Raw genomic sequence first — 132,925 nt, 5'->3', positions numbered from 1 at the left:
AACATTTAGGTTCTTATTTAATGAATTATTTTATTAAACATATCAAAGTTCTTCGAATTAATGTTGTTTTTTTCCAAATACATGAGAATTGAAAAGGCATCTTCTGTTGGTTTTATAAATCTTACAGTGAAAATGCTAAAAGGTGCCAGCATCCTTTCCCAAGGTTTATTTAACCGAACACGGGTAGCAGAAAATGTTTATTTCATTTTCGTGTGTGTTGAAATATAATATTTTTAAATAAATTGCTTCACATTGGAGGGGCTATATAATAAACTGGTAGGAAAGGCTAATGAAATGAGAGTGCAAAACAATACAAAACTTATTTAATCCATATAAATATATATCTGTTTAATGAACACAATTTAATTGATTTGAATGATATTTGTTTATTACTACTTTAATTCACATGTTTAACAATTGTTTATTTAATTATGATACTTGCTTATTGTAAATATAAACTACTTATTGATATAAGTTACTGAACCAGTTTTTCATTTAAATACCATTGTTTCATCGCCAACGGTACCTGAAGTGGCCAGCCATCCAACCAGAGAGATGCCCCTTGCAGTGGAGTTGGCGAAGAGGTGCAATGCGGCTACAGTTGCAGTCCAGTTTACGTAAGGTAAAATGGACAATCAACATCAACTAAGGTATGTATTATTTTGCTCACATTTTTGTATACGTTTTTATTTGCAATAATTGTAAGTGCATTGGTTTCTTTAAATAAACCATCTTAAACAAAGGTTGTCAATAAGTAGGTCACACTTTATTTCAAAGCCGTATTAAAATATATGGACAACATTTTTAAAAGTTCTTATTTAATAAATTATTTTATCAAACTTATCAATGAATCTTCAAACTAATGATGCTGCGGCTACAGTTGCAGTCCAGTTAAGTAAGCTTAAATTGACAACTTCGTCAACCAAGATATGTATTCTTTTGCTCATGTGTTGTATAAGATTTTGTTTGCACTATTTGGATATGTATTGTTAATTTTAATATTCCACCTTAGAATAATGTTTTCACTAAGTAGGTCACTTTATATTTCATAGCCTTATTAAACTATATGGATAACATTTTTAAATGTTTTTATTTAATGAATTATTTTATTAAACATATCAAAGTTCTTCGAATTAATGTTTCTTTTTTCCAAATACATGAGAATTGAAAAGGCATCTTCTGTTGGTTTTATAAATCTTTCAGTGAAAATGCTAAAAGGTGCCAGCATCCTTTCCCAAGATTTATTTAACAGAACACGGGTAGCAGAAAATGTTTATTTCATTTTCGTGTATGTTAAAATATAATATTTTTAAATAAATTGGTTCACATTGGAGGGGCTTCATTTGTATGAGACTAAATGTGGTATATAATAAACTGGTAGCAAAGGCTAATGAAATGAGAGTGCAAAACAATATAAAACTTATTGAATCCATATAAATATGTTTTTTTAATGAACATAATTTTATTTTTTGTAATGATATTTGTTTATTACTACTTTAATTCACATGTTTAACAATTGTTTATTTAATTATGATACTTGCTTATTGTAAATATAAACTACTTATTGAAATCAGTTACTGGACCAGTTTTTCATTTAAATACCATTGTTTCATCGTCAACGGTACCTGAAGTGGCCATCCATCCAACCAGAGAGATGCCCCTTGCAGTGGAGTTGGCGAAGAGGTGTAATGCGGCTACAGTTGCAGTCCAGTTTACGTAAGGTAAAATGGACAATCAACATCAACTAAGGTATGTATTATTTTGCTCACATTTTTGTATACGTTTTTGTTTGCACTAATTGTAAGTGCATTGGTTTCTTTAAATAAACCATCTTAAACAAAGGTTGTCAATAAGTAGGTCACTTTTTATTTCATAGCCGTATTAAAATATATGGACAACATTTTTAAAGGTTCTTATTTAATAAATTATTTTATCAAACTTATCAATGAATCTTCAAACTAATGATGCTGCGGCTACAGTTGCAGTCCAGTTAAGTAAGCTTAAATTGACAACTTCGTCAACCAAGATATGTATTCTTTTGCTCATGTGTTGTATAAGATTTTGTTTGCACTATTTGGATATGTATTGTTAATTTTAATATTCCACCTTAGAATAATGTTTTCACTAAGTAGGTCACTTCATATTTCATAGCCTTATTAAACTATATGGATAACATTTTTAAATGTTCTTATTTAATGAATTATTTTATTAAACATATCAAAGTTCTTCGAATTAATGTTTCTTTTTTCCAAACACAAGAAAATTGAAAAGGCATCTTCTGTTGGTTTTATAAATCTTACAGTGAAAATGCTAAAAGGTGCCAGCATCCTTTCCCAAGATTTATTTAACCGAACACGGGTAGCAGAAAATGTTTATTTCATTTTCGTGTATGTTAAAATATAATATTTTTAAATAAATTGCTTCACATTGGAGGGGCTATATTTGTATGAGACTAAATGTGGTATATAATAAACTGGTAGGAAAGGCTAATGAAATGAGAGTGCAAAACAATACAAAACTTATTTAATCCATATAAATATATATCTGTTTAATGAACACAATTTAATTGATTTGAATGATATTTGTTTATTACTACTTTAATTCACATGTTTAACAATTGTTTATTTAATTATGACACTTGCTTATTGTAAATATAAACTACTTATTGATATAAGTTACTGAACCAGTTTTTCATTTAAATACTATTGTGTCATCGCCAACGGTACCTGAAGTGGCCAGCCATCCAACCAGAGAGATGCCCCTTGCAGTGGAGTTGGCGAAGAGGTGCAATGCGGCTACAGTTGCAGTCCAGTTTACGTAAGGTAAAATGGACAATCAACATCAACTAAGGTATGTATTATTTTGCTCACATTTTTGTATACGTTTTTATTTGCAATAATTGTAAGTGCATTGGTTTCTTTAAAAAACCCATCTTAAACAAAGGTTGTCAATAAGTAGGTCACACTTTATTTCAAAGCCGTATTGAAATATATGGACAACATTTTTAAAAGTTCTTAATTAATCAATTATTTTATCAAACTTATCAATGAATCTTCAAACAAATGATGCTGCGGCTACAGTTGCAGTCCAGTTAAGTAAGGTTAAATTGACAACTTCGTCAACCAAGATATGTATTCTTTTGCTCATGTGTTGTATAAGATTTTGTTTGCACTATTTGGATATGTATTGTTAATTTTAATATTCCACCTTAAAATAATGTTTTCACTAAGTAGGTCACTTTATATTTCATAGCCTTATTAAACTATATGGATAACATTTTTAAATGTTTTTATTTAATGAATTATTTTATTAAACATATCAAAGTTCTTCAAATTAATGTTTCTTTTTTCCAAATACATGAGAATTGAAAAGGCATCTTCTGTTGGTTTTATAAATCTTACAGTGAAAATGCTAAAAGGTGCCAGCATCCTTTCCCAAGATTTATTTAACCGAACACGGGTAGCAGAAAATGTTTATTTCATTTTCGTGTATGTTAAAATATAATATTTTTAAATAAATTGCTTCACATTGGAGGGGCTATATTTGTATAAGACTAAAAGTGGTATATAATAAACTGGTAGGAAAGGCTAATGAAATGAGAGTGCAAAACAATATAAAACTTATTGAATCCATATAAATATTTCTTTTTAATGAACATATTTTTTTTTTAAATGATATTTGTTTATTACTACTTTAATTCACATGTTTAACAATTGTTTATTTAGTTATGATACTTGCTTATTGTAAATATAAACTACTTATTGAAATAAGTTACTGGACCAGTTTTTCATTTAAATACCATTGTTTCATCGTCAACGGTACCTGAAGTGGCCAGCCATCCAACCGGAAGAGATGCCCCTTGCAGTGGAGTTGGCGAAGAGGTGCAATGCGGCTACAGTTGCAGTCCTGTTTACGTAAGGTAAAATGGACAATCAAAATCAACTAAGGTATGTATTATTTTGCTCACATTTTTGTATACGTTTTTGTTTGCACTAAATGTATCTGCATTGGTTTCTTTAAATAAACCATCTTAAGCAAAGGTTGTCAATAAGTAGGTCACACTTTATTTCAAAGCCGTATTAAAATATATGGACAACATTTTTAAAGGTTCTTATTTAATAAATTATTTTATCAAACTTATCAATGATTCTTCAAACTAATGATGCTGCGGCTACAGTTGCAGTCCAGTTAAGTAAGGTTAAATTGACAACTTCGTCAACCAAGATATGTATTCTTTTGCTCATGTGTTGTATAAGATTTTGTTTGCACTATTTGGATATGTATTGTTAATTTTAATATTCCACCTTAGAATAATGTTTTCACTAAGTAGGTCACATTATATTTCATAGCCTTATTAAACTATATGGATAACATTTTTAAATGTTTTTATTTAATGAATTATTTTATTAAACATATCAAAGTTCTTCGAATTAATGTTTCTTTTTTCCAAATACATGAGAATTGAAAAGGCATCTTCTGTTGGTTTTATAAATCTTTCAGTGAAAATGCTAAAAGGTGCCAGCATCCTTTCCCAAGATTTATTTAACAGAACACGGGTAGCAGAAAATGTTTATTTCATTTTCGTGTATGTTAAAATATAATATTTTTAAATAAATTGGTTCACATTGGAGGGGCTTCATTTGTATGAGACTAAATGTTGTATATAATAAACTGGTAGCAAAGGCTAATGAAATGAGAGTGCAAAACAATATAAAACTTATTGAATCCATATAAATATTTCTTTTTAATGAACATAATTTTATTTTTTTAATGATATTTGTTTATTACTACTTTAATTCACATGTTTAACAATTGTTTATTTAATTATGATACTTGCTTATTGTAAATATAAACTACTTATTGAAATCAATTACTGGACCAGTTTTTCATTTAAATACCATTGTTTCATCGTCAACGGTACCTGAAGTGGCCAGCCATCCAACCAGAGAGATGCCCCTTGCAGTGGAGTTTGCGAAGAGGTGTAATGCGGCTACAGTTGCAGTCCAGTTTACGTAAGGTAAAATGGACAATCAACATCAACTAAGGTATGTATTATTTTGCTCACATTTTTGTATACGTTTTTGTTTGCACTAATTGTAAGTGCATTGGTTTCTTTAAATAAACCATCTTAAACAAAGGTTGTCAATAAGTAGGTCACTTTTTATTTCATAGCCGTATTAAAATATATGAACAACATTTTTAAAGGTTCTTATTTAATAAATTATTTTATCAAACTTATCAATGAATCTTCAAACTAATGATGCTGCGGCTACAGTTGCAGTCCAGTTAAGTAAGCTTAAATTGACAACTTCGTCAACCAAGATATGTATTCTTTTGCTCATGTGTTGTATAAGATTTTGTTTGCACTATTTGGATATGTATTGTTAATTTTAATATTCCACCTTAAAATAATGTTTTCACTAAGTAGGTCACTTTATATTTCATAGCCTTATTAAACTATATGGATAACATTTTTAAATGTTCTTATTTAATGAATTATTTTATTAAACATATCAAAGTTCTTCGAATTAATGTTTCTTTTTTCCAAACACATGAAAATTGAAAAGGCATCTTCTGTTGGTTTTATAAATCTTACAGTGAAAATGCTAAAATGTGCCAGCATCCTTTCCCAAGATTTATTTAACCGAACACGGGTAGCAGAAAATGTTTATTTCATTTTCGTGTATGTTAAAATATAATATTTTTAAATAAATTGCTTCACATTGGAGGGGCTATATTTGTATAAGACTAAAAGTGGTATATAATAAACTAGTAGGAAAGGCTAATGAAATGAGAGTGCAAAACAATACAAAACTTATTTAATCCATATAAATATATATCTGTTTAATGAACACAATTTAATTGATTTGAATGATATTTGTTTATTACTACTTTAATTCAGATGTTTAACAATTGTTTATTTAATTATGACACTTGCTTATTGTAAATATAAACTACTTATTGAAATCAGTTACTGGACCAGTTTTTCATTTAAATACCATTGTTTCATCGTCAACGGTACCTGAAGTGGCCAGCCATCCAACCGGAAGAGATGCCCCTTGCAGTGGAGTTGGCGAAGAGGTGCAATGCGGCTACAGTTGCAGTCCTGTTTACGTAAGGTAAAATGGACAATCAACATCAACTAAGGTATGTATTATTTTGCTCACATTTTTGTATACGTTTTTGTTTGCACTAAATGTATCTGCATTGGTTTCTTTAAATAAACCATCTTAAACAAAGGTTGTCAATAAGTAGGTCACACTTTATTTCAAAGCCGTATTAAAATATATGGACAACATTTTTAAAGGTTCTTATTTAATCAGTTATTTTATCAAACTTATCAATGATTCTTCAAACTAATGATGCTGCGGCTACAGTTACAGTCCAGTTAAGTAAGCTTAAATTGACAACTTCGTCAACCAAGATGGACAATCAACATCAACTAAGGTATGTATTTTTTTGCTCAAATTATTGTATACGTTTTTGTTTGCACTAATTGTATCTGCACTGGTTTCTTTAGCTGCAGTCCAGTTAAGTAAGCTTAAATTGACACTTTCGTCAACCAAGATATGTATTCCTTTGCTCGTGTGTTGTATAAGATTGTGTTTGCACTATTTGGATATGTATTGCTAATTTAAATATTCCATCTTAAAATAATGTTTTCACTAAGTAGGTCACTTTATATTTCATAGCCTTATTAAACTATATGGATAACATTTTTAAAGGTTCTTATTTAATGAATTATTTTATTAAACATATCAAAGTTCTTCGAATTAATGTTTCTTTTTTCCAAATACATGAGAATTGAAAAGGCATCTTCTGTTGGTTTTATAAATCTTACAGTGAAAATGCTAAAAGGTGCCAGCATCCTTTCCCAAGACTTATTTAACCGTACCCAAGTAGCAGAAAATGTGTATTTCTTTTTCGTGTATGTTAAACTTTAGTATTTTTAAATAAAATGTTTCACAGTAGAGGGGCTTCATTTGTATAAGACTAAACGTGGTATATAATAAACTAGTAGGAAAGGCTAATGAAATGAGAGTGCAAAACAATATAAAACTTATTTAATCCATATAAATATATCTGTTTAATGAACATAATTTAATTGTTTTGAATGATATTTGTTTATTGCTACTCTAATTCACATGTTTAACAATTGTTTATTTAATTATGATACTTGCTTATTGTAAATATAAACTACTTATTGAAATAAGTTACTGAACCAGTTTTTCATTTAAATACTATTGTTTCATCGTCAACGGTACCTGAAGTGGCCATCCATCCAACCGGAGAGATGCCCCTTGCAGTGGAGTTGGCGAAGAGGTGCAATGCGGCTACAGTTGCAGTCCTGTTTACGTAAGGTAAAATGGACAATCAACATCAACTAAGGTAAGTATTATTTTGCTCACATTTTTGTATACGTTTTTGTTTGCGCTAACTGTATCTGCATTGGTTTCTTTAAATAAACCATCTTAAACAAAGGTTGTCAATAAGTAGATCACACTTTATTTCAAAGCCGTATTAAGATATATGGACAACATTTTTAAAGGTTCTTATTTAATCATTTTTTTATCAAACTTATCAATGAATCTTCAAACTAATGATGCTGCGGCTACAGTTGCAGTCCAGTTAAGTAAGCTTAAATTGACAACTTCGTCAACCAAGATATGTATTCTTTTGTTCATGTGTTGTATAAGATTTTGTTTGCACTATTTGGATATGTATTGTTAACTTAAAATTTCCGCCTTAAAATAATGTTTTCACTAAGTAGGTCACTTTATATTTCATAGCCTTATTAAACTATATGGATAACATTTTTAAATGTTCTTATTTAATGAATTATTTTATTAAACATATCAAAGTTCTTCGAATTAATGTTTCTTTTTTCCAAACACATGAGAATTGAAAAGGCATCTTCTGTTGGTTTTATAAATCTTACAGTGAAAATGCTAAAAGGTGCCAGCATCCTTTCCCAAGATTTATTTAACCGAACACGGGTAGCAGAAAATGTTTATTTCATTTTCGTGTATGTTTAAATATAATATTTTTAAATAAGATGTTTCACATTATACGGGCTTCGTTTGTATAAGACTAGACGTGGTATATAATAAACTGGTAGGAAAGGCTAATGAAATGAGAGTGCAAAACAATATAAAACTTATTTAATCCATATAAATATATCTGTTTAATGAACATAATTTAATTGTTTTTGAATGATATTTGTTTATTACTACTTTAATTCACATGTTTAACAATTGTTTATTTAATTATGATACTTGCTTATTGTAAATATAAACTACTTATTGATATAAGTTACTGGACCAGTTTTTCATTTAAATACCATTGTTTCATCCCCAACGGTACCTGAAGTGGCCAGCCATCCAACTGGAGAGATGCCCCTTGCAGTGGAGTTGGCGAAGAGGTGCAATGCGGCTACAGTTGCAGTCCAGTTTACGTAAGGTAAAGTGGACAATCAACATCAACTTAGGTATGTATTATTTTGCTCAAATTTTTGTATACGTTTTTGTTTGCATTAATTGTAGCTGCATTTGTTTCTTTAGCTGCAGTCCAGTTAAGTTTGCTTAAATGGACAACTTCGTCAACCAAGATATGTATTCTTTTGCTCATGTGTTGTATAAGATTTTGTTTGCACTATTTGGATATGTATTGCTAATTTAAATATTCCATCTTATAATAATGTTTTCACTAAGTAGGTCACTTTATATTTCATAGCCTTATTAAACTATATGGATAACATTTTTAAAGGTTCTTATTTAATGAATTATTTTATTAAACATATCAAAGTTCTTCGAATTAATGTTTCTTTTTTCCAAATACATGAGAATTGAAAAGGCATCTTCTGTTGGTTTTATAAATCTTACAGTGAAAATGCTAAAAGGTGCCAGCATCCTTTCCCAAGATTTATTAAACCGTACCCAAGTAGCAGAAAATGTTGATTTCTTTTTCGTGTATGTTAAACTTTAGTATTTTTAAATAAGATAATTCACATTATACGGGCTTCATTTGTATAAGACTAAACGTGGTATATAATAAACTGGTAGGAAAAGCTCATGAATTGAGAGTGCAAAACAATATAAAACTTACTTAATCCATATAAATATTTCTGTTTAATGAACATATTTTAATTGTTTCGAATGATATTTGTTTATTTCTACTTTAATTAACATGTTTAGATTGTTAAATTAATAATGATACTAGCTTATTGTACATATAAACTACTTATTGAAATAAGATACTGGACCAGTTTTTCATTTAAATATCATTGTTTCATCGTCAACGGTACCTGAAGTGGCCAACGAGCCAACCGGAGAGATGCCCCTTGCAGTGGAGTTGGCGAAGAGGCGCAATGCGGCTTCAGTTGCAGTCCAGTTTACGTAAGGTAAAATGGACAATCAACATCAACAAAGGTATGTATTATATTACTCACTTTTTTGTATAAGTTTTCGTTTGCACTTTTGGATCAGCATTGGTTTCTTTAAACAAACCAATTTAAAAGACAGTTGTCAATAAGTAGGTCACTCTTTATTTCATAGCCGTATTAAAATATATGGACAACATATTTTAAGGTTCTTATGAAGTTAATTGTTTTATTAAACATATCAATGATTCTTCGAACTAATGATGCTGCGGCTACAGTTGCAGTCCAGTTTAGTAAGCTTAATTGGACAACTTCGTAAACCAAGATATGTATTGTTTTGCTCATGTTTTGTATAAGATTTTGTTTGCTCTATTTGGATATGTATTGTTAATTTAAATTTTCCTTCTTATAATAATGTTTTCACTAAGTAGGTCACTTTATATTTCATAGCCTTATTAGACTTTATAAATATCATTTTAAAGGTTCTAATTAAATGAATTATTTCATTAAACATATCAAAGCTCTTCGAATTAATGTTTCATTTTTCCAAAAACATGAGAATTGAAAGGGCATCTTCTGTTGGTTTTATAAATCTTACAGTGAAAATGCTAAAAGGCACCAGCATCCTTTCCCAAGATTTATGTAACCGTACCCATGTAGCAGAAAATGTTTTTCTTTTTCGTGTATGTTAAAATATAATATTTTTGAATAAAATGCTTCACATTGGAGGGGCTTCGTTTGTATAAGACTAAACGTGGTATATAATAAACTGGCAGGAAAGGCTTTTGAAATGAGAGTGCAAAACAATATAAAACTAATTTAATTCATATGAATATATCTGTTAAATAAAGATTATTTAATTGATTTTGAATGATATTTGTTTATAACTTTTTTAATTTACATGATTAACAAATGTTTATTTAATTATGGTCCTTGCTTATTTTATACATAAACAACTTACTGAAATAAGTCACTGGATCAGTTTTTAATTTAATTATCATTGTTACATCGTCAACGGTACCTGAAGTGGCCCACCATCCAACCGGAGAGATGTCCCTTGCAGTGGAGTTGGCGAAGAAGCGCAATGCAACTAGAGTGGCAGTCAGGTTTGCGTAAGCATTTTTTAGACTATAATTGTGTGCCTTCTTATCATGTATCAAATGTGCAAATGTAAATATTTGTAAAGATTTTGTTGTCTACATAGGCCTTTTTCTATATACTGACCGTTTTAAATATTAGTGGCTGCGTTCTTTCATTGTTTCAGCGTGTGTCCCACCATCCGGTTTGGAATCGATGCCCCATGCATTAAACTTTGGATGACATATCACGTATGGTACTTGGACAGAAGCAGGTAAGCATTTTGTATAAAACTTGAGTTTGAAATAAATGATATAACAATGATTGTGCTGTACATATGGTCAATTGTAATATTGATGAAAATGGTTACAGTCACTGTACAGGGGATACTAGTGTTATTGATTGTCAATTTGGTCTTGCAAAATGATCGTATTGATTTAAGCTTATCATTTCGAAAAATAAGGAGGGCTATAATTATCGTTTATGCGCTCATACAAAACAGCGTTGTGCAGAACCATCACACAATTAGGTTACATACCTCCATATCACACTTTATACAAATAATGACCGTTAATAGTCTTAGGAACCTTAGGTTTATGTTTTGGGTATAGTGTTTTCTTGTTTTAAGGGAAGTTGGGATGTTCACAAATAACTTTTATACTCTTCATTCAGTTGACTTGATACAATTGTTGACGGTCGACCATCAAACAATAACGTTACATACTTCTATGAAATCGACCAATATGTGGTTCAATATTTCAGTGTCAAGGAAACCGGAAGTGTCCCAACTTGCAACTCGGAAGTGATGCCTCATGCAACCTGTACAATGCTCAGTGGCATTTGCAATGGTACGAATAATAAAAATATTGCTTGATTGAATTTTAGAACTTAAATACCGATAATATTTAATGGAGATATGGTTGAAATATCACTCTACTTCGTCCGAATGGCATTCATACAATAAAGATTTAAACTTTAACTGCTATCAAAGTTAATGATTAAAATTATGATGAAGACGATGGTAAAAAAAAACGATGATGGTGGGCTGTTGGTGATGATGCTGATCTTGTTATGTTAAAGGATACTGGTTTGTCATCAAGATATCTAAACATGATTGATAGTTTGTTGTTTTATACAATTTCAGCCCGAAGGCCGCGTATACCTGTCTTCCATTAAGAACTTTTGGCCCTGTGTGACAACTTAGTGGTGACACAATGGGTAACACCTCACTGATGACACAATGGCTTGATTGCTAAACTGGATCCGGCATGAAAACACAATGGAAAATGAAATATTCAATACATTGACACTCTATTTTGGGCCTTGTGTTGATCAATTAGACTTTTAGATTTATGTGACAATCTTATATTGTTGTGGCATTATAAAGTTATGTTACATTCTTATTCTGAAGTGACTTTCATCATTTGACTTTCTAATGGTATGTGAATTCTTATATCGATGTGACAATTCAGTGTTTATGTGACATTAATATATTGATATGATATGCTTATATTGATGTGGCATTAAGGTGTTGATGCGACATTCTTATATCGATGTGACGTTCTTATATTGCTGTGACATTTTTATATCGATGTGACATTTTATTGTTGATTGTTTAACCTTACATTAAAGTTACACTCTTAATCAAAATCGATACAATGTACATACACAAGTATAACAAACATTAATTTTGACTGAAAAACCTTCAACTACTAAATTATGCATTTATGGAAAATATTTATTACTTATAACAAGATTGTAACTGTGAATTTAATAGCAGAAAGCGCAAAAATATTAAATGATTGGTGAATGCTAAAAGACTTACTGCGGTCTACTATAGTCTCATAAGGTAGAAATACCGTGTTTTATTTCGTATTAAATTTGATATTCTTCATGAGAACCAAGGTTTTTGGCATTTATTCATCCTTTTGGGAATATAAAAAAATAAAATCGTTTGTAATAAATCTTTTCTTGGAGTAAGAGTGCATCTTTAATGTAACCTTCTTATTGTGATGTGACATTCCTCCATTGTTAGTTTAACAGTAAGTTATTGTGCGAGTTCTTTAAGATATAGATGTAAATTATTATGTTCAACTTCATGCTGTAAACACCCTTATTTTTGATATTACACATTATTTCATCGAATATGATTTCATACAAATTCAAAAACAGAATGTTTGCATACATGTTTCATATGTGTTTATACATGCATACATGCCCGGATAAGTTCCGTATATATCCTATATTCTGAGGAATGAATTAGGTGTTATCTGCTTTAGGTACGCCCTACGTGCATCGCTACGGATAAACACGTTTCATCCACCGTCGGCGGGTGTTTTGCGTGGGCGGCTGTCATTCCTATGAAGGATATATGATCAAATCTGTATCACCGTTAGTAAGAATTAATTAGAGGCGCAATTAAGACTCTTTGAAACTTGGTTATTATTTATTTTGGCTCCTGGTAATATACAGGTTTGATCAGGGCATGTGCCGAAGGGGCCGGCAACCTTTAGACAGAATGGAACAATATGTTCGAACTTTTCAGTGTTTTATGTATTTATGTAGATAATTTGTCTTAAAAGAAAATTGTTTGTATGCGTTTACAAGTGTGTGCCACACTTTTCCAACATGTGCCAAAATAAATATCTAAGTCTTGCCCCATGCAACAAAGTGTTTGTCTTTTGTGCGAAGGGACGTTAAGAAAGTATTGTATCAAACTACATTGATATTGTTTGAACTTAATAAATATAAATAGTATTTTTTCGTTATGTTTAATTATTTGATGAACTAATATATCAGTTTTTGGGTGACACCCAGTAAAGGTATTGAGTAAGGCCCAAATGCCAGCAGACAGCAGACAGTTACCTCATTTTAAGAAAGCCGACATGGACCTTGAAGTGGCACTCCTATTAAAACACATGTATAACCATCATAAAACTTTATTGATAAGCCTTGAACTACTTACTAAATAATGCATTTATGGAAACTATTAATAACTGATCACAAGATTGGAACCGTGCATTTAATAGGTGAAAATGCCAAAAGATGCTTAAAATATTTTCGGTGATCTACTGTGGTCTCATAAGGTAGAAAAACCGCGTTTTTCTGCACCTTTCTTTTCGATTAAACTCGGTATCAATCATAAGACCCATTCTGTTCGACATCTGTTTATCGTTGTTGGTATATCACAACAATTGAATTAATTGTGGTAAATCTTATTTTGGAGTAAGATTATATCTTTAAAGTAATTGTCTACCAAAGCGAGACGATAACGACGAATGAAGTCGACAGCATATCGACAAATATATTTGTTAATATTTATTATCATCAAATATCTCATGTTTTAATCAACTGTAATCTTTCGTAATCCTGTTACACCCCGCGGTCATTAACACCTTCTCGATCACGCCCGAGAGCTACTATAAAATTTTGAAAACAGAGACCGGAGGAGACCGGGACCGGGAAATAGTATAGCCCTAAAGGCTGTGCCATAAATCGTCGAGATGGTCATTGTCCCTATGTCATGATTTTCGGGACGAACTTTAACGAAATCGTGAGAGCTATGCTAGACTGATTACTGATAAGTATTAACATTACGAATGATAACATTCTATTGTTTAAGTCAGTTTCATGGTTTTTGTTTGTAAGCTGGCTGAACGGAAGCAATTCGCATCAGTTCACATACGAGTCTAGTAGTAGATTAATAAATACATGTAATACTAATAACAAAACACGTTTACAGTAATTGCAAAGCGTTGAAATGTATTGAATTATTAAATGATCGTCGAGTGAACCGTGAACCAAGTTAAAGTACGTCATATACATTTTTTTCCATGAACGCGTAGACGCGGTTGCGAGGCGTTGGCACTTCCACGTTTACTGCGTCTGCTCGACGCACACCTCCAGCACTGAGAGGGTAGACGGTTATATTGAAGCGTACGTCTTCTGGTTGTGGCGGTGCGCGTGGACATAATTGAGGATTCACTGAGATGTAAGTTTTGGGTCATTTTCATCCATTTGATCATACGTTGTCATTCCACTAAATTACTAAAGCAGTTTCGATGTACAATATTTGTATTCAAAAATGTAACGAAGTAATCGCAATTCTCCTTCCAGCATGAAGCATGCTGACGAATTAGCTTAAAAATAATGATGATTTAGAGAACTTATTCATTCATCATACATGACATCCCCCGGCGGGGGTATTCCCCCGGAATTTCGAACCATCTCGCGGTTCCCCAGTGGGGGATGAATATCCTCCTGAATTAGAGATTACGAAAATGGCGATTATGAAAATTCCCTGGTATGGGACTCAAATCCCCTGGAATTCTGAACAAAATCCCCTTGGAAGCCTTTCAAAAATATGGCATGTATGATTCATGATTTAATAGATTTAATGACAAGTTCTTGATACAAAACCAACCTCCAGTCACCATTAGGAAAACTAACTCTCCTAAAATAATAAATGGTACTTGGGGTGTGCACCTAATACCGGCATTGGCTGCATCCCAAACACTGTAAAAAATATCATGTTCTTCCATCTCCTGTATCTGCTTATCGTTTAAATACCAATGTTTATCTTAAAATAACATAAAATGATGTGTGTTTATATTTTAAATTACCAAATATAACCTGTATAGACTATGTTGTTTTTTTTAAAACAACATGTTTACAAAATAAAAATGTAATTTTTAAAACTTTCAAATGTGTTCATCATTAAGACCCTGAAAAGCATACATTAAACAAAAGCCCCATCCCTGCAAGAGGCCAATGAGGGCTGGCATGGCTTATTTGGTCATTTCCTATCCAGAGAATGTACTCTCTAGTTTGCTAAAATAGAGTTATGGTACATGTACACTGCACTTCATGTCTTATGTTCAGTGTATGAAGTTTAAATACACTCCATCCAGTGGTTTATTAAATAATGCTCCGAACAAGGAAGATTTCAATGGACGGACCGTCCACAGTCACCGACCAAATGACTGACCAACCACAGTTGACACTGACCAATGGACTGACCGACCACAGTTGACAGTGATCAATTGATTGACCAACCACAGTTGTCACTGGCCAATTGACTGACCAACCACAGTTGACACTGACCTCCTCATTTCCTCGTAGTTCATATCAAGTCGTACTACTAATTCAATGTATTGTTGCACCAAACTATAAAATAAAATGAATACAGTCTTGTTGCAATTTATTACAAACATCTTATTAAATATTTTTATTGCCTCCATTCACTGAATATTAACATAAGACACAATATGTAAGTATATAAACCAGTAAAATGATAAAAGATACACATGACAAGATAACGCATGAAAAGGGCATTTAAGATAACATTCATCCAACACATTGTCAGACATCATCAATATTATATGGTAGTTTTCCAATGGGCGGCTGTAAGATACCCAAATGAATGTACATGTGTGTGTTGTCGATAGAGGTGTCCCCATACATTATCTGGCTGGCCTTATCACCCTGGCTGCGTTTTCCTCCCATCTTCATATTCGCACATTTTGCCGTGTAGTTGGCAAACTCCACACTTTGGCTTACTCGTGCTGACCATCAGCTGAAGGCCATAATGACTGGTGAAAAGGATGACAATGTTGTCAGCTGGAGTTGTAGCGAATATGTTCACTTTCAGAGCATTTAGTATATTTAAGCCTGCAATAGAGACATGCATATGCTACCTTGCCTCACGCAATTGTCTGAATCCCGCTGCTAAAATTCAAGCGAAATGTGTATAGTACAACATGTTTAGGAATGGTTTGGGGGTTTTCTGTTTAAAATCAAAATTACTATTGCTAGATTTCCTTGATACAAGTGCATACCAGTGGCGTAGCTTCATATAGGCCTCGTAGGCCTAGGCCTACAACCTTTTTGAAAAATGACAAAATTTAAATAACCCAAAAATGCAATAAAAAACTAATAGCTACTCAAACACTCTGAACAACTCAAAGTTAAGTTTTTTTAACCAAAGCAAAGTTGATGTTTATTTAAACTACGTGCAGTGAGTATTGCTTGATTTCATTGTAATCATCGCAAATATAATAAAGTGCGTATTGTGTATATAAACTTCCTTAAACTCACATATGTCCATCGTGACGCATTATTTTTTGAAAGGTGCGTGAAATCTGTTTTATGGTGACATTTGAAGCGAGAAATAGTTAACTAACGTTCTAAATATTGCCACAAGACAAGGTTTCCATGACGACAGTCTTCAACAAGGGAGGTAATTACAATGTGGTGACCATTAAAAAGGAGTTCCATACGGGCATTTTATCTTCGCCCGTGGGCAAGATAAGAATTTCTGAATTTCTAGCCTGGTTAAATGATTGGATCTACTTATCTGAGGTGGGAGAACAATAATTCTACTCCAAGATTCAATTACAAAAACTAGAGCTATCACTGAAGGTGATTAATACCCCCGAACGCCGCCCTGATATGAAATTGCAGTCAACTATTTGGAAAGCCAACCTATAAATGACAACTTTATTTTATGGACTATCGTCAGTTATTCATTTTTTATTATGTTTTTAGAAGTTAGAAAAAAGGCTTTAAACAATATCGGTGATGCTAATACTGAGATGTCAATACTGGTATATTTGATGTTCTAAAGCACAGAATATACGATTGCCAATGTCCATCTATAAATGAGTTAAGTTACTTTTTTCAAGTTATGCTCCGGACAAGTAACAAAGGGCAATATCTCTATAATTGGCTGAAATAGAATTGCGGTTCCTGTACACTGCACTTCCTCTCACTATAATATATCACTGTGTGAAGTTTCCATCCAATAGTTTTCAAGTTATGCTCCGGACAAGAAAAAGTAACAAAGGGCAGTAACTCTGTAATTAGCTAAAATATAATTGCGGTTCATGTACACTGCACTTCCTCTCATTATGATCTATCACTGTATGAAGCTTTATTAAATTCCATCCAATAGTTTTCAAGTTATGCTCCGGACAAGAAAAAAGTAACAAGGGCAGTTACCCTGTGATTGGCTGAAATAGAATTACGGTTCCTGAACACTGCACTTCCTCTCATTATGATCTATCACTGTATAAAGTTTTAATAAATTTCATCCAATAGTTTTCAAGTTATGCTCCGGACAAGAAAAAGTAACAAAGGGCAGTAACTCTGTAATTAGCTGAAATAGAATTACGGTTCCTGTACACTGCACTTCTTCTCATTATGATCTATCACTGTATGAAGCTTTATTACATTCTATCCAATAATTTTCAAGTTATGCTCGGAACAAGAAAAAAGTATTTAAGGCCATAACTCTGTAATTAGCTAAAATAGAGTTATGGTTCTTGTGCACTGCACTTTCACTCATTGTGCTTTACCATTGTATGAAGTTTTAATAAATTCCATTTAGTAGTTTGCAAGTTAATGTCTGGAAAAAAAATGACAGCAGAAAAAAATATAAAGGGCAATGACTCAGTAATTAGCTAAAGAAGAGTTATGGTTCTTGAACACTGCACTTCCTCTCATTGTGCTTTACTATTGTATGAAGTTCCAATGAATTCCATCCAGTACTTTTCAAGTTATACTCCGGACAAAAAAAGTTACAAAGGGCAATAACTCAGTAATAAGGAAGAATAGAGTTATGGTTATTGTACACTGCACTTCCTCTCATTATGCAAGGTGACTCCAATATACCCCCTTCAAACTTCGTTTGTCGGGGGTATAACAAACAGTAAATATCTACCTTTTATTTAAAACCACAATGGTTACAATCGCTTTAGAGAAACTATTCAACGTTTTCTGAACGTATGTCATACTGATACCTGAATTTCCTAATTTGCGACGTTCTTGAAATGCGCTAAGTTACACGTTTGGCACAGGCGACGTCTCTTGGTAATTTCAGCGTTGGCAGTGAAAGGATTAAAGAACCAGGGAAGCTCTAACCAGGTTTTCATTCTGTCTATGCACTATGCTCCAAAAACCTAAATTGAATAACAATCTTGTCGGAGCAATCGCCGACTAATTTAACTCACAACCACCACCACCCCCATCCTTCAAACACATAATTATATAATAGTTACGTACACAACATTAATTAAAATACATCGAATGCGATCGCGAGGCTTCGATCCCCGACAGACAAACATAACAATTCGTGCAGTCCGTTACATACATTACTGTATATATGACTTATCTACGTTTTGAGGTTTTGAAAATAAATAAGCAGCTGATTAATGAACACGAGATGATATGACGCCAAACAACCCTGATATAAATTCTGATTACTAGGGAGTACTTGATTGTGCGCTCTGTCTGTAGGATATGATTTTGAGAGCGAGAACGGTCGTAATCCGGTTAGTGTTGCATCAGTATAATATCAATAAGTGCTGGTTTCACCTGATATAAAGCATAGCATACACAGCCTTAATTAACTTCTTCTTTTAAATATAGCTATTCAGCCCCTTAATTGATATTGTTTTGTTGTGAAGATACAGCTGTACTACATAACATAGACGTCCTCAGCCGAGTACCCAAAAACTAATTAAAATAAATATTTTTATACATGTAATGATATATTTTTTTAAATTATTCTCTTAGAAATTTATTGAAATGTCATTTTATCAATTTTAATTATTTTTTGTTAATTTATAAACATCAAAGGACTGAAGGGCAATATTTAAAAAAAAGGATATTTTTTAAAACACTATCAAAGGACTGAAGGGCTATATTTTTGTGATTAAGCTATGTGACGGACACCTGTGTCATTAACATGCATATTTATGATTTTTTTTATAACGATTGTACATTATAAGCAGTCATATGTATTTATCCCACAAATACCCCTTTAAAAATAAATACTTAAGTGGATGAGTCACATCTTACTCTGATTTCCGCATTCACTATTTTTATATAATTCGAAATTTTATTTAATGCTTCGAATTAGGAGAAATGTTCAACACAATATGGGAAATCTCCCAAAGTGAGTTCTTTCTATGATTTTTTAGTTGCCTTTTAGTGTGGTTAATGTTTTTTAGTTCAATTATATCCATAAAACAACTTAATAAGAACGTTTACTTATTCCTTCCTTATGTTCTATCGCTATTTGGCTCCCCACCACAAACCACCCTTTACTAAATATGTCAAGCGGTACCAAATTTTAATCGTGGTGTGTAGCCGTGATCCGCATATTAGATTTCACGCACCTGCTACGGAAATTGCCGATTGAAAAACGAATGCGAATGAACCAATCATAACCAAATATTGTTACGATCTTGTTGCCAAGCGCTGTCAACTATCATGGCCGACAGTGTGTTGTTTTTATAAGTTTTAAAGTGTAGTTTATTGTCGTCTCAATTCAACCTGTGATTTATAAAACATAAAGGTGAGTTGTACGAAAGTTCGTCTTTCGTTATTTCGATGTGCCAGACGTGCATAAGAAAAGAATCTTTAATAACTAAATTTGTTAAAATCTTATATTTTTGTGCCAAATAAAATTCACATATTGTATAAAACCTTGATGTTTTGGAATCGTGCCCAGATTACTTCATGCAGGGGTTCCCCTTTTATCTTAATCTTTAAAGCTTTTTCGATAGAGAGGACATATCAGCATATGTAATACGCAGTACAGCAAATCTACAAAGAATTATTAACATGATTGTCATGATAAAAATTAGTACCGTTCTGTGAATCACTTCAGGTTAAAAATCAGTACAGTGAATTTAAACATGAACTTAGTTCCTGCGTTTGTCATTAGATTAAATGAATTAAGAAAGAATACCTTAAATGTCAGGATATGCTTCCATTTGTTTCAAAAAGTTCTATGGATTTATAGTTCTTGAGTTCATGCTGTATACTGTTGAATCAGCTAATTATTGTGGGGTCAATGCCAAAAGGAACGAAAACCATCTAATGTTGCCTGTTACGTAAAGTCCTTACGGCATTAAACCCATGTAATGTTAAATATATTTAATCATTTATTATAGTTCAATTTCTTTATTCCAGAGAAGTCAAAGGCTTCCTTGAGCCAGCATCATGTCCTACGGGCAGCCACTGACCCATCAAAGCCTAAACGGCCAGATGAATGGTTCAAATGGCACTCAAGCAAATGGACGAGTGAACGGGGCCTCACTGGACAGTCAGGTGAATGGCGCTCCAGGAGGGCCCCTGTCCGGTCTCAAGGCTGTAGACCCTGAACAGCTGAAGGTAATATTGAAAAATAACCCCACAATACATTTAAAAATATATTTTTTTGTGGCTTTAAAGGAAGAGATTTATTAACAATTCTGAATATTGAAAGTGATCACAAAACTGATCATGTCCAACGAACAGGAAGTACAAAAACAGAGTTTCAGATAGCTGCATCAGTCATTGAAATTAGACTTTCGGATGTACAAGCCCGAATTCTTATACTTTTGCTTGGCATCAGATTTTTGAACAAGCCCTGCTATATAAATTTCAGTATTTGAGCAAGTCCAAAAAATATTTTACCAGTGCACGGCTTGTGGGCTTGTGTTAATTTCGACCACTGCTGCATATGCATTGAATAACATTCTGTATTACTTTTTATGTGTACAAAAACACACACAATACAATTTTTTAAGCAATTTTTGCAAGATTGAAGCCTTTTGAAATATCATTGCAAATTTTTGTTTCAGGCTCGATTGTACTCATACGCCCCTCAACAAGCCTCAGTGAACCCCAAAGTATTGAGATTTAACCGCGTCACACAGACACAGATGAGGAAGTCAAACATCCCAACAGCTCCAAAACTAGAACCAGTGGTAAGAATGATTGTAAATGACATTAAAATTGACAGATCTTGAAGGAAAAACACTTGGCTATTGTTTTTTAGGTGTTCCCTATAGCTTTATATAATAATCATTCAATTTAAATCAGATACTCTAATCAAGCTATAAACTGACATAATAACATAAATTGTTAGTTTGCCAGTATTTGAAAGAAAGAGTGTTCATCAACATAGAAGTTAGTGTCTTTGAGATGTTTACTGCTAGCAAAACTATTTTAGCATCCATATTTCAGGCAATTATATATTATCTTTATAGCTTATATGGCATGAATTATAACATCACTAACAATTTTCACATTCAGCCAAGCTTTCAAATCTTACAACAGAAATGTATTACAAGAGTAATTTTTATGTTAAGTGGCGGGGAAATGATGTGTAGCTTATTTTTTTCATTTAACGTGTGGAAACCTGTTTCAGCCAAGCTTGCAAAAGTACCAGGAGCGAAACCAACCTGACTTTATCCACAGACGAAACAAGGAGAGAATCGAGGCTGAAAAATTGGCAAAAATGCAAGCAGACGAGCCCCAGAAGGGTATGAAAAGGAAAAGCTTTGTTGCACCCCCTCTCGGTGCACCTCCGTCCCCACTGCCGGACCTCCCAGATGACCTGCAACAGAAACAGGATGCATTAGGTATGAGCAGCTATTATGGGTTAATGGGAGCATTTGTACTAAAACAGATACGTAAAGGTAAGGTAAGGTCAGTCTCAGATAAGGTAAGCTAAAACAAAATAAGATGGGCTATTTCGAGTCCCTATCTCCAAAGTCAGGTGAACATGTGATTTAAGATGTCAAACAAACAAGATGAGGATTACAGATTTGTTTTTGAAGGAAAACAAAAGTTACACTATTATGTGATTATAAAAATATATAATAAGTGTTAAGTATCACTGGATTTTTAGCCCTGAAGCCAAATTTCCTTTTTTTTACAAAGTAACATATTTCAGGTCCACGCACACCTACTCCAGCCAAACAGTCCAAGTCAAGCACACCACGGGGTCGTGTTCATGCCTCTGGGCCAGTCATTCCACCATCAACAAAGCCTAAACGTAAGACAATATTGATGATTGATTTGTTTTTATGCTTGTCTGTTTTAGAAATAAAAGCTGTGATGTCCATGGCATGCAAAAACCTTTAAGTTTGAGATGATAATAAGAAACTGACTTAATTATATGTTCACAATGACACTGCCTGTATGTTTAGCAAGTTGTTCTATCAGGGTGTTTAAATTTTACATGAAATGAATGGCCATTGATTAACTTAGACAAACAACAACCTCAGATGAGTGGTGGCACATGGTAATCTTATGATCTTGTTTGTTTCAAATAGACATTCTTGGAAGCTAAAAGCTTTAGTGAATCAAATATATTAAACTGAAATGCTATTCATTATATCAGTAGTTTGTTCAAAAGCTCTGCAGAGCTTTTTTTATTGCAATAGTTGTTGCAATAGCTCTAGAGCTGTTATTATGTCGTTGTTGGTTCAAAATATCTGTAGAGCATATGTTTTAAATCTTGCCAGTTTTGGAGACGTATGAAGGCCTACAGGACACAGGGAAGATCACTGATCTTATCAAGGAGAATGAAAGGATAGGTTTCCTGTATCTCAGCCCTGCTGTGCCCAAATCCTCCGTCGATTACCACTATTACAACCTCCGGTAAGAAATGTCCTAAATCAACATTTCTACTGAATTTATGTTTGTATAACTGTGTCACAGACCTATAAACCAATGGTCTGTGGCTGTATGCAAAAAAAATGTTTAATTCCTTACCTAAACCAGATTTGTCTGCATAACAGATTTTTAGTGACCATGAAAACAATAACAACATGAAAAGTTGGAAACATCTGCCTGTTATACAAGCGGTGAGAAAATACATTACAATTTAAATCACTTTAGTGGTTGGCTTTGTTTGACTTTAAAAACTTAATTATGTTCTGAAACTCTAAGAAGCATTTCTTCTCAGTATCATCATTTATGTTTTATAGTCAGGTTATTACATGGGAGGGAGAAGGTTCTATGTGACATTGAACAAAACAGTGGTTAGAACACTTTCACTCCTTAAATTAAAGGCACACAATATAGGATGATGCAAAAATAATGATAAAACTTTATAAAATAAAAAGCTATATTGTGCATCTTTAAGCTCTACATAGCTTGTGGTTGTATTTGTTATGTCTTGCTCAATCAAAATAATCTTTATCTTATCTTAGAGTGGTAAACCACGAGAATATCAACAAGACAGACCACTGCACGATCAGTCAGAAAGGTGTGACCCGTATCCGTAGTGATGATGAGACGGAGTTTGTTACCCTGGACCGGTGGGAGTTGGAGTACAATTACTTCCGTAAACTCGTCAAGGTGGGTTGATGGGTAAAGACAAATGTGAAGGAATATATTTCATATTTTAGTATATTATGGTCTGTTGTTGTGTTATGGTGTAATTATTTATTTAATTCACTAGTGTTTTGAATCGTAACAAATATTGTTATTGATTGAAGGAGATTGATGATTGAGTATTGATAAAATATTTTCAGGCGTATACAAGCAAATGACATTTTGCAGTTCACTTTATTATTTTTAGCTCGACTATTCGAAGAATAAGGAGAGCTATCCTACTCACCCGTGCGTCGGCTTCGGCGAAACCACTTATGTTAAAGTTTGCGTACCACCTCAAATATTTTTAAAGTCAATTGACATCTGGCTTTGAAACTTTGCACGTTTGTTTACAATCATGCCCCCAACCTGTACACAGGAGGAGGTAACTCTATCAACCATTTTGACAAAATTATGCCCCCTTTTCAACTACAATTTATGTTAATGTTTGTGTACCACCTCGTATATTTTCAAAGTCCATTGACATCTGGCTTTGAAACTTTGCCTGTACACAGGAGGAGGTAACTCTATCAAGCATTTTGACAAAATATTGCCCCTTTTTCTACTTAGATTTTACATTAAAGTTTGCGTACCACCTCCATTATTTTCCATTCAATTTATGTAAATATCTCAGCACATCATGTATTGCATTGAAATCTATTGTAATATAACAGTGATCCATGCATGTTTTGCCAAAACTTTTCAATCCATACACTGAAAAGCGGCGGAATAGTCGGGGGCGCTGTCTCTGTGACAGCTCTTGTTTTATTGCTTATGCATTTTCTGACTTGTCTGTTCAATTCGCGATGAACATGTAAATATACTTAACACCAGTCAATGTCAAAATTCTTAAAATATGATAAAAATATTATCTTATTTAATTTTTATCAATTATTTTCAGCACCTTGTTAATTTTTTATTTAAATTACTTTCTTGCACTGTTTTCAGATCCCAACATTTGCACTGTTCAGGAAGTGGAAAGCGTTTAATGTATGGCGTGGAAATGTGAAGTCGAAGAAGATTGCACAGTGCAAAAAGGCTCTGAATAACAATCTGTTTATTGTTAACCCGGTAAATAAACACATTTTTGATGTTTATTTGTTGAAAGATTTTGAGGGTTGGTGTTAGCCCTGGTATTGTTTGTAGCCGAGTCGTCAGTGATTGTCATGTGAAAAATGGAAATCTTACCTTATTAAATAAATGTATTGTGAAAGCATCATTTTAAGTGTTGTCATAATTGGCAATGATATGGAATACATTTAAATGCTAGGCATGAGTTTAAACTTGTATGTGTTATGTCTCATGTTATAGTAATGATGTTTGATGATTTACAGTCCCTGCGGCCAGCGCTGATGAACGTGAGGGAGATGTGTCACAGGATCAGTGATATGGGACTCTGCAAGGTGGAGAAAGGTGAGAGAATTTAGGCGCTAGTCAAAAAAAAAATCATTTTCATTTTCATTTTTAAACAGCTGGAAAAGAAATAGAACAAAGTTATAGTCAATGGATATTCATGCCTGTTTGAAACCATAGGAACAATATGTTGTTGTTTTTTCTTGCCAAATAACGATGCAGCAATTTTTAACTTGCAAACAACAATTGATGTTAAATAGTGTGTGATCTTTGGTTAAAATGGCAATTGTTGTAAAAACATAACTTATACCTATCAATTTGAGATGTCAGTGACACTAGATATGTTGATAGAAGGTATTTTGAGCATTTATTATGTTAATTTTCACACTTAAATGATATAATATATGTTCAAAATATCATTTTTCTATTTTCACAGGTCACACCTACAGTCTACGTGAGTTCAATGAGGCTCAGTTTACACAGTTGAGCGAAGTTGCGGGTCGATTGATGGAGTTCCGAGACCTTGTTAAGGAGGTGGTTAGATCCGCGTGTAGAACAGCCCTGCTGGAAGCTGGATTCACACCCGATGATTACTTCTATGATGGAGGGGAAAGCCCTGGTATTACAATTTGAGAAAATATTTCATTACAGTATTACATATTTTGCAATATTTAGTAGCTTTTCCATAGATTGGCCACAACATGTAAGTTCAAATAGAAGCAATTTTTGTTCTATATTATGAGGGTTATGGAGGATAAGTAATTTAGGTTTGCATTTGTTTTTTATACTTACCAGTTCTGAAAGCAGCATTTGATAAGTATTATTTCATTATTTATGTTTTTATTAAAGGTGAGTTTGGTGGAGCCCCCGGAACAGCCTCCAGTTACCTCATGCAGAGCAACTACGACATGGATATCTACGGTGAGGCCCCTGACAAGATGACGTACACCGAACAGGCAAACAAGAGAGAGCACTGTAAAAGGCTTACTTGGTAAGTTATCTCCCTTTGCTTTATTTTGTTATTTTAAGCAAGAATAAAAATAATTTCAGTTAAAGGCAAAAATGTTTTATGTAATTAGAAAAATGAAGTGTTGTTTTTTTACTTTCAATAGTAAATTTTAACATTTTTATTTCAAATTCCAGCTTTATCCGCCTGGCTGATTACCTGATAGTGAATACAATGCACGTGCTGGCCGTCAACTCTGTCTCCACACTGCTTAACTACCTGACGGAACAGCTTCAAAACACGCCTACCCTGGCCCAGATACAGGGGCTGGAGGACGAGAACCAGGAGGAAGGAGGGAAGACGGAGGAAGAAAAGGTAGGGCTCCTCCCACATTCCAACCATCATATCCTCATCAGCATTTGACATATCAAAAAATTGGGTTTTTGCGAAAATCTTTATCAAATCCTGGCTTTTCGTGAAATGCCACAAAAAAATGACATTTTACCATCTGTTCACTGAAAGCTGGGCTTTTTGTGGCATTTTGCACTTTAGTTACTTAAAAACTGATTGAGAATTATTCAACACATTTTTTTTCTTTAAATTAACTTCAAGATAATGAATTGTTTTCTGTGTGTATGTTCGCACAATGCACATACTATTGTCACATCATCATCGTCATCATCGTCATTATCATCATTGTCATCAAATCATTCCTGTGTAATCAATACTTTCTGTTTTTTTAAATCAACAAACTGATTTTTTTTTCTTTTTAATGTATTATTATAATACATTTCTTTGGAAATTCATGTTTGTTTTTATGCATAGTAATTTATTTTTGCAGCCACTCGTTTCTATAATTTTTTCTAATATAATGTACAATTGTAACCAGAAAAAAGGCGGTAAACCATCAGAAAAAGATAACGACGAAAGTTCCGATAAAAATAAAGAAAAAGAGGAAAAGGTTGAAGAGGTACCCAAAGTAGACCATTTAATCCTAAGTAGAAATGAGGCCAAGTAGAAACTGGGAAGAAGCTAGAATATCCATTACTTAGCTAGTATCATAATTAAAATCCTTGTTCAGGGATATTTTTTAAGTTAGAGGCTTAAATTTTATATCTTATACTGCTTATATTTTTTATTAATTCTTTATCTTAATATATTTAAAGGATTTCGTTTTCTGGATTATAATTATAAATTAGTTGACTCTGTTTTATGAGGCAAGGCTGATGATTGGCAAAAATCAACATTATAAAACAACTTCAAGTGAAATGTTGCTTATATGTTTAAAATTTCTGTAAAAAAAAATCATCTCTTTTTTATCTTTAATCTGTAAAAGCATTTTTTGTAGAACAGCTAGTTACCTATCATTCTCTGATATCAGAATTTTTCATTATGTTTTCTACATTTCAGAAAGTAGCTTTATTTTTTCGATTTTCCCATAAAACCCCCCATTTTACTTCATCTAGTATTGCTAGTAATTTAGAAATAATATGTGAAACATACGCTATAATAATGATAACATAATTATATATATATATATATACTTACAATACATTATCATGTATTTTCACAGTAATACCGACATGTTAATAATCAATAGGTCAACAATCAAATATTTTGACAATCTTATATTTTAGTTTAAAAAATCACTTATAAAGCTTATGTGGGCAAGTAAAATAACTGTTGTAGTGAAGTTTACCCTTATTTCCCCCAAATCTGAGTATATAAGTAAGCTACCAAAATTTAAATGTAAAAAAACCCAATTCTTTGTTTATTATGTTTTTTAAATTCGTACATTTTTATTTTCAAAGGAGACCTATCTTGGTGTTGTGTTTTTATCTAATGTTAAGCCAACCTGAAAGCTCACATAATATTATTTTTCCAAGCTTTCCCTCAAAAAAAATAATCAACAAAACATTTAGATTAGCCAAAACTGGGCAGGCGCTGTTAACTTTTATAGTTAAGTTTTTGTAGAAGTTTCCAAAAATAGAGTAACGAGTCTTATTTAAAAAAAAAATGAACTGAATGTTAACACATTCTAAGATAATATTTGAATGTCAAGACTTGTATGCACTTGATTGAATGATTGTCATATAAGTTATACAACTGTAAGTATATAGTCACATGTATACAAAAGTTGAAGATGTGGAAAGGGTTACTTTCACAGTGTTCATAGTTCGGCAACGATGTGAATGGCTGTATTTTGATAAAAAATGGGCTGATTGTTCAGAACCTTGTTAAAGTTAACAATGTGATTTAAAACAATGTGGTTAACTTTTAAACGTGACATATTTGATAATTTGCTCACATGTTCTAATTTAAACAAGTACAGGTGAAAAGCTGTCTCAAATTGTGTTAGAAATACAGCAGATTTTAAACGTATCCATTAATCTTCCAGAGCAGTAACATTTGAAAGTTTACAATGATGACTATAACAGCATTGATACTTTAACACAGTTCTGAATAGTCAGCCTTAATTCTTAGCCAAACCACACTTTCATTGTAATTTCCCTGTTTGAATTCATTTTATCCTACTTTCATTGTTTCTCCATTAAGTCAGCAGATGAAGCATCTATCAGTAAAAGCAATACCAATAGTGATAATACGGTAACTTTTGTCACAAGTCACAATTTCTACAAACTTGTCATGCCAAAACTTGTAGTGGTATTGGTTACATGATTTTGTCCTTTTCATATAGAAAAAGGATTATGAGGGTTCTCATCTGGGACTGTATAAATAAACAAAGCAAGTTTGTGGACAATTCTATTTTGTTTCAATTATTTCTACATCAGTTGAGGTTTATTGATAATAACTAATTGTTTAAGATACAAAAAGCTTTTTTTTGCTGAGAGATTTTTTTGTCTTATATCATCACTTAAGGATGGAACGGGGACAAGATTCCAAAATAATGTTTCATTCCTTAAAATAATTTTGCATCTTCTGTGATGCCAAAAACTCCCATTTATATTAATCAAAGACTAATGGTAAATTGTGAAATGGCCATGTGTCTACAATGAGTCTTGGCAATTTATTTAAAAAGTTGTATGGCTTATTAGTTCTTATTTTCCTGTTTTAAGTTCTTGTTGGACATTTTGAGATAACAGTTTATGGTTTTGTTTTTGTTAGAAACAAATATAATATAATAATTTATTCCTGTCAACAATGTTAACATACTGTCCCCACTTTCTAATGCTGAAAAATAAATCATTACTTTCACAGTATTCTCCATATGTTGCATGGAGAAGTATGTTCTTGATACAACAAAGAATATAACAACCTTTTCTTTACATGAATAACCAATAATTATGTCCCTGTAAACATTACTTAACCCTTTTAATGTCAAAGAAAGAAACATGATTAATGTCCCTTTTTATAAATCTAAAACATTTACCTTCTTTTCAATGTAGTACTAACCAAGAGTAATGTCCCCTTTTTCATAAAACTTTAAGTATAATTACCTCCCTTTTCTATACAGGACGAGGATGAGATCCCAGTGTTACCTCCCTTGTACATCACAGAGTTTGTTCTGGAGCCGAACCAGCTTCTGTTCTCCCCCGATATTGAAGAGTTCCAGGAAGGGATTGCTGAGGTGATAAAGAGATTCCAGGATGCAGTCTTGAGCGTCCAAAACCTTGTCCCAGACACTTATTTTGATGCTTTCACAAGGTTTGTGTTTTTTGCATTTCTTTCAATTTTTGGTATTCTCTTATTTTTTGGTGTTTTTATTCAAACGTTAGAGCTCAAGCTGGACATTGTTGTAGTTAATTGGCTCAAATAAGTAAAGAAATAGGATTTGATTCATTTTCTGTGTGTTTATAAGATACCATTTTGGTTTACTTTCAACCCTGTCATGTACATCTATTTTGACAAAAATGTATTACATAATTATCTATAGATGCCTTTATATATGTTTAATCTCTAGAAAAATGTCCCTGTTTTGTTATTTTCACCCCTCATCGATTTAGACATCAACCATTTATCGTTCATTGTGATGATTTATTTTTAGACCGATCATCAACAATAAGTTTGAAGAGAAGATGTGCGGGGAGGGACCAAGTCTTTCCACCATGTTTGAGGATGATAAACACCTGCAGACAATCATACACTCCATCAGGGTAAGACTTGCTAGAGATCCAAACCTTAGTTTTAGTAGGGGTGTTTTATTTAATGACCAGAAATGGATGCTTGTACTGTAAACTAAAAGAACCTAAAACAATTAGTAGTTTTGGTGATAATTGTATTTGGTTATTTCTTGTCCACCATTATGAATAGGGCATACACATTATGATATAGAATGTGTATCCTTATTAAGGCTCTTAATCATGATCAGGCTGCCTCACTCAAATGTCTAGAAAGATAAATTCACCAATGAAAGAAACATCTTTGAAATGCAAATCTACTGGAATGTTTAGTTCAAAAACTTTTGTACAGTTGTAAATTCTACCTCAATCAGAAGTTATTTTAAAACTTATCCTGTACGTTTTTCCTCAATCAGGAGGCGATTACAGCTGCCTTTAGAGCTGCCAGCCAGTATGCAGACACGTTTGAGACACACCGAGAATTCTACAAGGATAATGAGAGTACTGATCTTGATGTTGTCAGGAATGAAGACCATGGTAAGAGACTACTTGCTACTGAAATAACATGCAACAAGTGCCAAAAAATGGCTACTGGAATAACATGCAGTAAGTGCCAAATACTGGCTACTGAAATAACATTCAGTGAGTGCCAAATACTGGCTACTGAAATAACATTCAGTGAGTGCCAAATACTGGCTACTGAAATAACATTTAGTAAGAGCCAAATACTGGCTACAGAAATAACATTCAGTGAGTGCCAAATACTGGCTACTGAAATAACATTTAGTAAGAGCCAAATACTGGCTACAGAAATAACATTCAGAAAGTGCCAAATACTGGCTACTGGAATAACATGCAGTAAATGCCAAATACTGGCTACAGAAATAACATTCAGAAAGTGCCAAGTACTGGCTACTGAAATAACATTTAGTAAGAGCCAAATACTTGCTACAGAAATAACATTCAGAAAGTGCCAGATACTGGCTACTGAAATAACCTGCAATAGGTGCCTAATACTGGCTACTGAAATAATGTGTTGATTAATATAAATGGCTAAAGGCCAGCTTTACAAAGTTAAAAAAAAATATTGATAAGGCTATTATTTATACTAGGAGTACTTATTTGGATGTTGTCAGGAGCAAAGACAATGTTTATGAGATACTACTGAGCACTGAGAACATAACTAATGTACATAACTTATGTACAATCCGTGGGCAACACAAATTAGCGGAGCTTGTCAAGTGGAACAAGTGAAAACCATTTTGTTAATGAAGAGAGATACTTATTTCAGAGGTTTCCTGGTTCAGTGAGGCTCTGGAGCGTTACTACGGGCAACGCAAGCTTGCTGAGCAAATTAAGGAGAAGCGACCAATCGGAATGCTGCTGGTTGATGGTACAAACATGAAGAAACTGATCATTCCTTCACCTCTCAGATGTCTTGATGTAAGTTCTAGAATTTAATGTACATCAATTATTACTGAATTGGAACTTAAGTACAAGCTGCCAGAGAGGAATGATAGAAATAAGAGAAGACAAATATTTGCATGTTTTAATAACTAATTATTTCACCTCTGGTACCGTATGTCAAGTTTTTGTTTTTTGCAACCCTATTGACTCTCAGTGTGTGAATAACTTTCTAAACCTTATAACATTCTCATTTAGCGCTCAAATAGCAGACAGACTTTAGTTATATCATTTCCCTTGTTAGGTCGTGAATGACATGCTACCAAAACTGGCTCGCAAAGAGGTGGACAGACTCATTGCAGAGTTGCAGGATGCCCAGTTTAGACTGGAGAGTGTACCCAGTACCACCATTGAGTTTGTGAAGTCTCTCACCTTCCTGGATGAAGTACAAGTCAGGGTAAGTAACTCTTTGATTTCAAGAAAGATAACTATTTAAGTTTGAATTGGATAGCTTACTAAGCATGGCTAACAAGATTCTTTGGCCTCCCTGGATGAAATCAGGGTGTTCAAGAAGGGTAACTATCAGGAAAACTAACTCTTGAAGAAGTAGACAAAGATACTTTAAAGAAGAACAAATTATTCAAATGCCTGTTAAGGTCTGATTGCGTTACTTTTAAATTTAAGTGATGTTCATCTTTAATTCGGGTTTACACAATTATTTTAGGGAACCAAATATCAAAGTAATTTCAGGTAGAGAAATTGCACAACTTAATAAAATATGTTCTCAAAATATTATTTCTTTTTTTTTGATGTCTCTTGAATGAAATGTGTAATATGTTATTTGATATAATTAGACATATATTAGCCACATCGCATGATTTTTGGCCTTTGGTCATAATAATTACAAATGAAATCATAAAAAAGGGGGTACTATCAAATTCAATCTATTTTAAAGGGAGATTATTCATATTAAAAGGGAGACAATTTGTCATGTATATATTTCAGATTGAGCCACTTGAAAAGGAATCCATGATTGTGAAGGACATGTATGACCTGATCGATGTATTCCAAGTTCCAACACCACTGGAGGACTTTGCTGTTTACCAGGTTTGAAAATCTTTTATATTATTTTTAAAACCCGTATAGATTTAATCCCATTTAGACCCAGCCCCCAATTATACGAAAATGTTAATAATAGGTCTTATAGACAAAGGATTTGCTATGCATGACATGAATATCTATATGTTCTGCACTTATACAGAAAATTTGTTAAATTATATATTAAATACCTTAAAAGAATTTAAAACCAATTTCAGACTTTGGGCCCAAGCATCACAAATGTCCGCAATGCTATAGACAAATCCCTGGCAGACCGTGACGCTAACATCGACCGATTCTGCACTCATCTGGACAAGGACATCGCGGAACTCGCCAAGGAAGTGAAAGAAGTCAAACAGGAGGCACAGGTATAATGCTTTTTGTGGTTGGATTCTTTTGAGATTTAGACTACTATTAGTACTAAGTATTTGATTTGTAAAGTTTATTTTTCATGGATTATCATCAACATTTCAATTTTACGTCTTTTAAAATTAAAGAGCAAAATGTGTCAGTGATCAAAATGAGTCAGAAATGAAGTCAAATTCTTCATCGATACGTCATTTTATATTAATCTGCTCTTGAATTTGTGCATTTATTTTTCTATGAATTAAATGGATCCTGTGCCTTGTTCACAAAATTCAGCTCTCTGCTTTCATGAAAGGTTTGTACAGGTCATTTCATGCATCTGATTTAAACAAATACATAATGCACATTTGTGAGCCAGAAGAATGTATAACTATTGATTGTCATATAATGATGACCTATGTTTTGTGTAATTCCCAGAATCCAATCATCCTTGACGCAAACGCAGACAAGGAGAAGGTGAAACAGGTCCTGAAGAAGCTGCTGACTCAGATGGACGACTTACAAGAAAGGGCGTTCACCTACAAGTCATACCAGAAGAACTTTAAGGTAGATTAAAGATGAATTCACTACAGGGCGGGCACACATGTGCGCATTATAGATTTAGAATTATGAACACTCAATTTTTTTAACTTCTTTACTTTTTTACGCCATTTCCTGAAATATTAATGACCTTTTCTAATTCAGAATTTTCTTAAATTATTTCAACAAAGCCCTTCACTCAATAAGATTGGAGCAAAAGTGAACTGAGCATTTAACTTTATTGATCTTTACTTTTCAGCTGTTTTTACATAGTTTAAAAACAAACAAGGACGCTGGCCAAATAATTGTACAGTATTATATTGATATGCTGTATATCAGTTCTTGTACTGTGAATCATGGCTGTTACATATAATAGCGTATTGTGGATTGTTTCAATTTCGTGCCAATTTTTGCAAATCATCGAGGTTGTAGATTGTCAGCAATGGTTAAGGGTTGTTAGTGTGTACTTAGAAAAAATAAATGGTTTGATGCGACGCAGTATATTTTGTGTAAGTACATACTAACAACCTTCAGCCTTTTTAGTGGTCTGCATATTACTGTGTAAACCACCCACTTAGTGGGCCAGCCACTGTTCATATCTACCAGTTTACTTGATTTAAATCAATAAAAGGCTGACTGCTGATCTACTAAAATAAATCTATTTTCAATTGTGAATACTGGATGCCTTCTGATTGGACACAAATATGTTGATCACTAAATCTAATACAGTAGAAATTTACCAGTGTCCGTAAATGATCATTCCATTGCACACAAAAATAGTCTCTGCAGAAATAGCCAATTTAATTAAATGTGATAAAAGGAGCTGACAAATTTAAAACAATCTATATTATTCTACTGTAAATTGTATTTGGACAGTGGTATTTCATTGTGATATTTGTAAAAAAGATATTGTATTGTGCATAAAATTATGAATGGTTGTTATGCTATTATATATTTTATTGTATGGTGCCTAAGATATAGAGTAAATGTCAACATGTCAAAAAATGTACATTCCGTATTTGTTGTGTGACATTGCTTTTAGTGTAGTTAGAATGGTTAGCTGTGACAGGTACACACGTACACAGATGTCATCAATTGCTGTAGCAAAAACTGTTTCCAATTCCACCATTCTTTAAATAATGATAGAAGGTCTTATCGTTTGATATTAATTTTATCAGAAACTTTCTTGTGGCTTTTAATTACCACATAGACTAAATACATGTTTTATTACATGTTGATTGCATCATGCTACTATATATAAGTTGATACATTCTGTTACTATATATAGGTTGAGGTGACCAAGTTTGATGCCCTGGAAGAAGCACACGCAGAACTGAAACTGAAGGACCTGCTGTGGAATGCCATCGATGAGTGGGACGGACTCCTGACAGACTGGACACAGGTATGAGCATATGAAAAACATATGCAAACTTCTATGATGACCTTGTTAAACATATTTAAAACATGTATAAGCATATGTAAAAAATATGGTTATTTCTATGAGTCTATATACAAAGCCTGGTATAAACACATGTAAAACACATGGTTATTTCTTAAATGACCTGGTATAAACACATGGTTATTTCTTAAATGACCTGGTATAAACACATGGTTATTTCTTAAATGACCTGGTATAAACACATGGTTATGTCTTAAATGACCTGGTATAAACACATGGTTATGTCTTAAATGACCTGGTATAAACACATGGTTATGTCTTAAATGACCTGGTATAAACACATGGTTATTTCTTAAATGACCTGGTATACCACTGTTATCACAATACCAGCTGAATACTTCAACAATGAAACCACTGTTATCACAATACCAGCTGAATACTTCAACAATGAAACCACTGTTATCACAATACCAGCTGAATACTTCAACAATGAAACCACTGTTATCACAATACCAGCTGAATACTTCAACAATGAAACCACTGTTATCACAATACCAGCTGAATACTTCAACAATGAAACCAATGTTATCACAATACCAGCTGAACTTCAACAATGAAACCACTGTTATCACAATACCAGCTGAATACTTCAACAATGAAACCACTGTTATCACAATACCAGCTGAATACTTCAACAATGAAACCACTGTTATCACAATACCAGCTGAATACTTCAACAATGAAACCACTGTTATCACAATACCAGCTGAATACTTCAACAATGAAACCACTGTTATCACAATACCAGCTGAATACTTCAACAATGAAACCACTGTTATCACAATACCAGCTGAATACTTCAACTATTTCCCCTAAACCACCCAGATGAGCTACAGATGAACATAAAATGACAGCCTTACCTTGTGGGAAGAAGAATCCAGACATCCAGAAAGACTTTGGCTGGCCGTGCTGGATCCAGCTGTCAATGAACGAGCATCTGTACACCAGGTCCTGCACCCAGGAGCCCAGGGGCTTCAGTGATGGGTAGGCAGCATCCGCCCACAATGTGGGAACCTAGGGTAGAGAGAATATGAAAAGGAGTGTGCTTGTTTAATAATATTGATATTATTTTATTTCAAAGCACATCTGAGTGATTTTTAAATACATATATTGAGAATTAACCAAAAATAGTCAAGGTTTAAAAAAACAGGTCATGTTTAAGATTCATTTCAAACACTAAGAGCTGATCATGCGGCATATCTAACCACATATTTCAGTCTGAATAACAGTCACACCCTTTACACATAGAGTAACAACCAACCATTAATCTAAAACTATCGGCTGTGCAATCTGCATTAACTTTCACAGACAATCTAGAATTTATCTTAAAATGTGAAACAAGAGCTTTGCCGAGCAAACACGAGCTTGCCTGTTATTGTCTTTAGACAGACAAAGGAAATATTATGGGACTATTATGGGAGTTATGGGCTTTTCTGTACATTTGTGTTTTATCTTTGGCCACATGAATATCTTAAATGGAATTAGAGTTAGGGTCAAGGTTGAAGTTTTAGCATGACGACAATGCCAATGAGACCAAAGATATGACAATTCCTCACCTTTCATTCTTTGAAAAACAGATGAACTAACTAGAAATCACACTATTTACATACCTGGTTGTTCAAGAATGAATTGTAGACGGCATCAAGTTGCTCACTCATCACCACGTAACCCTTAATAGCCTTCTGTAGATTGGTCAGAGAGTCCTGAAACAAAACAACCAAACTATCAGCACACTTCTCTCCCAGACAAATGTTCGTTAAGACTCATCTATTTTAGCTCAAATGTAAAGACAGAGCTCTGAAAGCTGTCAGTAATCCCTCTTGAGTCTGTTTCCTGGGCAGAAACCAGTACTGTCGCCTTTTCTGGAGGCCAAGAGCGTGCTCCCCTGATGGGTGGAGGTGCAGACTGGAGGCCAAGAGCGTGCTCCCCTGATGGGTGGAGGTGCAGACTGGAGGCCAAGAGCGTGCTCCCCTGATGGGAGGAGGTGCAGACATCTTGGGCTTGAAAATCATCTGGTTATTCCTTACGGCACATCAGACAAATACTGATTTCTTCATATAAAATGGCTTGATTGTGATAACTAAGTTTTAATTAATTGGTTACCAGTTCCTAAAAGAAATTATTGCTTAAACACCATGCCAACGAGCACGATCAGGATAATCTTGTAATAACTTGCTTCAAATTGCCGTAAAATAACAAAATTTAAAATTAAAAATATTTCAACATAAAGCCGTGATAAGTAATAACTTACCTTGATGACTTTGAGCAGTTTGTTAAACCTCTCCACCTCCTGGGTGAGTACAGTAGTCAGCGAATTAAGACGACCTTGCTCATCCGGCTGGAACATCTCCTGATTGGCTAGCTCAATGTCTAGTTTATCCATCAACTTGCCTGAAAAAATATGGTAAGTACAGAAAAAAGGTCTTTGTCCAGTTTTTTTTTATCAACTTGCCTGAAAGAATGTGGCAAGTACAGAAAAAGGTCTTTGTCTAGTTTGTTCATCAACTTGTCTGTAAAAAACATGGCCAGTACATTACGTAATTTAATCAACATGCCTTAAAAATATGGCAAGTATATTAAGTAAGATTTTTGTCTAGTTTGTCAATCCAGTTGGCTTTAAGAAAGATTAGTACAATAAGAAAGCTGAATGTGACATATTCCATCAGCTGAAGCCCTTTTGATCTTGGCAATTATCTAAATACAGGGCAATTATCAATCAGAGTCCCTGCTCACTAGTACATCATACACTTAATGAATAATGAAAACGCCATGATTTAGTAAACAGAAACAAATGGTTTATTGCACATTTTGTTGCATTTTAATATGTAACCTGAGCCATTTGTAAAAGAAATGGCATGCCATTGGCAATTAATATTCACTTCAGTATGTGAAGATCTTACCAAGAATGCTATCGGCAAGCTCGTACACAATCTCATCGTTAGACTTCCCTGAGGAACCACTCGACAGTCTTGGTTGAACGTCTAGGATTGTGTTGATCAGGTTTTGGGTTTCTTGGGTCTGTGAAGACAAGCATTTGATGGTCAAATTGACATTAATAGGATATACAGGTTGACAATAATATTGAATGTGAGTGGGTAATATTGAAGACTTCAACAATATATTGATAAAACCGGAGCACAAATATTTATTGATAAATTGTCAATGCTTTAAGTATCCTACTACTATAGAATGGTTGTCCAAGAACAAACAATTTGGTAATATGATTGCGCTGTTTGAGGCAAAAACAGTATTGTCAATCTGAGTCAATTCAGTCAAAGTTGTCAAATTTACCGAGTGTGGATCCACAGCTTAAGCGAGTAGTTGTGAGTTTCTTGACAATAAGCCAAACTATTTTGAAAAAGATCTTTGATGTGAAAGGCAAGTATCAATCCCTTAGAGTCAAACCCTTGCCTTTCACATCCAAGATTTTCTTAAAAAAATGAGAAGGCATTTGCATGATATTGATTTTAAGAAATCTTTGAGTAGCAAGTCTTAATTTTCATTTATAGCCTTTTCCTGGTAAACCCAATGACATGAATATTGTTAGAATATTATAAAAAAATATTTGCTTGAAATATTCAATATGTATTAATGCTTCAGTACTAGATAGATACTTGCGCAAATTGCAGCCCAATATAAGATAATGCGTAAATGGGCTGTAGGTTACCTGGAATGCAATGTTAGCGTTTTCGTGCATGCCAAAGATTTCTGGCAGATCTATCAATGGAAGTCCATCAATGTATTCACGGAACTCATCCAACTTGGGACAAAGAGGGGCAAAGTAGATGCCTGGAATTGAAGATGAAAACATATATATGGTTGAGTCAACTGAAACATGGTTTATGAAGTTTTGGTAAGGTACAAGCCTGAAGGGCTAACTACCCTCGGTAATTTTTAAATTCTTTTCTCACTGAATCCTGGTTGGGATCAGATCCACAAACTCTTGGGAGTGAGGGGCAGACATCTATATACTTGAACCACTCTCACCTGAACTTGCATATACTTGGCTTATCCACCGCAAAATTAATGATGTAGCCCATATTGATGTAAATTACTTTGACTGTTTCCTTTGTAAAACAAACAAGAGCTGTCACAGAGACAGCGCGCTCGACTATTCCGCCGCTTTTCGGTGTATGGATTGAAAAGTTTTAGCGAAACATGCATGGAGTACTGTTAGATTAGATTTCAATGCAATACATGATGTGTTGAGATATTTACATAAATTGAATGGAAAATATTTGAGATGGTACACAAACTTTAATGGAAATTCTAAGTCGAAAAAGGGGCATAATTTTGTCAAAATGCTTGATAGAGTTACCTCCTCCTGTGTACAGGTTGTGGGTATGATGGTGAACAAGCATGCAAAGTTTCAAAGCTATATGTCAATATTTGAGGTGGTACACAAACTCTTACAAAAACTTTAACATATTAAGTGGTTAGGCCGAAGCCGACGCTCGGGTGACTAGGATAGCTCTCCTTATTCTTCGAATAGTCGAGCTAAAAAGTTAAAAAAAATTCCCGCCTCCAAAAGAAAACAATACTCAAGTTTTTGCATGACGACAACAATGGTGATGTTTTTTTATCACAATGACACAGCATGGACTTATCTCTCCAAAAACAGAAGAGGATAACAAGGTAAACTTTCTTGTTTTTAAATTTATCTCACCTGAAGGGGAGTACTTGTAGTCCTCCTGCAGGGTAGGGGAGAGAAGAACGTCTTCAGGATGGTTCTCAGACATCGCTGATCCTTGCTGTCTGTCACACGACCTCCGTAAGTTATCTGATAAAAATATACAAAACATTGGTTTCATCTGCATCATTGCATCTTTTTTCATTACAAGTGAAAAGTATATGTCTTTGCACATCTTGTGGATAATATATAATACCATAAATGAAGGTTTATTACTTTTGAAAATTAGTCTTAAAATGGTATTGAATACATTGGCACTGAATGTGATATTTATGGCAAATCCAATTACACAACTTACCTCCCCAGTAATGTATTCCAGTGCATCCCATGGGATATGCCCCTCTTGGCAGAAGATTTGTAGATTCAGAAGAGCGCATTCTCTGTCGCTGTCATTAAACTCGTACTGAAAATGCAGCAGAAATATGGATTCAATATTCTCATGACACTCAAATTTCATTTATTCAGGTTAACATGGGGCAGAACTCACCATACTTGTAAGCCAGAGTGATGGGACCTGCTGTACAGCCAATGTTAACATGTGAGAATATTTAGTGTTAAATGACGTGAACAGATAAATTAACAGAGGTACAGCTAAACAAAAGAACTATCCAAATATGAAAGCCAATTTCCCTAGACTGCTTTTGGCTTAAACATGTTTTATTATTGAAAGAAACATACAATGTATGCAAGGTCATACATACAATATCAAAATATAGGATTGGGCCGGAAGCTTGTCAACAAGTTAAGAAAGCCTTTTCCAATTCCCTTAATAGCTTTTGTTGGCATGCCCCAATTAAAAATTTTATTCCTCAGCTCAAAACGCCTGTTTGCAAGATAGTTGTCCAGCATATTCTGGATTCTAGACTAAAAAACATATTTTCTGAAGTAATATACACACACACAGGCCTACAATGCCTACATGGAGATACATCAGAGCAACAAGACACGAACCTTGATATTCCATCCGAGTGGTCCAAACTTCTTGCGCTCCTGAATAATCGCGTGGAAGAAACAGACCCCGAAGATAATTCTCCGCCAGTCTGATCCAAGAACATGGTCCTCGAAGAAGTTGGGTGTGATCTCTGCAAAAGCTCTTCTTGTGTTGGCCTGAATAATAGATAAAAAATTGTTTAATAATAAATATTAGAGTGATTGTGTTGTAAAACAAGAGTGCTGCGTGTCCAACACTCTTCTCTTGTTTTTTTCTCAGTTATAACAGAGGCATAACAACACAACTATTAAATCCAGAGTAATGGGGTTTGTACCCGGTACATGTGCATATTGTCAATGGCAACATGTTTGCCAAGTTTTATTGCAATATCTTGAATGGTTTAAGAGTTATGGCTAAGGTTAAAGACTTTGCACTATGATGACCCCACTGCCGAGGACATAAAGGCTATGATAATACTTCAACTTTTTTACTTTGATAAACAGAGGAGGTAAAATTGACTCATGACCAAAGTTATATAAATGTTCCTGAAAGCAGTCTTAGGTGTTGTAAAAATGTGTGGCTATTGGCTGCTAGAAACAAGGGCAAATATTCTCCTTGTGTTTTTATAATGATAAGATGGTAAACTTTTTTTTAAAGAAGTTTTGTGTGTCAACTACATCCATCACTTGTCTTGTGTTAGATTCAGTAAAATGACAATAATATTTTGATGTGCGAAATAAAACATTCAGTTACCTTAAGTCCTTTTGGCGGCTCATTTGTGACCTTCACGCTGTTCTGCAACACGCTGACAGGGAATCGATTGGTTGGCATGGAGCTGAGGAAGAGTCGATATTCATCGTGAATCATGTCAGGTTTTTCTGATATTTCTTTCACCAGCTCTTCAAGCGCCAACATCCAGGAAGCAGCCAAGTGACAGTTCTAGAACAGAAGTGTTGAAGACCACAAATAATAAATTGAACAGAAAAAACGTGTATAATCTGAAATATTTGTTTATAATCTGTTATGCTTACGTAGAACAAGTCAGTTCTGTATAAAAATACCGATGGTGTTGGAGTTACCAATATCTTCAGCAAGTTGGATCAATAGGGAACAACTTTAAAGGTCAATATATTTTGAGCTACTTACTTGTCGGTTTGTTTACTTTGATCCTGGCAAACAAATGTTTCATGCATACATTAAAAAAAAATCAGAAACTAATTTTCATGCGTTTTGGTGACATAATATTTATGACTGTGTGACCTCAGTCAATGTAATATCTTGCATCTTACCTTGTGCAAAAATCTAGTCACCATTGACAACGGCAGATTTGTGCTTGGTGTCAAACTAATGTTATTACATATAAATATAAAAGGTCAGTTAAACAAGTTTCACACCAAATCCTCGTAATACAAGATGGCCATACCTGCAGGAAAATCCAGTCTCCACTTATGATGGCTGCCTTAATCATCTTCTCAGCAACAGGACCTTGACCTTGACCCAAAGAAATAGACTGAACTCTGAAAAACAATGAAATTAACATGGTTTAACCCAAAACTAAGAAAATAGTAGGAGATTTTTCTATGAAAACAAACAAGCTTAAATGTCTTAAACTTAAGATCAATGTTTATATACACATTACGCATGACATGGCAATGTTGACCTTGGCATTGTGAAGGTCAACATTTTAATTCTAGACTTTATTCATCTTAAACAACCATACATGTCTTAAGTTTAATCATAAAAGAAACAAGTAAGCCCCTTACTTGTCTGTGGATCCCCTCTCTCTGGCAAACCTCAGGAATGCTCCCATTGGGTCTGACCCTGTACTCAACACAAACACTAGTGGCGACACCTTCGTCATATCATCATATAATGTTTGTAGAGCGACGTTTGGAGATTCCACAAATGCCTTGCCCAGATTTTCACGGACAAATTCTGAGACGCCGAATATGGTCTTTTCCTCCTTAAAGACTGAAATTTGGGAGGATAGAAATAACAATCCTTGCTTGAATTAAAAAACCTTCCTATAACATTTAAGAGTGGTGTATATAAATGTGAAAGTGCGCTTGGCAAAAAAATTAGATTGCTTTGTCAAGGGCTTAGACCATGCTGCAATAACCCCCTTAGAAGGGATTCCAACGCAACATTGGCTTCTGCTAAGTTACAAACGATTCCAACTTGCAGCATAGCAATCAAACATTGTAATGGCCTCTGATGAGTTCCAAATTCCATTTAGCAACCAAATGATGCAGATGTAAACATTTTTTGGATCTTTTTCAAAGTTATTTGTCAAATTTATTAATTTTAACTACAAGTATCCTCTGACTTGGCAAGTTTATTAACAATAAAATCATATAAATTGTTTTACCCTTAATAAACATAAGTTTCTGGAAACTGGTCAGCCTCTTGTCCCAGTGGCCTTTCACCTGCCCGTCATCAACATTATCTTCCTCTTCGCCCTCTAGTGGCGGGTCCGGCTCGGTCCATATTCTGGATCACTTTCAGGATTAGCATGGACCTGAAGTATAAGCAGAAGTCCTGCAAACTTTTAACCACATAACTTTTTTTGTGTCTTGTTTATTCTCTTGATGAGCATAGATCCAGAGTAAACATTGGACGTGTATCTTGAAAAAGTATATATATGTCCTGTGTTTCCACTTTCATAAAGATATCATTAGGCAGATTCTCGAGTCATTTTCATACATTTTACCACCCACTATTCCATAAACATTTGATCCCTTACAAGAAAATACTGACTTTTGAAGAAGTTCCTGATTTGTATTTGACCGTAAATGAAAAGAACATACTTCCAACATGGAGCAAATCTGGTGCCTTGTGAGGTCATAAAAGATGCATCGGAATGCGGGTAATGAGTTTCTCAGACCACGCGCCTGGTTCCAAACATGTTGGTATATAATATCTAAAAAATAAAATATCTAACAACAAAAACATACCAAGCTTTCTCCTAAGCTGATCCAACATGGGGTCTTGGTGAGGTCGTTATAGATGCCCCGGAATGCTTTTATGGCATCACTCAAATCACATGCCTGGTTCCAAACATTGCGATTGATCCAGCCCACACTTGGTTTTGGTGGGCGTTCCTTGTCCAAGCCTGTGGAAAACAATCTTAGCGCTCAAACAATTGATTTTATTGTTTTATAATTGTGGATTTCATATTCACAGAAGAGAAATAAGTCTGAAAGTAATATGTCAAGTTTCTAAATTTTAGATTAAAAAGAGATTGAACTTAAATAAAAACAGGACACTTAATTCCAATAACAGTTTTTACATAACAGGACAATTTTAAAGATGATTAAGTTTGCATAATTGACAGGATTAAATAGAAATTCTAAGTAAAAATCTAAATCCAACAATTTCTAGAGACAAAAGTACTTTTCTATTGATTTTTAAGCATTGAAAGAAATGAGCACTAGCCCAATGGTTACATCCCACTTAATCTGATTTCGGTTAAGATGAAAGTTTTAATCTCCCTTTGATTAATATTGAGTCAGGCTTTTAAGTTTTTTGGTACATTCCATAAGATTTAAAAGAAATTTCGGATAGTGGACGAAATTCTGATTTTTAAGACATTTTAAGTACAACAAGAACTGGAACAACTCAACTACAAAACCACATGGTACAATAATAACAACCTCATACAAATACTCAACTCAAATTTTACACAGTGAACATCTCTTAACAGAACAACAAAAACATTCAACAATATATAACTTATTTGACCTTTAGCACCCGTTACTATTATAAAATAATTAAAAATACATTTTAGTATGTTTAAAGATAACAACATTTATATCACAAATTATGTTGCCATCGTGAAATAAACATTTTTTTATCTTTTATATATAACTTGGTTAAATTTATCACTTTACATGTGATACCATAAATTAATAGCATCGTAAATTGTGCATTGCATTATCTAAGTGTTTAATGTTATTCATTATCAAAACAGTATTTATGATATTAATGTCACATTTACAAATAGCACAGATGGTTATTTGGTATGAAATTAATTTAACTAGTTTACTTTTATTGTTAAAAACTAGCCATAGCTATTTTTTATCAATTTTAGATAACTTGTGTGATGAAAACCATATTAAATGATCACTTGCATATATCATCTATTTTTGAAGCAACATACAACTGATTCCAATTTAAAAGAGCAAATAAAAATATCATAAAATATTTTGCTTATATCTAAAGAATAACCACTATTTTTCCCCCAGCAAAATTGGTTTGACGAACACTAAGAGTATGACAATACTTTTGTCGGAAAATAGCTCATTGAGCTGAAGTCCTTTGTTAGCTGATACCCAACTTTAAATAAAGATTCTTGTATCTGGTATCTTGTAAAAACAGATGAACCATGAATAGAATGTTACCTGCTGCCCCACGCAGGAAGAAGTTCCATTCAGGAACTGAGATCTCCTCTGCATTTCTCATAATCTCCACACACAACATGAATGAGAATACAAGCTTGTCTTTTTCAAACAGGCCTCTGAAGAGAAAAACAATGACATTAGATGATTAGTGTGCAATCACAAGTTTCCCTGGGAGCTTTATTTATCTTTTTATCAATTAGTTTTGTAAACACCATCCTCCCATAATTTCCACAAACAGCATGGATAATAATATCAGCTTGCGTTTATCAAACAGGCCACCAAAGTACAACCATCAATTTTTATTGTGGTCATATTTCATTATACAATCGTTAATTTTTCAAAGTGGTTTAATTTTGTGGCTTAATATTGAGATAACATCTTAAATTTCCAGTGTCATAATTTTAAGATAAAAACAGTATTTTTTTTTCAACAAACCTGGCAACATTTTTGTAGATAGACAGTGTTGTCTCTCTCAGACAAATTTCCAATCGTGTTGGTAAATCGCTAGATTTCTCACTGTTTTCTATTGTCATGTTGAAGAGCTGGAAAATGATATAGATCCTACGTAAGAATCTTGAATTTACTTCAAGAAATCGCACAACATTCACTCTCTGTATCTGTAAAACACGACCACAGCAGAGCGAACGCAATGCTCTTCTGTTGTTTTTTTTAGTCAAAAGAATTGGAACAACTCAACAATTATTCTAGTCAGGGGTATGGGCCTTACTATTTTAAGTTTAATTTTGTGTATTATCTTTTTCAGTTGTGGTCATACATTTAGATGATGCTGACAAACACTAAGGCTATCAAATGCCCTGACATTTTGCTTTATGAAAGACAGGACAGCTAAAAATTAATGAATAGTAAAAATTACACACAGCTACGTTGTCCATACAGTAACTTACAACTCTTTTGGTAAAGAGCAGATGGCCAGCTCAGGTTCTTTATATAAATATGTTAAGAAAAATATTATAATACTTTAACAACATTATCTAGGTACAGACTTGTTGTTTATCAGGGGAAGCAATGTTGACTGTGAGGCCTGTCCAGTCCTGTCCAAAAGAAAAACAACTTTAAGTCATAATATAATGCTTTATAATACACACCGCTTTGAAGTACTTGAGTGAGAACTGGTACATAGGATCGACCCCACCCATATCTGCCACCACAAAGTACATCACCGAGCCTCGCGTGGCAACAACACGGTATTTCTCACGGGCAGCACTAATCTTTTCTTCAGTCAACTCAGCCTCGGCTAGACGCTGTTTGATGTGGCCTGATGTCACCTAGAGAACAGGTATTAATTGTTAAGGGTTACAGTGTTTGAGCAAGTTCTAATTTTTTTCTCAAGTTGCTTCCCTCTCATCTGAAAGATGCTTAATATCACATATTAAGTAAAAGTGTGGCTCTTGAAAAAATTTCTAGCATATTTCTGGATACAAACACCAAACACCAATTTTATGTCATTCTCAAGTAAGCATTTTTCAAGAACTTTTCTTTTCAAGTAAAGACAATTCTAACACTCTTGTTAGATGTTGTTCAAACAATTCATCGAAAATTAAATTAATTTTGACTTTTTAATTGTATGATGTCAAAAATAACCTAAATCTTTTAAAAAATAACTTATATATTTAATCACCACAATGTAGTTTATACCTTAGAATCATTCAGTGTGTTAATAAGCTCCTCATTATCCAGAATATTTCCCTCCGACTCGAACAGGAGCTTGAGAATCCTGTCCTCAATGGCCTTCAGCTGATTCTTGTCAGCGTTGATCTTCATGATCAGCTGGTTTCTCTGTTCTTCTAGCTCTGGTCGTTCCAGGCTTACAACTTCACTGGAATGGATAATATACAACTTATAATAAAGCCTAAGTAAATTATAAGTAAATGGTCGAACAAAAGAGTTAAGAGTTCTCATAGAATGTTTTGGTAAAAACCTTTTGTCAATATTTCAAAGAAAAACTTTATAAGTGTTTAAAATTGAGTTGTACTCAATTATATCTTTTGCTGTAGATTTTTTTCTTTTCTTTTAATCTTGATCAAACATTGAATAAACATTTAATAACTTTGATGATAATTATGTGATTAAATAAGTTGATATTGATACATTTCTAAAACATAAAGAATTCTAATCTATATCTAATTACCCCAGAAGCTGATCTTCCAGACCAGATTTTGTGACAGTGAAGTTGATGATGGTGACTTTAATGCAGACCTCGGGTAGATAGTGAGGGTTGGACATCTTGGTTGTCATGTAGAACTTGAAGTTGCGATCATAGTCAATGTCACTGTCGCCCAGTCGGATAAGCAGACGACCACCCTATGGTGAGAGAAAATATACTATTAAATGAATAAGTTATACTCTAGTAGGCATGCCAAAAGTTGAGTTGCAACCATAGTAAATATCACTGTCTATCAGTCAGATTAGCAGAGCACCATACTAAAGGCAAAGGAAAAGTTAAAATTGAGTGAATAATTTAAACTAAATAATTAAGGGCGTTTTGATGTCACATTGATCTATAATATTTTTTGCTGAAATGTATAAGCAGGAGACCACATAATGTTAAAAGGAAATGTACAACAGAAAGAATTGACTAGAGTTAAAAATCAACATGTTTATGGTGAAGCAGAACTGCGAAGTTGTTATCAATGTTACTATTTCTATCACAAAGATCATGTAGATGACCTTACTAGAAGAACAAAGACGTAACTATATTTGCAAATAATCTCGTCCAGTATTTTTCAGATACATACACCAGGGCCAATATTACTTACTGACATAAATGTCTGTTCTAGCTATACAGGCTCCAGGGCTGGATCCAGAGTTTCCCTGATATATATTCACACAGGATGGGCATATGCATAAAGATGCTGTATTCTACATATGCATACATCAGGGCAAATATTACTTACTGACATAAAGGTCTGTTTTAGCAATACAGGCTCCAGGGCTGGATCTAGAGTTTCTGCAATATCTTCACAAAGGACAGGCATGCCGATACGGATACAATTCTCCAGTGTTCTCAGGAAATTCCCATCTGTCAGTTTTATGATTTTCAATCCATTCTTGCCCTCCATGTTCCTGACCCAACGATTAGCCTGAAATAGAAAGTAAATGATAAGTGCTGCTTACTTTTTTCAATACAAGTATACCCAAAGTTTATCGCAAGAAAAAAATTGTGACTTCGAGCTTTAATCTATTTTTAATTAACTTTTGAAATGTGACGTTGATGATTGTCCTTTGCCATACCTGTTCCTGAGGGTCGATCATAAGTGGCCAACGCCTTCCGCGGGTTACGAGGATAGCGTTCTCAGTAGAAACAAGATCCTTAGGCAATCCATCTGTGTTCCACTGGCGGATCTCAAAGTTGTCAGCCAAAACATTTATTACCGTCATGCCTGCAAAGAAGGACATACATGTTTTTTTGTTTTTTTTTCAAAACTAGAACAATAACTATTCACTGATGAATTTCCATGCTTACCACATAAAGTCATACTCACTGTGGGCATTGGAGTATGCAAGTATATGTAAAAATCTTAGGGTATATGTTAGTCGTGGCTTCCATGACTTGTTTCATTCCCTATGACGTTTTTGATATTTTTGAAAATACTGTGTCATGGGGTACTGCTTGTGTAAAGCTACTGGCATAACAGTGCGAAAAAGTTGTGGATTTTGATATGACAATGTAGGTGAAACTTTTGAATAATTGAGGTAAAACCGCTGTCCAACTTACCTGTAGTAACTGGAATGTTCAATTCTTTGCATCGACCTGTCCATTCTGCGACCAGCTCCTGTCTATACACACTTGTGAATGCCCCATAGTATGCAACACACGCAGCTGACACAAAGACATCACCAACAACATTACCGATCTGAATGTTGAAATTCTGAAGAAAAGAGAAATATTATTGTTTCAATATATTTATTTGATACAATTTACCATGCTATACAAAGTAAAGTATAAAAATTGTTCTAGGATATCTCAGACATGTGTGTTGCATTAATGGATATTTCACCCAAAGTTGATTTCCTAGCAAAAATTAGCATATTTTTACAGATTAATTCTACCTAAGTGCAAGCCTGAAATTCTGTTTTGTAATTCCATGCTGCCTACTTTTGTCCAAAATCCTGTGATGAAGCTATGTGTGCATAATTATTGAAGTCTATCTGCAATCCTGTTACTGGTTTAGCTGTTATTTATGATATTTCATTCCTGAATAATTGAGCATTTTATCATGACTTTAATTATTCATTTAAAAAAAGTAAAAATAAATGTTATTGTGTTTATTTGTTTCACAAGTTAGCAAAAATAGGCAACTATTATAATACATTAACTTAGTTTGATTATAACTGTATTTTTTCTCATATCAAAAATACAATTTCAAAATCAATGTGCACTTACTTCAACAGTTTCGCTCCAACGGACTTGTTCATCACCCAAAGCTGTTGTCAGTTTAGCGGCACGCTTCAATCGTGCTGCAGTTTGAGCGATATTTCTCTCTAGTTTCTGTTTCTCAGCTATAGAGTCATCATATGTTTTTTGAAGTTCTGCAATTTTGGCCTCAACTTCTGCAAGCTTAGCTTGTTTCTCACGCAACAGCGTCATGACAACATCAAGTTCAGATTGTGCTTTGGCCAACCTGTTAAAGAGAAGCATTTACTCATTTTGATAGAGTGATATTTTTCAACTTATTATTTGGAACAGTTTTAAAGTCTTCTTGAAAAAAACATCCTATAAATCAAAATTAAAGACTTTGTTTCATCAGAGTTATTGCTACCATATATATTGAAACAGAGTTTTCTTATAATCATTAGGCTAATAAAGAATGTAAGGACAGTTGGTAATTTTCATTAATCAAAGGTCCGCCTGATCTCCATTGAACTTACTTTTGTCGTTTGGGCTCAACAGTCCTAAAGACATGGGCATACGTCTCCATGGCCCTCACCCACATACACATTGATCTACACGCCTGGAGGAGAAACAACACAACATACCCAACCATGAAAGACATAATTATTATTTTTAAAGCCTTAAATTAGTCTTAACAAGTTACAATCAGTTCCTTCAAGCTAAGAAATAACATTTCTTTATTGTTGAAATTATTTTGAATACAACTTATTGCTCACATTTATGCATTGGCAAAGAACTCATAGGGACTCAAAAAAGTGATAAGAAAATTGTAGCTTATCTTGCAGTTTGCCTTTAAAATAACCATTTTTTATTTACAAAGAAAATATAAATTTTGAATGACTTACCCTCGATACTTTAGCGACCTCTTCAGGAATGAATTTTGGATTATCAATGTATTTTTTTAGCTTTTTCAGAATTCCTTCATTGATGTTGTCTTTATCGTATTCCATGAGTTTCTTGAGGAAGTTGCTATCTCCCAACATGGCCTTTGCAGCAGCCCAGTCAGTCCTGAATATGGTAAAAAAAGGAAATGATTAGTTTCTTAAAATTAAGGAGGGACTGTGTGATTGTAGTTTAACTGAGCAAGAAAAATTAACTAGAAGTTTTTAAAATTGAGGAGAGAGTGCGGGAATTATATATCATTTAGGCCAAGAAAACTTCACAGTACGGCACGCGAGCAAATTCCATGAAGTGCACTAGCCCTTCTTGGTAGTATGCTTGCTTGAACTTCTGCGTTCATACAACATAAATCCAAGGAAAAGTGTGATCAATAATTAAATTTACATTTTGGTTAAATGACATCACGCTTATCCAATCGGAGCCCATTATAGAAATATTGAAACAATGACGTCATAACTCATTGCCTGTTATACAATATGAAAGTCAAGGTTTATCTATACAAGGGACTAGGCGAATGTTAATATAATATCATTAACTCAGATTTCTTCAAAACACAGACAAACTAATAACAAGAGTCGTACTTCTGTCCGAGGAGAATGCACACAGCCTCCATGACCGTCTGCACAAGTTCAGGGGGCTTGCTGAATACCTTGATCTCAGCAATGTCGCTCTTATCGAGGGAATCCAGAGCTGGAAATAAACAAAGACCATACATATATACACAATCCAAAATAGGATGTTCAAATGCCTAGATAAATTTCTTTATTTGTGTTACAAATGAAACTGCTGTCATCATCGAATACGAACCCTTAATAGCAGCCTCCAGTACAGGAATTGCCTCGTCAAGGTCACGTTGTGCGTCGTCAGCAATCGCCTGCGTCTCCTCGGCCTTGACCTTGGCAACAGCCTCGTCCTCCATTACAACTTTACGTACCTACAATAGTTCAAGCTTGGCATTTGAAACTAGAAATGTGTCACACATACACATGTGTCACCTGCTAAAGGGACCATATGAACATTGCTACCAAGTTTGGTGGTCTAATGAGCTTACTTTATCTCAAGTTTGAAGTGAAAAATTCAGTCAAATTGAATTACCAATATATTCTATTCCATGTATGCATCTTTTAAATCAGTGAGCTACGCAACCAGTCTTACATCATGCCTTTATTCTGAGTTGAGTTGAGTTGAGTTGAGTTGTGTTATTACCTGATCAGCTTTTTCCTGGTCAATGACCAATTTCTCCATAAGAGTGTTTGTGTCCTCCGACCTCTTCTTCAGTTCTGGCTCAAGGGCCACTAACTCTTTCTTCATTTTATCGACAAGTTCATTTGTTTCAAGCAGTTTAATCAAACCATTGTGGACTCGATCTTTTGCACTCTTGAGTTGCCTGGATAAGAAATACAACTGTAAAGTGGTTGTTTAAGTGGGAACTATTTTCATACAAAAAATCTAGGGAAGACATTTTTCATGCAGTCTCAAATTTTGCAAGAAGTCAGTTCAGTGTAACAAATATAGTTAGTTCTTAACTAATCATTAGAACAGTGAAAATTTATAAAATTTGTCATATTATAAAAAAATTGCATTCAGTGCTTAAAATTAATGATATTTAATACATACTTGGTTTTCTCATTCAGCATGGACAAGTACAGGTTGATCAGTTCCAAATAACTGGTTGGAGTGGTGTAGTACTTCCTCTTCAGCTCATTGAAGAAACGGTCGGCCATCTCTGTCACACTCATGTGGATTTCAACACACATCTCCGACAAGCTCTCCTAGAAATAATACAGGTCAAAGTATAAGAAAAAGTTCTTTGAGCTGAGTGCAAAATAAGTGTTTATTACTATGTTACTGTTGCCTTCACTTTAAATGAAAGCTATGACAACACTTTTATGTTTGGAAAGAAGCAAGACAACTATTTACTTTTAAATCACAGTCATATGGTAAATGAAATTTTCAGTAAGTTTTTTCACCTTGACTTCATCAGTTCCAATCTGCACGCCCTCAAAGAATGTCTTGGATACGCTGAGTAAAGCTTCCCGAGGCCACTCCGTAAACCAGTCAATAGTACAGCAGTTAACCAGGGACGGGAACATTCGACAGCGGGTACGGAACGCACTTCCAACTGGTGACATACACAGGACAATGTGTAAGTTGTTCCTGAAATGGGAAATAATACCACATTGGCAACATATAGTACACAGTTATCCTCCCAAAATATGATTATAACTGTTGCTTGCTTGATATAGTTCATATTAATGGAATTGAAATCATTGGTTTCAGTTTTGTTCATTTCCCTGTTTACTTAACATAGTATCAAGGGATTTAATCTTAATTTTCTTAATTTCTAGCTATTTCACTCTGTTAATAATAACAGTGTTGGAGATGCCCTGAGCATTCATTAAAAATCTGAGAAAAACTATAATTATGTGAACAATTTAAAAATCATCATTACATAACATGAATGATGTATCTACATATCCATAAACTTAATAGTCTGTTATTACTAGTTTGTATAAAGATGCAAGCCTAGTCTAAAAATAATCCCAACACCCTCCTTTATGTACAAGAAGGCAAATATTGAGCATATAAAATTGAAAAAATCCCATTTTCTTACCTGACTCTGTTAATACAGAAGTCAAATATAAGGTCCCTGTTGCCTTCAGGGATTCCAGCTTCCTTTGCGCCTGGACGACAACCGATAATCAGCTGCTCATATTCATCTGGCTCAAACAAGTTAGGCACTTCACCAGAGTTTAGGACGTTATTTATATCTTCTAAAAACTCTTCAACTACAATCTGAAAGGAGATAGAAAAGGATGGCAGTTATTTTTTTAATTTGCAGTGAAAACAGAGTTGATAAGCATCTAAGTTCCCAAAAAATAATGTTTAGTTTCTCAGCAACAGTCGCATTCATTTCCATTACAAAAAAATATATCAAAATAATATTTATTCTCCTTTTTTTAGCCAAAATAGGATGATTTTTGGGAGAAATATTTTAAGAAATATTTTGAGATCAATGACATAAATTCCGATGGAATTATGAAAATAAATGTATCATCAGCTTTGAAAAATGTGTAATTTTCCCACATTTAAGTGCATGTTTGAAATACAAAACTTCATGTGCTCACCTGTGTGTCAGTAAATAGGAAAACTGTATGTTGGTTCTTCACTCCTGCAAGGTTGTACAGTTTCTTCAAGTCATCATGAAAAGCGGCGTAGTCGTAACCTCTGCTCAATTCAATCTGGAAACATTGGTAGCCACAGATGTGGGCACTTAAACTGAAAAAAAAATAGGCAATTAATACAATGAGAAAAAACAAAACATTTACATAGCTGTCTTGGAAGTGAGAGTTTAACTTTGTTTACAGGATAATGATTAATAATAAGACTACTAGGCTTGCCCCTGTACATTTATTTTGCATAATTAACATTCATTTGTATTACTTTCTCAGTAGCCAGGTCGTAAAATGGATAACCTGCAAATATATGGTCAGATATATAATAATATAATATAATAAAGGATGAAGTAAAGAATATAATTATTTACTGTTGAGACAGAGATTTACCTCCATACACAACCAAGGATGGTCATTACCTACTTAGAGATTGTGTGTTAATTCTGTCAATACTACCATGGGTGTCATAGATATTGATATATTTTGAATATACTGTACAATATCAATCTTATATCACTAAATTACCGAGTCAGTGACTGTTTGCCGGTTCCACCAACTCCCACCAACAGGGCATTGCCTCTTTCCTGCCGAATCATCCTGGCAATTCTCGAGACATGCTCCATTGCATCCATGAAGAACACCAGCTTCATTTCCTTCGATGACTGCATGTTGAAGTCATCTAGGTACTGTAAAGTTTATGTGCCCCCATTTTGATTAGAAAATGCTCCTGATAAGTTTCAAGCATTATTAATATACCGTGCATGAGATCTTTGGACTTGAACCTGTTCATGTGACTTTTTTGGATAAGAAAACTTCAAAGATGAACTCTTACACATAACATTTAAGGAATTAAATTGGCTGAGTTTAAATGGTTCCTTTTGAACAACAAAATGTGCCCCTATTATTTTGAATTAATATTTGATTTTAAATCCAGTCAGTGATACAGACTTGCTATGTCTATACTCAGTAAAACACAAAACAACAGAAAATCTAATATAATTATACTGAAGCATGGTGTGACAAAATCAAGTGCAACTTCAGACATGGATTTTTTTTAAATTGTGTATTTCCTTCGAAAGAAAATGAATCCTATAACAGACATGCATGTGACTCTTCTTACGACATCTAGATATACCTCTGATGACTCAAAAAACATGCTTTTCACACACTAAATAAAAGGACAATAAAGCTATATCATCTTGTTTTTCTCTAAATAAAGTTTATTTAAAAAACAACAACATCCTATTGTTCAATTAAGTAGGTACCAGGTATCTTATCTAAAATATTTCCATGTGCAAAGACATACAGTGAAAATATTAACTGACGGACAATATTCATGTTTTTAAACTGACTTTATAATTTATTTATTAATTTTATTTATTTTTCAAATTTTAAATATCTGCTCAAGTTTATTTTGATATCAAGCAATAGGCTTAATCTTGTTTTGTAGGCTTTGGGCAAGAAAGTTTTAACTTTTATATGGATTTAAATCCATCTTAGACAGAACCATTGTTATCTACTTACATCTTGCAACACACTGGCAAGTTTTTTATGATCAGCCAGCTCCTCATAAAGTCTGTCCTGGCGTTCTGTTCCCATCTTTATAAAGTCCCCAAACAGAATCGGATGAGTTGTAAATGACTCTGGTGTTATGTCCTGTAAATAATCAATGGCACATTTTTTATATATTTGTTTTCAGTCTAAAGTTGTTTTAGCATAGACTTTCTTTGGTTCTTATAGTAAATTTTGCATGATTCTTTAAAATATATTTGTAGTGCTTGTCTTATATTAAAATCAAGCTATTACTAATATACATAACTCTTTATCATAGTATGCTAGAATGTGTTTTAATCTTTCTTTTGAAAATAGTGCAGCCAACAAAGCACGAAGAAGTGAGTAAAATCTAAAATTATATTTTCTAATAACATGAAATAACAACTTCAAAGTGGTACATGGCCAATTGCTTTCTTGAAATTGTATGTTCAAAGAACATGCTTATAACTAATGACTAATGCCATTATAATCTCAAATTGTATGATTGAGTTGTACTTCTTCTATAATTGAAATACATTGAAAGTAAAAACATATTCTACAAAGCTAGTCTGCTTGCATCATTTAAAAGCATTATACATTAGCTAATGTCTAGATGAAGATTACTATAAAAGGATAAATGGATTTGAGGAAATTTTCAGAGTTTTATCATAAGGTTTATATAAGTCTGTCAAAAAAGTATATCATTCATAATATTGAATTCAATTTGATGGCAATGCATTTTTTTTCTGAATATGAACAAGTTTAACCAAAATACCAAAACCAGAACAGTTGCTTTAAAGGCAAATCAAACTGAAATTAACTTCTAAAACTACTGAAAACAGTGTCTATATAGTTTTTACTGTTCCATGATCATACATAATTGCGGCACTCCTCTTGGAGACATCCTTATTTCTTAAAACATTAAGAGATTTGCCAATAAAAAAAATATTTGCAGCCTTTTGTTTTATGTTCAATGTCTTTGGCATTTACCCAGTGCCATTAAACCGGGTTTATGTTTAAACTTTTGCTACTGAGCTTGTTTCTGTAGTTTTTCCCATAATTATTAGATGAGCTAAAACTACTTCTTTGGAAATTCTGTAGTAAAGATATTCCTGGAAGCAGAGGAAGTCACTGGAGCCCAAGCAGGTGTCACCTTAACCCAACAGGTCTAACTACACCCCTGAGTGTGTCTATATACTATGCCAATTATTCTACACCATATACCATGGGAAAATAGGCTAGCAAATGTTTTTAATTCATGAATATTTATATTAAACTGCATCTTCTCTGCCATTTCCCTATTGGCTGAGGTGTATGGTGTGCCTCAGGCGTCCAATCAAATGTGAGGATATATCATCTCATAATCATTCATGAGAAGGAGATTTCTTCAGACAATTTGCCCATGGTATTAAATGAAGGTATACATGTCATGAATATAATGGATACCCACTACCAAGGATATAAAATCAAGGAATAATATTTTTCTACATAGAATAGGATTTCTATGGTAAAAACATGTCTGCCTATTTCTAGGGATGAAAAAAGGAATATTTGTTAAAAATATCCTGCATTTCAGAAGTAATTTATCAAAACAAAACTGTTTGTTTTCATTATTGCATTGAATTTGAGTACCATTTGTATTAAACTAAACAGGAACAATTTTATTCCAATAATGACAGTTTTAATGTAACATTTCATCAAATACACAGACATACTTTCTCCATTTTAAGAAATAACATGGGAACCAAACCTCTAAGGCTCTATTTTATTGCTGTTTGAAAACTGTGTAAACACACTATGCTAATTCTTACCCTCTGGGTAAAAAAACGAAAAACATAACAAATATTAAAGCATAAAATAAATATGAAGCACATATTGAATACAATATAAAAGACAATATTTATATCACTAGAGCGCTGAAGAGCAAAAGCCAACGTTCGACTATTATTTTGTTATCAGTCAAAAAAGGAACCATAACTCTTACATGGCCAAGTTTTGTGCCTTTATTCACATTTGCGTATTGTCTCTGGCAACATTTGTATTAAGTATTACAAGCAAACTGAATGAAATCTGCCTTGCAATTCATCAAATCCAGAACATGAATTGGATATTTTTCTTAAATGCCCCTCTTTTACTTTTTGTATTATATTCTGCTAATTTTCATCACTCAAATAACATAAAAAGCCAATGAGTCTGGATTATAAAGTAACCAGTGCATGTTGCTGTTATGAGCAGTCACAGACTCAGAAAAAAAATCATTGTTATTGCATTCTTTTTGCATTTTTTTGCATATTCAATGCACTGAAAAAAATTAAGATATCTATGAGCCTTGAGTTGGATGTTAAATAATAATAGAGTACCCTCAACTAAATAAATACAAAGCAAATTTCATTCAATATTTTAATCATCACTTCACTTGTAAGTTTATTAAAAGTTAACAAAAACTTAAAACTTGTCAGTAATATTAATGCCAATTAATGGAAACATATAACAGTGTCAGGGTCACTTGAATCAAAACTTGATTAGTGTGTTAACTATTCGACAAAACCAATCTCTGCATGAAACATATTATTTAACTGACAAAATAAATAAGGCCATTCTTAAATACATTTGTAATAATGTTTTTGAAGTACCCTGACTGAATATTTATTGACCTCTGGAGTGAGAAAATTTTGCTGTGTGCTGTTCTCTTGTATGTAGTCTAAAAAAATTCCTGACGCACCAAGAAGAAACTGGTTTAGCACTGCCATAAAAAAACCCATTTTTTAAGGATGGCCTGATGTAAGTTTCATAATAAATTAATTATCCAGCATACCTCAGAGAAGTGTTTTCCCGCCATTTCTGACAAGATAGTGTTAAAGAATCCCTTGTCTTCTTTATTGATGAGACGATCGTGGAACACACGCATGGCCTCGTGACAGAACAGTCGGAACATTTGTTTGTTGTCACGGATAACACCTGTGTCAGCTTGTAGCACACCTGCAGTGCCAAATATATCTTATGTAAGCTGACCTTGGAAAACCCAAATACATAGAGGATATTAAAAAAATAGTCTTTTAAAACATAATTTATTAAACATAAGCTTTCCAAATTTGACAATTGTTATAATTTAAAAGTTTTTTGTTAAATTTTGCCTATAAGAGACAAAAAATCCAATAAATCTGCGAATCCGCATATTTTCTCACCCCTGAACATACAATGCCAAACACAACAATGATGCTGGAAAAAGTACCGGTTATCACTGTGTCTGCCATGATTAGCCGGTGAAATAATCATTAAAATCACCTACCCTGAATACACTTTGACAAATCGCGGAGGTTAAACACGTAGTGGGACTTGGCCGGGGTGGGGAGAAGATCTGTGCTCATTCTCCCGTATATCTCCACAGCGGCGGTTACAATCGGCTCCACACACTGACGCACCGAGGTCGGGAAATCCATCAAGAAACCGGCCAGAATTTGCTGAAAAAAAGTACATAGTAATAAAGAAAAATCATCTTGAATCTATCACTTTTTCCACAAAAAAATTGATGGGAAAATATTTATATTTCAAATCACAGCTATTCACTGCAATGTGTTATTTAAGTATTTATTTCCATTAAAGTTATAACCGAAATTATTTAATGAAATAAATATAGACCAAGAGCTACCAGTCAGAACATAAAACCTTGATGGAAGACAGTAAAGGCCATGCTAAATACATGTACATGTTTTTTTTTTCAGTGGCCTAAACCAGATTTTTCTATAGTGAGCAGTAAGGACAGAATTGTTGTTTTGAGACTGTGTGATAACTTAACATTAAAATATATAACAGCATATTGGTAAACCATTTTTTTCGTTTGATCACAGGTCAATAAAGTTCTTCAAGAGGGGCATTTTTGATAAGTCAGTTCACTGCAAACAAACATTTTTTAAGAATGGCTTGACATAAAAATTAACATAACCTTACTATAATAACAAGATAAAAAAAAACTTACACTGAACATATGTTTCAAGCTGTGTTCTGACGGAGATGGGATCGTCAGCATGGCGAAGTGTCGGATAAATCGCGGGGTAACGTTATTTCTACCACCGCCCGGGGGAGCACAAGCTGCAGCAAGGGTTACATCCTGAAATGAAGTAAAACAGATTATTTTCTTTCAACTTTTAATCTTTAAGATGGCATAACATTTAGTTCCAAATCTTCCAGATCTAGGTTTAGCACCCAAAAAATTGTGAACATAAATGTTAATTTATATTTGAATCAGGTTTGTCTTGATTTTGGTTAAGAAAACCCCAACACATGCCAGTTTACAATATTAAAATAACTTTTAAAATCCATTAAACTTGTATGTTTAAAAAAAAGAAGGTACGCACCATAATTTTGAGAGTCACTAAATACAGATAACAAAGGCATGATAACTTTGAGAAGATCCCTGAGACTTACATGAATCTCCCTCCAGAAGAGCACCTCTCTGTCATAGAAGCCACCAAAGTCCTGGTACTGTCGCAGCAGTTCAATCGGGGGCTGGGAGCCGTATCTGTCCAGTTTGGGCATGTTCAAGTCATCAATAAAGAATATCACTCTCTTATCACGAGGGGCGCCTGTATAAAATGAAAATAAAGTAAGTTCCAAAAGGTTAAAGTTGACAATGAATTGCATCACTCTCTTCTCTGAGAAGCACCTAAATTCAAGTCCGCATAAACAGAGGTCACAAAATTAGTACTGAGGTAATAAATCATATTGTACGCTTAGCTCTTTGTATGGTGATACTAGAAAAGGATGACAGAAATTTAAAGCTTTTATAGAAACCCAATAGGAAATGCTTTTGGGCTGAAAAAAATCATTCTTCATTATTATAGGAATATCATAAAAATAATAAAATAAGAAATACTACAAAGAGTTTTAAAAATGGTAATTTACCAAGCACTGTCTTCCTTTTCTTTTCCAGCTTGCTCTCAATCATCTCCTGTGTTCTCTTGCTGGAAGTCTGCGCCGAGAAGTTGATGAAATATGGGACATAGCTAGCCTTTTCAGAAATGTTGTTGAGAAGACCCCTTGCAATCACGGACTGAAAAAATACATGATTTTGAGATAGTCCCAGTAGTTGACAGACTGTTTTAAAAATATTCAATTCATCAAAAAAGCAAAGAGCTAGTAATTGTAGAGCGTTTATGATTGTTTATACTATTTTATTATTATTACTATCACTGACATCAAGTTTTTCCCTACCTTTCCTACACCAGTCTCGCCAGTGTAGAGCACGGGATACCTTACAGCCAGCAGCTTCTCCAGCAGGTAACCAAACCTCACTGTGTCCACAGTGGGGACCAGCATCTCAAAGAATGGAACTTCCTTGTTGTATTTGAATGCTGGGACTATTTTCTCCCACATATCCATACGCTTGGTCTCAAAGTCAACGAAGCAGCTCCACAGATCACCGCCAACTGGCAGCTAGAAAAAAGTAGTCCAGTTAGCATTACAGATTCTGGAAATATATTTCCCATATATCCAAACAATTTACTTTGAAAGTCAGCAAAGCAGCCCTGCAAGGCATATCAAGAAGGCAACTTGACATAGAAGTCCAGTACATTGAAAATAAGTTTAACCAGCTGTGCCTATTTCTTGGTTGGCGGTACCGGGCCTGTCAAAAGCTCTCATGTCAGGAATCACCCAATGTCCCCTATATAACCCCCTCCCCTCACATCAGCAATTGGGCAAAAGATTGATAGGTGCAAAAGTGCTAGAATATTATATGAAGAAATGACAAATATTTTGTAAATATTATATGCAATTCTCATTTAGAAATATGGACTTAAATACCAACAAATGTTAAAATACAAGAAATCATACCTTAGCGTCACCATTGTCTTCAAACATGCCGCGCATGAAAGAGTCGAACTGGTCCCAGTTTGCCTCTACGATGTTGCCACCAATACTCCACAGGTAACAGAAGACAAACGTGGTGCAGATAATGATGTTGAGCTTGTTTGGATCCATCGAGAAGTCGGGACCACCTCGCACGAACAGAAGGGACTCCAACAATTTGCACAGCATCGTGACTTTGGCGATGTCCACCTTGGAGTAGAAAATTAAGAATTGTCTAAGCCGTTGATGCAATAGTGATGTAATTGACATGTAGTCGAATCAACCAGATATAAATATTAAAAACTTGAGTTAAACCAGTGGATTGATAACCCATGACAAACAACTGCACATAGCTTTTGGATTAAATGTAGGCATTATGCTTTGTAAATCTTTATGATTTTTTTTTATTTGCCAAACAAACAAAACGGTAATTTTCCAACTAACCTGGTTCATTATCTGTGTACATTTCTTGCTCACAAATCTTAGACCATTTTCAACGTATTTCTCAAAAAGATCGAGAATGTAGGTGCGAACTTCTTCCTTGAGTTTCGACTCAAACTGGTGGATCCAGGTCTTCACAAACGGCATCCACTTGAGTTCATCTGCATCTACGTACACCATACCACACCTGCAAGTAAAACATAACTTTAAAACAAGTTTAGCCTTAGGGGCCATATTAATATCATACTTATTATTATCCTTAAAAAGGTCAAAGTGAAACTATTTTATGTTAATGTAAAGGCACTCAGATTTTACTCCTTAGATTAGGATCAAACTAAGATTTAATTAATTTTAAGATCATAATCCAAGTGTTTTGATTGGACAGTAAAAAAACTTGCTGAATGTAATCAATGAGGCACGTGTAAGGCTATGGATAAGAATTATCTTAAGCCCAGGTTTGATTTGATAAAAAAAAATGTGAAAAAAATTACTCTTGAAATTGAATCTTCATCATGGTAAACATCAATATGAATACCAGGATTTAAATTGTCTTTTTAAATACAATTCTATACATGTATGATTATGTAATAAGACCTTTTCAAACATTCTCATGAAGAAAAATTGCAAAGAACTAAATCAAATGTAGCACTGACCTGCTAACAGTGGCAGGTGAGGCGACGGCCAAGTCCTGAACCTCGAACAACATGTGAATGTATGGCGTAAACTTGATTCTCTCTGAGTTTGCGAGACACAACATCTTGTTGTCATCCAGTACAGTGTTCATGTTTTCGATCCACAGAGCATCCACTGGACCATCACAGATCACCCATTGGTGGTCCGTGGAAGTGTCCTGAAAAATGATTCCAGTTGTAAAAATAGAAAAAAGATAATCTTCAAATATTAATTTGGAGCTGTTAAGTCTTTGATTAAAGTCAATATCATGGTATTCACAGCAGCCAATTGTACAAAACTGTTGTTTTTTTAGCTTGATCAAAGCTACATTTAGCCTTAAATATTTGTTGATTAGTGAGTACCCGGTAATAACTCAATGTCCAGTTATAACTTTTAACCACTGAAATCATTTAAATGTGAAACTTAGCCTTCAGGTAACCAGTGGAATAGTTATCCATGTTATTTATACAGAAGGCTGCTATAGATAACCATTGTAATTGTGTGAGTATAGAGGAATTAGAATCTGTAACACAATCAATATTTTCAAGAATAATACAATTCTGATGAATATTATTGTTACAAAGCAGTATATTAGTAGTAGAATGTTGTTTCAAACACATTGTTACCCTTCACATGTTCAGAAAGAATTTTAAAAACAAATTGTGAAAAGATTAAATGACTGATTAACACATGTAGATATTGTATATGTGTATAAAGAAAAATCTGGATAAAAGTCACATGCATAAAAATAAATGTATGATTATAAAAGCGAGGGAAGGTAAAAAAAAATGTACAGTAATTTTGCTAAAATAATATACATGCATTATATACAAGAAAGGATATGTGCAAAGATACATGATACCTATGATTGGTGAAAACAAAGACTAAGGTATACAAATTACAGATATGTAAATTAATACCGCAAAAAACAATTGTTTGTTTCCAATTTCACTGCCAAAAAATAAAGGGTAGGCTGTGATATTTTTTTATTTCCTTAACTTTTGTTAAGAAGAGAGTTGTGCCCTAATATCATTTTCGCGCTCAGAATTGTCGGCATTTTGTCTGCGTATCTGTTCATATCATTCCTGAGCAGGTAACTATTGGAAAGTTATCCCAAAAGGGCAAACAAAATTATGGTCAGGTGACAGTCTGGTGTTAAAAAGTAGGGTAGGTCTGGAAACCGGAAACAAACACATTTTTTGTTACCACTAAATTGTCAATATAATCATAAAACAGCTATTTCACATGAATATTCTGATGATTCTCTGTACCTTAGCTTTCAGTCAGCAAACATGCCTTTACTACTGTTTGCATTTTGTTTAGAAGAACTAAGCAAAACATGACTACCAATCATGCTGTTAAACCACATTCACGAATAAATTGCAATTTTGCACTGACTGTTAGATTCCTATTAATCTTTGTTTAGGGTAGTAAATCTTGTATGCTTAATTTGACCAGAAGGTCATGATATACCACCAAGACTGGATGAGTCACACTTAACATCTCAAATCAGAATGGGTTTGAATTTCCATTTTATGTCACCGCCCCATATTGCCATTTTCAGTTCTGCCCGTTGTGGGCTGTCAACTGGAACACCAAAATGTCTATATTTTCATGTCCCCAAAACTTAAATTACTCAGTAAGCAATCATGGATTGGAGTTAAGTGCGGTCAGGGCCCCCACTATTCACTACTTTAAAACATTCAAAACCTGATAATTCCATTTGCAAACAGTAGAAAGGGTATGTTTACAATTTTTAATGAGATACAGTAAAGGGACATGCAAACTTGTGCAAATGGAAACCAGCAGCCAATAGTATAAAACTGGTTAATTATTTAGTTTGGTTAAAGTAAGCCAAAATGTTTTTTGATAGGTCAATATTTATCCAATAATAACTATTAACCAATCAAATCATTTTTATATAGGCAAACTTGTAACAATATAACCTGCCGACAACTTATAAAGGTTTTATACAATTATTGGCTGCTGGAATTTTCCCGTGAGCCTTTCCTAACAATCAAGGCCAATCCCAGTAAGCTTTCAGTGATGCATGCATAATTGACAACAACAATTTTAAGATACATTTTCGTGCAACCTGAGTGTTTCTCCGGTTACTTTAACATTTTAAGGTTATATTTTTCTGCATTGCATTGCTTTAAAATTGCAAGGTTTGTTCCAACTTTTCAAAAAAAAACAAAGTGTGATTATTTTTCCCCCCAAAAGAATACAGCAAAAAATACTGTTAAACCAGAGATAATTGAATAAGGTTTTTTTTTCAAAAATAAATAAAAAAAATACTTATATGGTAGTCCCATGTTTTTCTTGTGTTGTTTTTTTCAAAAATAATTTCAAATATGAAAAGTTGGAGCAAAAGTGGATACACAATTGCTACTAAATTCTGTCACCAGCATTTTGTGGGAGTACAAACCTCTCTGTATTGCTAACAACATTAAAATCAATATAAATTGATACTATCAAAATCAATATAAATTGACAACATTAAAATCAATATCCATTAGTTCAAGTAATCGAAAAATGTGATATATGGCCAAAATAAATTATTTTTAAATTCTTATTTGATGAAGAAAAATAATAAAAATGGGTGGGCAGATTAAAAAAAATGGTTGTTTTAATAGCATGTGCTACATTTTAACTTTGGTTTAATTCCAGTATATTTATCCAACTTCCCAAAGCCATTTTTTTGTGAATTAGAAAAAAATAGGACAGGGTAATAATAGCAGAATGAACATAAAAATAAAAATATATTGTCCAGAGAAAAAAGAACACAATTTCCATCATGATAGTAAATAATAGTATGTACATGGTTTAATATTGTTGACAACATATACACACGTGAACATGCTCAAAAATGTAAAGAGGTGTAAATGATACAAAATAATAATATCAAGAAATAATTAAGGATATTTTTTTATCTTTTACAAAAAGAGTAAGGGGTCGTTATTTTTCCTATCAAGCTTAAAGGCTTGAGCACAGTTAGTTTTGTTGTGATCAGCAAGCAGGAGTGAAGGTATGAGTAATCTGAATTTTCCCAAAAATAGGGAATCAGCATTCCAATGCAACATTATGCAAAAAAGCTATTTAATAACTTCAAGTTAAAAACTTACATGTATGTGATTTCAAATAAATAAGGGCAATATTTATAATATGGAAACACATCATATCTCTATAATATAAAAATACCTGTCGACAATCTCTGACAGTCAATCCCATAGTCCCCTCATGCCATTCCAGTCAGTCTGTTTCACTCCCCCATATAATATGCTCATTAATAATGTCTGGCAATCATCTCATAACCCCCTCATGCCATTTCAGACTGAGTATATTTCACTCCCCTGTATATTTTGCTCAATAATTACATGTATGTCTGACACTCGATCTAATAAGCCCCTCATGCCATTCAAGTCAGAGACTTTCTCACTCCCCTGTATATTTTCCTCATTTATTATGTCTCACACTAAATCTAATATGCCCCGCATGCCATTCCTGTCTGTTTCATCCCCACCCGTATAATTTGCTTATCATTTTACTTTCTTTATAGAAAATTTACAACACTTGAAGACCACAGCGACACCTTCCTGTAGACAATGTCTGACAGTCTATCCCATAAGCCCCTGATGCTATTCCAGTCTCATTTTGTTTTACTCCCCTGTACTATGTTCTATTCATTAATACAAAATTTAAAAAAAAGCTTGTTCACTTGTACACTGCAACAACACCATAAGAAGACCTACCTGTACACAGTGTCTGACTGTCAGTCCCATAAGGCCATCACGCCATTCCAGGGTGAGCTTGTTGATTCCACCATATAACTCTTCCATCGTGATCGCCTTCGGGTTCAGGATGAACGTGTGGACAGGCTGATAGAACGGCTTTATGATACCTTTCTCGTGAAGGTTGCCACAGGTCTCAGCAAGAATCTGAAGATGGAAGATATACATATTGGTCACTGTTTGCACCACTAGTTTTTCTTCAGCTGTGAATTAAATCTTTAGTTCTGATGTACATGTACATTTGCAGTAATTATGCTGAAATTGCCTGTTAATACCTTGTTAATGGTCAGTATTTAAAACAATCATTAAAAAAATTTGTCCTTAAGCCAGTGTACTTGACTTTAGCGCTTCTTATTTGAGTAGGTCTGTTAATAATTAAGCGTAATTTTAAGTTAAACACATTGAGAGGTTGGTGAGATATGGACTAAATGATACTTTTACATAACACTTTTACCAGAATTTCAAAGGCAAACTCCTGAAATACGAAGCCATTACCCTGTAAGTTTGGTATCATCCCTCTGTTTATATCCCAGCACTTACCTTGTAAATTGTTGTTTTTCCTCCTCCTGTCGGTCCCACCAACATGACGCCATGTCTGACCTCCAGAGTTTCATAGAACTGTATGATCTTTTTCACCTGTGTTGGCAACACAACAAAGTTCTTTTCCGCGATGATACTTTCAATCTCCTCTTGTAGAATACCGTAGTCATGTTCAGGGATGTGAACCCCGGGGAACAAGTCAGAAAGGATAGCCTGGAATACAAACATAGCATATAATAATAGCATTTCAAATGTATTGATACCAAGTTTTTAATTATCATAAATATGTCTGGTAGTGTAATGTGTCTGTTTATATGTCAGCAAATGTGTCTTTCAATCTATTCAGAACTCTTATATTCATTGATTGACAAAATGCAAGTTTTGACTTACGAGTTGGTTGTATAGTTCATAAGCTTATGCAAGCATTTAACTTGAAAAACATTCTCTAGCAAGAAACAACCTGAAACAAACCTGAAACAAGATTGCATCCTGAGCCAAGAACTTGGGAAGGTTGGAATCCCTCAGGGCCCTGATGAGCACAATGTCTTCTTTCTTGTCTGGATTCTGTCGTTTCAACGCTCCCGCCATCACCAGCACAGACTTCACGGCACGCATACCAAAGTCATAATGGTCCTGAAACATTTGTATTAAATTTTAAATCTTTACTCATCAGCTAAATACAGAGTATGACATGACTTCTTTAGTTATATGCATCCAAGAAGTGAGGGTTATCAGAACTTCTTTTTGATCTGGTTGTAATCTTGAAACATTACCATTACCATTCAAATAAAAAGAAATGTCTCAAACAGGGAAAACTCAAAATTTCACATGTCAATGTGTGCACATTACAGATAATAATTATGGTAATACCACTTGGTTCAAAAGCTGCCATAGCAAATGTTGTACATTTTCTGTCTTGCCAAAATATTCATACCTGTTGTGACAGCTGCTCACTGCACAGCTTGTACATCTGTGTCATCTTCTGGGCGAGAGTTTTTGAAGACTCAAATCCTTCAGAGTACAGAATCACTTCAGCAATCAGGGCTGGAAAAGATTAATTTCCCCAAAATGAATCAATTAAGTCATGTAGGGTTATAAACAAAGAAGAGGGCATGTAATTATAGGCTCTGATTGTCTGCTTAGAACGCAGTGAATTCAAAACTTACTGCAGTCCTTGGTAATAAACACTGCATAATAATTTAAACTTAATGCTGTCTTGAGCAATCATAGCATTGGGAAGAACAGGGTTTTCATATTATCTTGAAGTCCTGTTCTACCGGGATCACCAAGGTACAAGGTGACAAACACAGCACAATATTATCTAAACTTACTGTAGTCTGGCACCATCATAGAAATAGGGCGGAACAGTGCCTTCAGATTATCCGGCAATTCTGTTCTGCCGGCGTAACCTGGGTTCATGGTGATAAACGCGGCACACGACATCACAAGTTTTATTTCACGTCCCTCAAACATGAATCGTTGCAGCTGAAAAGTATATACACAAAAATGTCAGTGATTTTAACATTTTCGTATTAGTCTTCATGAAACTTAGTCGGAATGTTTGTAAATTTGAAAATAGCTAAAACTGTTTTGTTGTTTTTTGTGTATTTTTAAGTTATATACACATGAGCAAAGCTTATATGTTAGTTTTTATTTTCTTCATTTGAAAGTTCATGGTAACATATCTAAACCACTAAAAATTAAAAAATATGTGAATTCAAAATTAAAATCAGGTTTTATTTAGATCTTTAGATCATTGCAAGGTTATTGATTATCAAAAAGTAAGAGCAGAACAGAACATATCTTACTACACAAAAAATGTATAGCTTTTTGTTTTCATCATATTTAAAAATAATAAGGATTGCTACAATAGACAACAGGAATACAACATGAACATTTTTAAAAATGTGAAGATGGTTTTATTGCCAGTGATTTGAGCTATATAAACTCTTTTCACAGACAGGAGAACATGATCATGGCAACCACGAACCTCATTGATTAACAATAGAAACATGTTGACTTCACAACATTATCATGTTGACTACACAAAATCATGTTACATTCACCTTTTCAACACCATATTTGTCAGCTTTCCTCTAATATTAATTTTGAGAGATCAGTGTTATAACAAACAATATCATGTCAGTATAATTTATCCAAGGACAGCCTAATTTCAATGACATAAAACGTAAAACATATATACACGAAATCATTTTTTTTTTGTCAAATAAAATACAGTTCAGTGTGTGGCTAGAGAATATATATATACATATACATACATATAGCCTTAAGTAAAACATTCACACAGAAAAATTAAGTGCATGTTTACCTTTGTGGCTTTAGGGTTCCTGATGAACAGATCAAAGAGACCATAGTGCCTTAACCAAAAAGGTTTTTCTGTTCTAGGTTAAGTATAAACTATTAACTTAGGAAGTTGTCCTTTGTTTACCTTTGCAGCCTTGGCGTTTCTGATGGTGATCAGCTGCTGAGCAATCACAGAGAGTACTTCAATGTCAATTCTGTTGAACTCGTCAAAGCAACACCAAGCACCCGAGGTTGCCAGACCGGAGAAGAAGCGACCCATCATCTGCAGCAACACAAAACTTCATTCATCACAAAACATATTTTTGAAAGAAGTATTCACATCATTTACCATGTGATAAAATGTTTAGCAATATGTGTTTTGAAAAGTGTCTGTAGAATATTCAAATAAAATTCTAATAACCATCACTTCCATCCCACATACCTTGTAGTCGAGACCATCGGAGCAGTTGAAGACGACGCACTGTTTAGCGAGGGACTTGGCGAGATCCTTGGTTGTTTCTGTTTTACCGGTTCCTGCAGGTCCAGCAGGGGCTCCTCCCAGGTCAAGCTGAAGTGCCCCCATCAGGCACAGGTAACAACGATCCTGGGAAATATATGAGAAAGTGTGATGGGAAACTGATGGCAAATATAGGATTATACATCGGGAAGTTGGTACAATGGAATGTAAAATGTGGGTAATGTTTCTGTATTTAACATTATACTGAGTTATTACTATAACAATATAATAATATACTAAGATACTGACCAGTTACAGCTTTAAGCTTTGATAAGCATCAATATTTTTAAATTTTAGCCCATTCTCATGTATAAATCACTGGCTGGAACATAATACCAGGTCATTTCCAAAATGACGTTACACTTTTGGCATAATATCATTGAAAAAAATAACAATTTAATGTAATTTATATCCAAGTTAGGCATATAATAAAAAGAACAATTGTTTGTTTCAGTGTAAGATTTTAATAAATTTCCCTTCATGAACACCAAAAGTAAATATTTTTTAGAAAATTTAGCTTTCAGTATTCACTCGGTGAAATATATTGGGATCTTACATTGAAACTAACAATTATCATCTATTGATTCTTCTTATGGCTTTAACCTACAGTGAGAGGTGTGATGACCAGCCTGGCAGATGCCCCAAGATATTCATATCCGTAGATGTAATTGGAGTTGGACATCTTGACCACACAGTTATCAAGCTCCGTGTCCCAGTAGTAACGTAGCTGCTTCTGCCACTCAAAGTTATCCACGGAGTCACACTAAAATGTGAAAAAAATATGATATATCCACCGAGTCACACTATAACATGGGAAAATAAGAGTTATCCAAGTAGTCACACTAAAACGTTAGTAAAATATGAGTTATCCACAGAGGCATACTAAAACATAGGGAAAATATCAGTTATCCAGGGAGTCATACTAAAACATGGGGAAAATATGAGTTATCCATGGAGTCATATTAAAACATGGCAAAAATATAAGTTATCCATGGAAACATATTAACCATGGCAAAAATATGTGTTATCCATGGAGTAATTTTAAAACATGGCAAAAATATGTGTTATCCATGGAGTCAAAATAAAAAAATGGTGATGAAGGTTTACGAGTTCTACACAGATAAATATTTCCCACTGAGAAACACTAAAACATTTTAATTTCCCTCTGCGTCACATTGAAACACAGGGAGCATATGAAGTATCCAGCGAAACAATATAAAACATGGGGAAAATGGGAAATTAACAGAGTCTCATTAGAACATGGGAACAATAAGCTGTCAACACAAAGTCAGACCTAAACACATGGGGAAAAATGAATTCCAGTCAAACTGGGATATGATAACTGATTATTTTTTCTTGAAATGTTCTGATTTGGAAAATTAAGTCATTAATATAGGTTTTTTTCATAGAGTTTCTGATACCATATACACAGAAGAATAAATAAAATGCGCTATTTATTACAAAAGTTGAATATAAAACTAACTATTGCACATTGCCTTAAGGATTCTTGATCCTTTTAACACAGTATGTGTGATTTGAAGGCTTTGTTCAGCAAACTTTTTAATTTGCAGTCGTGGGGAAATTTGCAAATATGACCGAAAATAAATCCTTTGCAGATTTCAACCAATCTACAGTATATGGATATATAAAACCACACTATCATTCTACTTACCGTACAATGTAACAGAGAGAACATCTAAATGTAGTTTGTGCAAACATTGGTTGAAAATATCAAGGGCCGTATTCACTAAAAAACCATCTTGAGTCTGAGTCTGAGACTTGACACAGAAATGTGAACTTTTAAATGTTTCTAAATATCTTTTATATACATTAATATTTGCTAGTGTCTACCTAGAAGATACAGCCATTTTTATCATTATTGCACTTGTAACAGCTGTTGAACAATAAAATGTGCAGTTTTGAGTCATGTGACTCATACTCAGACTCAAGATGTTAGTAAATATATGTCCATGACAATAGATGCCAATAGCAGGGTACACATGCAGGCATAAAAACTTTCTGTCTTTATTTTTTTTTTTAATCAGTCTTAAATAAAATGATGGGATTGCCCACAAAAGATGAAATAGCTAGGATAGCAGAAAATAGCATTTTACTATGATATCAAAATGGTCATGAAATGAGATAAAATATTGGGCCAAAAACTATAGAAAAGATTGTTATATCAATGATGACTAGATACGATTGAACATTCTAAAAATAGAAAAATTACTACCGGTAATTTAGGAAAATAAAGAGGAAAACTCTAAATTATCATGTCAGGAGTGCCTATAATTGTGACCTTTGACCACAAAACCAATAGGAGTCATCTTCTGACCGTGGCTAATGTGCAAACCAAGTCTGAAGTCCTTCAAAAGTTATGATTAGAAACAAAAGCTCCCATTTTTGTTCTAGTAAAGGTCACCATGACCTTGACCTTGACCCTAAAATCAATAGGAGCCATCTATCAACCATGGCTAATGTGCACGCCAAGTTTGAAGACTTCACATCCAGTGATTCATCAGAAAATGAAGCGTGACATTGACATTCTTTCCGACACATATGATCCTGCAGGATAAAGTAACCCCTATGTGGTTTGCAATGCTTCGTGGGTGACACCATCTAACAACATTTACACCTCTTATAGCAGAGTGCTGTCTAATAATACAATACAATATTGCATGTTCCAGATTCCATACATAAAACATACATATGAAGCTTGGAGAGTATATAATGAATATATGGCTGTGCAATCTTTTTCCGAATCTAAACATGCATCTATATGTAGTGAAATATACTTACACGCTAGAGAATGGATGAAAAAATATATGGAGTGTTTTCAAAAGTATGACAGATCATGGTAAACAAGTTACCAATCATTATATCAAATAAAGCGAAAAGGTTAACAAAATTGTCATTGAAGGGTTAGTAAACTCTTTTTTAAATTCATGTAAAACCACTTCAAAAGCAAAATGATGTCAATAATTAAAAGCAAAGGCTGTCAATATAAAAATATTGAGAAAAAAATATATCTTTCATACCACCACATGCCCATGAATTTTATGTTACATCAAGAAATGTTTCTAAAAGTATCCCAATACATAACGATATACTTTGTGTTCAACTTCAAGTTAAAATCAGTACTTACTCTTCAACTACTCAACATGAAATAATGCTAAAAATATCCATTTAACTTTAAGAAAATGACTAGAAATAACCTGTTACTAAAAATTGCATGTTACTATAAATAGCTAACCTTGCTTTTGACCATGCCAGTTATCATGTCTCTGCCGTGTACATCAATGGTGATCAGGGCACAGAGGATCGCACGTGACAGGGCAGGTAACTCTCCACGGACAATGGCTGCAAGCTCATTCAAATCCTGATAATTAAATAAAAAATATAAGATTACTGGCCAGTTATGTGACTCAGTTAAGAAAGGCCTCTTGAAAGGTACAAGGCACACATAAAGAAATCACCTGTCTTACCATTCATTGCATGATTGTTTCATCACTTCTTTTTAAGATTTTTAAATATTCTTTTTTTTTTCTATTTCTAAACTGCAGTTTGTTTTATCAGACTAAGTTAATTGAAAACAGCATGAACTATAAGTACAAATTTTGTACTTTCATATGATCAGATAAAACTATTTCTTTCATCTATTCCACATGAAGCTATAGCTGTAAAAGTAAATAACCAAAACAGTTTTTCAAAAGAGATCTCATTGAAAACAAACCCTGAAATTTTTCTGCTCAAATTCCCTCATTCCTTCGAGTCTGTCATAATCTCCTTCTAGAATCTCGGTGACATCCCGGCACCAAACCATTTGGGAAACTGTCAACACAACCTGGAAAAACACAGAAAATGTTGGTGAGCTAAACTTGTGAATCATCAGATATGAACATTGAGAAACTAGCATTGGGAAACATGGGATAATAACTTTGGGAAACATGGGATAATAACATTGTGAAACATGGGAAAACAACTTTAGAAAACATGGGGAATTTAATTGGGAAAGACTGGAAAATAACACCAGGAAACATTAGGAATTTAACAGGGAAAGATGGGAAAATAAGAAAGGGAAAAATAGGAAATTAAATTAAGAAATATGCAAAATCAAATTGTGAAACAAGGAAAAATACATTCCGAAACATGGGAAAGTAAAATTGGAAATTTGGTAACTTGACCTAGTTACACTTAAACATGAATTATAAATGGAAAACTGAATCTATTAGCCAAAATAAATTACAGTGCATAAATATTCTTAACACACAAGTCATATTTTATATTTTATTTATATAGTAGAAATTTCTAATAAAATCAAATACATACTTGTGAACAATGGGAGACGACCCATTCTGATCGTGGCCTTCTTTCAAAGTCGGTGATAGCAGACTTGGTCAGTTTGCGGAGGTTTGAGAACATGCCTTCCTCCACCTTGCCCAACCATTCCTCAACATTTCCTCTCGCCTTCAGGCCCTGTAATGGATACACCAGCATATGTGAAACATGGAAATCTCGCCTAATAGATAAAACAGCGTATGTAAAATATTTGCAAGCAAGTAAATTCTATTGAATACAGCAAATACCCTCTTGTGGGCTACACAAACTTACAACACAGACACAATAAGTACAGCAAGTGGAAACATTCAAGAAAATCCTTTGTATGTTTATTAAGGGAACAGAACTTTTTGATACATTCAATCTCAAACAAACTGTTTCATGTATAATTATTAATTGTCTGTCAAATTTATTTTATCTTTTAATATTTACCTTTCCATAACATTCTCCAGTTGTTATTGACGTAAAAGTTCTACTGAGCTTATATTGTGTGTTATTTGCCATGCTTATTTGAAATAAAACTAGTCCATCTAACGTTATGTTTTGAAATTTACTTTTCAAAGGGAGACGTTTTCATTCTCTGAGGGAGATCAGAACCAGGTTGTTGTTTGTTTACAAGCTCTACAGAGCTTATATTGGGTGTTAAATGCCCCTTGCTTACTTGAACTAACACTTTTGTATCAAACATGATCTTATGTTATGAAGTTTACCTTGCCGAGGGAGACCTTCTCATTCTCCGGGGAGATCATTGCCAGGATGTCATTGCTATACTGAATTTCATGAGGCTCTCCTGAAAAAAGAAAGTTCAAAATATGGCAAGGAAGAAATGCCATGAAACATTCTAGTTGACTCAAAAGCTCTTTACATAGAGCTTCTTTGGAATGTTCATGATTTGTTCACTTTAATTTAAGCTATTCTATCTGAGCCACAGACCTAGATGTATTAATTAAATAGCTGAAACCCCACACAATAAAGAAACATCAATATTTCCATGTTACCAAAAATCGTAATTTCAGATGGGTGTAATACCTAAATTAAATAAATATGCACAAAGAAATTTAGGACAGACCTTCAGGTGTGGATTTTCCATCTGACTGCTGAATTCCAAACTCCAGCTTGGCAATAGCGTCAAAGCACTTTCTGAGATGAGGCTGTACAGCCAATGGGTTTCTGGTCTGAGCGAGAATCTCCAACAGTTCATCGTTGGACAGGAAGTAGAATCTGAAACATCATGGGTAATCTTTTAATTTTTGTGTGTACCTTTAAATAGACATGAAACATAACAGATGATTTTTAGAGCTACTTAAGAAAGTTTGTGGGTTAATGTTTTGTGAACTTAAGCATTAATGTTTTTTATTTGTGGGTTACACTTTCTGTAGTCTTTGGGATAACTTTGTAATTTTGTGATTTAATTTGTGTGGTGATCAAAATTTTCGGTTTGGGGAAAGCAGTGGTAGCCATCGATAATAGGGATACATCTAACTGTGAATCTCAAGGAAAAATGATTCCCGATACCTTTTAATATATTTTTATGAATTCACTTAAATTTACCTCGGGAAAATGACTCTCTTGGACTCCAGGTACGCCTCCAGACATTTCTGAATCTGGTCCAACAGTGCATTGTTGTTCTGGAATGTCTCGAGTAACCCTGAAAATGTAAACATACAATTCAAATGGTTGATTGGTTTCACAATTGAGCACAAGTTACAAGTAGTTATGAGTTATAAAGTGCATATCATTGTTTCAATAAATTTACAAACATACATGCAATCAAGTATGGGTTTATCATCAAAACTTAACTTGCACTAGGTAATGATTTGCTGACCATTTGACAAATCAACAATTTTAAAGCCACATGCTCTCCCTAGGTTGATCAAAGGGGGCAATACAAACCTTAAGTTCAATTACTAACCTGGCTGTGTGCCTGCACGGATAGCAGATGGTACTTTATTGACCTTCCTCATGATGTCCTTGTATGATTTGTCGACCTGCATGAACATCTTGGCCTCTGCCGGCAGCTGGCGCTGAATATCGGGGGCAGAGAATATGCTCTCGAGGTACAACCAAGCTCTCTGGCAATTCAGCCACTCATCCTGTGGAAAAACAACAACAAGTATAGTGTTGATTAATGTTGCAGCTTGGAATATTTTCTGCTTGAGTATTGTCAAAGCGGCTAACTATTAATATATGATGAGCAGAAAATGAACTCTTTGACCTCATATTAAGATTTTTTTTTAAATTCTGAAAATATATCAGTAGTGTATAACCTGACATTGTATGGTCAAAAAACTTACCAGAGTCTTTCCAAACAGGTCCAACTGTCTCTGCCATTCATCGACCCTGGACTTGATAGGACCCACGTGTCTGGAGCTGGCGACGGTTGCAATGTTGATATTCGAGTCATCCAGTAGCTGTTGAATATCGTCCGTCCCGCCAAGGATGAAAACATCCTTCGAATCTTTGTGTTGCAAGACTGTGAACTCAGTGGCTTTCCATGAGTCCTCAACCTAGGGAAATTGATGTTATTTCATAACTATTTAAAGATTCATATCATTATTATTATATTTTTAGATTGACCTATTACTATGATTCTCTTACTGAATGTATTAATAATATAAATTCAGGGAAATTTTCAACAATTTTCTGAGACCTGGATCAAATAATCCCATTTTGCATGCTTTTGACATATTTAGTATTAAAAAGTATACCATTATTTATATGAGCCGTTGTGTGCTCATAACTTATCCATGAATAACTAAATATAATATAAGATAATTAATCTCAGGACCGGAAAGCAAAGTGTCATACAATCACATATAAAAGCTCATACAAGCTAGTATTTATTGTCTGTAGCTGTCTAGTGACTTAACACAAGTCTTATCTTATCTTACCTTCCTCAGAATTCCTTCCAAGCTGGCCTCGGAACTTGCTTGACCAGATATCTCCTGCAGCGTCTCAGCTTGTTTAAAGGCATTAATGTCCACGAGCTTGCCAAGTGTGAGCGGGTCCTCGGGGGTGAACTTGTACTCTAACGTGTTTTCTATGATATCCCAGTGACGCTGTTTGAGACAAGGGTTCCTCAGGTCTGTAATCACTGGCAACTGGAATTATGTGATTACAAAGAATGAATAACTTCCCTCCTCAATGAGTTCTTTAATATTTCTCTCCATGAATTATTTTAAATTATGGATTCATAATTTAATTTTATATGTCATTATTTACTTACACCTAATGATAACATACTCGTTTCCATGTTTTTTTATCTACCATTCTCTACGATTACATTATTAGTCAATTTTTCAACAACTTATCCTTCAATCCAAAAACAATAACCCACACTTTCTTCTCTTGACCATTTCTCTTATAACCTCAATGTTTTCCTTCAGTTTAGGCACCACACCATTTGAATGCAAACTTTTCCCCAGCCTTATATACTTTCCCCATGAGTTACCTACCCTCTCTCTCATAAGCTCGACCTTTTCCTTCAGTTTTGGGACAACAGCATTTGGAGGTAAGCCCTTTTCCAGCTGCATTACAGACTTGGCATATTTCATTGTTGTAGTGTTCATGCCCTCAGGGTCCAATGTTTCAAAGCCAACCTGTAGTATAAACAACATAATTATGTGATGAGAATCATGGACAAAATCATGTTTTTGTGTTTTACATATGCTTATTCCTTGTCTTAAATCTATAATCAGAAATGATCAGAAATGAAAATTGTTTTTAAATAATACGATATAAACTCCAATATCTGATTTGAACTCTTGTTTATCAATAAACATGCTATACATTTTATCTTTTTTCATGTTTATACCAAGTCATCAAAGAAGTTACAATGTGTTTTACATTTAATTATACCAGGTCATTTAGGAAGTTCCATTGAGTTTTAATTATGTTTATATCAGGTCATTTAAGAAATAACCATGTGTTTTACGTGTGTTTATACCAGGCTTTGTGTATAGACTCATAGAAATAACCATATTTTTTACATATGCTTATACCTGGCATTAAATTAGCATGTTTTAAATATGTTTAACAAGGTCATCTTAGAAGTTAGCATATGTTTTTCATATGCTCATACCTGTGTCCAGTCTGTCAGGAGTCCGTCCCACTCATCGATGGCATTCCACAGCAGGTCCTTCAGTTTCAGTTCTGCGTGTGCTTCTTCCAGGGCATCAAACTTGGTCACCTCAACCTATATATAGTAACAGAATGTATCAACTTATATATAGTAGCATGATGCAATCAACATGTGATAAAACATGTATTTAGTCTATGTGGTAATTAAAAGCCACAAGAAAGTTTCTGATAAAATTAATATCAAACGATAAGACCTTCTATCATTATTTAAAGAATGGTGGAATTGGAAACAGTTTTTGCCACAGCAATTGATGACATCTGTGTACGTGTACCTGTCACAGCTAACCATTCTAACTACACTAAAAGCAATGTCACACAACAAATACGGAATGTACATTTTTTGACATGTTGACATTTACTCTATATCTCAGGCACCATACAATAAAATATATAATGGCATAACAACCATTCATAATTTTATGCACAATACAATATCTTTTTTACAAATATCACAATGAAATACCACTGTCCAAATACAATTTACAGTAGAATAATATAGATTGTTTTAAATTTGTCAGCTCCTTTTATCACATTTAATTAAATTGGCTATTTCTGCAGAGACTATTTTTGTGTGCAATGGAATGATCATTTACGGACACTGGTAAATTTCTACTGTATTAGATTTAGTGATCAACATATTTTTGTCCAATCAGAAGGCATCCAGTATTCACAATTGAAAATAGATTTATTTTAGTAGATCAGCAGTCAGCCTTTTATTGATTTAAATCAAGTAAACTGGTAGATATGAACAGTGGCTGGCCCACTAAGTGGGTGGTTTACACAGTAATATGCAGACCACTAAAAAGGCTGAAGGTTGTTAGTATGTACTTACACAAAATATACTGCGTCGCATCAAACCATTTATTTTTTCTAAGTACACACTAACAACCCTTAACCATTGCTTACAATCTACAACCTCGATGATTTGCAAAAATTGGCACGAAATTGAAACAATCCACAATACGCTATTATATGTAACAGCCATGATTCACAGTACAAGAACTGATATACAGCATATCAATATAATACTGTACAATTATTTGGCCAGCGTCCTTGTTTGTTTTTAAACTATGTAAAAACAGCTGAAAAGTAAAGATCAATAAAGTTAAATGCTCAGTTCACTTTTGCTCCAATCTTATTGAGTGAAGGGCTTTGTTGAAATAATTTAAGAAAATTCTGAATTAGAAAAGGTCATTAATATTTCAGGAAATGGCGTAAAAAAGTAAAGAAGTTAAAAAAATTGAGTGTTCATAATTCTAAATCTATAATGCGCACATGTGTGCCCTGTAGTGAATTCATCTTTAATCTACCTTAAAGTTCTTCTGGTATGACTTGTAGGTGAACGCCCTTTCTTGTAAGTCGTCCATCTGAGTCAGCAGCTTCTTCAGGACCTGTTTCACCTTCTCCTTGTCTGCGTTTGCGTCAAGGATGATTGGATTCTGGGAATTACACAAAACATAGGTCATCATTATATGACAATCAATAGTTATACATTCTTCTGGCTCACAAATGTGCATTATGTATTTGTTTAAATCAGATGCATGAAATGACCTGTACAAACCTTTCATGAAAGCAGAGAGCTGAATTTTGTGAACAAGGCACAGGATCCATTTAATTCATAGAAAAATAAATGCACAAATTCAAGAGCAGATTAATATAAAATGACGTATCGATGAAGAATTTGACTTCATTTCTGACTCATTTTGATCACTGACACATTTTGCTCTTTAATTTTAAAAGACGTAAAATTGAAATGTTGATGATAATCCATGAAAAATAAACTTTACAAATCAAATACTTAGTACTAATAGTAGTCTAAATCTCAAAAGAATCCAACCACAAAAAGTATTATACCTGTGCCTCCTGTTTGACTTCTTTCACTTCCTTGGCGAGTTCCGCGATGTCCTTGTCCAGATGGGTGCAGAATCGGTCGATGTTGGCGTCACGGTCTGCCAGGGATTTGTCTATAGCATTGCGGACATTTGTGATGCTTGGGCCCAAAGTCTGAAATTGGTTTTAAATTCTTTTAAGGTATTTAATATATAATTTAACAAATTTTCTGTATAAGTGCAGAACATATAGATATTCATGTCATGCATAGCAAAGGCTTTGTCTATAAGACCTATTATTAACATTTTCGTATAATTGGGGGCTGGGTCTAAATGGGATTAAATCTATACGGGTTTTAAAAATAATATAAAAGATTTTCAAACCTGGTAAACAGCAAAGTCCTCCAGTGGTGTTGGAACTTGGAATACATCGATCAGGTCATACATGTCCTTCACAATCATGGATTCCTTTTCAAGTGGCTCAATCTGAAATATATACATGACAAATTGTCTCCCTTTTAATATGAATAATCTCCCTTTAAAATAGATTGAATTTGATAGTACCCCCTTTTTTATGATTTCATTTGTAATTATTATGACCAAAGGCCAAAAATCATGCGATGTGGCTAATATATGTCTAATTATATCAAATAACATATTACACATTTCATTCAAGAGACATAAAAAAAAAAGAAATAATATTTTGAGAACATATTTTATTAAGTTGTGCAATTTCTCTACCTGAAATTACTTTGATATTTGGTTCCCTAAAATAATTGTGTAAACCGGAATTAAAGATGAACATCACTTAAATTTAAAAGTAACGCAATCAGACCTTAACAGGCATTTGAATAATTTGTTCTTCTTTAAAGTATCTTTGTCTACTTCTTCAAGAGTTAGTTTTCTTGATAGTTTCCCTTCTTGAACACCCTGATTTCATCCAGGGAGGCCAAAGAATCTTGTTAGCGGTGCTTGGTAAGCTATCCAATTCAAACTTAAATAGTTATCTTTCTTGAAATCAAAGAGTTACTTACCCTGACTTGTACTTCATCCAGGAAGGTGAGAGACTTCACAAACTCAATGGTGGTACTGGGTACGCTCTCCAGTCTAAACTGGGCATCCTGTAACTCTGCAATGAGTCTGTCCACCTCTTTGCGAGCCAGTTTTGGTAGCATGTCATTCACGACCTAACAAGGGAAATGATATAACTAAAGTCTGTCAGCTATTTGAGCGCTAAATGAGAATGTTATAAGGTTTAGAAAGTTATTCACACACTGAGAGTCGATAGGGTTGCAAAAAACAAAAACTTACTTAATGACATACCAGAGGTGAAATAATTAGTTATTAAAACATGCAAATATTTGTCTTCTCTTATTTCTATCATTCCTCCCTGGCAGCTTGTACTTAAGTTCCAATTCAGTAATAATTGATGTATATTAAATTCTAGAACTTACATCAAGACATCTGAGAGGTGAAGGAATGATCAGTTTCTTCATGTTTGTACCATCAACCAGCAGCATTCCGATTGGTCGCTTCTCCTTAATTTGCTCAGCAAGCTTGCGTTGCCCGTAGTAACGCTCCAGAGCCTCACTGAACCAGGAAACCTCTGAAATAAGTATCTCTCTCCATTAACAAAATGGTTTTCACTTGTTCCACTTGACAAGCTCCGCTAATTTGTGTTGCCCATGGATTGTACATAAGTTATGTACATTAGTTATGTTCTCAGTGCTCAGTAGTATCTTATAAACATTGTCTTTGCTCCTGACAACATCCAAATAAGTACTCCTAGTATAAATAATAGCCTTATCAATATTTTTTTAACTTTGTAAAGCTGGCCTTTAGCCATTTATATTAATCAACACATTATTTCAGTATCTGGCACTTTCTGAATGTTATTTCTGTAGCAAGTATTTGGCTCTTACTAAATGTTATTTCAGCAGCCACTATTTGGCACTTTCTGAATGTTATTTCTGTAGCCAGTATTTGGCTCTTACTAAATGTTATTTCAGTAGCCAGTATTTGGCACTCACTGAATGTTATTTCAGTAGCCAGTATTTGGCACTCACTGAATGTTATTTCAGTAGCCAGTATTTGGCACTCACTGAATGTTATTCCAGTAGCCAGTATTTGGCACTCACTGAATGTTATTTCAGTAGCCAGTATTTGGCACTTACTGCATGTTATTCCAGTAGCCATTTTTTGGCACTTGTTGCATGTTATTTCAGTAGCAAGTAGTCTCTTACCATGGTCTTCATTCCTGACAACATCAAGATCAGTACTCTCATTTTCCTTGTAGAATTCTCGGTGTGTCTCAAACGTGTCTGCATACTGGCTGGCAGCTCTAAAGGCAGCTGTGATCGCCTCCTGATTGAGGAAAAAAGTACAGGATAAGTTTTAAAATAACTTCTGATTGAGGTAGAATTTACAACTGTACAAAAGTTTTTGAACTAAACATTCCAGTAGATTTGCATTTCAAAGATGTTTCTTTCATTGGTGAATTTATCTTTCTAGACATTTGAGTGAGGCAGCCTGATCATGATTAAGAGCCTTAATAAGGATACACATTCTATATCATAATGTGTATGCCCTATTCGTAATGGTGGACAAGAAATAACCAAATACAATTATCACCAAAACTACTGATAATTGTTTTAGGTTCTTTTAGTTTACAGTACAAGCATCCATTTCTGGTCATAAAATAAAACATCCCTACTAAAACTAAGGTTTGGATCTCTAGCAAGTCTTACCCTGATGGAGTGTATGATTGTCTGCAGGTGTTTATCATCCTCAAACATGGTGGAAAGACTTGGTCCCTCCCCGCACATCTTCTCTTCAAACTTATTGTTGATGATCGGTCTAAAAATAAATCATCACAATGAACGATAAATGGTTGATGTCTAAATCGATGAGGGGTGAAAATAACAAAACAGGGACATTTTTCTAGAGATTAAACATATATAAAGGCATCTATAGATAATTATGTAATACATTTTTGTCAAAATAGATGTACATGACAGGGTTGAAAGTAAACCAAAATGGTATCTTATAAACACACAGAAAATGAATCAAATCCTATTTCTTTACTTATTTGAGCCAATTAACTACAACAATGTCCAGCTTGAGCTCTAACGTTTGAATAAAAACACCAAAAAATAAGAGAATACCAAAAATTGAAAGAAATGCAAAAAACACAAACCTTGTGAAAGCATCAAAATAAGTGTCTGGGACAAGGTTTTGGACGCTCAAGACTGCATCCTGGAATCTCTTTATCACCTCAGCAATCCCTTCCTGGAACTCTTCAATATCGGGGGAGAACAGAAGCTGGTTCGGCTCCAGAACAAACTCTGTGATGTACAAGGGAGGTAACACTGGGATCTCATCCTCGTCCTGTATAGAAAAGGGAGGTAATTATACTTAAAGTTTTATGAAAAAGGGGACATTACTCTTGGTTAGTACTACATTGAAAAGAAGGTAAATGTTTTAGATTTATTAAAAGGGACATTAATCATGTTTCTTTCTTTGACATTAAAAGGGTTAAGTAATGTTTACAGGGACATAATTATTGGTTATTCATGTAAAGAAAAGGTTGTTATATTCTTTGTTGTATCAAGAACATACTTCTCCATGCAACGTATGGAGAATACTGTGAAAGTAATGATTGATTTTTCAGCATTAGAAAGTGGGGACAGTATGTTAACATTGTTGACAGGAATAAATTATTATATTATATTTGTTTCTAACAAAAACAAAACCATAAACTGTTATCTCAAAATGTCCAACAAGTACTTAAAACAGGAAAATAAGAACTAATAAGCCATACAACTTTTTAAATAAATTGCCAAGACTCATTGTAGACACATGGCCATTTCACAATTTACCATTTGTCTTTGATTAATATAAATGGGAGTTTTTGGCATCACAGAAGATGCAAAATTATTTTAAGGAATGAAACATTATTTTGGAATCTTGTCCCCGTTCCATCCTTAAGTGATGATATAAGACAAAAAAATCTCTCAGCAAAAAAAAGCTTTTTGTATCTTAAACAATTAGTTATTATCAATAAACCTCAACTGATGTAGAAATAATTGAAACAAAATAGAATTGTCCACAAACTTGCTTTGTTTATTTATACAGTCCCAGATGAGAACCCTCATAATCCTTTTTCTATATGAAAAGGACAAAATCATGTAACCAATACCACTACAAGTTTTGGCATGACAAGTTTGTAGAAATTGTGACTTGTGACAAAAGTTACCGTATTATCACTATTGGTATTGCTTTTACTGATAGATGCTTCATCTGCTGACTTAATGGAGAAACAATGAAAGTAGGATAAAATGAATTCAAACAGGGAAATTACAATGAAAGTGTGGTTTGGCTAAGAATTAAGGCCGACTATTCAGAACTGTGTTAAAGTATCAATGCTGTTATAGTCATCATTGTAAAATTTCAAATGTTACTGCTCTGGAAGATTAATGGATACGTTTAAAATCTGCTGTATTTCTAACACAATTTGAGACAGCTTTTCACCTGTACTTGTTTAAATTAGAACATGTGAGCAAATTATCAAATATGTCACGTTTAAAAGTTAACCACATTGTTTTAAATCACATTGTTAACTTTAACAAGGTTCTGAACAATCAGCCCATTTTTTATCAAAATACAGCCATTCACATCGTTGCCGAACTATGAACACTGTGAAAGTAACCCTTTCCACATCTTCAACTTTTGTATACATGTGACTATATACTTACAGTTGTATAACTTATATGACAATCATTCAATCAAGTGCATACAAGTCTTGACATTCAAATATTATCTTAGAATGTGTTAACATTCAGTTCATTTTTTTTTTAAATAAGACTCGTTACTCTATTTTTGGAAACTTCTACAAAAACTTAACTATAAAAGTTAACAGCGCCTGCCCAGTTTTGGCTAATCTAAATGTTTTGTTGATTATTTTTTTTGAGGGAAAGCTTGGAAAAATAATATTATGTGAGCTTTCAGGTTGGCTTAACATTAGATAAAAACACAACACCAAGATATGTCTCCTTTGAAAATAAAAAGGTACGAATTTAAAAAACATAATAAACAAAGAATTGGGTTTTTTTACATTTAAATTTTGGTAGCTTACTTATATACTCAGATTTGGGGGAAATAAGGGTAAACTTCACTACAACAGTTATTTTACTTGCCCACATAAGCTTTATAAGTGATTTTTTAAACTAAAATATAAGATTGTCAAAATATTTGATTGTTGACCTATTGATTATTAACATGTCGGTATTACTGTGAAAATACATGATAATGTATTGTAAGTATATATATATATATATATATATAATTATGTTATCATTATTATAGCGTATGTTTCACATATTATTTCTAAATTACTAGCAATACTAGATGAAGTAAAATGGGGGGGGGGTTTATGGGAAAATCGAAAAAATAAAGCTACTTTCTGAAATGTAGAAAACATAATGAAAAATTCTGATATCAGAGAATGATAGGTAACTAGCTGTTCTACAAAAAATGCTTTTACAGATTAAAGATAAAAAAGAGATGATTTTTTTTTACAGAAATTTTAAACATATAAGCAACATTTCACTTGAAGTTGTTTTATAATGTTGATTTTTGCCAATCATCAGCCTTGCCTCATAAAACAGAGTCAACTAATTTATAATTATAATCCAGAAAACGAAATCCTTTAAATATATTAAGATAAAGAATTAATAAAAAATATAAGCAGTATAAGATATAAAATTTAAGCCTCTAACTTAAAAAATATCCCTGAACAAGGATTTTAATTATGATACTAGCTAAGTAATGGATATTCTAGCTTCTTCCCAGTTTCTACTTGGCCTCATTTCTACTTAGGATTAAATGGTCTACTTTGGGTACCTCTTCAACCTTTTCCTCTTTTTCTTTATTTTTATCGGAACTTTCGTCGTTATCTTTTTGTGATGGTTTACCGCCTTTTTTCTGGTTACAATTGTACATTATATTAGAAAAAATTATAGAAACGAGTGGCTGCAAAAATAAATTACTATGCATAAAAACAAACATGAATTTCCAAAGAAATGTATTATAATAATACATTTAAAAGAAAAAAAAATCAGTTTGTTGATTTAAAAAAACAGAAAGTATTGATTACACAGGAATGATTTGATGACGATGATGATAATGACAATGATGACGATGATGATGTGACAATAGTATGTGCATTGTGCGAACATACACACAGAAAACAATTCATTATCTTGAAGTTAATTTAAAGAAAAAAAATGTGTTGAATAATTCTCAATCAGTTTTTAAGTAACTAAAGTGCAAAATGCCACAAAAAGCCCAGCTTTCAGTGAACAGATGGTAAAAAAAAAATTCACGAAAAGCCAGGATTTGATAAAGATTTTCGCAAAAACCCAATTTTTTGATATGTCAAATGCTGATGAGGATATGATGGTTGGAATGTGGGAGGAGCCCTACCTTTTCTTCCTCCGTCTTCCCTCCTTCCTCCTGGTTCTCGTCCTCCAGCCCCTGTATCTGGGCCAGGGTAGGCGTGTTTTGAAGCTGTTCCGTCAGGTAGTTAAGCAGTGTGGAGACAGAGTTGACGGCCAGCACGTGCATTGTATTCACTATCAGGTAATCAGCCAGGCGGATAAAGCTGGAATTTGAAATAAAAATGTTAAAATTTACTATTGAAAGTAAAAAAACAACACTTCATTTTTCTAATTACATAAAACATTTTTGCCTTTAACTGAAATTATTTTTATTCTTGCTTAAAATAACAAAATAAAGCCAAGGGAGATAACTTACCAAGTAAGCCTTTTACAGTGCTCTCTCTTGTTTGCCTGTTCGGTGTACGTCATCTTGTCAGGGGCCTCACCGTAGATATCCATGTCGTAGTTGCTCTGCATGAGGTAACTGGAGGCTGTTCCGGGGGCTCCACCAAACTCACCTTTAATAAAAAAAATAAAAATGAAATAATACTTATCAAATTATCAATTATCTTACAATTTTGGAGTATATAAAACACAGAGAGTTTCAATTGCTCTTTTCACATCACAAGAGGTTGATACTTTAAGCACTTAGATTTTGATTGTTCACTTTCACTTTCACTTTCGATATAAGAAATGATCATTATCTTAAGTCACCTCATCTCTTGACATTTCCATTTGAATTAAAATTGAGTTATTACTAGCTATACATTTAGCTGCTTTCAGAACTGGTAAGTATAAAAAACAAATGCAAACCTAAATTACTTATCCTCCATAATATAGAACAAAAATTGCTTCTATTTGAACTTACATGTTGTGGCCAATCAATGGAAAAGCTACTAAATATTGCAAAATATGTAATATTGTCATGAAATATTTTCTCAAATTGTAATACCAGGGCTTTCCCCTCCATCGTAGAAGTAATCATCAGGTGTGAATCCAGCTTCCAGCAGGGCTGTTCTACACGCGGATCTAACCACCTCCTTAACAAGGTCTCGGAACTCCATCAATCGACCCGCAACTTCGCTCAACTGTGTAAACTGAGCCTCATTGAACTCACGTAGACTGTAGGTGTGACCTGTGAAAATAGAAAAATTATATTTTGAACATATATTATATCATTTAAGTGTGAAAATTAACATAATAAATGCTCAAAATACCTTCTATCAACATATCTAGTGTCACTGACATCTCAAATTGATGGGTATAAGTTATGTTTTTACAACAATTGCCATTATAACCAAAGATCACACACTATTTAACATCAATTGTTGTTTGCAAGTTAAAAATTGCTGCATCGTTATTTGGCAAGAAAAAACAACAACATATTGTTCCTATGGTTTCAAACAGGCATGAATATCCATTGACTATAACTTTGTTCTATTTCTTTTCCAGCTGTTTAAAAATGAAAATTAAAATGATTTTTTTTTTTGGACTAGCGCCTAAATTCTCTCACCTTTCTCCACCTTGCAGAGTCCCATATCACTGATCCTGTGACACATCTCCCTCACGTTCATCAGCGCCGGCCGCAGGGACTGTAAATCATCAAACATCATTACTATAACATGAGACATAACACATATAAGTTTAAACTCATGCCTAGCATTTAAATGTATTCCATATCATTGCCAATTATGACAACACTTACCGGTAAAATGATGCTTTCACAATACATTGATTTAATAAGGTATGATTTCCATTTTTCACATGACAATCACTGACGACTCTGCTACAAACAATACCATGAGTGGTATTCAATATTGATCTTATCCTTAGACATGCCTCAATGATTCCATTCAGCCTATTGGTCAGCTAAATATACAGGCCAATCAAAACACTTAGATTCTAATCTTAAATGTTCAATCTAAGTTGGTTATTGAATATCACCCCTGGGCTAACACAGACCCTCAAAATCTTTCATCGAATAAACATCAAAAAAGTGTTTATTTACCGGGTTAACAATAAACAGATTGTTATTCAGAGCCTTCTTGCACTGTGCTATCTTCTTCGACTTCACATTTCCACGCCATACATTAAACGCTTTCCACTTCCTGAACAGTGCAAATGTTGGGATCTGAAAACAGTGCAAGAAAGTAATTTAAATAAAAAATTAACAAGGTGCTGAAAATAATTGATAAAAGTTAAGTAAGATAATATTTTTATCATATTTTAAGAATTTTGACATTGACTGGTGTTAAGTATATTTACATGTTCATCGCAAATTGAACAGACAAGTCAGAAAATGCATAAGCAATAAAACAAGAGCTGTCACAGAGACAGCGCCCCTGACTATTCCACCGCTTTTCAGTGTATGGATTGAAAAGTTTTGGCGAAACATGCATGGATCACTGTTAGATTACCGTAGATTTCAATGCAATACATGATGTGCTGAGATATTTACATAAATTGAATGGAAACTAATAGAGGTGGTACACAAACTTTAATGTAAAATCTAAGTAGAAAAAGGGGCAATATTTTGTCAAAATGCTTGATAGATTTACCTCCTCCTGTGTATAGGGTGGGGACATGATGGTAAACAAGTGTGCAAAGTTTCAAAGCCATATGTCAATGAACTTTGAAAATATTTGAGGTGGTACGCAAACTTTAACATAAGTGGTTACGCCGAAGCCGACGCTTGGGTGAGTAGGATAGCTCTCCTTATTCTTCGAATAGTCGAGCTAATAATAAAGTGAACTGCAAAATGTCATTTGCTTGAATATGCCTGAAAATATTTTATCAATACTCAATCATCAATCTCCTTCAATCAATAACAATATTTGTTACGATTCAAAACACTAGTGAATTAAATAAATAATTACACCATAACACAAGAACAGACCATAATATACTAAAATATGAAATATATTCCTTCACATTTGTCTTTACCCATCAACCCATCAACCCACCTTGACGAGTTTACGGAAGTAATTGTACTCCAACTCCCACCGGTCCAAGGTAACAAACTCTGTCTCATCATCACTACGGATACGGGTCACACCTTTCTGACTGATCGTGCAGTGGTCTGTCTTGTTGATATTCTCGTGGTTTACCACTCTAAGATAAGATAAAGATTATTTTGCTTGAGCAAGACATATTAAATACAAACACCAGCTATGTAGAGCTTAAAGATGAACAATATAGCTTTTTATTTTATAAAGTTTTATCATTTTTTTTTGCATCAACCTATATTGTGTGCCTTTAATTTAAGGAGTGAAAGTGTTCTAACCACTTTTTTGTTCAATGTCACATAGAACCTTCTCGCCTCCCATGTAATAACCTGATCATAAAAGGTAATTGATGATACTGAGAAGAAATGCTTCTTAGAGTTTCAGAACATAATTAATTGTATAACAGGCAGACTAAATGATGTTTTCAACTTTTCATGTTGTTATTGTTTTCATGGTAAAAAATCTGTTATGCAGACAAATCTGGTTTAGGTAAGGAATTAAACATTTTTTTTTGCATACAGCCACAGACCATTGGTTTATAGGTCTGTGACACAGTTATACAAACAAATTCAGAAGAAATGTTGATTTAGGACATTTCTTACCGGAGGTTATAATAGTGGTAATCGACGGAGGATTTGGGCACAGCAGGGCTGAGATACAGGAAGCCTATCCTTTCATTCTCCTTGATAAGATCAGTGATCTTCCCTGTGTCCTGTAGGCCTTCATACGTCTCCAAAACTGGCAAGATTTAAAACATATGCTCTACAGATCTTTTGAACCAACAACGACATAATAACAGCTCTAGAGCTATAATGCAACAACTATTGCAATAAAAAAAGCTCTGCAGAGCTTTTGAACAAACTACTGATATAATGAATAGCATTTCAGTTTAATACATTTGATTCACTAAAGCTTTTAGCTTCCAAGAATGTCTATTTGAAACAAACAAGATCATAAGATTACCATGTGCCACCACTCATCTGAGGTTGTTGTTTGTCTAAGTTAATCAATGGCCATTCATTTCATGTAAAATAAATTATAGTGAATTTAAACACCCTGATAAAACAACTTGCTAAACATACAGGCAGTGTCATTGTGAACATATAATTAAGTCAGTTTCTTATTATCATCTCAAACTTAAAGGTTTTTGAATGCCATGGACATCACAGCTTTTATTTCTAAAACAGACAAGCATAAAAACAAATCAATCATCAATATTGTCTTACGTTTAGGCTTTGTTGATGGTGGAATGACTGGCCCAGAGGCATGAACACGACCCCGTGGTGTGCTTGACTTGGACTGTTTGGCTGGAGTAGGTGTGCGTGGACCTAAAATATGTTACTTTGTAAAAAAAGTTGCATATATATGATTTAAGATTAAGTTAAAATTATTCCAGGTGAAATCATGATTTTGTTTTCAAAATCAAGGAAATTTGGCTTCAGGGCTAAAAATCCAGTGATACTTAACACTTATTATATATTGTTATAATCACATAATTGTGTAACTTTTGTTTTAATTCAAGAACAAATCTGTAATCCTCATCTTGTTTGTTTGACATCTTAAATCACATGTTCACCTGACTTTGGAGATAGGGACTCGAAATAGCCCATCTTATTTTGTTTTAGCTTACCTGATCTGAGACTGACCTTACCTTTACATATCTGTTTTAGTACAAATGATCCCATTAACCCATAATAGCTGATCATACCTAATGCAGCCTGTTTCTGTTGAAGGTCATCTGGGAGGTCTGGCAGTGGGGACGGAGGTGCACCGAGAGGGGGTGCAACAAAGCTTTTCCTTTTCATACCCTTCTGGGGCTCGTCTGCTTGCATTTTTGCCAATTTTTCAGCCTCGATTCTCTCCTTGTTTCGTCTGTGGATAAAGTCAGGTTGGTTTCGCTCCTGGTACTTTTGCAAGCTTGGCTGAAACAGGTTTCCACACGTTAAATGAAAAAAATAAGCTACACATCATTTCCCCGCCACTTAACATAAAAATTACTCTTGTAATACATTTCTGTTGTAAGATTTGAAAGCTTGGCTGAATGTGAAAATTGTTAGTGATGTTATAATTCATGCCATATAAGCTATAAAGATAATATATCATTCCCTGAAATATGGATGCTAAAATAGTATTGCTAGCAGTAAACATCTCAAAGACACTAACTTCTATGTTGATGAACACTCTTTCTTTCAAATACTGGCAAACAAACAATTTATGTTATTATGTCAGTTTATAGCTTGATTAGAGTATCTGATCTAAATTGAATGATTATTATATATACTATATTTACTATTAAGGCAAATCAGATCAGAGACAATATAATTAATATTACAGCATAACTCAAACTGGATGTTATTGCTCTCTTCTTGTTGTTTCTTTTTGTTTGAATTCATGTTAATTTTTATATCCTGTTGTGCATGCTATGATAATTGTTTTGATGATCGTAAGCTGTATATGCTTGTATCTAAATAAATGTTCTGTTCTGTTCTGTATATAAAGCTATAGGGAACACCTAAAAAACAATAGCCAAGTGTTTTTCCTTCAAGATCTGTCAATTTTAATGTCATTTACAATCATTCTTACCACTGGTTCTAGTTTTGGAGCTGTTGGGATGTTTGACTTCCTCATCTGTGTCTGTGTGACGCGGTTAAATCTCAATACTTTGGGGTTCACTGAGGCTTGTTGAGGGGCGTATGAGTACAATCGAGCCTGAAACAATTTTTTTTTTTGATATTTCCAAAGGCTTCAATCTTGCAAAAATTGCTTAAAAAATTGTATTGTGTGTGTGTTTGTACACAAAAAAAGTAATACAGAATGTTATTCAATGCATATGCAGCAGTGGTTGAAATTAACACAAGCCCACAAGCCCTGCACTGGTAATATATTTTTTGGACTTGCTCAAATACTGAAATTTATATAGCAGGGCTTGTTCAAAAATCTGATGCCAAGCAAAAGTACAAGAATTTGGGCTTGTTCATCCGAAAGTCTAATTTCAAACTCTGTTTTTGTACTTCCTGGTCGTTGGACATGATCAGTTTTGTGATCACATTCAATATTCAGAATTGTTAATAAATCTGTTCCTTTAAAGCCACAAAAAAATATATTTTTAAATGTATTGTGGGGTTATTTTTCAATATTACCTTCAGCTGTTCAGGGTCTACAGCCTTGAGACCGGAGAGGGGCCCTCCTGGAGCGCCATTCACCTGACTGTCCAGCGAGGCCCCATTCACTCGTCCATTTGCTTGAGTGCCATTTGAGACATTCATCTGGCCGTTTAGGCTTTGATGGGTCAGCGGCTGCCCGTAGGACATGATGCTGGCTCAAGGAAGCCTTTGACTTCTCTGGAATAAAGAAATTGAACTTTAATAAATGATTAAATATATTTAACATTACATGGGTTTAATGCAGTAAGGACTTTATGTAACAGGCCACATTAGATGGATTTTGTTCCTTTTGGCATTGACCCCACAATAATTGGCTGATTCAACAGTATACAGCATGAACTCAAGAACTATAAATCCATAGAACTTTTTGAAACAAATGGAAGCATATCCTGACATTTAAGGTATTCCTTCTTAATTCATTTAATCTAATGACAAACGCAGGAACTAAGTTCATGTTTAAATTCACTGTACTGATTTTTAACCTGAAGTGATTCACAGAAAGTTACTATTTTTTATCATGACAATCATGTTGATAATTCTTTGCAGATTTGCTGTACTGCGTATTACATATGCTGATATGTCCTCTCTATCGAAAAAGCTTTAAAGATTAAGATAAAAGGGGAACCCCTGCATGAAGTAATCTGGGCACGATTCCAAAACATCAAGGTTTTACACAATATGTGAATTTTATTTGGCACAAAAATATAAGATTTTAACAAATTTAGTTATTAAAGATTCTTTCCTTATGCACGTCTGGCACATCGAAATAACGAAAGACGAACTTTCGTACAACTCACCTTTATGTTTTATAAATCACAGGTTGAATTGAGACGACAATAAACTACACTTTAAAACTTATAAAAACAACACACTGTCGGCCATGATAGTTGACAGCGCTTGGCAACAAGATCGTAACAATATTTGGTTATGATTGGTTCATTTGCATTCGTTTTTCAATCGGCAATTTCCGTAGCAGGTGCGTGAAATCTAATATGCGGATCACGGCTACACACCACGATTAAAATTTGGTACCGCTTGACATATTTAGTAAAGGGTGGTTTGTGGTGGGCAGCCAAATAGCGATAGAACATAAGGAAGGAATAAGTAAACGTTCTTATTAAGTTGTTTTATGGATATAATTGAACTAAAAAGCATTATCCACACTAAAAGGCAACTAAAATCATAGAAAGAGCTCACTTTGGGAGATTTCCCATATTGTGTTGAACATTTCTCCTAATTCGAAGCATTAAATAAAATTTCGAATTATATAAAAATAGTGAATGCGGAAATCAGAGTAAGATGTGACTCATCCACTTAAGTATTTATTTTTAAAGGGGTATTTGTGGGATAAATACATATGGCTGCTTATAATGTACAATCGTTATATAAAAAAAACATATATATGCATGTTAATGACACAGGTGTCCGTCACATAGCTTGATCACAAAAATATAGCCCTTCATTCCTTTGATAGTGTTTTAAAAAAATATTTTTTTTTAAATATTGCCCTTCAGTCCTTTGATGTTTATAAACTAACAAAAAATAATTAAAATTGATAAAATTACATTTCAATAAATTTCTAAGAGTGTAATTTAAAAAATATATCATTACATGTATAAAAAATATTTATTTTAATTAGTTTTTGGGTACTCGGCTGAGGACATCTATGTTATGTAGTACAGCTGTATCTTCACAACAAAACAATATCAATTAAGGGGCTGAATAGCTATATTTAAAAGAAGAAGTTAATTAAGGCTGTGTATGCTATGCTTTATATCAGGTGAAACCAGCACTTATTGATATTATACTGATGCAACACTAACCGGATTACGACCGTTCTCGCTCTCAAAATTATATCCTACAGACAGAGCGCACAATCAAGTACTCCCTAGTAATCAGAATTTATATCAGGGTTGTTTGGCGTCGTATCATCTCGTGTTCATTAATCAGCTGCTTATTCATTTTCAAAACCTCAAAACGTACATAAGTCATATATACAGTAATGTATGTAACGGACTGCACGAATTGTTATGTTCGTCTGTCGGGGATCGAAGCCTCGCGATCGCATTCGATGTATTGTAATTAATGTTGTGTACGTAACTATCATATAATTATGTGTTTGAAGGATGGGGGGTGGTGGTGGTTGTGAGTTAAATTAATCGGCGAGTGCTCCGACAAGATTGATATTCAATTTAGGTTTTTGGAGCATAGTGCATAGACAAAATGAAAACCTGGTTAGAGCTTCCCTGGTTCTTTAATCGTTTCACTGCCAACGCTGAAATTACCAGGTGACGTCGCCTGTGCCAAACGTGTAACTTAGCGCATTTCAAGAACGTCGCAAATTAGGAAATTCAGGTATCAGTATGACATACGTTCAGAAAACGTTGAATGGTTTCTCTTAAGCGATTGTAACCATTGTGGTTTTAAATAAAAGGGAGATATTTACTGTTTGTTATACCCCCGACAAACGAAGTATATTGGAGTCACCCTGTGGTCGGTCGTCGGTCCGTCGGTTTGTCGGTCGGTCCGTTGCAATTTACCTTATCCGGAGCATTACTTAACAACTACTGGATGAAATTGGATTTTTAAACTTTATACAATGGTAGAGCATAATGAGAGGAAGTGCAGTGTACAATAACCATAACTCTATTCTTCCTTATTACTGAGTTATTGCCCTTTGTTACTTTTTTGTCCGGAGTATAACTTGAAAAGTACTGGATGGAATTCATTGGAACTTCATACAATGGTAAAGCACAATGAGAGGAAGTGCAGTGTTCAAGAACCATAACTCTTCTTAAGCTAATTACTGAGTTATTGCCCTTTTTTCTGCTGTCAATTCTTTTACAGACATTAACTTGCAAACTACAAAATGGAATTTATTAAAACTTCATACAATGGTAAAGCACAATGAGTGGAAGTGCAGTGCACAAGAACCATAACTCTATTTTAGCTAATTACAGAATTATGGCCTTTAATACTTTTTTCTTGTCCCGAGCATAACATGAAAACTATTGGATAGAATTTAATAAAGCTTCATACAGTGATAGATCATAATGAGAGGAAGTGCAGTGTACAGGAACCGCGATTCTATTTCAGCAATTACAGAGTCACTGCCCTTTGTTACTTTTTCTTGTCCGGAGCATAACTTGAAAACTATTGAATGGACTTTATTAAAACTTCATACAGTGATAGATCATAATGAGAGGAAGTGCAGTGTACAGGAACCGTAATTCTTTTTCAGCCAATCACAGAGTAACTGCCCTTGTTACTTTTTTCTTGTCCGAAGCATAACTTGAAAACTATTGGATGGAATTTAATAAAGCTTCATACAGTGATAGATCATAATGAGAGGAAGTGCAGTGTACATGAACCGCAATTATATTTCAGCTAATTACAGAGTTACTACCCTTTGTTACTTTGTCTTGTCCGGAGCATAACTTGAAAACTTTTGGATGGAATTTAATAAAGCTTCATACAGTGAAAGATCATAATGAGAGGAAGTGCAGTGTACAGGAACCGCAATTCGAGTTACTGTCCTTTGTTACTTTTTCTTGTCCGGAGCATAACTTGAAAACTATTGGATGGAAACTTCATACAGTGATAGATTATAATGAGAGGAAGTGCAGTGTACAGGAACCGCAATTCTTTTTCAGCCAATTATAGAGATATTGCCCTTTGATACTTTGTTCTTGTCCGAAGCATAACTTGAAAAAAGTAACTTAACCCATTTATAGATGGACATTGGCAATCGTATATTCTGTGCTTTAGAACATCAAATATATCAGTATTGACATCTCAGTATTAGTATCACTGATATTGTTTAAAACCTTTTTTCTAACTTCTTAAAACATAGTAAAAAAATGAATAACTGACGATAGTCCTTAAAATAAAGTTGTCATTTATAGGTTGGCTTTCCAAATAGTTGACTGCAATTTCATATCAGGGCGGCGTTCGGGGGTATTAATCACCTTCAGTGATAGCTCTAGTTTTTTAATTGAATCTGGGAGTAGAATTATTGTTCTCCCACCTCAGATAAGTAGATCCAATCATTTAACCAGGCTTGAAATTCTTATCTTGCCCACGGGCGAAGATAAAATGCCCGTATGGAACTCCTTTTTAATGGTCGCCACATTGTAATTACCTCCCTTGTTGAAGACTGTCGTCATGGAAACCTTGTCTTGTGGCAATATTTAGAACGTTAGTTAACTATTTCTCGCTTCAAATGTCACCATAAAACAGTTTTCACGCACCTTTCAAAAAAGAATGCATCACTCTCAAAAGAACTATTTAACTGAGACCGATTTGACTAGTAACATAATCGGAATCACTGCGCGTATATCCATGACGACCACGAATTATCGCATATCCATACACACTTATTTTTACTAAGCACAAAAGAGTTCGAGCAAAAAAATACATTTTGACTTAATTTTGTTGAACTGAGATGGGAGGAAAAGCATCTACCATAGCCGCTCGTGTAAGATAGGTTCATCCCGACCTACGCTCGGGTCGGAATGAGCCATGGAAGATACTTATAGTCCCAGATTGAATGAAATGGTAACTTTTGTAGTACCGGTGAAGTAATGTGTCATTATTTACCTGTTTTATTTTATCATATTATATCCATTATACTATAATGTGTTAAATTACATTTCTTATAAAGGAAAGCATTTGCAGTATTTTTTTCTTTCTTATTACTACTGTATCATCAGTATTACATTGAATATACAACTTTTAATTGAAAATTGAACCTGATGTGTAGCTGTCAAAGATTCGTCATATGGCGCATTCTAAAAACGTCGCTTTATTAAGTTAACTTTTTTTTGTGCCGCGACTTGTGAATAGGCACTGACTACTTCATTGCAACCTTATTTAGTATAAAACAAATCCTATAAACAGAATAGATGCGTTTACAGATTATACTTCATAAAAATCATAACTATGGAGTGATTCGGTTATACGAACTTATATATAAGCTATATGAATCATAAGAATGTATTCATATGTTTATGTTACCCTTCTTCCAGGCCTATACTCGATAAAAAAAGAAGATAGAGAGACCAATAGAAACGCAATAGATTATACTGATTAGTTACTTGTCAACAACAAAAGGGTGACGTGTTTAACAATTTAATTAGGGCATATATGAAAAAGATGCATTAATGAATGAATGAATGAATGAATGAATGAATGAATGAATGAATGAATGAATGAATTCCGCCCTCCTATTGCTGCATACACAACAATCACGTTGTTTCCGGTCTGAAATTGTATCGAACTTTTGTCATATATTTTAACTCGCTTTAGATACATAGCTTTACTATCCACTGGCTTCAAATTTAAAGTGAATTTCTACGAACTGTAGTTTTTTTGTACTGACTTTTTACAGGGGCGTATATAGGTTTAAAATACTTGTAGGCCCGATGGACATATATGAGTTTAAGGAAGTTTATATGCACAGTGCGCACTTTATTATATTTGCGATGATTACAATGAAAATCAAGCAATACTCACTGCACTTAGTTTAAATAAACATCAATTTTGCTTTGGTTAAAAATACTAAACTTTGAGTTGTTCAGAGTGTTTGAGTAGCTATTAGTTTTTTATTGCATTTTTGGGTTATTTAAATTTTGTCATTTTTCAAAAAAGTTGTAGGCCTAGGCCTACAAGGCCTATACGAAGCTACGCCACTGGACTATGCACTTGTAACAAGGACATCTAGTAATAGTAATTTTGATTTTAAACAGAAAAAAACCCAAACCATTCCTAAACATGTGTTGTACTATACAAATTTCGTTTTAGCAGCGGGATTCAGACAATTGCGTGAGGCAAGGTAGAAAATGCATGTCTCTATTGCAGGCTTAAATTTACTTAATGCTCTGAAAGTGAACATCATATCTTCGCTACAACTCCAGCTGACAGCATTGTCATCCTTTTCAACAGTCACTATGGCCTTCAGCTGATGGTCAGCACGAATAAGCCAAAGTGTGCAGTTTTGCCAACTACACGGCAAAATGTGCGATTATAAAGATGGGAGGAAAACGCAGCCAGGGTGATAAGCCCAGCCAGATAATGCATGGGGTGACATCTATCGACAACACACACATGTACACTAATTTGGGTATCTTACAACCGCCCATTGGAAAGCTACCATATAATATTGATGATGTCTGACAATGTGTTGGATGAATGCTATTTTAAATGCCCTTTTCATGTGTAACCTTGTCATGTGTATCTTTAATCATTTTACTGGTTTATATACTTACATATTGTATCTTATGTTAATCTTCAATGAATGGAGGCAATAAAAATATTTAATAAAATGTTTGTAATAAATGGCAACAAGACTTTACTCATTTTGTTTTATAGTTTGGTGCAACAATATATTGAATAAGTAGTAGGACTTGATATGAACTACGAGGAAATGAGGAGGTCAGTCTCAACTGTGGTTGGTCAGTCAATTGGCCAGTGTCAACTGTGGTTGGTCAATCAATTGATCAGTGTCAACTGTGGCCGGTCAGTCAATTGGTCAGTGATAACTGTGGTTGGTCAATCAATTGATCAGTGTCAACTGTGATCGGTCAGTCAATTCGCCAGTGTCAACAGTGGTTGGTCAATCCATTGGTCAATGATAACTGTGGTTGGTCAATCAATTGATCAGTGTCAGTCAAGTTGTCAGTGTCAACTGTGGTTGGTCAGTCATTTGGTCGGTGACTGTGGTCGGACAGTCCACTGAAATCTTCCTTTTTCAGATCATAATAAAAAACACTGGATAGAGTGTATTTAAACTTCATACTTCATTCAATGAACATAAGACATGAAGTGCAGTGTACATGTACCATAACTCTTATTTTAGCAAACTGCAGAGTACATTCTCTGGATAGGAAATGACCAAATAAGCCATGCCAGTAGAGCATAGGCCCTCGTTGGCCTCTTGCATGGGGATGGGGCTTTTGTTTAATGTATGCTTTTCAGGGTCTTAATGATGAACACATTTGAAAGTTTTAAAAATTACCACATTTTTATTCTGTATTTTTTTTTAAATAAACATAGTCTTTACAGGTTACATTTGGTAATTTAAAATATAAACACACATCATTTTATGTTATTTTAAGATAAACATAGGTATTTAAACGATAAGCAGATACAGGAGATGGAAGAACATGATAGTTTACAGTGTTTGGGATGCAGCCAATGCCGGTTTTAGGTGCACACCCCAAGTACCATTTATTATTTTAGGAGAGTAAGTTTTATTCCCAATGATGACTGGAGGTTGGTTTTGTATCAAGAACTTGTCATTAAATCTAATCGTGAATCATACATGCCATATTTTTGAAAGGCTCCCCATGGAAATTTTGTTCAGAATTCCAGGGGATTTGAGTCCCATATCAGGGAATTTTCATAATCACCATTTTCGTAATCTCTAATTCAGGAGGATATTCACCCCCCACCGGGGAACCGCGAGATGGTTCGAAATTCCGGGGGATTTTCCCCCGCCGGAGCGATGTCATGTATGATGAATGAATAAGTTCTCTAAATCATCATTATTTTTAAGCTAATTCATCAGCATGCTTCATGCTGGAAGGATAATTGCGATTACTTCGTTACATTTTTTAATACAAAAATTGTACATCGAAACTGCTTTAGTAATTGAGTGGAATGACAACGTATGATCAAATGGATGAAAATGACCCAAAACTTGCATCTCAGTGAATCCTCAATTATGACCACGCGCACCGCCACAACCAGAAGACGTACGCTTCAATCTAACCGTCTAGCCCTCTCAGTACTGGAGGTGTGCGTCGAGCAGACGCAGTAAACGTGAAGTGCCAACGCCTCGCAACCGCGTCTACGCGTTCATGGAAAAAAATTACAAAGTATATGACGTATTTTAACTTGGTTCACGGTTCACTCGACGATCATTTAATAATTCAATGCATTTCAACGCTTTGAAATTACTGTAAAGGTGTTTTGTTATTAGTATTATTTATTAATCTACTACTAGACTCGTATGTGAACTGATGCAAATTGCTTCCATTAAAGGCAACCTTTAACCAGCTCACAAACAGAAACCATGAAACTGACTTAAACAATAGAATGGTATAATTCGTAATGTTAATACTTATCAGTAATCAGTCAATAAAAAGTGTTCTTCGTTTAGCATAGCTCTTACTCTCACGATTTCGTTAAAGTTCGTCCCGAAAGTCGTGACATAGGGACAATGACCATCTCGACACTGCCTTTAGTACGGAATTCCGTTAGGGCCATCGTGGTTTCGCGCTGTCGCCGTAAGGGCGAAATCGCGAAAACACGATGCATTGACGCGAAAACACGATACAAGATCGCGAAAACACGATGCGAAAATTATCGCGTTTTCGCGCTATTAATATCGTGGTTTCGCGTTTTCGCCCTCGATCTCCCATCGTGTTTTCGTGTTTTCGCCTTCGCGGTCAGTAGGGCGAAAACGCGAAAACACGATATTAGTAGCGCGAAAACGCGATATTTTTCGCATCGTGTTTTCGCGATCTTGTATCGTGTTTTCGCGTTTTCGCCCTACTGACCGCGAAGGCGAAAACACGATATTTTAATATCGCACTTTCGCCTTCCGTTTGGACATGCGTAAACATGGAAGACGAATTAGACTCGCGTATCAGGGAGTACTTTTCAGCCGGTTTTTCATTAACTGAAACGCTGACCTTCCTAGAAGTTAAACAAAATATTATTTTAAGGTAAGTTATACATCTATACATCTAATGATCAAGGCGTAGTTGAACTGCACGCATATATCACGTACTTTCTAAGCCGTTTACATGTTGTATACATTTCTGCATAATGCAAACATAAGGATAAAGTCAATGACGTTACGATTGTAGCAACCCTAAAGGTAACATCTGCACTAAAGGTAACACCCTGCACAAAAAGTAACACTTTTGCGACACCAAAGGTTACAACCTGCACTAAAGGTAACAACCCTGCTCCAAGGCGGAGACCCCAAGTGCATATCAAATACTCTTTGGTTTGGGTAGGGGTGTCTTTGTGTATGTGTGTGCTCCTTTGTCTATGTGTTGTCTTGCCTGTATATGTGTGTGTTTCAGGTCTGGGGTGGTGGTATGCCTCGTGTCTGTGATTTTCCTGTAGCTGACTGTTTTTGTTGTAGCTGACTGATGGGTGTCATAATAGTGAACAAGTACTCAAAGCTTTAATGCCATGTCTTTAAAATTTAAGAGATAAATTGGACTGGTATGAACAACTTAATCATGATGTGACGGAAAAGCTGACACCGACACCAATGCCGACGCCATGGTAAACAGGATACCTTTCCTTATTCTTCGAATGGTCATAAACGCAAACATTATATGTGAAAGTAGGAGAAATAAATTTACACTGTAAAACACACAAATAAAAAAATATCAATGCTGCCACTTGTTATGAAATAACAGTACAAAAATGTATCAGGGAACATATCAAATGGCAGCATAATATAATGCATATATCATGCAACTAGTTTTAAGTCAATTACCTTAGTGCAGAGACCAGTTACATTTAGTGCAGGTGTAAAATGTGTTACCATTGGTGTCACTGACAAAGTTATCTTTAGTGCAGGTTGTTACCTTTGGTGGCGCAAAATTGTTACCCTTAGTGCAAGGTGTTACCTTTAGTGCAGTTGTTACCTTTAGGGTTGTAACACGATAACTATAACGTTAGAATGCCTTTGTAAATGTACAGGGGCGTGCCAGTTGTATTTTGATGAAACAGCCTTAGTCAAATTGAAACTGCAGAAATGTTTTTAAAATAGTATTATTTGCTGAATTTATTATGTAAACAATCAAAACAATAAAAAAAATCGATTAAAATTGGAATTTCACAACAAGCGTTTGCTGCGGATGTAGCACCGCTAGCTCGTAAAGTATGCGTACCCAGCTTGAGATTTGGTGCTACCAATGATAATTTTGAAACAATACATTCATTGGCCCTAGTGTAACTGATCGTTTTGTTTTTAGTTATTAATCGAAAAGAGGCCTTTGATTTTATGACGGGTTTGAATAAAAATTCATCCGAAGTTTCACCAAGTCCTGCCAAATTCATATAACGTTGTAACATGATATATGGACAAGCAATTGTGCTACCTTTAGCTATCAAAACCTCCCTTCCCTCCCTATAAATGCCAGTTTTACTTAATCTTATCTTAAGCACTATATGATCAGTTTGAAAATTCACGTCCGAACAACGGAGGTTGCTCATTTCGTTATAACGCAAAACTCCAGCATAGCACAGTAATATCATAGCTAAATCTCTTACATTTGTTAGTGACATGTCTTTCTCCATTAAAGTACACAAATCTATGAGCATTGTGGAATCTACAACATCTTTCTTATTCTTAGGTTTAGAACGTAGTCTTTTTGCGGCATCACATAAATGTTTCACAAAACTGCCAATCCGTGTGTAGAATGAATCCATTTAATGGCATAAATTGCCGAAGAAATGACTCTGTAAGATTTTCCATTCTCAAGCATATGAGATATGTATATTGCCATGGACATAGCATTCGCTGGCCGGCATGATAAATGCATTGAATCACAAAACTTTTCAAAACTTTTGAAACAACCACTATACTTCTCCGTTGTAGACGGCGCCCTCGATTGTAAAACATAGCTTGCCATCTTTCCAGCGATATCATCCGATTTGCTAATGTCTATGCCGACCTCTTTTATCTGTTGCTGAATTGTTGCTTTCAGACCAGGACCTGTCAAAATAATCAATGTATGAACATCTATCTTATAAAAACTTTGTCTTAAGAGCAATCATATGAAAAGGTAACGGATTCTTACTGAAAACCCCGTTATTACCCTTTCCGTTGCCAATCACTCCCATGTTTTGGTAAAACCTTGTATTCTCGTACATAACTTTTAAAGATACCTTCTTCTTGTAAAAGACAAGGCCAAAATGATGCCGACACTCAAAGCGGCACCACCAGCGTACATTCCGCATTCTCCTTTTCAATCTTTGAAATACACTTTACGGCCAATCTTGTTGGAGGCACAAGCCAATTGTTAGGTCCTTTACAAGATTGACTGAAGGCATCAATTCCAGGAACCCACCATCTTGAATTGAATCGCTTACATTGTTTATTGTAGGAAGAAGCAAATCTGTCTACTTCGTATTTTCCCCAAAGATTGTCAAAATATCAGAATCACGTTTTTGATAAAAACCAGTCGTCACTGTCCCCACATCTGCTTAAAAAATCTGCTTGACAATTATCATTCATTGGAATCCATTCTGGTTCTATCGAAATATAATTTTTCTCACAAAAATGAAAAATATCAGATGCGATTAAATGTAAATCCTTTTTTTTTTTGCTACCATTTTGCAAAATAGACTGTACGTTCTTATTATCTGAATAAACTTTTACAGTTTTATCCCTTATTATGTCCACTTGACTTACCATTGCCCGTCTGACAGCCTCAATTTCTCTCCATGTATGACTTTTTTGCCGTTCTGACTCTGACCAGGTACCGACTACGAATCATTCAAAGCCAAAACTTTTGAAAAATCAAACCTTTCAGATTCTTGTTTACTTAGTCCGCTCTCTTCCGGGAGTGATCTACCCTTCGTTCTAGTTTTATGACCGTGTAGCTTAATCTCTTTTTGAAAAAAATTATTACCCTTTTCCTGCAGTGAACATTTTTTCTCTACAAGGGACAACTCAGCGTTACCAACTGCGAAATGCCCTACTTCTAGACATGACATACTGCTCGCTTCCCGGAGCAACTTACTGCCCACTTCCGGGGGCGACTGACTGCCCACTTCCGGGGGTGACTGACTGCCCACTTCCGGGGGCGACTTACTGCCCACTTCCGGGGGCGACTTACTTCTTACTTCCGGGGGCGACTTACTGCCTACTTCAGGAAACGACATATTGACTACTTCCAGGGGCGACATTTTGCCCACTTCCGGGGGCGACTTACGGCCCACTTCCGGGGACGACTTTCTACCCACTTCCAGGGGTGACTTACCTCCAACTTCTGTAGTTTGGTTACAAGTATATGTCTTATGACACTTCTGTTTAGTAACCCCGAGCAACTTACTGCCAACTTCCGGGGGAGCAGATATTCCCTCACCACCCAATGACATAATATTGCTCACGCCCAATGAAAACCTACTAGATGCAGTCTGCGTTCTAAGACTAACTTCTGTTTCTAAAATACCATTTACATGGGAATGTCCACCTACTTCCGGACGCAATGGGCCCACTTCCGGGAGTCCTTTATTATCAAAACCCGTTCTCTCTATATAACCGCCGTATCCATCAGCGCTATCATCACAAAATACTGCAAACTGAGATACAGTTACAGACGTCAAGCTTCGTCCAGAATCATTAAGGATACGCACGTTATCCTTCCAAAATATAAGCTCTTCAATGGCTTTTTGTGACACCAATACTGGCGAATTCCAGCTTGCCCTGGTGACTAAACAATTGTACATGAACCTGGTAATCATACGAACTTTCTTGCCAACAACAAATTCCAAAGAAATTATTTGACCAATAACTGAAGCCAATAACCTGGCTTGTATCACACTACATTTATCTTTTAAGACAATGTCTAATACCTTTTGTAAAATATGTTCTAGTTTTACAATCCTATGCGTCAGTATAAAAAATCTGCTTATATTAGAGTTGATAAAATATCCGAGCCACTCTGCCTTAAGACTAGGCAGCCAATTACATTTTTGTTTGCCAACAAGAAACCAAAATCAATCAGATTGCTCAACATAATGGCTCAATTCTAGAGCTTCTGAGAATGTTTCCTTACCGCCGATGCCGTCATCTAGAAACATAATGACCTTGTGTCCTTTTTACCTCAGAAAATTTACTACGACCCGTAAGACCTTAGTGAATATGTGACCAGCAACGGATACCATATGCAAAATATTCCGTTTTACCATTAATTTCCCAGGCGAACCCCCAAAACGACCTATGTGGTTCGAATATATCAATGTGATGGTAGGCACTTTTGAGGTCGTACGTGTACACATATGTTCCAGGTTTGAAAAGTTCATATGCTACATTTATGTCCTCGAACTTGACTCTAAACAAATGTAAATGAGGATTTATATGTCTACAGTCTGGCACTAACCTGGGTTTTCCTGACTTCCCATACGCTACAGTCAGTGGGTTTACGACCATAGGTTTTTCGTTCGTCTTAAAAACCACCCCCTTGTCTAACAAACATTGTATTTCTTTGCTTACAAAATCTTTGTTTTCAAGTGTAGAATTATTGTGTTTTTATTAATTATGCCTCTTTAGGTAGGGTTTTGAATGGCAATTTGTAGCCTTGCTCTATGACAGAAACCTCTCGCCATTTCGAAACATGTGTTTTAAGCCTACCAGCAGGTGATTCCGCGGAGTGAGTGTCAATCTTTTGAGAACTTACTTCTCTGACTTCTCGTGCCTTCTCAAGCTGTGAGTAGTCCACCATTACCTCGAGCGGTGTTATATCGACAGCTTCTTCGAGCTGTTGTGTATCTGCAGCTTCCTCCAACTGCTGCATTTCTACACTACTAAAACAACAATAACCAATACTCATCTTATTGTTAGAACTGTTAGGACACTCTAGCCTCCAATTACCGGCCTTCCCACAGTTGAAGCACAACCCAGGCTTCGTTGATGTTGCAGAAGGTATGCTCGTAGGTTGAGCCCTTTGAACTGCTCTTCCGACACCTCGTTGAAAGGGATGAAAACGCCCACGTGTCTTACGGCCCCTCTCTGTCTTAAACTTCCGGGACGCGCGAGATTCGGCCTTCATGATCCTCTTTTCGTCCTCCGAATCCTCTGCCAACGGATTAGACTCGTACTTATGATCTACGCGCCAACCAAGCTCGCTCGAATCAGCTAGCATCACCAATTTTTGACGGTGCGATAGCATCTCCATGGCTAAAGAAAATAAATATGGGTGTACTTTCTTTATCTGTTCCAAAGATAATGTGACTATTAGATTATACGATAATAAAACTATAATCCTTATAAAAACACGTGCCCTGTAATTTCTGTTTCAATTATAAATAAACACTTCAATAATATTGCTAAATGTACGTTTAATGTCTTACTTTGTATTTGTATTTTACACATTCCTAAACCTCTCACTGCCATGTACCTATTACTGTGTCAAGCTGTTTAGCTCATGATTTTCAACGAGTATTTTGAGAATGTTATTAGATCGTTTAACTGTAAACCTAAAATTCAAGATATCGGTAAAGAGATACAATACCTTCTTTGATGAAAGTTTTTGACTCTATCTGATCCTCTGTGTTAACTGCATTTTCTAGCGTCCTTAAAATATTTCCATTAATCTTATATTGCTCCTCGTTTGATTTGCGTTTGAACTTTGGAGTTTCCGTAGAAATGATCCTACTGATTTTCGACAATTCTTGTGAATGAGAAGTGGTACTTAGCTTAAGCATGTTCCCTATCTGCTCTAGCATATCGTTCTTATGCTCTGTCAGCCTGGCTTCTGTCAAGTCATTTACATCAGAGCCGTCCATTGTAAGTAAAATACTTTCTACGAAAACAAAACAACGACTTCAAGTTTGATGTTGCCCGAACAGCAGTCTCGGTAGAAATGACCAAAGCCCACTTTACCCGCCTAACTACGTCATTTCCCGCGCTTTATAGCGCTACCTACAAAACTGACCAAACCAGTTTTTAACAGGCTATTTTGAGACAATTGTTCTCCGCTATACGGTGTAACGCTGAGAACTATATATATATATTGATTACATTCAACCATACTGCAGGTACTTCGGATGCCATTGTTATTAATTTAACTGAAGTAAAAACAACTTGACAACAAATTCCAAAAAGGGTTTCAAATAAATTATTATGTATTAATTCACAAAGGCTCTAGCATACTTCCGAGAACTAGACGATAATAAAGGCCGAAATGGAAAGTTTCAAAACGGCAACGTTTTAAAAAAATTTTTTTATTAAATGCACGTCATGCACACACATATCTTGTTGGCATACACTGACATTAAAAGCAATGACGAACATATAATGTGCACATGTTTAAAACAACTTATTATTCCCTGTTTCTTCATGAAAAAGGTAAATTTTCAACATTGTCCGGCGGAAAACAACGGAACCAGGGAGCAGCCATGTTGGAATATCAGTATCTATCATGTGTTTCCTGTACGGATAGAAAAATCCGACCCGAGGGCACGTGCGTAAGCCGGTAACGAGGCGTGCCGAGTTACCGGCCACGCAGCGTGCCCGAGGATCGGATTCTTCGATCCGAACCGGAAAAACATGATCGATACGTTTTCTTGCATATCTTAATTTATAAATATGTGGAAAAAATACGTTGAAAACGAACTTTTGTACAATAACACCAAAAAGCGCGTTCGACGTTGCCTATCGACGTCATAGAGCGCAGTAATTTTGAATTACAAAAAAAATAATGTTTATTAACGATTATTTATGTTCAATTTTAATTAAAAGTCTTGCAAACATATATATTTCATTGCGCTTTATTGAAATTGCATAATATATTTTTCATAAACCATACAAAAAATGAAATAAGAATGCCTCATCTTACATGGGGTATGTAAGATGGATTTTCCATCACTGGTCACATGACCGGAAATACATGTCCGGTATGCAAGAATTCATTAAAGTATTCCTTTACATTTTCAATGACGTATGAATATAGCTGACGTAGAAGCACGTGTCACGAGAGCGCGAGAGTAGTTGAATAACTTATTAATTACATTCCTTATTAATCAATTACTTGGTTTAATTGGTATTATACTATTAATGTCATAATGTCACAACTATTATTATTGTTATTATTATTACGAAGACATTGCCACGACGTGACGTAACATTGCTATATAATATTTGCAACTTTAATGACTCAACCCAAATAGGCCCAAAATAGGCCCGTGGCACTCAACGTAGTATACAAAAATAGGCCCAAAATAGGCCCTTGACACAGAGATGGTTAAATATAAAATATGATCTTACACTGAAATGAACAATTATCCTCTATATATGAGCTTAAATATTTACCCACATGGCAATTAACGAGAAATAGCCTGCTGCGGAACTTACCGGACAGGCAGCTTAACTTATTGGCTCGTGATTTATATACAAAGTCATGCAATACGATTAGATATTTATAGATGCACTATTCCTCCCATATAATATTTACCACAATTATTTACCACAATTAATAATAGTGTTTTAATTTTCCAAAAGGGGTGAATAAATGTCAAAAACAATGGTTCTTATGAAGGATACCGAGTTTGATTTGAAAGAAATATACATAAAACACGCCGGTATTTCTACCTTATAAGATAATAGTAGACCACAGTAAATCTTTGATAATTCACCAATCATTTAATATTTTTGCACCTTCTGCTCTTAACTTCATGGTTACAGTCTACTTATCAGTTATTAAAATATTCCACAACTGCATTATTAAGTAAGTAGTTAAAGGTTTATAAGTCAAATTCATGTTTGTGTGTGTAGTGATTTTGAATATGAGTGTCACTTTAAGATACAAAGTGAAGGTTAACCTTGAACGACAGGTAAGTAACACGGTCATACAACTAAAATGAATACCCATAAAAAGACAACATATATTTCTAAACCACGCGTTTTTACTGTTCTAGAAGTTGCTTTTATTGCAGAGAACAAAATTTATAAGATGTTCCTTTTATCCACATTTTTAATTTTCATTGATTTTGCGCAGAAAAAATGTTAGATTGGAAGAGGATAAAAAATAAAAGAGAGATACAATAAAAAAAGTTATTCAGAAATTGTTGTCAATCAAAATTTCTCACGCAATAAACATGTTTTAATAATAATTAATACATAATTATAAACACAATTTGCAAAAAGCAACGTGATGAACTCTTTTGGTTGAAGTTACGTGTACATGTAAACAAACATAACTTTTTAATGTACAAAAGAAATGAGTTAATAATGGAAAATCTTTATGTATCTCTTTCTGGAAAATGCAAATATTTTTATTTTCATTAAAATTTTGTCGAAATGATTTGCTATTATAATTAGTTAATTTAGGCAATGTGTGTTCAAAAGCTGAATTCACATTTGATAAAAGTTTGATTGACTACGACTGTCGGAACTTGGAGAAATCCAGTGTAGCGACAGTTCTCACGAATTAGTCTTGATTGTTCATTTTATTCTTTTGTACTAAAATATTCAAAAACAAAATTTGTCAGACGTACTCTCAAAAATCGTGTTTAAATTTGCATTTTTAACACACATAAGGTCTATAGAAATTATTTCCAATTGAATAAAAGTTCAACCCTAGAAAGCGCATACTAGTATATGCGCACAATTATACAGTGGAAATATAGTGTGTACCACTTTCGTTCGTCAACATAATAGTGTTTTTATCGGCTTGTCTGATTAGTCCAATGTTCTATTGTAGTTTTAAACAGATTTTCAATACCCAATATTATTTAGAGATATTTTGTGGAGACATTAATTGCTGAATATAACGGGGAACCCACAGTCAGAGAGATTAACACTGTTTTTTTCCTTTTGTTTTTTAATTATTCACGTTAAAATATGGTGGTCTGTTACCGTTGACTTTGCTACACTCACAAACAAAATTATTGCAAAGGTGAAGGCTGGTTGTTCATTTCCGGTTTGAAGGTAAATATTTTTCTTCTTCGACAACAAATGCTTAGAAGTTACATATCCTATAATTGTAAAACTAAGTATTTTAAAAACCTCCATCCTTTATTATGTTACTCCAATTGATAAACTACTATCATCGTTCGCAATTTTGCTGACAATTGATGTTTACTGCAGGGGGTCTGTTACTGAATTATTGCCTTTTATGGTTAATTATTACTGTTCGGGATGGGAAATCATCGACAAAAGTGTGCCCTGATATAACACAATGTGGTTTGTGATATATAAATATGTTTATTCAACGTATGGGGATGCCTGTTCAATAAACTTTAGCTCAAAATGCTAATCAAATCATAAGTTGAACATTGATTGCAATACTAGTTTGCTTTAAAGGCATTTTCAGGCAGTCAGTTTCAACTCCTTAAACTACTTTTGTAACTGCTTGGTTAGTGTGCTACAATTTTTGGGACAGTTCAGCAAATTGTAAATGCATGAACTGTTAGTCATTCTAAAATGCCGTCCAGGCTTCTTTTTTTAATGATGGTTAGCCTGGACAACCATCATTAAAAAAAAGCCTGGACGGCATTTTATAATGACTACATGAACTGTTAGCTGCGTGATCAAAACACTTTGCCGTTGGATTGATATAGATCAAGTCTTTACAAAATAATACTGTGATCATCGGACACACTTTTATGTACTGCACTGCATGTGAACAAAATAATTCAATTTCCTGCATCCTATCTAAAGTATTCTATCTCTGTTTAATGTCAACTCCTCTTCCGAGTGTTACTGACATGAACGGCTTGTTAGTGAAAAGATAAAACACTGATGAGGCAAATCACATCAGAAAAGTGAGAACTAGGGTATAAAAGAGAACACAATTTAGGTAACTTGATAAAAAGTGATTGGTGAACTGGTAAAAGGATAAAAACACTGCTCGCTTATCTAATGCTTAATGGTTTCCACAGCCACCTTGAATATGTCAGGGGTGGGGATAGTGACAACATGATTTGGCAAACTATTCCAAAGTACAACCGAGTGAGGATAGAATGAAAATTTGTGATAGTCAGTTTTTACTTGTATTTGTCTGAAACATAGTAGGTGCATTAGTCTGGTAAATCTTATTGGTGTTTGAATATAAGATGGCAGCGTAATAGCAACATGATGATGGTATATGTTGTAAAACAAGTCGGGAATCTAGTCTACGTTGTTCAAGTGAGCGCCAACCAAGACTTTCCTGCATGTTTGTAACACTGAAGAGAGGAGAGAACTCATGTTTAACCCAACGGATAGCCCGACGTTGAACCATTTCAATTTTATTGGTGTTTGATTTTGTGTGTGGGTGCCAAATTGTGCTTGCATATTCTAACTGTGGACGGACAAGGGTTTTGTAAGCTAAAGTCCTGACACTTTCTGTTTTTGTTTTTATATTTCTTTTAATGAAGTTGAGAGTATTATATCTGGTGGTAATTCTCGAGATATGAGTGTTCCAGGTGAGGTCTGCTGATATGTCAACACCAAGATATTTAGCACTTCTGACTGGCTCTAAGATCTGGCCATGGAGAATGTATCGATTTCTGATGATATGCTTGCTATGTGCAAAACTTGACACTTCCAGTTGTTTGAGATCATTTTGAAGGATAGCACAGTCAGAGGGAGAATTGATGGTAAGGTAAACAGCAGTATCATCTGCAAAAAGTCAAACTTGTGGTTTGATACTAGAAGGGAGGTTATTTATGTAAATCATGAAAAACAAGGGACCCAGTACAGAGCCCTGAGGTACTCCAGATGTTACAAGTACTTCTTCAGAATGATCGCCATCCAAGACTACTGTCTGACTTCTCTGAAGGAGAAATGCCTCAGACCACTTGAGAACCTGTGGACAAACACCATAATCCTGTAGTTTGAATTGAAGTTTGAGATGATTTACCTTATCAAAAGCTTTGCTGAAGTCCAAAAGAATTAAGTCAGTTTGATTACCTGATGAAGTGATTCTTACAAGATCGTCGGTCAGCTCAATAAGTTGAGTTTCGCATGAGTGCTTTTCTCGAAAGCCATGTTGTAGGTCATAGAAAATATTGTGTTCGGTCAGATGTGCAGTGAGATTTGAGGCAATAATGTGTTCTAATGATTTACATAAAATACATGTAAGTGGGATAGGTCGATAGTTTGCTGGGTTGCTGGAATCACCTTCTTCTGAGCATGTATTCCTTAACTCCATTTCAGGCAGAATTTTGCTCAAAAGTCCGATTATATAGAAATGGCACCCATTTTCGTGACGTCTTTTCTGTCAATATTTTTTCCGCGATGTGGCAATTCCTTAAAAGGCTCTAGAGTCAGCATTGCCTATTTAGATAGTCATTGCTACAAGCTTAATTTAAATGAGATTCTCTCACGCACTATATGTAAACCCCATCAACCATTTCCGCCTAACTGTCAAAGTGAATAGACTTCGTCGATCGATATATTTCATGATCCAAAGCATCCACGCTACATTTACTGTTGCTTTTATTTCTTTTAAATTAATAACGTTATTGTTTTTCATACTTATAGACTTAATGAAATCTGTAGCGTGCTTGCCGAATGGGTAGTACCCGATGGTGAGGGTAAAAATACACGGTGAACAATGTCAAAATTATTGGACAGCTTTGTTATCAAAACGGGGCCAGCACCAGATGAGTCTTTCTGTACCCCCCAAAATGAATAAGCAATCTTAAAGTTCTAGTAGTCAACCCACTCAAGATTGATACTTTTTAATATTTATAATATGTCTTAGGTGTAAATTTCTACTGTAATAAGACAATATTATAAGGGAAAAAAGCAAATAATAAAATTGCAAGTTGATTTTTTTGTTTTGCGAGTTGCTTTAAACTCCTCAAAGTTAAATTCGAACCCTGGATCCATTAAAAAATCATAAGAAAAAACAAATATGGTGGCTTCTGATTTGTTGTTGTTGTATAAAATATGAAAGTGGTTCGGAGAAAACTGGTGTTTATTCTTACAGTCTGAGATGCATTAAATATCACTTATGTTTTAGACTGCCCTGTAATGTCTAGGTGCCAGACTCATGGGTATAAAATTCCGTCAATTGCACATGAAAGTTGTATCTGAAAGTTTGGCATTTTGATGAGACTGGTATTCTGTTCTTTAAATGCGCCTTAATCCTTCAAAAAAATAATACTCATATGCCGTGGCATGCCATTACAGTTGACCCAAGGTTGGAACACGGCCACAAGTGACAGGTTTTATGACATGTCATGTGCCAGGATTAAGCATGTCGTTGCAAGCTTTCACAATAGTTTTATTAAAACAAGCCATAAAAAGTTATATGAAGCATTTAACTGAAATGCACTGTATATGCACTGTATTTGGTATGTATCTTGTAAGAAATTGTATGCAACAAAACAATCTAGTCTACATTTTTCCCAATAACTGTCATTTTTTATTTTAAATTTATACAGGGAATGTTCATCCCTAGCCAGTACACTGGGGAATGGATAAAAATCCTGGTATTTCAGTACAAGGATATTTCGGGAAACAATACTAACAATTTCATGATGATATCTCTAAAACTGCAAAATATACATGTTTACAAATAATACCATGCTGTTGCGCATTTACTGCCATCACACAATCATGATGTTAATAACTAAAGTACATTATTGAAATGATATGCAAAACTAGCGTATCAATATTCCAAATAAAGCTTATATTCATGTTGTTTTTTTTCTAACAAAATCTCTAATGAATATAGATGAAGAAAAGCTTGGTGATTCATTTAAGTATTTTAAAACAATCAGGATGTTTGAAACAGACACTATGAAGACAGTTGAAATAAGTAAGAAAAAAAAGCTGTTGTTGCAATGCGAGGGGTGAAAGCGAAAAGGTTCTATCTGCTTCTTTATTTAATGCCACTTAGAACCTTTTCGCATTCACCCCTCGAATGGAAACATGAGTTAAGTACCGGTATTTGTCATAAATTGTCAAGAAAATGGTGTTCTAATAACAATTCTTTTAAAGAAAGGAGTTTAGAAGACTTGAAAGGGAACCGCTCATGGTTTGTAAATTGCACTTTTTTATTAGGAAATAAAGTGTGGCAAATAAGATAATGACAGCTGGAACCCTAATCAGCATATGTTGATATTCACTTATTTAGGTATCATCTTTGAAGACCTCAATTTTCAATTGCATAACTAACAGAATTCAGACTTCTGTATGGGCAGAGATTCTCTGAATATTATAAGTCATGTTATAAAAGTTTGTGTATTTCTGTTAAAACTCAAATCTAGGTCTAGTTTGGTTTTTAGTTTTTCAGGAATTGCTTTAGTTTTCACAATATTAAAGCTCAAATGTCTTCATAAAATGTTACTTCCTTGTTTACAAAATTGGTAATTATTTCACTTTTAATATGGACATTTTCCAATATTGAAAAAGCTGAGACAATGTTTAGAAAATGTAATGTATTGATTAATACAGTGCAATTTCTGTGTATTTTAATGTGTAAAATGCGCCATCTCTTTTTCTTGGTCAGTTTTTAAGTGTTCTGCATTCACTTTTGCTTTAGCATACCCTTAAAGCTAAACAAATGTCTTGCTGAGTGATATTCAATGTATCTTTGATAAAAAATGTAGTTTATACATGTACGTATACATGTTTTATAGTCAATTTCATTGATGTTTTATATGCACGGTATGTAAGATTTAAACGGTGTTTTATTAGAACTTTACTTTGAGTGTATTAACATATGCATTAATTAAAACAGTTTAAGAATTTAAAATGTCAAGTAAATGATATAAATATTCAATGTTGTTCTCTGATTTTCACCCTTTAAGAGTATGTTTTGTTACTTTTTTCCTTTTTTTTCAACCTACCGTGGACATTTTTTCCAAATTTTTTTATAAACCAAAGATAAAAAAGGAATTGCCTTACCAGGAAAACTTAGTTTCGGTCCATAAGCGTGAGCAAGTCCCTTTAAAAAAACACCCAACAATTATTTTGGGCATTTTATATTCATAATTATTTCATTTGTATTATGTCAGCCCCTCTATTGGGCAATGCAGCTCGAATCAGAAGTCCAAATTGGTGCTATAGTTCAGCAGCGAAAGTGTCAATCCTTGTTTCTAAATGGTCAGATGAATATCAATATGTTGACCCAATTATAGAAGACGTAGAAGATGCTTTATAAGTAAACATAATTGTTATATTTGTACAAATATTTAGTCAGGAAATACACTTTTGATTATTTTTAATTGGATGATCAATTGTGGTTGTCCATTTTGATTCCATTACTGATTATCATTTTATGAATTTTGTCTGATTATCCAACACTATGCTGTAGTTAGACACCTCATTTTGGTGCTGTATTCAATCCAGATTCTTCACATATGAGTGCTGGCTTGAGGTCAAATACTGGTAGTCTCAGATTTATGGTTTATTTGTAGACTGGTTATTGTTTATTCTCTAGTTATTTGGTGGGTACAAATAAAGCATAAAATGACAAGGGACTAGTCTGATCATCAATCTGGACCAGGGCAATTATCAGGCCTGTTAAGGGGCACAGTCAACCACCCTTGACATCAATTAATAAACATATTGCAGAGATCTATAGCAGTTTCCATTCATCCAACATTGTTTTATGTTTATATGGCCTGTATGGTATGGCAGACATATGATATTGGGATCATAATGTCTGCTCTCTAACAAGTATGGATATTTGTTATCCAATATTTACCAAAGATACAATGTCTCTGGCTGAGGCATCACAATTATTACTCAAGATATACATTTATGGCACTTGAAATGTCGAAATTTAGCCAAATTCACTTTTAACCAAATTCATTTTGTCCGCTCCATACCCTGATAGTTTCTTATTCAAAAGCTGACTGCCAATACACTAGCTGTACCTGTTATTTCCAGAACATGCCATCTTAATATAGCTTAGCTATTACCTGGTAATAAACATCAAGTATAGTATAGATATACACATGTGTACATAATAGATTACATACAACTGTTCGTTTGGAGACATTGTGTTTTCAACTTTTGAGATACAATTATAAACGGATTAGTAAACTTTTATTAGAGGCATTATATTATCAATATTTGCTGATATTTGTGCTAGGGTAAAGTCAATTCTTGATTATGCTTTTGTTGTTATGTGACTAGCTTAATGGATATTCCACAATATTGTATGTATGAACTATCAAACTTTGTTATGTACAGAGGTATAATATTGTACTACATAAATATATGCCTGTCTATATACCACTGTCAATATACCCCTTAAATAATATTTTTTTGTCAATACAGTCAAACCTGGTTGAACGGTCACCTGCTTTAAATGGCCACCTGCCTTAACGGGCCACTCCAAATTCCCCCTGTACGTTTTTACTATATAATGTACGTGCATTAAGCGGCCAACTGTCTAACACGGCCACTAATTTTTGTCCCCATGAAGCCATATAAACACTAATTAGCGGCCACTAATCCCTTGTCACTGACACTTCCGCGTATAAATTTTCCAATACACAGCTTTAATTGCGTATAGAAGTTTCGGAAAAGAACGACGGCCTCGGGTATCTCCGTCATCCAATGAAAATGAATATTGCATGACACGATTGCCATGCGTGTTTACTCATCGAGAAAATCATGTTTATTACACGTGTGCGAATGTTTGCATCAGAATTGACACAATTAATAAGATAATTAAATAATTACGAAGTTAATTAAAAAATTCCGACAAAACACCGGTTATTATGAATTCACAGTTTGCATTGTCATTCGAAGGCGTGAAATGAGTTACGATATTTGTTCACTTCAATATTATTTTTCAAAGGGCACGGATTTATATTTCTACGAACGGATATTTACAATGCATTGTTCTTGATATTTTTTTAACTTTGATTATGGCTGAAAATAAGACTAATCGAAAGTGTTTGACTCTAAAAGAACGTGTCGATTGTATAAAGTTATTAGAAAACGGCTGTAGTGTTTTGTTTATGCCTTGTATCAACATTTATCTAATGTATTTTATTCATAAATTTGAATAAAGCTATTTTATCTATACAAATGTATTTGTATTCAACCTTCTTTAATTATATTGATACAAATGTTACTGATTGTGGTGTGAGGTGGTGGTTAAGATACATACTCCATCTCTGAATAAAGCTAAAGTGGCGAAATGTTAAACCTGGATTAAGTGGCCACCTGTCTTAAGCAGCCACTTTGATCATTTCCCAAGGGTGGCCACTTAGTACAGGTTTGACTGTATACTTTTTGAGAATATTTTTCTGTATTAAAGATTGAAACGAAAAGTAATATTATATTATATTGACACTCAGTTGTATTCATAATGAAAACATTTGCATTAAGGAATGAGTTTTATTCTCAAAACATTAAGTTTGTCAAAGAAACAAGTGAAGCCTTTGTTTACTGAAGGCAGCAGCATGGAGTAATGATGTTATTACTTAACATATTGGCCATAATCCCAAACCATAAACCGTGCATTTAAATGAATGGTGTTACACACAAGTTGCAAACAAATTAACATTAACATTAAACAAATATGCAAATGCTTATCAAGGCCCAATGATATGGCTTAAATAATAATCTCTGGCCTGACCTAATTGTGAGTTATGCCCCTTGATAATGATTGTTAAACAGATGAGCATCTACTTAGGGTACCCTTGATTTGTTTGGATTTTTAAAGCATTTTTCTCTCCACTCCTTTAATGCAGTGCTGTCTTCCTATTTCTTTCTGTCAGATTTTAGCCCTGATTTTAGTGGCCTATATATCGTAATTAATCAGAACAAATGCAAATGTCTTTTTTTCTCACCACATGTCAGAAGAAATTGGGAGTTCCAATTTTGCCTAAAAATGTAAACAAAACAGATAAAACAATGTGGTAAAGTTTGTTTAATTATGGACAATGTCATCACCGGGGATGAGCAAAAACATAAAAAAAACATTCTCGGAAACTATGCACACATGAATGATGACCAATACACCGATCAAAAGACAAAACAATGCATTCTTTTTTGCGCTATGTCATTTGAACGAACTCTCGCGTATAACAAAAATATCGATAAGAAACTTACCTTGATTGACGATCAATCGAGCCAAAATACTACTGGCGTTTGCATTTGTGGTCACGTGACTTTTTTTGCTCATCATCAGTAATGTCATGTATACACCAATTCTTCCATACATAAATTGTTTGAGGGTGTAAATCTCTAATGAAATAAATGAAATCAACTAAAAACATCTTAACAGTTATCTGTTGGAGATTCATCGCGTCTCGGTATTAAATCATAGGAAGATTGCTTCAAATTTGAAGCCAGTAGAGCCAACAAAAGTACTATCTAATAAGCCCGTTTTGCTTCTGTTGCCAAGAGCTTCTTCCCCAATGACCCCTATTGGGGGCCTGAAGCACCCCCTCCCCAAACCCCTTACCGAAATATATTCAGCCCTTTAGCTGCCAGGTCAATCATCCCTGATTACGTTTGCACTAAGATTGTCCTATGAAAATCATGGAGCAGGACCATGACATTTTTAAACAGTGTAACTGGCTATTCACGATTCATCACAGCTTGCCAAGACCATTTCAAAATAATGCTGTATCCTTTACGACTATTTCCACAGTTTGTTAAGATTCACCTGTTAAAATCAAGAAAGTAAGAGCCTCTGTAAGAGGATTCACTTAAGTTTTAACAATAAACTTAAGCTGGTTATAGTGTGAACTATGATTATGATGTTTGTTATAGTTAGTTTATTATAATAATGTTACGTTTGCATTTTATTATTATGTTGCAGGCACTCTTTTAAAATAAATGAGTTTCATTAGTATTACATTATCATATAGCCTTATATATATGTGTGTGTTTCTTTTGGACTTTATATAATAAATAATTGGTAAAATAAAGTTACACATTGTAGCTCAAATAGAGGCGACATTCAAGGTGCTAATACAGGGATGGCCTGTGTTATAATGTTGGTTAAATATGTTGGTAAATAAAATTTGCATGAAAACTGAGGGGGGGGAGGGTGTTGGTGAACATACATGATACTCTGGGCTAGACCAACATGTGAAACACTTAATGTGAATCACTGTAATCATTAATGGACATTCCTGGCTGATATGTAACATGTATCACTTACAATATTAATGTAGAAATTTACTAAATACCTGAGGACCTGCCCTCAATGAGTCAAAGGTTGTTTTAATTAACTGGACTTGTCTTTCTACTAAGGTTTAAAAACATAAATCCAAAAGTGCTACTTGATTTTATTTCTGCCAGTACTTATGTTTGTAGACTCAGGCTATTTTATAACAGAACTTGTTACTTTGGAAAATTACATGAATATTTAAGTTTACAGCACTATTTGTGTTACTTGATGTGTATATTTTACATGTTGTATTATAAGCGGTACATGTTAGATGGTGTTGGTGATTAGTAGGTCATAATTAGGCTACTTGGGTGGGTAATTAATTACATACATGTAACTATCACCGTACATTTACATTGCTCTTCATATTGCTTTAGTGTGTGTAAAGGATTTCAAAGGATTTGTAACAGGCAAGATTATACTTATTATTTATTTATAATATTCATAGAGAAGACTTGTTTGTTTTAATCTTTAAGATTGCAATAATTCTTTTTGAATTTGTGTGAGCATCAGCAGTTATATTTCACATGTAGAAGATGGTTTTTATGTTTTCCTAACAGATTCATTATCTGTTTTGTGTATTCACATCCTTTATTGATAAACATGTACGTAGGAGCTGCCGCTAACATTTTTTTACTCATTTAATTTATTTGGTATTGAAAACTTGCTATATAGTCTACTGTCTTAAGGGCCTGTACAGTAGCAAAAAAATTCTGGGATGGGTACAGAATGGCAGCTTAAGAGTATCATGTCACTGAGTACACCGTCAGGACAAATTGTCAGATCATAGACGAAAAACAGGCATGGCGGATGATAGTATTAATTTTTGAACATACTGGAGTGAGCCTGATGAGATTACACTGCAGTATAACAGCAGCACACCAGTTTGGCTTCGTTTATGTCGATAGAGCACTGGTAGGGTCCCGTAATGGATTCTCAGCTCTCTGGTGGCCTCAGTGTGTACCATACTAGTACAGATGAACTACCATAGTCCTGCCGATGTACTTACAATGTTTTACCTCTCTTAGCCTGTTCTTATATAGTACAATGGCAGCTCAACAGTATTACTCTGGTAGGCACATCGGTAGAACAACGACGGCACCTCTGTATAACATCGGTGACAGAAAACTTGTATTTCGGTAGAACATCAGCTCTTGTGCTGGTACTACAGTGTACATGGGTATTGTTACAGTCAGTTGAGAGTTTTCAAATACTTTCTCGACGGAGCCCTTGCCATTGTAAATTGTGTGCTCCTGTTTAGTCCTGGCGAGGTAGTGTGTTACAGGCCCTTTACGTGGGGGCATTTCCTGTTGTCTAGTTTTTTTGCCACAGAAGAAGAAAACAGTCAATGAATTATTGAGGACATTACAGTTAACAATTAGAAAGTTGACAAACATACATATTTTCGTTTGGTTGTGATGTATAAAAAACTAAAATGATGTTCAATTTAACAATGATAATTAGATAAAAATACACTCAAACAAAGCTGGATTGAAGTTGCAGGTAAACATACAGTCAATTGCACATGGCATTTTAAATATAGACTGAGAAATACATGTCCAAAACCAAGCTGTGAGGCGACAACCCTCCAGGACCCACCTCATTCGTGACACCTTCCAATTGACCTGATATATTTATAAATCCCACCTGGTTATATTACAAGATTAACTGATGATGCAATCTCTAGATTATGTTCAGACTGAAGAGCCTGAATTTTTTATCATTTATTCCAAGGTAAACAAAGGCAATATCCTTATTTTCAGATCCTGAGACATACAACATCAGAAGACACCCACCTAGCATCCAGTAAACATGACAGACTCGGCAGAATTTCTAAAACTGACAGGTCAGAAATCAGAAGATGTGCCCGATATTGACCTGGACAATATTGATGAATTACTTGCTCAACTCACACAAGAAGAACTGGATGAGCTTAACGGTGACTTTGATCCTGATGTACGTTGAAGTTTTCTCTTCTTTTAACTTGTATGCTTTTCAAAGACATATGAGTAATTCAAGGTGTTGTCATAGCCTTGGTGTTGATGGTGTTGTTATCGGTTGATTTCAATCTCTGAAAATCGATCAATAAAAATAATTTGGTCTCGTTCGCAAGACTAAGTAATGTTGAAACCAACATAATATATATATATATATTTTCAGTTTTCATTCACAACATCTTATGATACTATGTTACTTTGTACATTTTAGAATTCCTTCTTGCCCCCGTCAGAACGAATGCGCTCTCAGACAACTAAGGATCCTACCGGTCCATTCAGCCGTAAAAAGCTGCTCGCCTTTCTAGAGAAGAAGGCTAAGGACGAAAAGGACTGGGAGAACATCAAGCAGTATGTGAAGAAAGCTCCGGGTAAGAGAAACACAAATATGCTATCCATTTTTTTTACTTTTTTGGGGTTTTTAAAGAAGAAAAAAATGAAGGTATAGAGTTGGCGTTTTCGTCATTTTCGTAGAAATTGTTGAAATTAACTTACTACACATGTTGTCAGAGACATTACACACTTGCACAGCAAGGCTGTTTACTCTGACTTGAATGAATGTTGAGTTATGAGCCTTTTTTCGACCAATAAAAATACCAGACAAGTGTTGGCATTCAATCTTCAGCACTCCTGTTGGTTGTTGAGTGTCAGTTTAAATTATTTTTTAATTGAAAAAAACTGTCATTTCGAGGTCTGTTCGGATATTTGTATATCTAAGATATGAAACATTAGAGGGAGTGGGGAATAATAGGCATTTTTGTAGATTAAACCTGTAGGAATGAATGATTGAAAATGACTTAACTCTTTCTCTAGCTGTTTGAATAGATTAGGATAAATATTTTATTTACCTTTTGTATTGAATACTTAAGATATTTACAGCATGTGTCCTTTCAGCTGAGATTTATCGATTCAATTTTGTGAAAACTTTAAAGATAATAGAGTCAGGACTATTAGGTGGTCCTGACCATTTCCTTTGGTAAATATTGAGCATGATGTGTCACTTCCATTGTAGACGAGATATTGATAATATGTTCATGAAAGGGATGAGTTTTGGCACAACAACTAGAACTAATGCATGGACATGATTGTGGTAGCTTTAATTAGACAACTTATTTATATGGTTATCATAAGTTGTATTAATAAAGGTTGATGTTGAATGCAATGTTTTTGGAATGAAAGGTTGTTAAACATTAAGTTATTTTTATCATTAATACATGGTGGAATGAGATTTTACCGGACTTGTGTTTAACATTAAAAGTTTATGTCTGTTTTGAGGCCTGCCTTTTTGTATTTAACCCTTGAATTATGTGTTAACAAGTTAAACATGGTTGATAAATAATGTTTAATCCAGAGCACAACCCCTTTGAAAAATGTCCAGAATAATTTCACATGAATCACTTTGTATTTCCCCGACTTTTCTCTCCATCAGATCTCTTTGTCAATAAACATCTGACATTTAGCATGCCTTAAACGATGATGCAATCATTATATAAACTTGGTGTGATATGCAGCATAGTTTAGTTTTTCAGCATTTTACAATTTTGAGTGTTAGGACACAAAGCTTAAAGTGTTTTAGATAATAAATTATTAAACAATACTTGCTATACATATCCATTTTGACTAGTTTCATCACTCTACTTTAAACAGTTTTACAGGTATACTTAGTATGCTTTGCAACAGTTGAAAATGACACTGATCTGCTTTAATAACAAAAACATTTTCAAATGCATTAATATGGATCCGCATTAGTTTCTCTTTATTCCATAGTAACAAGATGTTTCAAATGCAAATGTCCATTTTGAAGGATAATTATTTGGACTTACCCAATCCACCTGCCATTGCCATATCATAGCTTGCATGACATCATAACATTTCCTGACACACTATTATTTGGACTAAATGTACATTCCAAGGGCTCCAATATATATTTTTTCCCCTGGCACTGTGTTATTGCCTTCCATGAATTGTCCCCCATGCATCAAATCATTTCTGACATACAATTACAGGTATTTGGACTATATTACATGATTTGTCCCCTTATGCATCCTAAACCTCACACATCTACTAATGTAAAAAAAATAATAATTCTGAGTTGCAAAATGATTTATACTACATAAAAACTGTATGTTTTGTGTTGCATTTACCGGTAACATGCTTTGTGTTTCCCAATGCATCTTGTGCACGCCCCCCCCCCCCACTAACCATTAACCTTTGCTCACCCAGGGTCTTCAGATGTGGCAGATATTTCAGAGAAGACCTGGAAAGCTAAGGAAGTGCCAAAGACTCAGGAGGAAAAAGACATAGATACAGAGTGGGACGACATTCTGACACAGGCTACAGAGGATGAGCTTGTCGATTTAGCAGGTAAACACTGTGTATCTAGGAAATCAAGTACATCCAGCATGTTAAACAAGTTTTTTTAATCACAGACCACTCACCTTCTAAAACTAGAGATGGTCTGATGTGGTGTAACCATGCTTTGATTCAGTGATTTTGAACATTAGTAGAATGCATGTTTCATTTTTGCGAAGTTTTGTGCCTCATCACCAGACAATCATACTTATTTTAAATATTATTGAAAAGGTTTATTTAATTTTATTTTACACATTGTTATAAGTTTGTTTGTTATCCCGTCTCTAGGTTAACATTTGAATTTGTTGTTTATGTGAATGTAAATACCTCAAGATGACTCATTTTCACAGACACCATCCAAATAATGTACTGACCATTTTTCAGCTGTGTTGGGATTTCATGGGATGCTGAATCAGACCCAGTTTTATGCCTCGGAGAATAATGAGAAACTGGAGAGTGGGGGCTTTGCAGGTAAGCTTAATGTGTACGACTTCATACATCTGTACATTGTAATGGCGGACTGTTATACATCTGAATGCCAGCTGACTTCGTACAAGCATACATTGTAATGGCAGACTGTAATACATCTGAATGCCAACTGACTTCGTACAAGCATACATTGTAATGGCGGACTGTTATACATCTGAATGCCAACTGACTTCATACAAGCATACATTGTAATGGCAGACTGTAATACATCTGAATGCCAACTGACTTCGTACAAGCATACATTGTAATGGCAGACTGTAATACATCTGAATGCCAACTGACTTCGTACAAGCATACATTGTAATGGCAGACTGTAATACATCTGAATGCCAACTGACTTCATACAAGCATACATTGTAATGGCAGACTGTTATACATCTGAATGCCAACTGACTTCATACAAGCATACATTGTAATGGCAGACTGTTATACATCTGAATGCCAACTGACTTCGTACAAGCATACATTGTAATGGCGGACTGTAATACATCTGAATGCCAACTGACTTCATACAAGCATACATTGTAATGGCAGACTGTAATACATCTGAATGCCAACTGACTTCATACAAGCATGCATTGTAATGGCGGACTGTTATACATCTGAATGCCAACTGACTTCATACAAGCATACATTGTAATGGCAGACTGTTATACATCTGAATGCCAACTGACTTCATACAAGCATGCATTGTAATGGCGGACTGTTATACATCTGAATGCCAACCGACTTCATACAAGCATACATTGTAATGGCAGACTGTTATACATCTGAATGCCAACTGACTTCATACAAGCATACATTGTAATGGCAGACTGTTATACATCTGAATGCCAACTGACTTCATACAAGCATACATTGTAATGGCGGACTGTAATACATCTGAATGCCAACTGACTTCGTACAAGCATACATTGTAATGGCAGACTGTTATACATCTGAATGCCAACTGACTTCATACAAGCATACATTGTAATGGCAGACTGTTATACATCTGAATGCCAACTGACTTCGTACAAGCATGCATTGTAATGGCGGACTGTTATACATCTGAATGCCAACTGACTTCATACAAGCTTACATTGTAATGGCAGACTGTAATACATCTGAATGCCAACTGACTTCATACAAGCATACATTGTAATGGCAGACTGTTATACATCTGAATGCCAACTGACTTCATACAAGCATACATTGTAATGGCGGACTGTTATACATCTGAATGCCAACTGACTTCATACAAGCATACATTGTAATGGCAGACTGTAATACATCTGAATGCCAACTGACTTCATACAAGCATACATTGTAATGGCGGACTGTAATACATCTGAATGCCAACTGACTTCGTACAAGCATACATTGTAATGGCAGACTGTTATACATCTGAATGCCAACTGACTTCATACAAGCTTACATTGTAATGGCAGACTGTAATACATCTGAATGCCAACTGACTTCATACAAGCATACATTGTAATGGCAGACTGTAATACATCTGAATGCCAACTGACTTCATACAAGCATACATTGTAATGGCAGACTGTTATACATCTGAATGCCAACTGACTTCATACAAGCTTACATTGTAATGGCAGACTGTTATACATCTGAATGCCAACTGACTTCATACAAGCATACATTGTAATGGCAGACTGTAATACATCTGAATGCCAACTGACTTCATACAAGCATACATTGTAATGGCGGACTGTAATACATCTGAATGCCAACCGACTTCGTACAAGCATACATTGTAATGGCAGACTGTTATACATCTGAATGCCAACTGACTTCATACAAGCATACATTGTAATGGCGGACTGTTATTCATCTGAATGCCAACTGACTTCATACAAGCATACATTGTAATGGCAGACTGTTATACATCTGAATGCCAACTGACTTCGTACAAGCATACATTGTAATGGCGGACTGTAATACATCTGAATGCCAGCTGACTTCGTACAAGCATACATTGTAATGGCGGACTGTAATACATCTGAATGCCAACTGACTTCATACAAGCATACATTGTAATGGCAGACTGTTATACATCTGAATGCCAACTGACTTCGTACAAGCATACATTGTAATGGCGGACTGTAATACATCTGAATGCCAGCTGACTTCATACAAGCATACATTGTAATGGCGGACTGTTATACATCTGAATGCCAACTGACTTCATACAAGCATACATTGTAATGGCGGACTGTTATACATCTGAATGCCAACTGACTTCGTACAAGCATACATTGTAATGGCAGACTGTAATACATCTGAATGCCAACTGACTTCGTACAAGCATACATTGTAATGGCGGACTGTAATACATCTGAACGCCAACCGACTTCATAGAAGCATACATTGTAATGGCGGACTGTTATACATCTGAATGCCAACTGACTTCATACAAGCATACATTGTAATGGCAGACTGTTATACATCTGAATGCCAACTGACTTCATACAAGGATACATTGTAATGGCGGACTGTTATACATCTGAATGCCAACTGACTTCATACAAGCATACATTGTAATGGCAGACTGTAATACATCTGAATGCCAACTGACTTCATACAAGCATACATTGTAATGGCAGACTGTAATACATCTGAATGCCAACTGACTTCATACAAGCATACATTGTAATGGCAGACTGTAATACATCTGAATGCCAACTGACTTCGTACAAGCATACATTGTAATGGCGGACTGTTATACATCTGAATGCCAACTGACTTCATACAAGCATACATTGTAATGGCGGACTGTAATACATCTGAATGCCAACTGACTTCATACAAGCATACATTGTAATGGCAGACTGTTATACATCTGAATGCCAACTGACTTCATACAAGCATACATTGTAATGGCGGACTGTTATACATCTGAATGCCAACTGACTTCATACAAGCATACATTGTAATGGCGGACTGTTATACATCTGAATGCCAACTGACTTCATACAAGCATACATTGTAATGGCAGACTGTAATACATCTGAATGCCAACCGACTTCGTACAAGCATACATTGTAATGGCGGACTGTTATACATCTGAATGCCAACCGACTTCATACAAGCATACATTGTAATGGCGGACTGTTATACATCTGAATGCCAACTGACTTCATACAAGCATACATTGTAATGGCAGACTGTTATACATCTGAATGCCAACTGACTTCATACAAGCATACATTGTAATGGCGGACTGTTATACATCTGAATGCCAACTGACTTCATACAAGCATGCATTGTAATGGCAGACTGTTATACATCTGAATGCCAACTGACTTCGTACAAGCATACATTGTAATGGCGGACTGTTATACATCTGAATGCCAACTGACTTCGTACAAGCATACATTGTAATGGCGGACTGTTATACATCTGAATGCCAACTGACTTCATACAAGCATACATTGTAATGGCGGACTGTTATACATCTGAATGCCAACTGACTTCATACAAGCATACATTGTAATGGCAGACTGTAATACATCTGAATGCCAACTGACTTCGTACAAGCATACATTGTAATGGCGGACTGTTATACATCTGAATGCCAACTGACTTCATACAAGCATACATTGTAATGGCAGACTGTTATACATCTGAATGCCAGCTGACTTCGTACAAGCATACATTGTAATGGCGGACTGTTATACATCTGAATGCCAACCGACTTCATACAAGCATACATTGTAATGGCAGACTGTTATACATCTGAATGCCAACCGACTTCATACAAGCATACATTGTAATGGCAGACTGTTATACATCTGAATGCCAACCGACTTCATACAAGCATACATTGTAATGGCAGACTGTTATACATCTGAATGCCAACCGACTTCATACAAGCATACATTGTAATGGCGGACTGTTATACATCTGAATGCCAGCTGACTTCATACAAGCATACATTGTAATGGCAGACTGTTATACATCTGAATGCCAACCGACTTCATACAAGCATACATTGTAATGGCAGACTGTTATACATCTGAATGCCAACTGACTTCGTACAAGCATACATTGTAATGGCGGACTGTTATACATCTGAATGCCAACTGACTTCATACAAGCATACATTGTAATGGCAGACTGTTATACATCTGAATGCCAACTGACTTCATACAAGCATACATTGTAATGGCGGACTGTAATACATCTGAATGCCAACTGACTTCATACAAGCATACATTGTAATGGCGGACTGTTATACATCTGAATGCCAACTGACTTCATACAAGCATACATTGTAATGGCGGACTGTTATACATCTGAATGCCAACCGACTTCATACAAGCATACATTGTAATGGCGGACTGTAATACATCTGAATGCCAGCTGACTTCATACAAGCATACATTGTAATGGCGGACTGTTATACATCTGAATGCCAACCGACTTCGTACAAGCATACATTGTAATGGCGGACTGTTATACATCTGAATGCCAACTGACTTCATAGAAGCGTACATTGTAATGGCAGACTGTTATACATCTGAATGCCAACTGACTTCATACAAGCATACATTGTAATGGCGGACTGTAATACATCTGAATGCCAGCTGACTTCATACAAGCATACATTGTAATGGCGGACTGTTATACATCTGAATGCCAACTGACTTCGTACAAGCATACATTGTAATGGCGGACTGTTATACATCTGAATGCCAACCGACTTCGTACAAGCATACATTGTAATGGCGGACTGTTATACATCTGAATGCCAACCGACTTCGTACAAGCATACATTGTAATGGCGGACTGTTATACATCTGAATGCCAACCGACTTCGTACAAGCATACATTGTAATGGCGGACTGTTATACATCTGAATGCCAACTGACTTCATAGAAGCGTACATTGTAATGGCAGACTGTTATACATCTGAATGCCAACTGACTTCATACAAGCATACATTGTAATGGCGGACTGTAATACATCTGAATGCCAACTGACTTCATACAAGCGTACATTGTAATGGCAGACTGTTATACATCTGAATGCCAACTGACTTCATACAAGCATACATTGTAATGGCGGACTGTTATACATCTGAATGCCAACTGACTTCATACAAGCATACATTGTAATGGCGGACTGTTATACATCTGAATGCCAACTGACTTCATACAAGCATACATTGTAATGGCAGACTGTAATACATCTGAATGCCAACTGACTTCATACAAGCATACATTGTAATGGCAGACTGTAATACATCTGAATGCCAACTGACTTCGTACAAGCATACATTGTAATGGCGGACTGTTATACATCTGAATGCCAACTGACTTCATACAAGCATACATTGTAATGGCAGACTGTTATACATCTGAATGCCAACTGACTTCATAGAAGCGTACATTGTAATGGCGGACTGTAATACATCTGAATGCCAACTGACTTCATACAAGCATACATTGTAATGGCAGACTGTAATACATCTGAATGCCAACTGACTTCGTACAAGCATACATTGTAATGGCAGACTGTAATACATCTGAATGCCAACTGACTTCGTACAAGCATACATTGTAATGGCAGACTGTAATACATCTGAATGCCAACTGACTTCATACAAGCATACATTGTAATGGCAGACTGTTATACATCTGAATGCCAACTGACTTCGTACAAGCATACATTGTAATGGCGGACTGTAATACATCTGAATGCCAACCGACTTCATACAAGCATACATTGTAATGGCGGACTGTAATACATCTGAATGCCAACTGACTTCATACAAGCATACATTGTAATGGCAGACTGTTATACATCTGAATGCCAACTGACTTCGTACAAGCATACATTGTAATGGCGGACTGTAATACATCTGAATGCCAACCGACTTCATACAAGCATACATTGTAATGGCGGACTGTAATACATCTGAATGCCAACTGACTTCGTACAAGCATACATTGTAATGGCAGACTGTTATACATCTGAATGCCAACTGACTTCATACAAGCATACATTGTAATGGCGGACTGTTATACATCTGAATGCCAACCGACTTCATACAAGCATACATTGTAATGGCAGACTGTAATACATCTGAATGCCAACTGACTTCATACAAGCATACATTGTAATGGCGGACTGTTATACATCTGAATGCCAACCGACTTCATACAAGCATACATTGTAATGGCGGACTGTTATACATCTGAATGCCAACTGACAGCATACATTGTAATGGCGGACTGTTATACATCTGAATGCCAACTGACTTCATACAAGCATACATTGTAATGGCGGACTGTTATACATCTGAATGCCAACTGACTTCGTACAAGCATACATTGTAATGGCAGACTGTAATACATCTGAATGCCAACTGACTTCATACAAGCATACATTGTAATGGCGGACTGTTATACATCTGAATGCCAACCGACTTCATACAAGCATACATTGTAATGGCGGACTGTTATACATCTGAATGCCAACCGACTTCATAGAAGCGTACATTGTAATGGCAGACTGTTATACATCTGAATGCCAACCGACTTCATAGAAGCGTACATTGTAATGGCGGACTTTAATACATCTGAATGCCAACTGACTTCATACAAGCATACATTGTAATGGCAGACTGTTATACATCTGAATGCCAACTGACTTCATACAAGCATACATTGTAATGGCGGACTGTTATACATCTGAATGCCAACTGACTTCATACAAGCATACATTGTAATGGCGGACTGTTATACATCTGAATGCCAACCGACTTCATACAAGCATACATTGTAATGGCGGACTGTTATACATCTGAATGCCAACCGACTTCATAGAAGCGTACATTGTAATGGCAGACTGTTATACATCTGAATGCCAACCGACTTCATAGAAGCGTACATTGTAATGGCGGACTTTAATACATCTGAATGCCAACTGACTTCATACAAGCATACATTGTAATGGCAGACTGTAATACATCTGAATGCCAACCGACTTCATACAAGCATACATTGTAATGGCGGACTGTTATACATCTGAATGCCAACTGACTTCATACAAGCATACATTGTAATGGCGGACTGTAATACATCTGAATGCCAACCGACTTCATACAAGCATACATTGTAATGGCGGACTGTTATACATCTGAATGCCAACTGACTTCATACAAGCATACATTGTAATGGCGGACTGTTATACATCTGAATGCCAACTGACAGCATACAAGCATACATTGTAATGGCGGACTGTAATACATCTGAATGCCAACCGACTTCATACAAGCATACATTGTAATGGCGGACTGTAATACATCTGAATGCCAACTGACTTCATACAAGCATACACTGTAATGGCGGACTGTTATACATCTGAATGCCAACTGACTTCATACAAGCATACATTGTAATGGCGGACTGTTATACATCTGAATGCCAACCGACTTCGTACAAGCATACATTGTAATGGCAGACTGTTATACATCTGAATGCCAACTGACTTCGTACAAGCATACATTGTAATGGCGGACTGTTATACATCTGAATGCCAACTGACTTCATACAAGCATACATTGTAATGGCGGACTGTTATACATCTGAATGCCAACTGACTTCGTACAAGCATACATTGTAATGGCAGACTGTTATACATCTGAATGCCAACTGACTTCGTACAAGCATACATTGTAATGGCGGACTGTTATACATCTGAATGCCAACTGACTTCATACAAGCATACATTGTAATGGCGGACTGTTATACATCTGAATGCCAACCGACTTCGTACAAGCATACATTGTAATGGCAGACTGTTATACATCTGAATGCCAACTGACTTCGTACAAGCATACATTGTAATGGCGGACTGTTATACATCTGAATGCCAACTGACTTCATACAAGCATACATTGTAATGGCGGACTGTTATACATCTGAATGCCAACTGACTTCATACAAGCATACATTGTAATGGCAGACTGTTATACATCTGAATGCCAACTGACTTCGTACAAGCATACATTGTAATGGCGGACTGTTATACATCTGAATGCCAACTGACTTCGTACAAGCATACATTGTAATGGCGGACTGTTATACATCTGAATGCCAACTGACTTCATAGAAGCGTACATTGTAATGGCAGACTGTAATACATCTGAATGCCAACTGACTTCATACAAGCATACATTGTAATGGCGGACTGTAATACATCTGAATGCCAGCTGACTTCATACAAGCATACATTGTAATGGCGGACTGTAATACATCTGAATGCCAACTGACTTCGTACAAGCATACATTGTAATGGCGGACTGTAATACATCTGAACGCCAACCGACTTCATACAAGCATACATTGTAATGGCGGACTGTTATACATCTGAATGCCAACCGACTTCATACAAGCATACATTGTAATGGCAGACTGTTATACATCTGAATGCCAACTGACTTCATACAAGCATGCATTGTAATGGCGGACTGTTATACATCTGAATGCCAACCGACTTCGTACAAGCATACATTGTAATGGCGGACTGTTATACATCTGAATGCCAACCGACTTCGTACAAGCATACATTGTAATGGCAGACTGTTATACATCTGAATGCCAACCGACTTCATACAAGCATACATTGTAATGGCAGACTGTTATACATCTGAATGCCAACTGACTTCATACAAGCATACATTGTAATGGCGGACTGTTATACATCTGAATGCCAACCGACTTCGTACAAGCATGCATTGTAATGGCGGACTGTAATACATCTGAATGCCAACTGACTTCATACAAGCATACATTGTAATGGCGGACTGTAATACATCTGAATGCCAGCTGACTTCGTACAAGCGTACATTGTAATGGCAGACTGTAATACATCTGAATGCCAACCGACTTCGTACAAGCATACATTGTAATGGCAGACTGTAATACATCTGAATGCCAGCTGACTTCGTACAAGCGTACATTGTAATGGCAGACTGTAATACATCTGAATGCCAGCTGACTTCGTACAAGCATACATTGTAATGGCGGACTGTAATACATCTGAATGCCAGCTGACTTCGTACAAGCATACATTGTAATGGCGGACTGTTATACATCTGAATGCCAGCCGACTTCATACAAGCATACATTGTAATGGCGGACTGTTATACATCTGAATGCCAACTGACTTCATACAAGCATACATTGTAATGGCAGACTGTTATACATCTGAATGCCAACTGACTTCGTACAAGCATACATTGTAATGGCGGACTGTAATACATCTGAATGCCAGCTGACTTCGTACAAGCGTACATTGTAATGGCGGACTGTAATACATCTGAATGCCAGCTGACTTCGTA

The 132,925-nt window shown here is 34.7% G+C and overlaps 3 protein-coding genes across 6 annotated transcripts in view; 2 read left to right on the top strand and 1 right to left on the bottom strand.

The window, feature by feature from the left end:
- The first annotated feature begins 19,696 nt into the window (after window positions 1–19,696).
- Window positions 19,697–35,651, top strand: LOC128221541 (dynein axonemal heavy chain 6-like). Its single transcript, XM_052930147.1, has 23 exons — window positions 19,697–19,814; window positions 20,435–20,635; window positions 21,088–21,213; window positions 21,657–21,870; window positions 22,185–22,286; window positions 22,759–22,894; window positions 23,449–23,596; window positions 24,560–24,682; window positions 24,946–25,024; window positions 25,401–25,583; window positions 25,814–25,955; window positions 26,108–26,285; window positions 26,800–26,880; window positions 29,386–29,576; window positions 29,917–30,025; window positions 30,406–30,526; window positions 31,281–31,432; window positions 31,698–31,850; window positions 32,399–32,500; window positions 32,710–32,859; window positions 33,275–33,403; window positions 34,665–34,778; window positions 35,376–35,651. Exons 2-23 carry the CDS (start codon window positions 20,465–20,467, stop codon window positions 35,649–35,651), a joined length of 3,180 nt encoding a protein of 1,059 aa, XP_052786107.1. The 5' UTR covers window positions 19,697–19,814; window positions 20,435–20,464.
- A 2,084-nt stretch (window positions 35,652–37,735) lies between these two features.
- On the bottom strand, window positions 37,736–92,819 carry LOC128222040 (dynein axonemal heavy chain 6-like). Its single transcript, XM_052930793.1, is given in 80 exon segments — window positions 37,736–37,853; window positions 38,503–38,624; window positions 39,502–39,615; window positions 39,824–39,928; window positions 40,477–40,632; window positions 41,210–41,395; window positions 41,880–41,973; window positions 42,220–42,427; window positions 42,825–42,941; window positions 42,944–42,974; window positions 43,411–43,568; window positions 44,857–44,972; window positions 45,292–45,398; window positions 45,963–46,142; window positions 46,513–46,693; window positions 47,006–47,178; window positions 47,772–47,957; window positions 48,109–48,257; window positions 48,593–48,746; window positions 49,262–49,499; window positions 49,747–49,829; window positions 50,116–50,278; window positions 50,752–50,860; window positions 50,978–51,104; window positions 51,377–51,557; window positions 51,788–51,942; window positions 52,141–52,327; window positions 52,785–52,966; window positions 53,299–53,449; window positions 53,872–54,032; window positions 54,871–55,002; window positions 57,695–57,858; window positions 58,169–58,340; window positions 58,856–58,987; window positions 59,305–59,462; window positions 59,782–59,929; window positions 60,091–60,312; window positions 60,712–60,936; window positions 61,171–61,354; window positions 61,821–62,017; window positions 64,268–64,279; window positions 65,592–65,777; window positions 66,171–66,383; window positions 66,642–66,803; window positions 67,105–67,214; window positions 67,502–67,655; window positions 68,620–68,757; window positions 68,917–69,078; window positions 69,599–69,754; window positions 72,245–72,370; window positions 72,725–72,835; window positions 73,321–73,467; window positions 74,040–74,119; window positions 74,399–74,550; window positions 74,881–74,977; window positions 75,242–75,422; window positions 75,624–75,836; window positions 76,221–76,430; window positions 76,785–76,928; window positions 77,411–77,524; window positions 78,780–78,908; window positions 79,324–79,473; window positions 79,683–79,784; window positions 80,333–80,485; window positions 80,753–80,904; window positions 81,542–81,662; window positions 82,046–82,154; window positions 82,495–82,685; window positions 85,782–85,959; window positions 86,112–86,253; window positions 86,688–86,870; window positions 87,249–87,327; window positions 87,744–87,866; window positions 88,699–88,846; window positions 89,343–89,478; window positions 89,967–90,068; window positions 90,449–90,662; window positions 91,324–91,449; window positions 91,881–92,081; window positions 92,702–92,819. Coding segments are annotated over 78 exon segments (11,532 nt in total). The 5' UTR covers window positions 92,052–92,081; window positions 92,702–92,819; the 3' UTR covers window positions 37,736–37,853; window positions 38,503–38,555.
- A 16,707-nt stretch (window positions 92,820–109,526) lies between these two features.
- LOC128222123 (tropomodulin-like) overlaps window positions 109,527–132,925 on the top strand; it is a 33,649-nt gene continuing 10,250 nt past the window's right edge. Inside the window, exons 1-5 of one of the 4 annotated variants that reach the window (XM_052930988.1) lie at window positions 109,527–109,587; window positions 120,502–120,694; window positions 120,947–121,103; window positions 122,983–123,096; window positions 123,469–123,555. In XM_052930988.1, the coding sequence (XP_052786948.1) occupies window positions 120,551–120,694; window positions 120,947–121,103; window positions 122,983–123,096; window positions 123,469–123,555 (502 nt within the window). In that variant the 5' untranslated portion in view covers window positions 109,527–109,587; window positions 120,502–120,550. Of the gene's footprint in view, window positions 109,588–113,527; window positions 113,630–115,579; window positions 115,695–120,501; window positions 120,695–120,946; window positions 121,104–122,955; window positions 123,097–123,468; window positions 123,556–132,925 lie in introns of those variants that run through there. The other 3 variants (XM_052930985.1, XM_052930986.1, XM_052930987.1) reach the window with 3 other exon arrangements.

The sequence above is a fragment of the Mya arenaria genome, chromosome 16 (assembly GCF_026914265.1).
Source record: "Mya arenaria isolate MELC-2E11 chromosome 16, ASM2691426v1".
Taxonomy (NCBI): Eukaryota; Metazoa; Mollusca; class Bivalvia; order Myida; family Myidae; genus Mya; species Mya arenaria.
This window is presented reverse-complemented; position numbering and strand designations above follow the sequence as displayed.

Coding starts and splice junctions, on each gene's coding strand:
- LOC128221541 (XM_052930147.1), top strand. CDS start 20,465: ATGTCCTACGGGCAGCCACTGACCCATCAAAGCCTAAACGGCCAGATG. Junction 23,597..24,559: donor ACTTCCGTAAACTCGTCAAG/GTGGGTTGATGG, acceptor CACTGTTTTCAG/ATCCCAACATTTGCACTGTT. Junction 31,433..31,697: donor CACCTCTCAGATGTCTTGAT/GTAAGTTCTAGA, acceptor TTCCCTTGTTAG/GTCGTGAATGACATGCTACC.